This window comes from Pongo pygmaeus, chromosome 3 (genome assembly GCF_028885625.2).
Source record: "Pongo pygmaeus isolate AG05252 chromosome 3, NHGRI_mPonPyg2-v2.0_pri, whole genome shotgun sequence".
Lineage (NCBI taxonomy): Eukaryota > Metazoa > Chordata > Mammalia > Primates > Hominidae > Pongo > Pongo pygmaeus.
This window is the reverse complement of record NC_072376.2, coordinates 49,434,366-49,556,261: the sequence shown is the minus strand read 5'-3', so window position 1 is coordinate 49,556,261 and position 121,896 is coordinate 49,434,366. Positions and strand designations below refer to the sequence as shown.

At 36.8% G+C, this 121,896-nt stretch overlaps 2 protein-coding genes, 1 long non-coding RNA gene and 1 pseudogene across 4 annotated transcripts; 2 read left to right on the top strand and 2 right to left on the bottom strand.

Moving 5' to 3' along the window:
* Positions 1-5,211: 5,211 nt before the first annotated feature.
* UBA6 (ubiquitin like modifier activating enzyme 6) lies at positions 5,212-89,278 on the bottom strand. 2 transcript variants are annotated; one of them, XM_054484994.2, is made up of 33 exons: positions 89,156-89,278; positions 84,765-84,827; positions 70,208-70,302; positions 69,651-69,679; positions 66,568-66,662; positions 65,675-65,786; positions 61,798-61,878; positions 58,538-58,660; positions 56,624-56,747; positions 53,150-53,253; positions 51,849-51,911; positions 51,110-51,186; positions 50,161-50,227; positions 36,439-36,582; positions 34,096-34,163; positions 33,310-33,388; positions 32,069-32,149; positions 28,627-28,704; positions 25,275-25,456; positions 23,361-23,466; positions 22,342-22,431; positions 22,156-22,236; positions 21,258-21,386; positions 19,761-19,812; positions 19,612-19,675; positions 18,368-18,437; positions 16,960-17,031; positions 14,252-14,369; positions 12,881-13,074; positions 12,014-12,141; positions 11,021-11,108; positions 10,715-10,809; positions 5,212-7,119 (listed from the first exon to the last, which is right to left on the bottom strand). In XM_054484994.2, exons 1-33 carry the CDS (start codon positions 89,224-89,226, stop codon positions 6,984-6,986), a joined length of 3,159 nt encoding a protein of 1,052 aa, XP_054340969.1. In that variant the 5' UTR covers positions 89,227-89,278; the 3' UTR covers positions 5,212-6,983. The 2 variants fall into 2 exon arrangements, with proteins under 2 accessions (XP_054340969.1, XP_063519710.1); XM_063663640.1 differs by having other exon boundaries at positions 89,133-89,241.
* Positions 24,523-24,693, top strand: LOC129035011 (small EDRK-rich factor 2-like). The gene has a single exon (XM_054484996.1). It carries the CDS (start codon positions 24,550-24,552, stop codon positions 24,691-24,693), a length of 144 nt encoding a protein of 47 aa, XP_054340971.1. The 5' UTR covers positions 24,523-24,549.
* On the top strand, positions 85,119-91,035 carry LOC134739410 (uncharacterized). The gene is made up of 3 exons (XR_010126039.1): positions 85,119-86,969; positions 88,100-89,260; positions 90,286-91,035. It is a non-coding gene; the product is annotated as an uncharacterized LOC134739410 (long non-coding RNA).
* A 13,472-nt stretch (positions 91,036-104,507) lies between these two features.
* Positions 104,508-105,525, bottom strand: LOC129035632 (CMP-N-acetylneuraminate-beta-galactosamide-alpha-2,3-sialyltransferase 1-like; annotated as a pseudogene).
* Between the last annotated feature and the right edge of the window lie 16,371 nt (positions 105,526-121,896).

Sequence of the window (121,896 nt, the reverse complement as noted above, 5' to 3'; positions counted from 1 at the left end):
GTATATGTTGAAAAGGAGGACAGGTTAAAAATGAAAGAAGTAACCCATCTCAACAAGTTAGAAACAGAATAGTAAAAAAATCCCTAATAAAATAGAAATAATATTGATAAAGGCAGCAATCAATGGAATAGGAAACAAACATACTATAGAAAGGATCAACAAAACCAAAATTTGGATCTTAGAAAAGATTAAACTATTTTTGTTTGGAGTTAAGTTTATGTAGAAAATTTTATAAAATGGACCCGGTGCAGTGGCTCACGCCTATAATCCCAGTACTTTGGGAGGCCGAGGTGGGCGGATCATGAGGTCAGGAGTTCAAAACCAGCCTGGCCAACGTAGTGAAACCCCGTCTCTACTAAAACTACAAAAATTAGCTGAGTGTTGTGGTGGGTGCCTGTAGTCCCAGCTACTTGGGAGGCTGAGGCAGGAGAATTACTTTAACCCAGGAGGTGGAGGTTGCAGTGAGCCGAGATCACGCCACTGCACCAGCCTGAGTGACACAACGAGACTGTCTCAAAAAAACAAAACAAAAAAAATAAAATTTAAAAAAATGTGCAAATAATTTAGAGAATCACTAGAGAGTTTATTGTTTCCAGGTACAAAAACAATACAAATAAACCAACTGTATTTTATACATAATCAACAGGAAATAATGTGGGCTAAGTAATTTGGATTAATATTCTCACTTAAAAACATTTAGAAAAGCTGGATAAAATATACTTTTCAAAGATGTGGGGAGGCAGCAGAAAGCTGATAAGTTGGTGAATAATTACCATGCCAATAATATCTGGGAAAAGAAGACAGAAATTCAGAAAAATGAACCCTTCATTTGGGACCACTGTGTTAGGAGTATTTACAGATTGCAAAAGTCCACTGGGAAGTTGAGTAGATAGAGCTAAGGGGCTAAAGATTCAAAAAGAGTCCAGGGTCAGTGAAGAGGTAAGGGCCTGGTAATTCCAAACCACACTTCGAAACCCTGAATGGTTGAACCCTAGAAATAAGGATGAACAGAAGAGCATTACCACAGTCTGTGGCTCAGCTTTCAGTCACCTAGGTGACCTGGAAAATTTCAGTCTCTGAAATTGGATCAAAATAATCCTAAATTACTAATGCCCAGGTACCTGCCAGAAGCAAAAAACTCTGTGGAAGATAAAAATATCATTCTGAGTATCAAGTTATTTCTAGTTTTTTCAAATACAATATTGGTACATAATTAAAGATAACCAGGCACACAAGGAGACAGGACAGTAAGAATGAAGACTAGAAGAAACAAAATAAAAACAGACCCACAGGCGGGTTTTGATTCTGGAATTATTAGACAGACTAGAAAATAATTATGCTTTTCATTTTGAAGCAGATAAGAGACCGAAAATTTCAGCAAGACAATTAGAAACTGCAGGAGTGACAAATTTACATGCTTTCAATTAGAAATATGAGAACTGAAAATACAAGGGGCTAAGAATAACCAAGACACTCTAAAAGAACAATAAGTTGGGAGGATTTGTTTGGCCAGATATCAAGAATATATCAGCTACAATGATGATGATGGTATACTAGCACAGGGATAGAAAAAAGGGAAAAAAAATTTAGAAAGAGACATAAGGACTAAGCTCTGATATTTTTTTATCTTGCCCAAATTCCTAAGGCGTCTGGGGAGTCATGCTCTACAAACCATAAGTTCTCATCAGATGGGTTTTATTTAACCCTGTATATCGTGAGACTTAACTTTCCAATTTGACTCTGGCAGAACAAGAAAGAAAATCAAAACATTTTACCCCAAAACATGTTTCTCTGCCATATCTTGAAATAGCCCTGCAAAGCCATCCCTTGTGGGAAAAATTTACATTCTGTAAAGAATCCCCTTTCCCCCTTACCTGTTTTTTTTTTTTTTTTGCCCTTCTTTCCTTTCCAAATCCAGGTGACAATCAACTAAGACCCAGGCATCCTTTTAGGTCCAATAAGAAACATTTTACAACCTGCTCTCTTTGAAGTCTGCTGAGAGTTTCCTCTGCACAATAAAACTTGTTCTCCACAATCTCTTATTTAACCTGAATATTTCCTTTCTATTGATCCCAGGTCTTCAGATAAACTCGACCAACTGTCAACCAGAAAATGTTTTAAATTAACCTATACCCTGGAAGCCCCCGCTTTGAGTTGTCCTGCCTTTCTGAACCAAACCAATGTATTTCTTAAACGTATTTGATTGATGTCTCATGCCTTCCTAAAATATATAAAACCAAGATGTACTCTGACCACCTGGGGCACATGTTCTCAGGACCTCCTGAGGGCTGGGTCACAGGCCATGGTTACTCATATTTGGCTCAGAATAATCTCTGAAAATATTTACAGAGTTTGACTTTTTTCATCAACAGATGTTGATGAAATCTGTATTCACATACGGATATAATACATGACTTTGGTGGCACTATAGAAAGGAGGAATAAAACCCAGACTTTTCAATAAATGGTGGTGAGGCATCTCCTAGCATACACCAAATTAATTCCTCATGAAAAAAATTTAAATATGAAAGGCAAAACTAAAGCTTTTAGAAGACAATATATAAGACTATCTTCATGACTTCAGGGTAGGGAATGGTTTCTTAAAACAACTCACGCTCTAATTTTAAAACACTCATACTTCCTAGTACTTAACCATTAATAAATTGTTTTTATCAAAGAACATCATAAGGGAGGGAAAGGCAAGCCACAAAATGGGAGAAGATATTGGCAACTATATAGCCAACAAAGAACAAGATTTATAAAGATTCTTTATGAATCAATGAGGAAAAAGATTAGCAACACAACAAAAACATGTGTGACGGTCCTGACAAGATACTTTATAAAAACAGAAAGTCAAATTGGCCAATAAACTTATGAAAAAATACTCAACTTCACAGGTAATTAGGGAAATGCAGAGTGAAACTTCAATGAGATACAATCGCACATCCACCAGATTGGCAAAATTAAAAACAAAAACTGTTAACACCAGCACTGACCAAGATATGGAGAAATATGGTTTGGATATTTGTCCCCTGCAAATATCATGTTGAAATGTGATCCCCAGTGTTGGAGGTGAGGGCTGGTGGGAGGTGTTCGGGTTATGGGGGTAGATATCTGGATCCCTCATAAATGGCTTGGTGCCCTCGTTGAGATGACGAGTTCCTGCTCCATGAGTTAATGTGAGATCTGATTCTTAAAAATGATCTGGGACTTCCTCTGTTTCTCTCTTGCTTCTCTCGCCATGTGATATGCCAGTTCCTCGTTTGCCTTCTGCCATGATTGCAAGGATGCTGGTGTAATGTTTGTACAAGCTGCTGAACCATGAGCCAAATAAACCTTTTTTCTTTATGAATTACCGAGTCTTGGATATTCCTTTATAGCAACACAAAACCAACCAACATACTAATGCTTAGAAAAAAATTTGTAATCATCTAATAAAATTTAAGATATGAATACCCTATGACCAAAAAATTCTACTCCTAGATATATACTCTTTGTACTAGGAGTTACATAAAATAATGTTCATTGTGAAACTGTAATTGCCTGAAACTAAAAACACCCCAATTGTCTACAGTAAATAAATTGTGGCGTATTAACAGAAAAGTAAATTACACAGACATAATGAAGAATAAAGTACAGCTACAACCAACATGAATAAATCCCATCTTGAACAAAAGAAGCAGCTACAAAAGAATGTATGATTTTAAATAAAACTCAAAAACAAGCAAACTGTATTGTTTAAGTTTACACACATAGGTGGTAACACTATAAAAACAAAGAGACAATCATCATAAAAGGTAGGATAGTGGTAATTACCAAAGGGTATGTGGCAGGGAGCTGGTTGTGACTGGGAAGGAACTACATGGGTAATTTCTGAACTGCTGTCAATGTATTCTATTAAGCTGAGTGCTAGTTACATAGTTGCTTTAAAATTATTCCTTGAACTGCGTATTTATATTTTATGTACTTTTGAATATATATGTATTTTTGAATATATATTTCTCAATAAAAAACAAAGTTATGACACAGAGCAAAATGAACACATATTATCAATGGATAGATACTTAACTCTGATCCTCAAGAGCTCAACTCTCTAATTTTTTTTTTCAGAGAAAGCATTCAGATTATATGTTTTTGAATCTATGAAAAGTAAAATCGCTAAATCCATACACAGTGATTATATAAAATTAGATATTTGCAATCACAATGAATATTCATTATAGCGGAAAGACTTAGGTCACAAGATTTTTTTTTTCCCTAAAAATTTCAAAAGAACAATTTTCTGTCTTCATTTTACTAATTATAAAATAAACATAGCTGCTTTTTTAATGTTCCATGACTGTCACCAGAGTGTGATATAGTAGATTAAAAAATAAAGATATACATTTATTTCCATGTCCTACCTTTGGGTCAATTTATTTGGGGAACTTACAGACAAGTAATAGAACTGTTTTGAACTCTAAAAAGAAATGGACTTTACAAATCCCTAACCAGTGGTATGGGATTTACCAGATCCTCTAGGTTTTACATGGTCACGACTATTTCTCTCCAACTGTTTTAAAAGAATTTCCTGGAGCCATTTGAGGACATTTGAGGTAATGTCCTTCTACACCTAATAACTGCTGTATCTCCATGATTGCAAACTTGAAAATTAGGAAACACCAAAGCAACATTACTCACAAAATAAATAGCAAAATCAGAATCTCTGGAGTCAACTTATGGAACGTGATTTACAAAGATATTCTTACATTTCTTAATTTATTTTTAATAAGTAAAAAATTACTCATTGAAACTGTACAAAAATCAAACCATTAATTTTTGCACCTGGTATTTCAGTCATCAACAGTGATCTCATGGTACAGAAATAAAATAATGGGAATTATCATTAACTTCACCCTGGCTTTCTAGCTTAGTAGAACCAAACAGAAGAAATTATGGTAATAACCATTAACTATAGAAAAAAAGTAATGGAAAACTGGTTGCAGGTTTAATCACAAAATGAACTTAATTTTTGTTGATTTTGTTTTATTTGCTAAAACACTAATATCTATAAATATGAACTGACAGCATTGTTCTAAATTTACTTCTGAAGAGATGTCGAGACTTCAAAGCAAGTTACTGGATCATATTTACGGATTGCTGAATGACTACCTGAAAAATATCAGTTACTTTCAAAGAACACAAAACAAAGTGAACGTGGAAAAAAGCCTTCTTTGCAAAAGTCCTTTTATTAGTCCTATCCTCTAAAATTCCAAGCCACAGAGCCTTGATATTCCTGGATTCTGTTTTAAGTAACCTTAATTTTAAATACGACACTTGGGATATGCACAATGGGAAAGGGTAGGATATGTGAACAAAATTCAATTTCTTTTTTCCAAAGGTAGTCATTTTCTTTAAATTCATCCTATCCACTTTTGCCCACTTCCCTATGTATAGATTATCCTTTAATCATACAAACTCACTCTCCACTTCCACATACATTTTCACCACTTGATTGTACTTTTACAAGAGGGAAACAATACAGCTGGTTGATAAAGTAATTTAAACTATTTGTAAATGAAATAAAAAGAAAGTAGGGATAAAGTAATTTAAACTATTTGTAAATGAAATAAAAAGAAAGTAGGTATAATACATAGTGTAAAAAGATACCAAATTGGAGTAATATTGATGTTAATCTAGTTTTTTATTTAACAAAGTACCTACTAATGGTCTGAGCAGGAGAGTAGAAGGAAAGGAGCTAGACGGAAATGACTTCCTATGGTTAAAAAAAAGCCAATTGCTTCAGAATGCATGACAGTCTTAGTAATAAAAGAATCATTTACTATTTTCACTGAGTTTACAGTGTTGGGTACTACTGTTTACATCATTTTAATGAAAGTACTTATAAAAACATCTGCAATAGTTCATATCAGAAAACAAAGTTTCTCAATAAAGACCTTAAAAAATAAATTTTTATCTTCATTAACTCCCTTTCTGGGAATGGGAATGAAATAACATGCTTCTCTTTAAAAACAAACAAACAAACAAACAAAAAACAGCATTTAATACCCTAATTAGGTTTCTGGAAAAAAAAAAAGACTACCCTAGCAACAATTTTTAACATTCTACTTTTCATCTATTTCTAAAGACACTCCCTTTACAAAATCTTTTAGTTTTATATATTAGGACAATCAGGTTTAGAGTCTCACATAAATAAAATAGCCACATTAGAAGGCATACTGAAGAATCAAATGGTTAGCCACATTTGTCTGTTCACATTCACGGATTCTCTAAGAGCATTGTGAGAGTCCATATAATACTGTTCACGTTTAGTCTAAGTTAATACGTCTCATCTGACCTATTGCTCCTACAACAGTGATGCTATCAACAAAAATCCTGATTTTGGGGACATAGTGATATAACAAACTCTGGTTAAACCAGCAGAGGTAATAGGACAGTAAACTGTAACTGCACAATTTAAAATGTCCACCCTTCATCCACCACTACCATACTTCTTCCCAGTGCTATTAAATTGTCAAAGCCAAATCACATGACAGGTGCAGGATGCCAAACACTATTTGCATAGAAAATCAGTCTTCAAGACTAAACAAAAAAGAAATTCATAAAATAAAATTAAACTTTTTGGATAGTTGCATTCGTTGCTTCCAATTTCTTCATCCATATCTGTTCTGGTCATACATATTTTTTCCTTCTTTTTATCCAGAGAGATTAATACACAGATTAATACACAAAACTTTTGTAAATGGCATTCCAGTTCAAAGTTGCTTGTGATCATAGCCATGTGTGAACCGTTAGACAAGTGTATACTATGCCCCAAAATGTTTTATAATTCTTCAGTGCAGTTTCTTACTGATGTTTCCCTTAAAATTAAGGCTTAATGAAAGAGAAATCCATAGTATTATGAGCTGATTTTCTTTAGCTTCTGAATTAAGTGCACTCTTTCCAAAATCAAGTGGTCCTGGAGTAACATTAAGACAACTTGTATTAATCAGTGTCATGACTGAAGTAGTATCTTACTGGAGGTCCAGGCAAATCTTCATCTCCATCAATGTCTGGAGCAAATGACACAGTAAGATCCACATATTTCTTTTCAGTAGAAGGTTTTACAAGTTTATGCATTCTAAGAAAAATAAGCAAGAATGAATACTTCAGTAAATTCTATAAAATGAAAAAATGATTTGCTGACTAACGCCATCCAGAGAACCTGGACTTGTATCTAGACTTTAACATCTAATAATAATCTGCTTTCATATATTCATTTTTCTTTACTAAAAGGTCTGAACTCATTTATACTCAAGACACTCATTTACCTAACAGTGAATAAATTTGGACACACTGGTCATGATAGGGAATACAAACCATTTATTAAAAGACAAAAAAAGGCTCAGTGTGGTGGCTCACGCCTGTAATCCCAGCACTTTGGGAGGCTGAGGCAGGCAGATCACCTCAGGTCAGGAGTCTGAGACCAGGCTGGCCCACATGGCGAAACCCCATCTCTACTAAAAATACAAAAACGAGATGGGAACAGTGGCACATGCCTGCAATCCCACCTACTCGGGAGGCTGAGGCAAGAGAATTGCTTGAACCTGGGAGACAGAGGTTGCAACGATTTTAAAAAATTAATTCTCCTCCTAAACTTCCTCTTAAGTTTGGAGGTATCATAAATTCAAGCATTTCTCTGTAAACAGTAAAAAAGCAAGCTAGAATTTAAACCTTAAAATGCAAGCTAGAAATACAAAGTAAAAGACATTCTTAGCTTTTTCACTTATGTCCAATCTTTATCCTATTTACTGAAAAATCACTCTTTGCTATAGCCACTACTGCCTTAAATGAAGTCATCATCTACACACCCCTAAGATAATTGTATTGGCTTCTAGCTAGCTTTCCCTAGTCTCTTTTCTACTTCCAATCTACACTGCTTCTAGAATTCTCTTAAAATATAAATTTGATGTATTCTCCTGCCTAATAATGTTATTTATCATACACTGTGTACCTACTTCATGCCAGGCTCTGAACTATGTAATCGATTTAATCCTCAGTAGCTCTTTCCATTTCACAAAGATATTTTGTCCCGTACATAAACTTTTAATTCTTTCCACCATTCATGATCATCACCTCATACTTGAGTCATTCCAAAAAAAAAGTGAATTCTAAATTCCCAAATTCAGAATTTAGTAGGAATTCTAAATACTACTCTTAATTTATCCAAAAGATACTTAGGTATCCTAATGAAAATCAATATAAGGCAAATTAATGCCTTAGCTAATATAACAGTAGTTTTACTTTTGTAGGTATGCTCTTTTAGCTGCAAAGACTGTGGCTTTTGCCTGGAATAATCCTTCTTCAAAGGTAGCTCAAATGAAATCTACCCTGAACTAAAGGTCTGAGTTAGCACAATACTCTGTAAAAATTTTCATTATCACAGTTATTCAATTATACTTTAATGATTAACATGACCAGAGGTGAGACCTAGCCAGATCACTGTCTCAAGAGTTACAAGCAGAGCAAACAACTAAAGCAAAGGTCCCACAATGGAGCATCATTAGGGTGAGTATTCAAGGACAAATAAGTAGGTCAGTGTAGCTGGAATATTGTGAGGGCAAAGTAGGGAAGGAACTTAGAAGGACAACTAGGAATCAATTTCCTTTAATAGACTGTGAACTGCTTGAGGGCAGGGCTTGATGACCATGTATGATAACAAAATATTAACAGGACTAACATTTATGGAATACTTCTTACATGCCATTACACTATTAGCCCTTACTATTATTTCAGTGCTCAACTATGGGCACAGTCATCCCTATTTGTGGATTTGTAGCTTTTTGAAACTAAGTTTCAAAAGCTACTCAAGGTAACAAAACTAAGCAGCTGAGCAAGAATGTGAACCCAGGTCTTTCTAAAGCCAACCTCATGCTATTAATCATAATCCCACTGACTGACTTAATGTGTTCAGTACTTAAGAGGTACTCAATAAATACTTGCTAAAAGGCCAGTGTAATAAAATGAAAAATATTATCATGCTGGAGGTTTCAAGTATTGGCCAAGTCTTAAAAGCATTTTTAAATAACTTGCCGCAAATTTTAAACTCCACTAGTCAATACACTTTATGACCACATACAGTCCACTGCAGCATAAAATAAAGGAATTCTAAACACTACTCTTGCTTTATCCAAAAGATACTGAGGGATCCTAATGAAAAATAATATAAGGCAAATTAATGCCTTAGCTAATAAAATAGTAGTTTTACTTTTTAAGGTATAGATAATTCAGACCAGATCATGATTTAAGAATGATTAACCTCAACTGATTATCATAGTTAAAGCCAATAGATATGTTAAACACAACCATAATGCAGAGATTCATTTACTCGTCTGACAAATATTTGTTGATAACCTTTTATTTGCCAGGTATTGACCTAAGTGCTTGAGATACAACAGTGACAAGATCAAATAAAGGTTCCCACTCTTGTGAAATATATGTTCTAGTAGCAGGTAAATAGCTAATATACAGTACATGGGCCAGGCGCGGTGGCTCACGCCTGTAATCCCAGCACTTTGGGAGGCTGAGGTGGGAGAAATCACCTTAGGTCAGTAGTTCAAGACCAGCCTGGCCAACATGGTGAAATCCGTCTCTGCTAAAAATACAAAAATTAGCCACGTGTGGTGTTGGGTGCCTGTCATCCCAGCTATATTTGGCAGGCTGAGGCAGGAGAATCGCTTAAACTCAGGAGGCAGAGGTTGCAGGGAGCTGAGATTGCGCCACTGCAATCCAGCCTAGGTGACACAGTGAGACTCCATCTCAAAAACAAAAACAAAAACAAACAAACAATAAATATAAGCAAAATACACAGCAGCACAGCAGTCATAGGACAGTAATAGGTGCTCTGAAAAAAAGAAAAAGTAGAGAAGAGTAAAGGGGACTAGGCATACGAGACTGGGGCTGGGGACAGGTTGCAGTATTAAATGAGGCCTCTTTAGGAAGTGCAAAGACCAGGGGTGAGACTTGGCCAGGTCACTGTCTCAGAGTTACAAGCAGAGGGAACAACTAAAGCAAAGGTCCCACGCTGGAGCATGATCAGAGTGAGTACTCAAGGACAAATAAGAAGGCCAGTGTAGCTGGAATATTGTGAGGGGAAAGTAAGGAAGGAACTTAGAAGGATAACTAGCCTAGACTACTCAGTATAATATAGCAACTCAACACCCCCAACTCCCCATATTTCCTTTTCCCTTTATTCTTCTTTAATTTCTCCATAATACTTACTACCACCTAACATACTTGCCTTATTGTTATGCAAACTCCTTAAGTAGGAAAGAACTTTGGTTTGCTAACTGCTATCTCCCTAATGACTGGAAGAGTACCTGGCACACAGCTGGCACCTTAAACAATAATTTGTTGAATAAATGAATAAAAGTAGTGATTTGGCACTTTGATTCCTCATAAGCCTGGTCATTAAGTGTTTCAACATAAGAGATGGATCCACTTTTACTTAAGTGTACTGACCAAATCAGGTTTCTCAACCTATTAACTGAAGAGCTGAATCTCTCGAGAGGTAGCCTGTTGGCCTTCACCTGGCAGATTGACTGTCTTTATTAATGTCATTAGACAAGACTAATGCTTTTATCTGAATTATAGTAACCTCTATATTTAATTTTTTAGTGTGCATCAACTTATATTTAAATTCTTGTTAATCGCTGCATATAACGTTGAATACTTACGTTAACTTCAATCTTTTCGCATGACCAGGCATTACAGGAACATAAAGCATTTTGACTCCCTGTACCACCATTGTTGGCTCAATTCCATACTTCTCCTAAAAGTGAATTATCCAAAAAAGAAACAATGAAAGCCTCACTCAAACATAAAAATGCTTATTTAACATTGTTCATAAACAATGTTTTATGACCAGTAAAAAAAGCAAATCCATGCTAAATAATTATAACTTCCAATAAAATTATAAATAAAAACAAAACAGAAACCAGACATAAAGCTACTAATGAACTAAATGAATGAAAGTATCTCACTTTGACTGCATTTATGAAATCCAAGAGGGTGAAATCTTCTTTTCCATGTACGGTCCATCGATCCCAAATTGTAAATGATATTCCATTTCTGTTACAGAAAAATATTCAGAATAGAAGCATTGAAATTTTCTTCCTTTTAGTGATGACACACACACAAAAAAACCCACTTCCAGAAGTCCATTATTTGTGATCGGACTAGAAATTAATGTGGGGAAATAAAGGATAATATATCTTCTAAAATATTCCATAATCTTATTTCCTCATCACATCATATAGATAACCACTTTTAATCAGTACCTTGCTGATCCTTCCAGTGTATTATTATAAATCAGTATGTTTTAGCAGGAGAGTGTTGTCTCTCTCTTTTTAAAATGGGTTTTACTGTGTGGATGTTCCAGTCCCCTGTTACTGGACACTTCAGTTATTCTAATCATTGGCTACGATAAATAATGCCAGAATAATTATCTTGCAAATATATAGTTTGAGACTTGTGCAAATGTATCTGAAATATAGTGCTATATATCCCTTACTGTGGATTATAGTATTTTGTACTCTCATTAGTAATGTATGAGAATGCCTGCTTTCTCACACCCTTGCTAAGATAGGTTTTTTCCAAGTTTTTGGTTGTCACCAATCTGAAAACTAAAAAGTACAGGTCCAGGAATTGTTCTGCTTTGTCTCAAGCTTGTGGAATTCTTCTAAATCTCATGACCTACAGTTTGACACCAGGGTACCTTCTAATTCATCTGGCAGACACAGATGAAACCATAATGCCAAATAATGTGGCAGATAAAGTGTTGTAAGGGTTCTTTGGTTACTTTAGTCAGAAATATTTAATGAAGATGAGGTTTGAGCTGATCTTGAAGTGATGGCAAAAATTTACACATACACAATAGAGGAAAAAAAGAGGTGAAGCTAGTATTTTTCCCTTTTAAAAGGTAAAATATTTTATTTCATTCTCATTATACAAGAGAAATAGACCTTCATACATACCTGATTTTAGTTTTCCTTACTTCAGATGTCTCTGTAAATACTACAATTGGAATGGCTAAGTTAAGAAAACAATTTTTGTAAGCTTCAAATGGATAGCCACCAGTTACTTTGATCATCTCCAAGGCAACCTAGATAAAAGAAGGTGATCTGATAATATAAACAGCCTAAAACTATCTGTGATTTTAATTGGATCTATTCAATTTTCACAAGTTTTCAAGCACTTCTCTGTGGATGGTAAAAGCAGCTATGGGACTAGAGTAATGTAAATTTCTTATTATAGGTCTCTATACTTTTAGTATATTTTATACTTTCAAACTTTCAACCTACTCTATACATGTTAACAGTTATTTAAAAAAATATTAATTCAACCATATAGTCTCCCTACTTTGAAAGCATGTGCTAGAACTCAAAAAATACAACAGTCTAAAATCACTTAATACAGGGGTAAATAACTACATAGCTTCATAAATAATTACATAGAGTAATGATGTAATATGGTATAATAACTAGGGCCGCACTTAAAGATTCTGAATCATTATGAATAAAGATTAGGGAAGTTCATTTTATTCAAGAAAAACAGAGTACCTGCTTTGTATGAAAGACATAAAGATCAGTGAAAAGATTATTGCCTATAAGAAAAATCATAATCTATCTTGAGCTTATTTTTTATTTTAAAAATGTATATTTATGTAAAACTTCAAAATACAGATGACTGCATTTTCAGAAAATATTTTGAAATTTTAAATTATGTGATCCAATATTTATCCTTCCCTCTCTAACATCTGAGTGACTGGGTTGGTATGACGGGGAAGTCAGGGAAGAGGCAATGAAAAAGGAGCATTTTTATTCAAGGAATAATAAACTTACCAAACCAGAAACTGTAGCAGTGGTTGTTGCTATAGCAGGTATAATTTTACCAGCTATGCGCTTTGTTTTGAAACGGTCAGCTGGTTCGATGCTGTACATTTTGGCACGAAGATTTGATGCAGCTGTGATGAAATCTATGTGTCCATTATGATCATCATCTTTTTCAAATGAAAGCACTGCCATCTGAAGGTCACCTGATTATACCAACCAGAAAAACAAAGTTCCACAGCAAGCAGTAAAGATTTTACTAGGTAAAAAGCAATGTGGGTTTACTAACTTTTAAAGATTCCTTTTTATATTTTTTAATGACTGAGAAACATAAGAAAAATCCAGGCAACTAATGTTATTGAAGGCCATGAAAACAGCTTTTCCCATGATTAAAGACAGCCAATTTTTTTAATAAAAAAAAAAAAAGAAAATGATGATTTTAATGCCACTAAACTAGAGACGTTTCTGTATTTAAAAAAAAACTTTTTAATAAATAGCAAAATAAGAAAGTTGTGTACTGCGCATCTGCTATCAAGTGGTTTATAATAAAAAAGCCAACATTAGGTATAGTTCAAAAATTTATTCCATAAATCCTACTCTGAAACATTTTCCCTCTGGTAACTAAGAATAGGGTCAGTTGGTCAAATTAAAATAAGTAATTTCTGAAATCTTTGTAGATCAGTGGTTCCCAAGATCCTTCTAATTATTGTTATTCTGGGTTATTTTTCCTGAAATTCTACTGGTCCACGCTGAAAATCTCAAAAGTTTGGGAACCACTGATTTATAAAACTAAAAGACAGTGAGCAGGTCAAAACAGATAAGTGTATGGCTGTTTTTAAGGAATTAAAAATTCAGTTTTCCTGTATTTTTATATTTAAGTCCATCGAGCAAGGAAGTATATATAGGTCATTCTGTATTCCCTGTCAGTAATTATGAACCTAATTACTAAAGACTAAGAACCTAAGAACAGTTCTGTTTATAGTTCTTCATCCTAAAGTGATTTAAATGGGTCTGTCCAAAGATTAGTTTCCACAAGGACCCCATTAAACTGAATTTTTAATTCCTTAAAAACAGAGCTATTCATTCATGGTTTTAGTGCCTGCTCACCATCTAAAGAACTAAAACAATCAGAAAAACAACAACAAAGCAGTTAATGTGATTTGAAGAATTAGACTTCAATCTTGAGAGTAGGGCAATAGTGGGGAAAATGATGAATTTAGTCACAGTTAAAGATGAACACTGACTTTAATATGATCATGAAATCAATCAATATTATCATCATTATTATTGTTGTGATTAAATTCCACAAATTCTTAGGTGTAGAGCTTGGTGAAAATAAAAACTCATCCAGTTCAAAACATTTTTATAAAGATTTTCCCTTACTTTTGGTGGCTTCATTAGATAAAATAGCCTTTTCTAGTTGGAAAATTGCATTCCTCTCATCTTCACTGCTAATAGGAACATGGTCCGGTTTCCTTGCAGTTTCATCTGTTTGAACAACCTTTGAATATATGAATATATTTTTATTAATGTTATCATTTCCTGCATCTAAGTTTGGCTACCATTTAACTGTTTTATCAAATTACAAAGAGAAAATATTTTCTCTATATATTTTGATCAGATTATTAATCATTGGTCCAATGTATTTTATACGTTCCTTTAGAAGGTATTATGTTATCCTTGTATGTATTTTATTATCTATCTTCTCGCTCAGGCATGTAAGCTCTATAACAGGGATCTTTATGTATCTTGTTCACTGACAGAACTCCAATATATCTAATTTTTAATACCCACAATGATATAGTGGGCATAAAAAATATTTACTGAGTAGCTCATACAATCTAAGTCCATACTGATCTTTTTTAAAATTCCACACTAGAATAAAGTTAGTATTAATCAACAGTTTGTGACTCCGACAAATCTACTTTAAACGCATGTTGCATTGCTCTAACTAGTACAGAGCTGCTTCACATCAAAGAAACTAAAGCAATCCATAAAATATATAATATGGCCATCCTTTAAATATTTACTGACTGCTGTTAAGTTTTTTTCCTTAAGAATATGTCTTCTTTCATATAGAAAGTTTGGTAGGATTAAGGGACTACATACCACAAGTAATTTAACCTTAAGAAATTACTTATTTCTTAAGGGCACGGAAATTAATATTCTCAAACCAAGAAATTAGCTTCATTATCATGAAGTAATATTTATTTAAAAATACACTCAAATCATCATTTTACAAATTAAACATTATTACAAAAAATTAAGAAATATTAAGGAGTCCAGGAAGGAGAAACTTTTGTTTGTCTGAATGGCTAGTTGATATTTTTGGCTGTGACATCTGTAACCAGTAGTACCATACCTGAAACTTCGGTGTGAGCTCCTTTAGGGAGTTGTGAAAAAGCCCATAGTTCATGTTAAAACTGTAGTTAAATTGCTCAGGAGAATTTATCACCCTCAAACTTTATACAGATAGAAGCAATGCAAGCCAGAAAACATACTGAAGCAAGAGCAATAACGGAAAGTAAAGTTAAAGCATTTTTCCTTGGCTTCTCTCTAGTTTTGCCCTTGGAAACATGGGCTGGGAACCTTCTTTGGGATTTCTGTTTATCCTCACCCTATTTTTATTCTTTATAGGCTATAAGTCATAAACATTGTGTTCTGCAAATCCATCTACCTGGGCAAAATCAACTGCCCTACAAGTCTTTTTTTTTTTTTTTTTTTTGTCCCTAAAATAAAAATGCAGAATGAAATACTGCACACGTCACTTCTTTCTTAAATTTTTGCAGGGAGGTGGTCATTACTCCACTTTTTCTGGTATAGCTAAATTTTGTGGATGATTTTTAGAGAACATACAAGAAAGACATATATTGAACATGTAAAAAAGAAAAAAAAGTTTTCAAACTTTTCTATTTACATTGCCTAAATTTCATGTTCCATCTTTACTAATACTCCCTATTGCTTTTTTTTTTTTTAATGTATTTGCCTGGCAAAATCCCAACTCTAGTTATATCCAATTTTCCATCCATTATACAGTATAATACCACCCAAGCAGCTAAATTCTGGCTGGAGAAAAGATCATTACCCTTTCTTCAGCCACATTTAGTAGGATACACTAAGCAGATTAACATTAGGTGGATCTTCAGTATTGTCTTGAGTTTTACTACATCTTTTAATTAAGTGACTCTTCCACTCCACTGGACAATTATTTCATACCTTCTTTTCTTTGCTCTTATTTCCTTTATCTTCTTATCCCCTTCACTCTGAGCTACTAAGCTAGCTTCTTATTTCAACTAAGAAAACAATCTTTATTTATCATAGCCCCAACTATCCCTGTAATTTCCTCATTTACGACTCTCCCCCTTGTATATTCTCTTCTAGACGAGTCCTGACCTTAAAAGCTTTTCAAGGACTTTCTCTGCACTTATTTCTGCTGCCTACATTGCTCTTTCACTATTTCTTCACTTCCTTCAGGTTTCTGCTCAAATGTTACTGTTATCAAAGAGGCTTTCCTCACTTCCATCCCATATAAAATTATACCAGCTCCATCGCTCTTTCTTTTCCCTGTTGTATTTTTCCTTCTTAGCACTTATACTCACACTGCAATATTATGTACTTATTAGCATTTTTGTTTATAGTCCCTCTCCGCCCAAAATACATTGGTCCAATGTACTTTATATATTCCCTTAGAAGGTATTATTATGTTATTCATGTACGTATTTTATTATCTATCTTCTCACAAAGGCATATAAGCTCTGTAACAAGAGGGATCTTTATGTATCTTGTTCACTGACAGAACTCCAATATATCTAATTTTTAATACCCACAATGATATAGTGGGCATAAAAAATATTTACTGAGTAGCTCATACAATCTAAGTCTATATTGATCTTTCTTAAAATTCCACACTAGAATAAAATTAGTATGAATCAACAGTTCGTGATTCTGACAAATCTACTTTAAACTCAAGTTGCACTGACAAGAGCAAGAGCAAGAACCATTCATTGTGATATTCTCCAGGTTTAGAACGGGACTTGGTACAAGTCCAAATTCCCAAACTATTTGCTGAATTAATGAATTTTTAAACATACCTTATTGGAAGGCTTGAATTCCTGAATCTTTACTTCTGAAAGAATATTCAAGAGGGCATCTGCTGATAAGTCCTGTTTTTAAAAAAGTAATTTTACCAACAAACATATTCTTCTACTTCTAAATTCTAAAGCTAAAAATATCCTACAAAAGGTCCTTAATCGTATTACAATATGTGAATACTTCATTATCTGAATATGCAGACATCCATTTGAGACCTTTATTTTTATTTCTATAAAAATATCCCCCCATAAAGGTTATGGGGGAGGAGAAGGTAAGGGGTAAACAAGTACTTATTAGTCAACAAACTTGAAATTTTAGTCCTTCTCCAAATTTTTTAAAAGGCAGTTTTAGGACTGGTTGTAAATATAAAACTGAGTGACTTGATTAGTGAGTTTTAATTCTCTTAGCTTTATGTTTTATGTTTTTAATGTTTTACAAAGTTCCCTGAAGTAAGTTATACTCAATAAGTAAAATAAGTAAATGGAATTCATATCTTAAGAAGGAGGGAAATATTTAAATGGTTAAAGATGAACTTAGATGAATTTAAAGCTATGGGTTGCATTTACATTTGTCATTGAGAAGTTGCTTGGCAAAAGCTGAGACATAGTGCTTTTGAGGTCAATTACCACACTCACCACTAAATTACCACTGATTTTCCCAAAAAGAATATCAGACTGAATGCCACTATTTTTACCAGACAAATATTTACAGTTTATTTGTATGAATTCCAAAAAAGGATTAATCTGAAACAGATGTTGTTATCTGAATCCAAAACAGCCAGTGTTAATTATGGGATCTGATTCATGTTTCTCTGTTTAGCCCACCTAAAAGTACAGCAATTTACTTAGCTAGAATATGCATTTGTGAAGAAAAGAGATGCCTCTCAAAACCGTATTAGGCTCTTTAGATGTTAGTCAATGAAGATGATGTTTAAGAGAATGAGCACGATGCTAAAGTAAGAAATGTCAATATAAGGGAGCATTTTCAGATTTCCTGAAAAACACATAAATTATCACAAAATAAATCAAACAAATGTTAACAAAGAAAGTGTCTACGCAGTATTTCAAAATTGCGATGAAATGGTTTGCTGTGGCTTTTTAGAATAACTAGGATAACTGAAGTTGATAAGCAGGTTATAAATATTCTTAAAACAAAGTTTAACTGCTTTTAACAAATAATGCTGTTTCACTGCTTCAATTCAGAAAGAAAAATCCGACTTCTACTTAGCAATACTGCAATGAGCTTTTAGCTTCCATTATGTTAGTATGGGTAAAAATACAATAAAAATTCTATATCAAAAAGAATGATTCTTACAGCAAACAAACATGTTTTGATGCAATTAGTACATCAGTCATCTAATTCTAATTTGGTTTTGCATCACTTGCTAAGGCTTAAAGAATATCTTACCTCTTCTGTAAATGGAATACAATATACTGTAGCATACAGTTTTGCAGCATTCTGAAGGAAACTGAGGTGCCTTTTGAAATTAAAAAATAAAGCAAAATTTGAATGCACAGTTTTAAAGACGGTATTTAACTCATTATGAACTATAGCCTTTAAATGTAGTTTGAAGAAATGTAACCACAGAATTATTATTTCAGGATTTTTTTTTTAAGTTAGACAAAAATATTCTGGTCTACACCAAAATACTACAGAAGTTATAAAAGACAAAACATCAAACAGTTATGCTCGAAAACACTTAACATTCAGCTAGTGGTCATGACTACCTTGGGAAGAGGAGTGAGTGGACAGAACCAGAAAACTCAGACCAGTGAACAATAATTCATTTTAAGTCATAAGAAATATTATACATTTGGTCTTAATGAGTATATATCAAGTTCAAACTAAGTAAATGTGTTTATTTAAACACAAAAAAAGAAAGTCTTATAGAAGAAGCCGTCCAGTATAAGGTGACTGGAAGCCTAAAACCACCACCAGATGAGAAAATTAAGCATAGAGTTATCTGCTGAAAGGAAGGTTAGTGAACACGAGCTAAGTGTTTAAAAATATATATACATAAGGTTGGGTGTGGTGGCATGCACCTGTAATCCCAGCTACTTGGGAAGCTGAGGTGGGAGGACTGCTTGAGCCTAGGAGTTCAAGACCAGGCTGGGCCACATAATGTGAGACCTTGTCTCTTTCAAAAAAAAAAAAATAATAAAAAAAATAGAAAAAATATACATACACACACAAGTGTGAATCTAATGTGTATCTAACATAGTGTTTCCAGGTATTCACACAAAGACCAACTCCTCTGAAAATAATTTGAGATTTAGGGACTTATTCAGTAGTAATTATTTTTTCCTCCATATAACTGAAGATTCTTATATTTGATTTCATTAAATGTAAAAACACATTGTCATTTTACTAATTTATGGATAAAGTAAAAAAGGTGATTTTGGTTTCACCTTAGATATTTATTATAAATAATGAGGTTATTTACCATGTAAATGAATGGATTCACATTTGTGTGGGAAGGGTTGTGGCTGGCTTTCTTGGTCAGAATGACTTGTTAACTCTTAAATGAACAGGGATGAAATAATTTAACATTAAAGAGCCTAAGGTTTTCACTCTGCAATGTACAGTTAAGGAATTTACAGTAAAGAAATATATAATGAAGGACACATATAAAACTAAATATAAATACTTACAAAGGTTCATTTAAATCAAATTTTATTGGAGAGGGTGGCCTCTTTGGTGACTGCCAAAATAAACCTGGCAAAAAGATACAAATATTATTTTCAATGTATGTAGCCAGTAATAAATGTCATTAAAATTTATTCTCAACATTTATACTTACTGCCATCTTTTAATCGTATGTCCAGAGGGAAACAGTGAAGAAGCTGAAGAGCCTAAAGAAAAAAAATGAGTTAAAGACACCCACTACTTAATATTATCTGAGGTAAAATTAAAAAATAAAATAAATTTAAAAATGTGTGTAGTAAATATATGCACATGCTTCAAAAATCAAAACACATTAAAAGATACATAGTGAAGTCTCCCTACCACCCTTGTATTCCATCTGCCCATTCTCCTGTCAATGTCCCTCATAAATGAAAAATCCAAAATATCATTTTCTATCACTATTTGTAGGTTTATTGGGAGGTGGTATTTATAAAAAACAAATGTAGATTACTTCACCTCTTTTTATATAAATGGTGGCATATTTTATTTGTCATTCTGTTCTTTTTAAAGAGCTAATACTTAAATAACAAAACCAGAAAAAACACACAGTACTTTGTATTTTTGAAATGATACATGTTTGAGATTTGCTTCAAAATCACCTGGGGGAAGGTAAGAATGAACGGGAATGGTGATGAAACAAGATTTATCTATGAATTGATAACTGCTAACCCTGGGTGATGGGTAATTGACAATTACATTAGGGTTCATTATACTATTTCCTCTACATTTCTATGGCTGAATATTTTTCATTATAAAAAAAGTTTTAAAAAAATGCACACAAGATAAGAACTAAAGAGTTCGTTCCTTAGATTTTTGAAACGGGTCATTGATAACCATGTTAAGAACAATTTGAAGAGTAATGAGCAAAGAAGTCAAATTTACTGGGTGAGGAAGTGGTAACACTGAGTAGTACAGACCACTTTTCCAAGTAGAGCTCTGTCGAAGTAAAAAGACAGAAGAAGTATAAACGAAATATTTTTTAAGTGGGGTGTGGTGGCATGCACATGCAGCCTCAGCTACCTAAGGGCTGAGGCAGGGATCACTTGAGCCCAGGAGTTCCAGGCCAGCCTGGAAAACATAGGGAAACCCCGTTTTTTTTTTTTTTTAAAGTTGTTTTTAAGGAAGATGAACTTAAGAGCCTAAAGAGAGGGAAAGACTAGAGAGAAAGCAACACACATTCCAGCAACTACATTTAACTGGAGGTAATAACAGCCAATATTTAGTAATTTTTTATGTGCCAGCCTCTGTTCTAAATGCTTTATAAGTGTTACCTCCTTTTATCCTCACCACTACCTTATGTATCAGGTACAAATTTATTATTTCTATTTTATGGATGGGGAAACAGATATAAAATGTGATTATCAGACATGGGTGGAAATGGCAAAATCCCAGCAAAATTTCTGACTGAATATCCCTATTTTCTCAGTTTCTTGCTTCTTCTATTCTGAACAAACTTCTTTTAGATTAGCATGTGTTCTCATTTAACTTACTACTAATTTCTGAAAAGCTTGCCAAAAGAAAGAATACACATTCAGGTCAATGAAATTAATTTGTTAATAACTAAATAAGCCGAAGTCAGACCTTTTCTTAATGTCTCACAATGCATACTTACCTTATGGTTAAAGTATTTTTCAAACTTTAATCTTGCTAATTCTACACACTGGGACCAATTTCTAGGTCTTCTGCTAAGTAACTTTATAACTTGAAAACAGCCTTCTAAACTGTGTCCACTCTGTATCTTCTAGAATGGGAGAGAAAAAAAAAATCAACATACTTCCAATTACAAACATATACACATCCCCTACCAAAAGTTAGCCTAAGTTTGAAGTGTCAACTCATGTGTTTTATGCTTTTCTTTTTTCACCCCAAGCTCCTTTTCCCTTCCTTCTTCTTTAACCTTTCTTTTCTTTTCTGTTTGAGAAGGGGAATGGTAAGAGATAGCACACAAAATTTTAACTCTGATTTCTTATCTTACAAGTTATCCTCATATTTTCCTAGCTGTAAGTTATTAGTACTATAATATATGTACTTACTATAAGTGCTATGAATATTTGATACTAAAAAGTGGGCCTTGTTAGCATAAGATTAAAAGAAAGTGAGAAAACATCTTTAAAGTTGCCTTCACTATAAGAGTAATAAGTCTTGGAGATTATTGTTTCCTCATGAAATTTTAACTAGAACTTACCTCAATTTTTTCTTTCCAAAGGGCTTAATAAAAGCCCTTTTATTATTTGTAGCCGTTCTATCATAATTATCATATCTTTATTAGCTTGAACCATATGAATTGCTGTTTTGTGAGTCAAACATGGTCAAATATTGACAATTCCATATAGTTCAACCAAACCAAAAGGATAATTTGTGACCTAATTTCAAGATTCCTTATGTATCATTTCACTTTTTATATAGAATCACTCTTTATGGAGGTAAAATAAATCACTTGTAGATGACTTGAAAATAAGATTACACTGACACAAAGTGTTAAGTTTGTATTAAAATGTACTGATTTTTACCTGTAAGACTTCTTCTGCAGATGAATAGGTTTGCCAAAATTTGTTAAACAATGAAGGTTTGTGGGAAAAGGAACTTTCAAACTGTAACAGAGAAAAGAAAAAAAAATTACAAATAGAAGTCTGTTTAAAGTCAGAAATATCTTCTTTCTCACTTCAAAGAAAATAAATTTAAAAAGGAACTTTTACCTTATCTCTTGCCCACTGTATGGTATGTTCAATAGCAGCTGGAAAGGATTTTAGAGTACAAAATGGTATTTCCTCTTCTGGGGGATCCCGCTAATTTATAAAATATGACAACAGATACTTAAGGAGAAGCAATGACCAATTTTTATTGATTTAGTTTTGAGCTTTAAGGCTATTAAAAATCCAAAAATAAATAAAATCCAACCAGACATTTTTATATCTTCTCTCTCTTAGGCAGTAAGAGAAGTTAATTCTTTTGACATTGAACCTATTTGTTAATAGCTATGTAATGCCAAACATGAATCTTACTTATTATTTGTGTACTCATTTAAAGCACCATGTAGTACTCATGACACACTATCATCTATAAATCATTTTTTTCTTCATGAATCAAGGTGACGTTTGAAATTTTATAACACTCCCTGCTTTGAAAAGTAATTCAGGAATACTCAGTATAGTGCTCAGAAAAGCATGAGTTTTTCCATGGAGAAAAACATATGGGAGCAGAAATATGTCCTCAATGTTTGATACAGGTTTCTTGCAGAAAGCATGTATTAAATAAATGGTAAATACCTAAGTCGTTTTTTGTGGATAAAGTACCATTGAAGAAATCCACATTCTATTATAGAGCACATTTTGCCTAGGTTTATTGGTTCACCTAATCTAAAATGACTCACTTTGTCTCAGCAAGTGAATAAAATTTTATGTCTTTGTTGACAGTTCTAGTCTCAATCTAATAGTTTGTTCTTATCAAACAATCTTAAACTCAAAGGGTATTAGAAAACTAAGCAGCTCTGAGAAATAAATAGTAAACAGAAGAATAATGCTCCAGAAACACCAGACACAAAATTCTGATAATTAAAAAAAAGTTCAATTATATTTTAAAAAATGTACACGCACACACGTATGAACATCATTGGCAGAGCAAAATCAGGATTAGGAAAGCTAAATCAAATTGTTGATCAAGACAAAAATTACAAGATATAAAAAAGACATCTATTTCAAAATACTGATTCACTTACATGACTATTGTAAGACTCAGTCAAATGTGGTACAATAACTTCAGTGTGTCCCTTAGTGCCCATTGTTCCAGAATCTAAAAGAGGCCTTAGATTTGCTAAGCAACGACTATTTGAAAAGATAACAAGTAAAAAACAAAAAAGTGAGCAATAACAATGTAACCAAAGGACATCCTACTACTTTCTATTGACCATTTCACATATTGATCACTTCCTGAATGCAGTATTTTAGGAAAGCAGATATACTACTATCAAACAGTGGATCATTCCTGTTCCCCTATTCTGCACTATACATACACATCTTGTTGTTCAATCTAGTAATTTCTCTCTTTTCTACTAGTAGTACCCTAAATCTGGGGCTTTCTTAACCTTTATCTCTAGGTTAATTCCTAACAGTATTACTCCTCCTTTTCCCTCGCTTTATATTTCTTCTTTGGTTATGTTCTACCTACAAGTTCTATCACACTATCTCTTCTCAATGTTTTCTTTATCCCAAATAATATTAATCTTCTTTCTCAATACTTACAATACCTATTCTACAAATTTTTATTTTTTAAAGTTTTATTTTCTTCCCCTCTTTGGCCCAAGATTACATACTTTTCACATTTTTCAACTGATAAATTCTCCTCTGCTAATATATCTGCTCTACACCCTAACATTGAGGAGTCATATAAAGATGTAAGGTGAACACATTTACAGTCATTCATTCATCTACTTATTTAAGCAATATTTACTAAATGACATCATGTGTTGGGCACTGAGGATACAATGACGGAAGGTAAATGGTCCCTGGATGAATGAATTAGTGAGGACACAAACATTAAATAAATATGCATATCAGTAAAAATGAGTGCCATGAAGGAAAAAGTACATAGTGCTATGAAAATCACCATAGAAGGATCTAATTTAGAATCTGGGGGAAAAGAAAGTCTTGTTTTGATACAGAAATTTAGGCTGAAACTGAAAGGATGAAGAAAAAAAGCTAAACTAGACGAAGAGTAGATAGGTAGATTAGAGATCAGGAATGTTAAAGCAAGAAAAACAGAACTTCCTGAGGCTGAAGAATAGTGTGTGCAAGTCCCTGAGGTAAAAAAGTGCTGAAGGCCTGGTAAGAAAAAGGCACAGACAGAAGGGGTGGGGGCAGGTCAGAGCTGCTGTGGGTAACCAGCATGAGCTTGCCTGGTAGAAGAATATGAAAAAACAGAAGAATACACAAACAGTTAAGGGAAAGTGCCAAGAAGACGGACTTTCTGCTGCTGCCCACAAGCAGAGGGACTTGGAGACCATGCAGCTGAAGCAGAAAAGGGAAAACGAGAAGGAGGAGGAACCTAAGTAGCTTTGCGGTTTGGTGTCCACCCCCGTGCCCTTTGCCTGTGTGCCTGAAGCCAGTCCCACCATGCTCACATTTCCTCCTCTAGTGCTCATAGGACCCAGTACTGACGGCATTCCCTTTGCCCTGAGTTTGCAGTGGGTCCTTTTCTGTGCTTCCTTCTCAGGCAGCCTCTCTCCCCTGGGCCATTCCTGGGGGTGAAGGAGTTACTCCTTCTATGTTTTCTATTGCAGTGGGATTCACTCCAAAGTATTAAAAATAGCTTTATAATTCAGAAAAAACAAAAGACAGCCAAAAAACTGAAAGGCACATACAGCTAGAATAAGGGGAGCCAAGGAAGACTGGTAAATGTTACACTGGCATGGTGAACAGGTGAAAAGGACTCCATGAAAAACATTTAGGTTATGTCACAGATTTTGAATTTCATTCTAAGTATAATGAGAAATCATCAAAGGGTTTGTGTTTGAGGAGTACTACAATAGGAACATAAGGAATCAGATAATTCCTTAACTTTTCAATAAGTAATGTGGGAAATAGAAGTGAAAACTAAAGACAATTCTGTAGGAACATGAATTTCAAGAACATACCTGTCTACGTATCTCCTGGCTTCCACATTATCTAATGCTGTAATAATTATACCTTGTTTAGTATAGAACTCATCATTGTAAATGGTCTCAGTGGCTGGACATACTTTGTTCAGGTGTGCATCTATCTTTATTTGAGAATTTATTTTCAGAGTAGCATCAGCAGCAGTATAGCTTTTAGGTTTCTAAACAAATAATATAAGCAGAAAGAATATGTTAAACAACAAAAAAAAGACTATGATTTTTCTATATATTCCAGAGTGATAAGAATGTGTAAGTTCAGTCGTAGTCCATATATATATATATATATAAAATGAGAGTAATGAGACCAGTTTTCATTTTTGGCTTGTAGAAATTACATTCACTGTAATCACACTACGTTAATAATGCACACTAGTCCAAATAATTTACAAATTATTAATAAAAATCTAAACACCTTCTATCTTATAGCTAAGTACTTTACAGTTCTTAAAAAAAGTTAAAAATCCAATTACAATTTTTCCCTAGTAATGATGTTTGACTTGGTAAGTGCCTAGAAAAAAATGAGAACACATTCAGTAAAACACTGGAAATCAACTCTGCAGAAGATAAATTCTTAGAGGTATGAGAGTTTAATACTTTGGTACTAACATATTTTAAAATTATTATTTCTGGATGGAAATATTTTCAGAAATTATTTGTGTTCAGTTTTATAAAAAACAGTACAGTAGTTCCTCAACTGCCTTCCACAACCCCCAAAAATGCCTAAAACTACAGACAGTACCAAACCCTATATATACTATGTATTTTCATATACACACATACTTATGATAAAGTTTAATTTATAAATTAGGCATAGTAAGAGATTAATAACAATAAAACAAAACAATCATAACAATATACATTAATAAAAGTCATATGAATATGGTCTCTCCCTCTCAAAATACAGTATCTTATTGTACCACACTGTACTCACCTATTTTCGGATCCTGGTTGACCATGGCTAACTGAAACTGTGGCAAGCAAAACTGTGGATACTGCTGATAAGGGGTACTACTGTACCCTAAATATAATTTATTCTTTCTTTTCTTAAAAAGATTTAGTGACTTTTTAAAGCATGATTGTTATTTCAGGTGCTGTCACTGTTCATCTGCATTTGCTTTGGCACTAAATATCTTTAGGCCATTCTGTTTAAATTCATACATTTAGTTTTAACGGTATTTCTGTCTCTTCTCACATTCTTAGGCTGACACATTTCACTTATCAGTGTTCTAAGTGTACAAACAAATCAAAACTTTATTAGAACTCCGTAAAATAAGAATGAACAGGCCTTTATAGTTCTTCTCTAAGTAAAACGCACCAAGTTAAGCAAATACACTTTGCAACATATTTTAGTTCACAATGGACCCTGTTATTTTGTCTATTATATTTGGATCAGCGAGGCAATTAGATTAACTATGACATCTGTTTTAGTTACTTTCTGTTCATGACATTACTACGCTTAGTTTACGAAGACTTGCAATGAGTTGTTGAACAATAAAGAAAAAACTTTTTTTGTTTTAATTTTTTTTTTTATTATTATTATACTTTAGGTTTTATGGTACATGTGCTCAATGTGCAGGTTAGTTACATATGTATACATGTGCCATGCTGGTGCGCTGCACCCACTAACTCGTCATCTAGCATTAGGTATATCTCCCAATGCTATCCCTCCCCCGTCCCCCCACCCCACAACAGTCCCCGAAGTGTGATGTTCCCCTTCCTGTGTCCATGTGTTCTCATTGTTCAATTCCCACCTATGAGTGAGAATATGCGGTGTTTGGTTTTTTGTTCTTGCGATAGTTTACTGAGAATGATGATTTCCAATTTCATCCATGTCCCTACAAAGGACATGAACTCATCATTTTTTATGGCTGCATAGTATTCCATGGTGTATATGTGCCACATTTTCTTAATCCAGTCTATCATTGTTGGACATTTGGGTTGGTTCCAAGTCTTTGCTATTGTGAATAATGCCGCAATAAACATACGTGTGCATGTGTCTTTATAGCAGCATGATTTATAGTCCTTTGGGTATATACCCAGTAATGGGATGGCTGGGTCAAATGGAATTTCTAGTTCTAGATCCCTGAGGAATCACCACACTGACTTCCACAAGGGTTGAACTAGTTTACAGTCCCACCAACAGTGTAAAAGTGTTCCTATTTCTCCACATCCTCTCCAGCACCTGTTGTTTCCTGACTTTTGAATGACTGCCATTCTAACTGGTGTGAGATGGTATCTCATTGTAGTTTTGATTTGCATTTCTCTGATGGCCAGTGATGGTGAGCATTTTTTCATGTGTTTTTTGGCTGCATAAATCTCTTCTTTTGAGAAGTGTCTGTTCATGTCCTTCGCCCACTTTTTGATGGGGTTGTTTGTTTTATTCTTGTAAATTTGTTGGAGTTCATTGTAGATTCTGGATATTAGCCCTTTGTCAGATGAGTAGGTTGCGAAAATTTTCTCCCATTTTGTAGGTTGCCTGTTCACTCTGATGGTAGTTTCTTTTGCTGTGCAGAAGCTCTTTAGTTTAATTAGATCCCATTTGTCAATTTTGGCTTTTGTTGCCATTGCTTTTGGTGTTTTAGACATGAAGTCCTTGCCCATGCCTATGTCCTGAATGGTATTGCCTAGGTTTTCTTCTAGGGTTTTTTAATTTTTTAAAAACTTTTTTTAGGGTAGAACTGGCTTTTCCCTAGGTTGCCCAAGGTGGTCTGGAACTCCTAACCTCAAGCAATCCTCCAGTGTTGGCCTCCCAAAGTGCTGGGATTATAGGCATGAGCTATTGTGTCTGGCTGAAACATTTCTAAAGTAAAAGCAAATCTGCTTGACTAAAAATGGTTTTTTTCCTGACTTAAATATTTTGATCTCTATAAAAAAGGAGAAAATTAAGAATAAGCATTATTTTACAATAAAAAGAGATGTTGGTCAAACGATCAAAAGAGCACAAAAATTCTAAGTGCTAAACTTTTATCTGATTTATGACAAAGATAAAAGACAGTGCCAAATTTGCTAACTATCAAAACCTCAAATTAGAAACATATTTCTATATACTTCCTTTCTAAAATTGAATGTCAACATACCCTGGTGATTACAAAATGAAAAAAATACTGCCCGTTTCACAACTCAGGTTTCAATTCCAAAATCAATGCAAAAATCAATATTGTGCATTAAATAATTTAATATTTTCCCTTTTGTCACTCCCATTAATTGATAATTTAAAAGATTCTAATAAAATAACATGATTGTTCAATCACTATTTTCTATTTATTAAAAGGAAACTCTCTTCTTTTTTGTATAATACATGATTTAAATTTGAAACAGAATAGCAACATACCTGTATGTGATGAGGACGAAATAGGAACTGTCTATTTAAGTTGGATTTCTCTATCAAGTCAGGATCTGTAACTGTAATCTAATATCAAGAAAATATGGCTGAAATTACATAATGGATACATTTTAATCTATTTTTCTTTTCTCAGTATGACTAAAAAAGTCCTGACAAATTATTCTAAATTAGTCTGGTTGGTAAAGGTTATAATGATACAAACATTCCCAAGTAGTTACCAATACTACTCTTTTATATTTTATTTAGTTGTAATTAATGTTTTACATAGGAGCACATCAAACAAAATAGCTGAGGCCAATTGCAATTCCTGTTCAAAACTTTTTTCTAATTATCCATAAGAAAACAAAGCTTTTTAGAACTACGAAATGGATTACCTGCAGAGGAGCTAGCTCTTCTTTGTAAACTGGTATTTATTCTTAATCTCAACTAATTTGGGAAGAATGCTTACATGTATCAATTTGAAAGGAACTCTGGCAAAAGCAGAGGCCTACATACTCTGGTCTTGAACTCCTAACCTCCTAATTAGGCATGCTGCCTATTTTTGTAAATAAAGTTTTATTGAAACACTGTCATACCATTTAAGAATTGTCTACCGCTGTTTTCATGATCCTAGGGGCAGAACTAATAAGTTGTGACAGAGATCTTTGGTCTGCAAATCTGAAATATTTGCAGTCTTGTCCTTTAAGAAGAAGTCTGCAGACTCATTCTAAAGGACGCAAGAAGAAAGTAAACTCAAGATAATCTGAAGAGTATTCAAAATGCATTTGCCACTTTAGCATTTTTAAACAAGATTTGCCTAGATGTAGAATGTCTCTGACTATATTCCACATTCATTTTCTTTTAGTTGTTATTTCCCTGATATTTTTAATATTTCTGTGTAATTATGTTAGGGAGTGTCTCTTTTAATGGAAAAAAAATCAAACACAAATTATCTTTTAACAAAAAAGCTTAATCAATTCATTGTTCACTGATATTAAGGCTTTTTCTTTCCACCTCCTCCAATTCTGCTTTTCATTCCCCTCTATTTTTGCCTTGTACTGGACTGACCAAGTTTTCTTGATTCCTACTGCCCCCGACTCCCCAAATTGGTTTAGAAGCTAAGTGCCTAATGTTATGTGGTTATGCTCAAAATTTTAACATGCTTATGTGACTTAAGATCTAAAATTAATTAAAATTTCTATCTTCCTGAAAACCGAGAATATCTAAATCATTTAATTTGGAACTCTCCAGTCTGCTTTCCATGACATCAGTTACACTTAAAACTTTTAACCATCTCACTCTAAGGTTTTAAAAAATCAATACTCATGTAAATCAAAGAATGCTGACAAATGCCTCTACATACCCTTTACACACTGCCCACACAACCTAACATCTTTCAGTAAGAACAAATAAGTGGTAGTAATCTTTCATCATTTTATTTGTCAGCTATCTTTACTTTGCTCTCCCTCTTGAACTGAGTATGGAAATCTAGGTTAATAGTAATTTTCCCTTACACTATGAAGATATGCTTCCATTATCTTCTATTTATTGCTGACGAAAAGTCTATTATGCAATCTCTTTTCTTAATCTTTGCTTTTGATTTGTTTGGTACTAGTTTATCTTTCCAATTTGAAAACACTTGTCTTTCTTTAACTCTGGGAACTTTTGTCATTATCTTTGGAATATATTGCTTCTTCTCCCTTACCTTTATCTCTGGAAATTCTACTAGACCTACGTTGGACCTTGCAAACGCACTTCTTTCACTAAAAAAGGATATCTTTCTGCACTACATTCTGGGTATTTATATTTATCTTCGATTTGTCCATTCTCACCTCAGTTATATTTAAATTTTAATATTAGTGATTATACAGAAATTCTTATTTGGCTTTCTGTAAAAATTTCAGTGCCTTTTTTTCCCGTTTCTAGTCCTCTTTATCTCTGATCATTTTTAACTTTAAAGTTTGTTCTATTTTCTGTAAAATATTCTATTATTGGTAGCACTTCTATCATCTATAATTCTTAGGAGACTAATTCTTTTATTTGCCATGGCTGATTCTTGTGGTGGTTCCCTTTCTAGTGAATAGTCATTTTTTAATCTGAATTGTCTTTAATGAAGGCTGACTTTTTCTGCATAGTCCTGAGTGTGTTATTATCATCATGATGCAGTTTTACATTTGCTTTAAAGGCTGTAAGTTTTAGTGGTCTTAAATTTGTTATATTCCGTTCTCTGCTTTAAGTTTTTATATGATATAATTTTGGACCCCTTACCCTGCTGTGGTACATGCTCTGAGTTTCAATTTCTCATTAGAGACTTCTGTTTTCACTTAAAGTTTTGGACAAACATTCAAGATAGAAACACTTGTAAGTCCCCATGGCTTTCAACTTAGGATTTTTTCTTCTCTCTTGGTTCCTGGGACCCGGGAATTTCTCTTTTCAGCTTGGCTACATTACACTTAAAAAAATGTATACAGTAAGTCTGTGTTTCCAGTAGTATAGAAGCATGTCCACATTAACTTATCTTGTTTTGTTATCTGAAGTCAGTAGGTTTCTTCACTACAGTTCTTTTCCTGACCTTTATATGCTAATGTGCATCATGAATTTCCAAGGAGTTAAAGCATTTAGGTGATTCCTAAACTGATGTAACCAAAGACTTTTTTCTTTTTAAAATCACCACAAGTAACAGTGGTTTGTGAAGCAGTATTTCGGAAATGTTAATATAAACATAGAACATCTGCCTGTAACTATGATAGTAATGTATGCTCTTTTGAATTGGAATAATAAGCTAAGTTTAATAAACTTTTATAAAAGGTGAACCATCGTACAAATTTTGGCCATTTAATCAGTCTTCTGTTAGTCACCTTGATATATCTATGAAATAACTAATGGAAGATAGTTTATCTTAAAAGGCAAACAGCACCAGTGAAATAAATTTCTATTTAAATATATGACATGGCTTGCAATTAACTCACATTTAGAGTCTTAAGAATTTAAATTGTACACTGAGCTTTATATTTTTCCCATTACTTTTAATACTCATTAATTGAAACTACATCTGAGTACTCTGCAACTTTGTAATGTTAGCTTCAGTTATCTTAAACATTTAACAATAAACACTATCTAACAGAAATAACAACAGATTTTATAGTTTGCAAAGCCCTTTCATATTTGATCATCACAATAACATTATGAGATAGGTAGTACAAATGTCAGTTTCACAGTAGTAGAGAAAGAAACTGAGAAAAGAATTAATCTGCTACAAGGGAAAGAGAAGTAATTTGCTACAAGGTAACATAAGTTTTGAAAAGTGGTCACAAGGGCATGAGAATCTTCCAATTTTTAGTTTAATGCTCTATTTTCAAAAAATTGATACTTCAGATTTATGCAGTCAAATATAGGTGAAAAAAGGGCAAGAGAAATATAAACTTTTAACTCTCAAGGATTGATAACTTACCATTCCTTTCTCTTTGCTTGTGCCAACACCAAGTAGAGCAAAATTTTTTAACATTTCACAGCCTATGGCTCCACACCCTACCTACGGAGGAGGAAAATGGTATATCAGATTAAAATAACCTGACTATCTGTGAATCATTTTACTTCGAAATATTTAACAGGTTTATTTTGCCACTGTGTTTCAACGAAAAAAAAAAGTACAAACCAAATAAGGAAAAGCATAATTTTACATTTTTTTTTAAACAGAAGACATTTAAAAATTCCAAATAAAATTTAAACATTGAACTGCTTATGTAAGATAGAAATAAACACAATATAATGTTTAAAAAAAATATTCCTCCCTTTTGGACATTTCTCAAAACTCATTTACTGAATAAAACTATTCTAAGACTTCTACTATTATCTAAAATTGGTAATACTAGATTCCATATGCATGTAAAAAGCTCAGTAACAGTTGATTTTCAAAACATTATTTTAAAGATGATTAATAAGAATAAGCAGTAATTTTCAGGGCTAATTTTAATAATTAAAACAATAAATGGCAGGGAGAGTTGTTTTATGATATTGGGGAAAATTTCCCTGCCAATGCACTAAGACAATTAAGAAATACAGAATAGGCTGGGTGAGGTGGCTCACACCTGTAATCCCATCACTTTGGGAAGCTGAGGAGGGTGGATCATGAGGTCAGGATTTCGAGACCAGCCTAGCCAATATGGTGAAACTCCATCTCTATAGAAAATACAAAAATTACCTGGGCGTGGTGGCACGCCCTTGCAGTCCCAGCTACTCAGGAGGCTGAGGCAAGAGAATCACCTGAACCAGAGGCAGAGGTTGCAGTGAGCCAAGATCATGCCATTGCATTCCAGCCTGAGTGACAGAGTGAGACTCTGTCTCAAAAAAAAAAAAAAAAAAAAAAACAAATACAGAATACACTTCCATATTCCTTCATTTAGTGAGAAAAAAATTTAAAAACCCACCAATTTTCAAACACAGTTCTAGAATTTAATTTTTGAAATTATCATACTCATACTTTTACTTTAAATATATTAATTAGACCAGAAGATGGAAAACTTTTTCTGTAAAGGGCCAGACAGTAAATAATTTCAGCTTTACAGGCTGCATGGTCTCGGTTACAACTACTCACTTGTACTCTACACAATTAGACTCAAATTTGTTTTAATGAATTAAGTTGATATACGATAGCAGTTTGAACATACTATTCCCATGATTATTGATACTTACTAAGAAGATGTTTAAATTTTGCAGTTTCTGACACAAAGTGTCTCCAATGCAGGCTCTTAAGGCATCATATCTATCTCCTCTGAAAAAAATAACATATACCAAAAAGCAGAAATAAAAAACATTAAAATTAGTTTCACTGTCATTAATACCAATTTAATGTTGTACTTTAAAAGGAAATATTCTTTAAAAGTTTCCTCTAACCAATCTTAATTGAAATAGAAAAGCCCCCATAAAGAAATCCATTTTTCCTTTTTCCACTTGGCTTAATAGTCTAAATACAAATGACTTAAGTGAAGGTGACTTTGGTTTATCTAGAAAAAAAAAATTTCCTAAGCCAGAGATTTTTAAGGAAAGTTCCTAGAGGAATCTATGGATGGGCTTTGGAGCTGATAACCCACTTAAATCAAAGGCAGAAATTTGGGTTATGTGTATTTCGGTAGAATAATTCTAAACTTTTCATTCTCAAAAAGATTTATGACCCAAAAAGGTGAAGAATTACCTATATAAATAAAGACTGCAGATAGAAGTTTTTTTCCATCTAACATCATTATAGTATTTTAAATGCTAACCATTCTCATGGCATACAATTTAAAACTTTGCATTCACTATTTATCAAATAGTAAAAAGATATGACATTATTATGACACTTAAAATGATTCCTAAGTAGAGAAAAAACAACTACAAAAGTGATTTAGGAGAAAAAACCTATAAAACAAAGGTATATTTAGACAAAACTTTTAAAATCTATTTGCCTGTTAGTAAAAGCAAGAGAAATTTCATTATTACCGTGGGAGAAATTCTTCACATTCAGGTTTGCCTAGTGATTCAACAATATCTGCTGCTTCAAGATATAACTTAAAGTAGAAGATTAAAAACACAATTATTATGTATAAAACTTAATATAAAAAGAAGCTCCTTTATAGTTATTTGTCATGAAGAAAAAAATGATAAAATAAGGCAATTCGAGTAAAATATTTAAAAATATAATTAAAAATATATAATATACATTTCTATATTTTCTCATTAAAATAATGGTAAAACCTGAAGGAACTGTTCACAGATATAATCTGATTCATGTCACTTAGCCATCCTAAACATGATATATACTAATTTTAAACCAAAGGAAATTTCACCTCCAAATCTATTTTTCATAACTACACAAAAGCTTTAGAAGCCCCCATTCAATTTCAGCTATATTTGAATAAGTAACTTGATTACTTTTTGTTTTTGGTTTTTGATTTTTTGAGACAGAGTCTTTCTGTTGCCCAGGCTGGAGTGCAGTGGCGTGATCTCTGCCTCCTGAGTTCAAGTGATTCTCCTGCCTCAGCCTCCCGAGTAGCAAGGACTATAGGCGCGCACCACCATGCCTGGCTAATTTTTTTGTATTCTTAGTAGACATGGGGTTTCACCATGTTGGCCAGGCTGGTTTCGAACTCCCGACCTCAAGTGATCCGCCCACCTCCGCCTCCCAAAGTGCTGGAATTACAGGCGTGAGCCACCGCGCCCAGCCATAATTTGATTACTTTTTGAGAAGAAAGTACCTACTCTGTATTTATTTTTCAGCTTGGATATATAATCTATAATTATACATACTATGGGTATGTGTATGTCATCTATAATTTCACACACTATAGGAAAATAATCTAGGAAACCAAAATTTCAGCATTTTAAAAAATACCAAAGATAATTAATTTAAGTTAATGAAGAAAAGAACTGAGTCTTACTCTCATTAAGTAACTTGTGTGGCTAAATTTGAACATGAACAAATGGTTATTTATTTTATTATAACACAGAATCTATCTTAACAATTAATTTTTATTATTTCTCATGGTGTTATTTTTTTTTATTTTTATTTTTTGAGACAGATTCTCACTCTGTTGCCCAGGCTGGAGTGCAGTGGCACAATCTCGGCTCACTACAACTTCCGCCTCCCAGGTTCAAGCGATTCTCCTGCCTCAGCCTCCCGAGTAGCTGGGACTGCAGGGGTGTACCACCATGCCTGGCTAATTTTTCGTATTTTTAGTACAGACGGCGTTTCACCATGTTAGCCAGGATGGTCTCGATCTCCTGACCTCCGGATCCACCTGCCTCGGCTGCTCAAAGTGCTGGGATTACAGGCATGAGCCACTGCGCCTGCCCTAACGGTTATCTTTAAACCAGATTTTTACTAACGTACTTGTATTCTGTGTTGAAATAAATAATTCAGCAGCAAAAATAGCATTATGTGAGTACCTTTTAAAATATAAAAAAATGAGCCAGGCGCAGTGGCTCACACCTGTAATCCCAGCACTTTGGGAGGCCGAGGTGGGCGGATCACGAGGTCAGGAGTTTGAGACCAGTCTGGCCAACATAGTGAAATCCCATCTCTACTAAAAACACAAAAAGTTGGCCAGGTGTGGTGGTCTGCATCTGTAACCCCAGCTACTTGGGAGGCTGAGGCAGGAGAACTGCATGAACCCGGGAGACAGAGGTTGCAGTGAGCTGAGATCGCGCCATTGCACTCCAGCCTGGGTGACAGTGTGAGACTCCATCTCAAAAAAAAAAAAAAATTTTTTTAAAAAAGATAAATGGTATATTCAAAATGTTTATGGTGTTTCAACAGAGGGCCTGGAGGCAGTATCCTTTCATACCTTGCGCCAATTATTCCTGCTGGCAAAAGAAATGGGGATTTTTATTCCATCTTGTGATGTTCATACCCCATGCAACTCTAAAACCTGTACCACTCCCATGTTTTCCACTTTTGTAAGTTTATACCTAGAAAGGGAACCTGAAGGTTCATGATAGTAAAAGATTCCATGGAACAAATTCAAGAGTCCTGAGAGTCCGAGAATGCTAAGCTTATGGTACTGGAGAACAATGACCTATAAGGATAGAACATTCATTCCCTTACTATCACAACTAAGGGAAATACATTTGAGAAGGCAACTTTGGGTTATATCTCAATAACCCTAAAATATCATCCTGTTAATTTCAATCATAGACTCAAGTGTTGGAGGCACACGCTTGCATCTCTTTCATGCATCAAAAAGTATTTTAACTCGCTTTTCTAATATATTAATACTACATTATAATATGTAACACATTCCATTTCATGAGTAAAGAATTCAACTTTAAAAACTCAGAACTAACCCATTGGCACAAAGGAGAAAATTTTCCTGTTACAGCTTTCAATACTTCTTGGCTGGCAACACCTCCTACTGCTGCAGCAAGTGGAGATAAAAAGCCTTGAGCAGTCCAAGAGAGCCAATGCACAATGTCAGCATTTACATTAGGCTAAAACAAAAGCCATAAAAGACAATAATATTAACAGCATTTACACAGTACACTTAAAATTCCAATGACTAAATGTGAGAATTAGAACTTAACTTCTAAAAAAGCTATTCAATTCCCCTACTAAATAGCTCTAAAAATGTCCCAATTTCATGATAACAGACCCATTTGCTTGTTACCTTAAGTAGTGTCTCCCTTTACTAGAATCTGCCCATTTTTGTTTTTGAACTCTATATGTCACTCTAGGGCATCATTTATAATTAACTCGAATATCCACCATTTATAGTTTTTGTCAAAGAACAGTTCTGTGATGCCAGTCAGACATATTTACAAATAAACAGATTTTTTTTATTTAAAAAGTTTGTTAATGAAAACTACTATGAAAAAACCCTGAACTATGGTAAATGAAAATAAAATGATCTTAAAAATGATAAGCTATCAGTTTGTGTTGAAAGTTGTAAATAAAAACTGCAATGAATAATAACACAATGCACTTAGAGATGTTTTCAATTACACTTAAAAGTTATGTATGTCAAAACAGAACATTTTAAAGGAAATATTGGAAAACTGAATTTTAGATCTATTATTTCAGCACAATTTCTTACATGTGACAAAGATCTTTTCACGAGCCCTGTTTTCTTTCTCTTCCTATTCTTTAAACATCAGTAATCTTAATTTTATCACTAAACTTCAAGTTTGCCTAATTAATCTTCTGAAATCCTATGTAAAAGAAGAGTTCTTGTACACATAGGAGCGGAAAGAGAAGAGTTTTTATTACACTCTCAAAAATATTTGTGACACAAAATGGTTACTACTTACTATTCCACCCCTCTATTTCAACTTTCTATATCTCATTATTTACAACTATTGAGCACTAGCCTCAACCAAGATCAATTACAATTTAAATTCTGCAATTTTTGAATGCAGATATTGGTGGTGGTGATAATATTAAAAACAATGATGAGAATGATAATAACAGTATAAGTGGGCACTTACCATGCCAGGTTATATATTAAGTCCTTACATAACCTTCAAAATAATCCTTATAAATATAATTTCTATTATACAAGTAAGAAAACTGAAACATCGAAAAATTAAGTAACTTATTCAAGATTTTATAGCCAGTAAATGGTGAAGACAGGATCTGGACCCAAAAAGTCCAACTTTATAGGTTTATTCTCAGCATTAGGTTATGCAACCTCCCAGGATTCTTTATTTTTTTGGTAAACAAACATCTAAATTTTGGGAATTTTTGGTTACCATAGGATAAAGACAGCAGCCTATAGCTAAATTTCCCCAAATAATCTCCAAAACATATGCATAATCACATGAAGAGAAATGAAACAGTGTCGGGGCTTCAGTATTACTAGAAAACAGAATATTATAAATTTCAAATTACTTGTAAGTAGAAAGACAGATTGCAAACTCCATCAGCACTCTCTCCGGATTTCACATTGCTACAATCTCAGACAGAGCAGAAAATACAAAGAGATCACAGAAGAGAGTGAAAGGCCTAATGGTAACAAAACACAGTCCTAAGAAAAAGAAAGACCCACACTAAGTGCAGAAAATATTGATGAGAGGTATAAAACTGGTGGCAGATCTCAGCTGTCAAAGAATGTCATCCTCGGAGAGAAAGATGTAAACAAAAGAGGGGAGACATTCTTTGAGAGAGAAAGCTAAAGAGAGAGATGTTAAGAATTTGGTAAAAATCAAAGAGACCTACAAGACACACCAATATCTCTCCACCACAAAAAGGTCATGCATTAGAAGCTCCTTTTCAGTATCCTAAGAGAAGAGAATACTACAAAAGTAGGAATCTAATAAGCACCTAAAACCCTTACCATGTCCAAAAAGTAAGCATAAAAAGCATTCTACTATACAAAGCTAATGTAAGAAGAAAACAGAAAACCAGAATCAAAACATTTCAGCTACTGAAAATCCACACCCCTACAACTAACTAAAAGTCAGAGGATATTTAAGTGAATTATATATTCTTAACAAGCACTTGGAAACGTAGGGGAAAAAAACAACACAAAAAACCTTGAATCAGGAATTTAAAAACTAAGAACAGAAATAATCCATTCTACCCTTCCAGAAAAGAAAAGAAATAATTAAACAACATTTGACTCTGCATATCAAAATGGGCTTATGGTGTAAGAAACTTTACTGAATAATCAACTCTGAGCTATAACCTGGTAAAACTATTAGATGAAGACAAAGATTAAACACATAGGGCCTTAAAGCAAAAAGACCAGATTACTTCTAAGAGTATGAAAATTCGGCTGGCATCTTATTTTTCAACAGCAAAATATAAAGCAAGATATCAGTGAACAAAGTAAGAGCCCAGAATTTTACATCTAGCCAAGCTTACAAGTATGAAAACTACAGAAAAAATATGAAACATGTAAAAACTCAGGGAATACCATAATTTTCAGCTCTTTTTGAGAAACAGGCTAAACCTGATTTCAAGACTTAATATAAAAGCCATAATAAGCAAGACAGGATGGAGCTGGCAAAAGGACAGAAACAACATGAAGACAATAGAGGACAGAAATAGACCTATATATATATGGTAAAAAAACTGTTGACAAAAATGCCATGACATTTCAATAAAGAATAGCCTTTTCAACAAATGGGCTAGAATAGCTGGACATTCATATACAAAAAAATTAACTTTCATCTATACTTTGTGCAGTATATAAAGACAAACTCATAAAACTACAAAAGAGTGCACAAAATTAGTGTAAAGTCATGTACACCGATCTGTACTTTGTATGATTATGTCTTTATCAATACTTTGCACCATATGCAAAAATGAACTTATAAAATTACAAAAATATAAATTGTCTAGAAGAAAACAGCTTTTTGACAAAAAGTATTGTTTTTGTGATTTGATAAATTGAATTTCAGAGACTATTGTAAAACATGTATCTGATAAAGAACTCATATCCAAATATATAAAGACATATAAAAACCCTCTAAACCAATAATTAAAAGCTATTTTAAAAACAGGCAAAGATTTTAAAAGACAGTTTATTAAAGAAGAGATATGAATGGCAAATAAGCATATTAAAAGATATTCAAATTCATGGCCAGTGATATGAAAATGAAAACCAAAATGAGATACTACCACACACATAAAAATGTTTAAAACCATATAAACAGACAACACAGAGTGTAAGGAAGATGCAGCACAACTGATATTCTCATACACTTCTGGTGAGAATGCAAAATGGTACAGCTACTTTGCAAAACAGTTTGGCAGTTTCTTATAAAATTAAACATGGTCTTGGTCCTCCAAGATGGCCAAATAGGAACAGCTCCAGTCTGCAGCTCCCAGCAAGATCGACGCAGAATACTGGTGATTTCAGCATTTCCAACTGAGGTACCTGGTTCATCCCACTGGAATTGGTTGGACAGTGGGTGCAGCCCATGGAGGGCAAGCCGAAGCAGGGTGGTACGTCACCTCACCCAGGAAGCACAAGGGGTCAGGGGATTTCCCTTTCCTAGCCAAGGGAAGCCATGACAGACTATACCTGGAAAAATGGTACACTTCCGCCCAAATACTGCACTTTTCCCACCATCTTAGCAACCGGCAGACCAGGAGATTCTCTCCCATGCCTGGCTTGGTGGATCCCATGCCTACGGAGCCTTGCTCACTGCTAGCACAGCAGTCTGAGATCCACCTGTGAGGCTGCAGCCTGGTGCGGGTACAGGTGTCCGCCGTTGCTGAGGCTTGAGTAGGTAAACAAAGCAGCCAGGAAGCTTGAATTGGGTGGAGCCCACCCCAGCTCAGCAAGGCCTACTGCCTCTATAGACCCAACCTCTGTGGGCAGGGCTTAGCTAAACAAAAGGCAGCAGACAACTTCTGCAGACTTAAATGTCCCTGTCTGACAGCGCTGAAGAGAGCAGTGGTTCTCCTGCACGGCGTTCAAGCTCTGAGAACAGACAGACTGCCTCCTCAAGTGGGTCCCTGACCCCCATGTAGACTGACTGGGAAGCACCTCCCAGTAGGGGCCAACAGACACCTCATATAGGTGGGTGCCCCTCTGGGATGAAGCTTCCAGAGGAAGGATCAGGCAGCAATATCTGCTGTTCGGCAATATTTGCTGTTCTGCAGCCTCCACTGGTGATACCCAGGCAAAGAGGGTATGGAGTGGACCTCCAGCAAACTCCAACAGACCTGCAGTTGAGGGATGTGACTGTTAGAAGGAAAACTAACAAACAGAAAGGAATAGCATCAACATCAACAAAAAGGACATCCACACCAAAACACCACCTGTAGGTCACTAACACGCCATCTGTAGGTCACCAACATCAAAGACCAAAGGTAGATAAAACTACAAAGATGGGGAGAAACCAGGGCAGAAAAGCCAAAAATTCCAAAAACCAGAGTGCCTCTTCTCCTCCGAAGGACTGCAGATCCTCGCCAGCAACGGAACAAAACTGGATGGAGAATGACTTTGATGAGCTCACAGAAGTAGGCTTCAGAAGGTTGGTAATAACAAACTTTTCTGAGCTAAAGGAGCATGTTCTAACCCACTGCAAGGAAGCTAAAAACCTTGAAAAAAGGTTAGAAGAATTGCTAACTAGAATAAACAGTGTAGAGAAGACCTTAAATGACCTGATGGAGCTGAAAACCACAGCACGAGAACTTCATGATGCATGCACAAGTTTCAATAGCTGATTCGATCAAATGGAAGAAAGGATATCAGTGATTGAAGATCAAATTAATAAAATAAAGCAAGAAGACAAGATTAGAGAAAAAAGAGTAAAAAGAAATGAACAAAGCCTCCAAGAAATATGCGACTATGTGAAAAGACCAAATCTACGTTTGATTGGTGTAACTGAAAGTGACAGGGAAAATGGAACCAAGTTAGAAACCACTCTTCAGGATATTATCCAGAAGAACTTCCCCAACCTAGCAAGGCAGGCCAACATTCAAATTCAGGAAATATAGAGAACAACACAAAGACACTCCTCGAGAAGAGCAACCCCAAGACACATAATTGTCAGATTCACCAAGGATAAAATAAAGGAAAAAATGTTAAAGGCAGCCAGAGAGAGAGGTTGGGTTACCCACAAAGGGAAGTCCATCAGATTAACAGCGGATCTCTCGGCAGAAACCCTCCACGCCAGAAGAGAGTGGGGGTCAATATTCAACATTCTTAAAGAAAAGAATTTTCAACCCAGAATTTCACATCCAGCCAAACTAAGCTTCATAAGTGAAGGAGAAATAAAATCCTTTACAGACAAGCAAATACTGAGAGATTTTGTCACCACCAGACCTGCCTTACAAGAGCTCCTGAAGGAAGCACAAACATGGAAAGGAATAACTGGTACCAGTCACTGCAAAAATATGCCAAATGGAAAAGACCATTGATACCATGAAGAAATTGCATCAATTAATGCGCAAAAAAACCAGCTAACATCATAATGACAGGATCAAATTCACATATAACAATATTAACCTTAAATGTAAATGGGCTAAATATCCCAATTAAAAGACACAGACTGGCAAATTGGATAAAGAGTCAAGACCCATCAGTGTGCTGTATTCACGAGACCCATCTCATGTGCAAAGAGGCACACAGGCTCAAAATAAAGGGATGGAGGAAGATTTACCAAGCAAATGGAAAGCAAAAAAAAAAAAAAAAAGAGCAAGGGTTGCAATCCTAGTCTCTGATAAAACAGCCTTTAAACCAACAAAGATCAAAAGAGACAAAGAAGGCCATTACATAATGGTAAAGGGATCAATTCAACAAGAAGAGCTAACTATTCTAAATATATATGCACCCAATACAGGAGCACCCAGATTCATAAAGCAAGTCCTTAGAGACCTACGAAGACTTAGACTCCCACACAATAATAATGGGAGACTTTAACACCCCACTGTCAACATTAGATAGAGCAACACGACAGAAGGTTGACAAGGATATCCAGGACTTGAACTCAGCTCTGCACCAAGTGGCCCTAATAGACATCTACAGAACTCTCCACCCCAAATCAATAAAATATACATTCTTCTCAGCACTACATCGCACTTATTCTAAAGTTGACCACATAATTGGAAGTAAAACACTCCTCAGCAAATGTAAAAGAACAGAAATCACAACAAACTGCTCTCAGACTACAGTGCAATCAAATTAGAACTCAGGATTAAGAAACTCACTCAAAACCACACAACTACATGGAAACTGAACAACCTGCTCCTCAATGACTACTGGGTAAATGACGAAATGAAGGCAGAAATAAAGATGTTCTTTGAAACCAATGAGAACAAAGACACAACGTACCAGAATCTCTGGGACACATTCAAAGCAGTGTGTAGAGGGAAATTTACAGCACTAAATGCCCACAAGAGAAAGCAGGAAAGATCTAAAATCAACACCTTAACATCACAATTAAAAGAACTAGAGAAGCAACAGCAAACAAATACAAAAGCTAGCAGAAGGCAAGAAATAACTAAGATCAGAGGAGAACTGAAGGAAATAGAGACACAAAAAACCCTTCAAAAAATCAATGAATCCAGGAGCTGGTGTTTTGAAAAGATCAACAAAATTGATAGACCGCTAGCAAGACTAATAATGAAGAAAAGAGAGAAGAATCAAACAGACGCAATAAAAAATGATACAGGGGATATCACCACTGATCCCACAGAAATACAAACTACCATCAGAGAATACTACAAGCCCCTCTATGCAAATAAACTAAAAATCTACAAGAAACGGATAAATTCCTGGACACATACACCCTCCCAAGACTAAACCAGCAAAAAGTTGAATCTCTGAACAGAACAATAACAGGTTCTGAAATTGGGGCAACTAATTAATAGCCTACCAACCAAAAAGAGTCCAGGACCAGATGGATTCACAGCCGAATTCTACCAGAGGTACAAGGAGGAGCTGGTACCATTCCTTCTGAAACTATTCCAATGAATAGAGAAAGAGGGAATCCTCCCTAACTCATTTTATGATGCCAGCATCACCCTGATACCAAAGCCTGGCAGAGATACAACAAAAAAAGGGAATTTTAGGCCAATATCCCTGGTGAACATTGATGCAAAAATCCTCAATAAAATACTGGCAAACAGAATCCAGCAGCACATCAAAAAGCTTATCCAACATGATCAAGTCAGCTTCATCCCTGGGAATCAAGGCTGGTTCAACATACGCAAATCAATAAACGTAATCTATTACATAAACAGTACCAACGACAAAAACCACACGATTATCTCAATAGGTGCAGAAAAGGCCTTCAAAAAATTCAACAGCCTTTCACGCTAAAAACTCTCAATGAACTAGGTATTGATGGAACGTTATCTCAAAATAATAAGAGCTATTTATGACAAACCCACAGCCAATATCATACTGAATGGGCAAAAACTGGAAGCATTCCCTTTGAAAACTGGCACAAGACAAGGATGCCCTCTCTCACCACTCCTATTCAACATAGTGTTGGAAGTTCTGGCCAGGGCAATCAGGCAAGAGAAAGAAATAAAGGGTATTCAATCAGGAAAAGATGAAGTCAAATTGTCTCTGTTTGCAGATGACCTGATTGTATATTTAGAAAACCCCAACATCTCAGCCCAAAATCTCCTTAAGCTGATAAGCAACTTCAGCAAAGTCTCAGGATACAAAATCAATGTGCAAAAATCACAAGCATTCCTATACACCAATTATAGACAAAGAGATAGCCAAATCGTGAGTGAACTTTCATTCACAATTGCTACAAAGAGAATAAAATACCTTGGAATCCAACTTACAAGGAATGTGAAGGACCCCTTCAAGGAAAAGTACAAACCACTGCTCAACGAAATAAAAGAGGAAACAAACAAATGGAAGAAATATTCCATGCTCATGGATAGGAAGAATCAGTATCGTTAAAACACCCATACTGCCCAAGGTAATTTACAGATTCAATGCCATCCCCATCAAGCTACCAATGACTTTCTTCACAGAATTGGAAAAAAACTACTTTAAAGTTCATATGGAACCAAAAAAGAGCCTGCATAGCCAAGACAATCCTAAACAAAAAGAACAAAGCTGGAAGCATCATGCTATCCGACTTCAAATTATACTTCAAGGCTACAGTAACCAAAACAGCATGGTACTGGTACCAAAACAGACATATAGACCAATGGAACAGGACAGAGGCCTCAGAAATAACACCACACATCTATAACCATCTGATCTTTGACAAACCTTATAAAAACAAGAAATGGGGAAAGGATTCCCTATTTAATAAATGGTGCTGGGATTAGCCATACGTAGAAAGCTGAAACTGGATCCCTTCCTTACACCTTATACAAAAATTAACTCAAGATGGATTAAAGAATTAAATATAACATCTAAAACCATAAAAACCTTAGAAGAAAACCTAGGCAATACCATTCAGAACATAGGCATGGACAAAGACTTCATGACTAAAACACCAAAAGCAATGGCAACAAAAGCCAAAATAGACAAATCAGATCTAATTAAACTAAAGAGCTTCTGCACAGCAAAAGAAACCATCATTAGAGTGAACAGCAACCTACAGAATGGGAGAAAAGTTTTGCAATCTACCCATCTGACAAAGGGCGAATATCCAGAATCTACAAAGAACTTAAACAAATTTACAAAAAAGAAAACAAAAAACAAACAACCCCATCAAAAAGTGGGCAAAGGATATGAATATACACTTCTCAAAGGAAGACATTTATTCAGCCACCAGACGCGTGCAAAAATGCTCATCATCACTGGTCATCACAGAAATGCAAATCAAAACCACAATGAGATACCATCTCATGCCAGTTAGAATGGCGATCATTAAAAAGGAAACTACAGATGCTGGAAAGGACGTGGAGAAACAGGAACGCTTTTACACTGTTGGTGGGAGTGTAAATCAGTTAAACCATTGTGGAAGATAGTGTGGCAATTCCTCAAGGATCTAGAACTAGAAATACCATTTGACCCAGGAATGCCATTACTGGGTATATACCCAAAGGATTATAAATCGTGCTACTATAAAGACAAATGCACACGTATGTTTACTGCGGCACTATTCACAATAGCAAACTTGGAACCAAGTAGGTAGGGTAGGTATATAAGAGAAACAAAGATATATGTCGACATCAAAATCTGTACGCAAGTATTTGTAATAACTGTATTCGTAATTGTTCAGACTGGAAACAGCCCATATTTTCCATCAAGTGATGTAAAAACAAACTGTAGTATATCTACACAATGAAACAGAAACCAAATACCACGTGTTCTCACTTAGAAGTGGAAGCTAAATGATGAGAACACATGGATACACTGAGGGTAACAACACGCACTGGGGCCTACTGGAGGGTGGGAAGCGGGAGGGGGAATGACTAACAGGTACTAGGCTTAATACCTGGGTGATGAAATAATATATATGACAAACCCCCATGACGCAAATTTACCTATATAACAAACTTGTACATGTACCCCTAAACTTAAAAGCTAAAAAAATGAAATGAACATGTAACAAAATGGATAAAACTCAAGTTAATTATATTTAGTGATAGAAACCAGAATCAAAAGGCTACACATACTATATGATTCCACTTATATGACATTCTGGAAAAGAAAAAATCTATAGTGGATGCTAAGGTGTGGTTATGGGCTGGGGAGCTAATTATAAAAAGGCATGAGGGAACTTTTTTACATTATGGAATGGTTTACATTTTGATTGTCTGGTGGACCCATTACTGTACACTTAGAATTAATTGCGTACATCTGAACTGATTGTGTACAAAATTTTTTATAACTACACACCCAAAAAGAGTGAAAAATTTACTGTATGTAAATTTCCCATCAATAAACTTGATAAATCCCTACATTCTTCTGTTTAATCACAGACTTCTACAATCTATTTCTAGCTTTTCATACATTTTATTTTCTCAAAGCACTATATATGCAATAAAAGGTCTTTCATTATGGCTAGTGAGTCACTGTTTTCAGTACATTTATTATTTCTTTCTTTGTGTAATTATAGAACATATGATATTAAAGCTTTTACCACTGATGTTAAGACTCTCACTTCCTGAAATGGTTTGGCTGTGTCCCCACCCAAAATCTCATCTTGAATTGTAATCCCCATAATCACCACATGTCAAGGTGGGACCAGATGGAGGTAACTGGATGGTGGGGGTGGTTCTCCCATGCTGTTCTGATGATAGTGAGTTTCACGAGATCTGACAGTTTTATAAGCGTCTGGTAGATCACCTGCTTGCACTCTGTCCTACCACTCTGTGAAGAAGCTTCCCCTTTGCCTTCTTCTGTGCCTGCTTCTCCTGTGCCTTCTGCCATGATGGTAAAGTTTCCTGAGGCCTCCCCAGTCATGTGAAACTGTGAGTCAATTACCTCTTTCCTATATAAATTACCCAGTTTCGGGTATTTTATATAGGAATATATATATTTATATAGGAATATATTTATATAGGAATATATATTTCTATACAGGAATATATATTCCTATATAAATTTTCCTATATATATTTATATATATAGGAATATTTAGGAATATATAAAATATATATATATTTTATATAGGAATACATAAAATATATATATATTTTATATAGGAATACATAAAATATATATATATTTTATATAGGAATACATAAAATATATATTTTTTATATAGGAATACATAAAATATATATTTTTTATATAGGAATATATAAAATATACATATTTTATATAGGAATATATGCATTTTATATAGGAATATATAAAATATATTTTATAGAGGAATATATAAAATATATTTTATAGAGGAATATATAAAATATATTTTATAGAGGAATATATAAAATATATTTTATATAGGAATATATAAAATATATATAGGAATATATAAAATATATTTTATAGAGGAATATATAAAATATATTTTATAGAGGAATATATAAAATATATTTTATAGAGGAATATATAAAATATATATAGGAATATATAAAATATATTTTATATAGGAATATATAAAATATATTTTATATATTCCTCTATAAAATATATTTTATATAGCATATGCAGTGTGAGAACAGACTAATACAGTAAATTGGTACTGCAGAGAGTGGGGTGCTGCGATAAAGATACCCAAAAGTGTGGAAGTGACTTTGGAACTGGAAACACAGAGGTTGGAATAGTTTGGAGGGCTCGTAAAAAAGGAGGATGTGGGAAAGTTTGGAACTTATCAGTTCTGACCAAAATGCTGATAGTGATATGGACAACGAAGTCCAGGCTGAGGTGGTCTCGGAGACGAGGAACCTGTTGGTACTAGAATAAAGGTGACTCTTATTATGCTTTAGTAAAGAGACTGGCAGCATTTTGCCCCTGCCCTAGAGATCTGTGGAAAGTTGAACTTGAGAGAGATGATTTAGGGTATCTGGCAGAGAAATGTCTGAGCAGCAAAGCGTTCAAGGGGTGACTTGGGTGCTCTTAAAAGCACTAAGTTTTATGCATTCACAAAAAGATGGTTTGGAATTGGAACTTATGTTTAAAAGAGAAGCAGAGCATAAAAGTTTGGAAAATTTGCAGCCTGATGATACAATAGAAAACAAAAATCCGTTTTCTAAGGAGAAATTCAAGTCAGCTGCAGAAATTTCCATAAATAACAAGCAACCAAATGTTAATTGCCAAGACAATGGGAAAATGTCTCCAGGGAATGTCAGAGGTCTTCAAGGCAGCTGCTCCCATCACAGACCTGGAGGCCTAACAGGAAAAACCGGTTTTGTGGGGTGGGCCCAGGGCCTTGCTGCTTTGTGCAGTCTCAGGACATGGTGCCCTGTGTCCCAGCTGTGGCTAAAAGGGGCCAATGTACAGCTCAGGCTGTTGCTTCAGAGGGTGCAAGCCCTAAGCCTTGGTGACTTACACTTGGTGTTGGGCTGCGGGTGCACAGAAGTCAAGCAAGGTTTGGGAACCTCTGCCTAGATTTTAGAGGATGTATGAAAACATCTGGATGTCCAGGTAGAAGTTTACTGCAGGGGTGGAACCCTCATGGAGAACCTCTTGCTAAGGCAGTGCAGAAGGAAAATGTGGGGTTGGAGCCCCCACAGAGAGTCCCCATTGGCACTGCCTAGTAGAGCTGTGAGAAGAGTGCCACAGTCCTCCAGATCCCAGAACGGTAGATCCAATGAAAGCTTGGACCATGAATCTGGAAAAGCTGCAACACTCAATGCCAACTCGTGAAAGCAGCCGGAAGGTGGGCTGTACCTTGCATAGCCACAGGGTGAAGCTGCCCAAGACCATGGGAACCCACCTCTTCCATCAGCGTGACCTGAATGTGAGACATGGAGTCAAAGAAGATCATTTTGGAACCTTAAGGTTTAATGATTGCCCTATGGGATTTTACAGTGCATGGGGCCTGAAGCCCCTTTGTTTTGTCCAATTTCTCCCATTTGGAATGGGAGCATTTATCTAATGTCCGTACCCTCACTGGATCTAGGAAGTAACTAACTTGCTTCTGATTTTACAGGCTCATAGGTGGAAGGGACTTGCCTTGCTCAGATAAGACTTTGGACTTGGACTTCTGGATTAATGCTGGAATGAGCTAAGACTTTGGGGGACTGTTGGAAAGGTGTGATTGTGTTTTGAAATGTGAGTACATGAGATTGAGGGGGGACTGGGGGTGAAATGATACATTTTGGCTGTGTCCCCACCCAAAATCTCATCTTGAATTGTTATCCCTATAATCCCCACATGCCAAGGGCAGGACAACATGGAGATAATCAGTGAGTGATAGTGAGTGAGTCTCATGAGATCTGATGGTTTTATAAAAACCTGGCAGTTCCCCTGCTTGTACTCACTCTGTTCTGCCACCCTGTGAAGAGGTGCCTGCTTCTCCTTTGTCTCCTGCCATGACTGTAAGTTTCCTGAGGCCTCCCCAACCATGAGGAACTGTGAGTCAATTAAACCTCTTTCCTTTATAAATAACCCGTCTCAGGATTTCTTCATAGCAGTGTGAGAATGGACTAATACACTTCCCTCTCATTTTTATAAAATAAGAACAAAAATAATAGAATCTTCAAATAATTGCACAAACATCACCATGTTCATATCTGCTCAAATAAAACTGTTGACGAGCAGGCACTGGCATCATAACACACACAAAAAAACCATTTTCTAGGTGACATGTTTAAATCTAAATCTGATGTGCGAAATGTGACAAAGAGATATTAATGTATAATATATATAACAGGTGACTTATAAAAGAAAGCTAACATATATAAGTTTAAGTGGGTTAACAAATCAAGTAAATCATAACAGAATAATAAACAATAATAGTAACAGTTAAAAAAATAGCAGCAGCAAATATTAATTGCTATATGTCACATGGCATTTCTAAGTACTTTACAAAATTAAATCATTTAATGTTCACAATAACCCTATGAAGGTAGGTTAACTCTATTTTATAGATTTTAAATTAAAACAGAACAAACTGAAAAAAGTTGTCTAATGCCACAGAGTAGCAAAGCTGAATGTGAAGGATAAGAGAATACTAATATATAGAACATTTATGTATTAACAAACAAATATTCTGACAGCCATAAATTTCAATAGTCACCTTCTCTTCCAAGGTTTCACTTATAGATGTTGCTAGTTTCAACAGTTCTTCTGAATCTTGTTGGCATCTACAACTCAAAACAGAACACCCTAACTTTAATTTTCTCAACTGCCATAAACAGTAGGACATACTCAAAATTAAAATTTAGGAAATATATAAAAGAATGTGGGATTTTTGCCAACAGGTAGCACAAAATGTTTTACTGATTTAAAGATGATTGGCTTATAAATACATTACTTCAAAATCACACTTATATCAGTATATAAATAAGCTTAATCTTTTTTTTTTTTTTGAGACAGAGTCTCACTCTGTCACCCACGCTGGAGTGCAGCAGTGCAATCTTGGCTCACTGCACCCTCTGCCTTCTGGTTCAAGCGATTCTCATGCCCCAGCCTCCCAAAGAGCTGGGATTACCGGCATGCGCCACCACGCCTGGTAATTTCTGTATTTTTAGCAGAGACAGGGTTTCGCCATGTTGGCCAGGCTGGTCTCAAACTCCTGGCCTCAAGTGATCCACCCGTCAGCCTCCCAAAGTCCTGGGATCATAGGCGTGAGCCACAACACCAAATCCCAGATTTAATCCCAAATATAAAAAGCAAAAACCTTCTGCAACAGTGCTCTGACTTAACAGGGTATAAAGTTAAAAAAAAAATTACTATGAGTTAATAATTCAATAATTCTCAGAATTTTTGTTTGTTTGTTTTAAGAAGCTTTAATTTTTAAAGGCTTCAAAGTGGAAAAATTCACATTTAGTATGATTCCACTTTTATAAACCAATTTCTCCACTCCCACCAGGAAAAGGACCAGAAAGTCATAATAAATGTTTGCACAGCTTGGCATATCTATTGGTATTGTAATTACAAAGGGCATAGTTACTTTTTAAATTATAATTTCTGAACTACTACTTTTATAAAAAGGAAAATACTTATTTTTAAACTTAAAACATTACCCAACATTTGGCTTGCGACTGTATTTCTCCTGAAACTGGTCCAAGGCAAGCATAGCTGTGTGAATCTCTAAAGGTGCCTATTGAGAACATTAAAAATTGGCCAACATTAACTGAGTGCTTGTATGTCCCAGGCACTGGGCTAAATACTTTTAAAACATTATTTAACCATCATAATAAACACATTAGCTTAATACTATTATTAACTCTATTTAACAAATAAGAAACCTGAAGGTTAGAAGTTAAATGACTTAACCTCAAGGCCATGAAGGTAAATGATTTAATCCCCTTTCCTTATTAAAATTTACAAATTTGGGAACTGTTAGTTCCTTCCTTATCACATTTCCTGCTACAAAATTACATCCATTTAAAAAAAAATAGAATACATACTCAAGGTTTTTTTGGTAAGAAATATGCATTATATAAAATGGTACGATTCAGAAAATCTTTTAATAAGATCATCTTTGTACAAGTTATTGAAATCATCTTTTAATTATCAAAGTTGGCAAATCATTATAAAAGTGAAACTTTTTCCTATTACTTTAACATTTTTTTCTATGATACAAATTCACATTTTTAATCCTCGGAAGTCAACTTTAGATATATGAGTATAACCTTTATTATATTCACATTATAAGGCCCGACAGCAAGATACCTACATTCCATTTTAACTTTATAATCACTCACTAATTCTCATCTCTGATTCTGCTGCCTCTCTCAAACCTGCAAAGTGTTTATTTACCTCAGGTTTGCTAAAATCCACAATAAGGCACTTTGGATGTTTTATCTGCCTCTCCAGTGATTCCTGATAGGAAAGAAAAAATCATAACCTTCAGAGTAAGTGAGTGATTATTTGACAAAATATACTGTTATATGTCAGTGTGCTAAAAACTAGGGAACTCTCCCAAGGGTCTGAAATAAGTAGGGTTGGGCTGATATTTTTTAACTGAAATATAAACTAGCTACCACTCTTATGACCATACTTAAAAAAAAAGTTAAATGCAATAAAACAACCTGCTCTACATAATAAATTTGGGAACAATTAGTAAAAACATTTGCATACTTTAAAAAATTTATTATTTTAATCTAAAAGCTACCATATTTTTATAATACCAGGTTATCAAGACTTATTAAATTCTGTGTGAAGAACACAAAGGTAACAAACGAAACTCCCCCTAAAAAAAACCCAAAACACCCACCCAATCTAAAATTGAGACATATCCAGTTAAAAATTGGAGACAAAGCACAAGGAGATATGCAGGAGTACATCTGACTAGATATACTATTTTAATTTTTTTTTAAATTCTAACTTTGGGTTGAACAAAGCCTTGTTAACTACTGGAGTTGTTAACAGTTCTGGAAAAGAAAACGCAATTACGTTAAAACCTTGAGAACTTGTAAGAAAAAACAGAGATGTGCTAGCTTATTCTGAGAAAGAGCCCAAGGATTTTAGTAGCACAAGATCCCTTAGTTCTCTGACACTACATTCTCTATATTCAGCTATCTACATTTTCCTTTCAATGCCAGTCATTTTTAGAAATTATTTTACATTTCCAACATATATACTGTTTTTTGAAATTTATAAAATTAAATTAAATTGTAAAAACCAGGGTGAACAAGCATAATTTGAATACCTTCATTTTAGAAAATTAAATAATAATAAAGCAAAACAACTGTTGCTAAATCTTGAAAATACATTAGTTTTATTTCTTGTCTTAGAAACTAAATTGTAATAAGTATGATAAACTCTGATAATTCACAAAGGTATAGTTCCTTTCGGGAATACCCGTCTAGCTCAACAATATGTATATGGTATTCTGACTATAAAAGATGTGTAAGTTTTTTGTTAATATCCATTTTATTCATTTATTTCATTAGATTAATTCCATTTCCCTCAAAGCGGGTATAAATGAAAAAATAAAAATAAAAACAAATTCTGTTCCACATTTAATCTGTTTGGTTAACTGAGCAGTTATTTCATTGTCTCTTCTGCCTTTCTTTTTCTGTAAAGAAATATTTTTTAAGCAGAAAAAAAACACTTACAAAGAAAACTGTTTTAGGAGTCTTAACTTGGACAGCTATGCCTCCATGTAAATATGGTTCCAGTTCTGTGGTGTCACCAATACTAAAAGAAAATGGCGATATCACTAGAAGAAAATAAATTAAAAAATCATTACACAGGGATATAGATATTTAAATTTCAACTCTTATTGTCATGTTAATTATCCCTAATTTACAAAATTAAAGAATTCCAGCATAGTGTTTCTTTTTGTTTGTTGTTTTTTTGTTTGTTTTTTAATGAAGAGCTGGGAGGAGTGTGGGGAACTAGACAGAGTATTTTTTCCAATGGAAAACTCCAGGATTTAAAAATTACCAAGGAAACTTATAGAAAAAGAGTAATGAGGGCTACTCATTATTAGATATTAAAATATATCATAAAGCCTCAATAATATAATAATAACTACCTATCATAATAATATAATGGTACTGGTTAATAATGGTTAATAATGGTACTGGTTAATAACTGGTTAATAATGGTTATTATTGGTTAATAATGGTTAATAATAACTGGTTAATAATATTAATAATAACTGGTTAATAATGGTACTGGTTAATAAACAGACAACTGGAAAAGATTAGAGAATTCAGAAACAGTCTTAAGTACACAAAGGACAAAATCAAGGTGGCACCTCAATCAGTAAGGAAAAGATAAGATTATTCAATAGATCTTATAGAGAAAAAAGACATCTGGGAAAATACCTATTGCAAATGGATAAAAGTTTTAAGTTTCAAAAAAGACGCTAATAATTTCTTAGATAAAAGCATGGGAGAAAAATTCCTTTAAAACCATGTAGTAAGGAAGGCTTTTCTACGTAACACTAAATGAAAACCATAAAAGAAAATATTTAAAATTTGACTATAAAAACATAAAAAAGAAAACCTCATGACAAAAACCCATCATAAGCAACATCAAAAGATAAATGGCAAACCAGGAAAATAGTATGCTCTGTCTGGGCATGGTGGCATGTGCCTGTAGTCCCATCTATTCAGGAGGCCAAGGCAGCAGGATCACTTGAACCCAGGAGGCTGTAGTGTGCTAAACTGCACCTGTGAATAGCCACTGTACTTCAGCCTGGATAACACAGTGAGACCCTCATTTCTTAAAAAGAAAAAACATGGTCCGATAACATTTTCATCTATATTATGACATATTAGGTAGCTATAAAAGAAAATGTTTCTCATTTCTGAACCATTTGCTTCTTCAAAAAATTAAGTTAAAAAAACCAAGTAAGCCCCCCCTTTACTTAATATATAATACAGGCATATATACTATATAATATGTAATATATACATGTGTATGTATAGTAAATATATAAAGTAGACAGAATGGTCAGCAGAGTGAACACCAAACTTAGCTGCTGTTATCTCTGGAGAGGAAAGGAAGTCTGAAGTAGGATTCATTTTTAACCCTATTTAAACATATACACATACATATATATCTAGAATAAGTATGTATTATTTTAGCTGTTTAACAATGTTTTTTGGCTGGTCATGAGGTTTTTTATCTTCATGCCTGTAATCCCAACACTTTGGGCAGCCAAGGCGAGAGGATCACTTGAGCCCTGGGGTTCAAGACCAGCCTGGGCAAAATAGAGAGATCTTGTCTCTACAAAAATAAAAAAGTTAGCCAGGTGTGGTGGCACACACCCGTAGTCCCAGTTACGTGGGAGGCTGAGGTGGGAGGATCACTTGGGCCCAGGAGGCTGAGGCTGCAGTGAGCCATGATCATGTCGCTGCAGTTCAGCCTGGGCAACAGAGCAAGATGCTATCTCAAAAAAAAAAGGAAACAACAAATGAAAAAACAAAAAAACAAAACAACATTTTTTCATGCTAGCAGAATATTACTTTAGATCAGTAAGTAGCAATTTATAAATGTTAAGGAAAAAAAAGCTTCATAACAGCCACTCTATTTAAACTTATTCATCTCTCCCTCCAAAGAATTTTTGGCACAAAATGTGGGTTTTCTTTGTTTATTTCTTGACATGCAGTGGCTCCTCTTTATACAAGCAGACTCATAATCTGAACCATTACCACAATTCACCACAACATGGACCCCAAAATTACAAATAATAATCCTAAATGATTAATTTTAATAAAAAATAGATATATTATTTAATATCTATGATCTGAACCTGTATTTAAAATAATTAGATGTAGTCAGGAAACAAAATCAAACAGTTTTGTTATACAACATGCACGCTAAAATTACAAATAATAATCCTAAATGATTAATTTTAATAAAAACAGACATATTCTTTAATATCTATGATCTGAACCTGTATTTAAAATAATTAGATGTAGCTGGCAAACAAAATCAAATAGTTTTGTTACCAAAAATACTTCAATATAGATTCAAAGTTATCTATAAACATTTTGTAATAAGAACTGATTTTTCCCTCTCCTGAGGATATATTTTGCCGTCATCAAAAAAAAAGTAATCCCATTTACTGTCTATAAACTAAATACACAGTTATATTTTCAAATGCCCTAAAGATAAAACTTAATCAATTTCCCCTAAATAGGTGTAAGCATGCCATATAGTTATGGGTTGTCCAGTACTGTCTTTGACTCTTTTAAACATGGCTGAAGGAAAAACACAAACTACACAGATTAATGCTGCTATAAATTCATTATATTAAACTTCAAATGGGCCCTATATGATGCCTGACATCTTTCCATTTTTAAGAATATCTACTTTCCTCCTGGTTTTGGCACCTTTCATTTCCTTTTGGCAATGACTTCACATTAGTCCAATGAAAAAACAGACTCCTTCAACTTCTCGCGAACAAACTTACAAACTTGCCTGCAGACACGACATTCATCCCTTTTATTCAAGCCACTGAACAAGAACATATATCCCAACCAACATCTAGACATCTTCCTTTAAATACTTCATTGCCACCTCATTTTACAAAGTTAAACTATACTCTTTATCTTACCTCCACAACCTACTCCCCTTCTTGCATTCCTTAAGTGAATATGTTGACTGACCATGTAGAAATCTTCACTCACCTATAGTATGTGATCAAGTTTCCTCCTAAATATCTTAAGACTTGTGAGCTTAATTCTCCCTGCCAGCCCTGCTGTATTAAATTTCTTGTAGTTCCTTTAGTTCTGTCTTGCATCTGCACCTTTTCTGTTTGTCTCTGCATAAATACTCTTTTTTTAATACCTTCCTAAGCCAATGCAACCTTCACATTTTAATCAAGACACCCTGTCCCACTACTGCTTTCCCAAAACTGGGTAGGTTTCCTTGCTAAGTTCAGTGTCCCCAGAATCAGTATACTCTCTTAATATCATCAGTGTTCAACAATGTCTTCACTTAGATTGAATATTTTGAGGCCCAGGGCTTTAGATCATGTCTCTCTGAGTTGATGTTCTGTTCCCAACACTTAGTGTCTAAATTATAAATTTGCTGAATAAGTATAAAAGAATTAAAAAAAAACATTGACTTACCCGTTATTTGTTGTATAGATCCATTTAAACCTGTCATTCCATTAATTTCTCGAAATGTTAGGAACTGTCCTGTCTCCAGTTTGTGAGGATGATTTTCAAGGCAAGTAACAATGCCAGGATTTGCCTAAAAATAAGAGTAATCTATTAAAAAAGAAGTTCATGTATTCTTTGTGGACAAATTCAAATCTTAAGCAAAAATGACAAAGTTACCATAAAATTCTCAAAACCGAAATTCTAAGCTATTCTACTGTTAGTAAAAGCAAGCCTTTAAAAAGCTATCACAAAATAACGATCAAATTATTACTATTTTTTAAATGAATGCTGAAAACATAATTTCTATGTTTGGTAGGAGATGTTCAAAAATTCCACAGAAAGGATCAAATATTTAATAGATTCAAAAATTCATGTAACTTGTAAAAAACATTCCAAGTTATCTAATAGTTTTAAATGTGAGGAAAAACCATGGGCATAAATGATAAAAGCCTAACATTGAAGATCAAACGATAGTAAAGAAGGAGGACAGAAATTTTAAAGATGGGAATCTGGTAGTTTACAGCTTGCTCAACACTTTAAAGAAATATTGTATAGCTTATCAGCTATATTTCCTATAGTATTCAATAAAAGATAACACCAGTGCAATAAGAATCCATACCATATTTTGGAATTTATTCTCTGTGTTTTTCTCAGGGACAAACTAAAATCAACTAGAGAAGGTAAAAGGTTAAGTGTTAATACGCCTGAAAGAATAACTCAGGTAGAATAATAATCACTCTGTAAGCAGAAAGATATACAGATTGACTTTTCGATAAATTTTTCTTAAAAGGCATGACAGAGACAGTACTGGGTTTCTATCACCATGAGATTAAACTGGGTTTAAAAATAAAGTGTAAAGACAGAAGTACAAATTACAAATACTATTATGTTAAAGTATATTATCATTCCCTTATTTTGTCTTCGTTTGGACTTCAATCTAAGTTGATTACAAAGAGTACAAATAAAGTAAATTATTTAGGTAAAATAATATTAAAAGGGGATCATAATGATTTCTCCAGTTCTTTTATGGAATAAAAAATTGAGCTTATGCATGATCAAGAGTGCGGTTAGAAAATTCAGACTTTTGAATTTGAAGGTTAATCAAAACTTTCTACACCTTCTAAATAATGCTTTAGAAATATAACAAATTAGAAATGCTTTTCTCTAATATGATTTAAGTGTGCCTTTTTAGAGTATTAGGCTAGGTGACTTACAACATATTTAGTGCATCCACTATCTAACACAATAAACAATTCAGTAAACACTGAATCACAATTCATGACCCACAGGAGGTAACAGAATAAAATTAAAATTAAAATTTATGACAAGCAAATGTTGCTCTATCAAGTGTTATTATTATTTTTCTTTCTTTATTTTTGAGATGTGGTCTTACTCTGTCACGCAGGCTGGAGTGCAGTAGCGTGATCTTGGCTCACTGCAACTTCCGCCTCCCAGGTTCAAGTCATCCTCCCATCTCAGCCTCCTTGGTAGCTGGGACCACACACCACCAGGCCCGGTTAATTTTTTGTATTTTTGGTAGACATGGGGTTTTACCATGTTGCCCAGGTTGGTCTCAAACTCCTGAGCTAAAGTGATCCACCCCTGTCAGCCTCCAAAAGTGCTGGGATTGTAGGCGTGAGCCACCATGACTGGCCCTATCAAGTATTATTTGTTAGAGAAAATCCAGAATATTTTTAACAATAATATTCCAGTTTTAATATAATGCAGTCAAGAAATTAGCTACATATTCCCTCATTATCTTAAAACACTGTAAAACAAATTTTGCATACTGTAATACTTTGCTGATACCGCCTTTTTGAAAACAGCATTCACATCAACTTTAACAAAATTTATTTTAAAAGTTCACTAATATAATCATACTTGCGTTATGTTTGAAATGAAAATTTCTTTTGGTTCTTCTCCTGTTGTATCTAAAACTTCAAATTCATCACCGAAATCACAAAATAACCTTGACCAAATTCCATGTACATCTGCACTGATAAACTGTAAAATGGCAAAAACAAGTTCAATCTTATTCATATAAAGAAAAAAAAACTACTATCTTAGGCCATTTCATAACAATTTCATTTATAATTAAGTATACCTCATAGAACCTATAGAATACAAAGTAAATCATAAACAGGATAAACTGATGCAGACTAGTTTAGGAATCAAAGATTTTCAGTACTTATAGTAAATGGATGTCCAGTATAACAAAATTAGAATATCAGCATATCATCTTTATAAATTCCATGATTTTTAAATAACAAAAATTCTGTGACTTTAAAATTTTGTGCTTGTCACAAAATTCAAGCACAACATAAAAGAAATAGATACTTTGGCTTAATAGTCCAGCAGTGAATTCTTACTTGTTATTTTAGGAAAGAGGAATGAAGTGCTCATTTACCAAAAGCAGCAGAGTTAATGGAAAATAGAACAGAGCTAAAAGCTGAGAGCAGAGTCTACAGAAAAAAAGGCTGAAAAACTGACATCACAAATCAAAGCCATGAAAGGTAAAACATTAAGTTCTTAAACAAATCATAAATGTTTTATTAAAAGCAATTTTTCTAACACATGCATTGTCTCCATTCTGAGAATTTGTAAAGAAATTATTTTTGGGCTTAAAGCTATTTTTAGAGCTACTGCTAATAAAGAGAAATCCTTATTCTGTAATGCACCCAATCTTGCATAAAATAATGTTTTTCTAACATAATTAAGTATATTGATATTACGGTATAAGAACATATTAAAATAATTTATAATCCCAATTACATGAAGTAGTGATATGGATAACAGAAGACCACCTCCCACTTGATCATATATTGACTTTACTGATCAAAATGGGTATATATAGCATTTTTTTTTTTACAAGACATAAAACTGGGCAGAAACTTAGAAGCTTTTTTTTAAAGTTTAAAGAATATATAAATGATGTAAACAAAGATTTTAATTTATAATCTTGTGTAGTTGTTTTGTAATACTGCTGTGCCCTATTGTAAGCTCACTGGCTATTCTGTCTTAATCACATGCTTAAATTGTAAACCACAACACCAATGCTCTAGACCATAAATATGCTATATAAATACAACAATCCAAAAATTTTCCACACACCTACATCATAAATTATGATTTTGGCTTGGTGCCTAACTCGAAGAAACAAGTAGCTTTTTCCTTTTTCCAGTAGAAAAACCCCCAAAACAAACGACATGAGGTTAGTAATGAATTCAATTACAAGCGAAGAACTGTGATTTTTCCCATCTAAACCTCTTCCCAATGTCACTGTGCACCTAATTATGCTGGAGGTTTAAAAATCTATGAGTAATTCTTGATCACTCACTCTTTCCTTCACAACTCACATTCATCTATCTACAAGTTCTGTTAGGCCCCCACCCCACCCCACCCTTTTTTTTTTTAAACAAAAGATACCTCAAATTCAACGACTTCTGACTATCTCTATTCTCAACTCTTTTGTCTAAGATACCAGCATCTCTCAGCTGAACTACTGCAGTAACTGTTAACTAGTCTAGCTGCCTCTACTCTACTTTTATAATCCAACAGTTCTATTTCTTTTGGTTATCTTTCATGACTTCTTCATACTCTTACAAATTATTGAGGACCCAAAGAGCTTTTATGTAAGTTACACCTATCAATATTTACTGTGTTAGAAATTAAAACTGAGATAAATTTAAATCACAAGAATATACATATTCCACTGTCACAGCAAGGATATCACCACACATCATTTAGACTCTGGAAAACTCCACTCTGCCGCCTAAGGTAATCAGAATGAAAAAGGCAAATAACATCTTAGTAATATGAAAATAAAAAATTCGACTGTGCAGAACCACTGAAAGGGTCTGAGGGATTCTTAGTGTCCCTGGACCACACTTTGAAAACTACAATTATAGTCTTCTCTCCATACAGCAAGCCATAGTGATCCTTTAAAAATATAAAACAGATTAAAACTCACAGGCCTAAAAACTCAAATGTCTTCAAAGATCTTGTAACGTATGATCCCCAACCTACTTCTCCCAAACTAATCTTCTGGTATATTTTACTCCTACTATCCTCTCCTCTTTACCACTCTATTTTGGTCCTGCTTGCCTCTTATTGTTCCTCAAAACCGCCAACCTAATTTTCACACTTGCAAATGTTTACATTTGCTGATTCCCCTGCTTTGAATGCTTTCCCCCAGATCTTTATATAGCCTGTTCTTTCTCATTACTCAGGGCCCTACTCAAACGTCATCTCCTTAGTGAAGACTTCTCTAACCTTGTAATCTAAGAGAACCAGAACTGTCCTTCTCCCTACATCATGCAGATATCATTCTCTATTTTTCTTTACTCAGATTTTTTTTCTTCATAGGACTTGAAACTATTTAAAAACACAGGATGTATTTATTTTCTTGTTTACTGTACATCTTCCCTAGCAGAAGGTAATTTTCATGAGTAAGAAAATTTGTCTCTATTCACTAATGTATTTCTAGTGGCTATAACTGTCTCCAGTACATAGATGGTCAATGAATATTCATTGAATGAATCACTGAACCTCTAGAAAATCATCATCATAACGACATTTAAAATTAGAGGCTGGGCGCAGTGGCTCACCTGAGGTCAGGAGTTCAAGATCAGCCTGGCCAACATGAACTCCTGAGGTCAGGAGTTCAAGATCAGCCTGGCCAACATGGTGAAACCCCGTCTCTACTAAAAATACAAAAAATTAGCCGGACGTGGTGGCGGGTGCCTGTAAGATCCCAGCTACTCAGGGGGCTGAGACAGGAGAATAGCTTGAACCCGGGAGGCGGAGGTAGGGGTGAGCCAAGATTGTGTCACTGCACTCTAGCCTGGGTGATTGAGACTCTGTCTCAGAAAAAAAAAAAAAATTAGATGATGATTTCAATGTTTATCATCCTTTCCATTCCTAACATTAATTCTTCCTTAGTTTTGTCAATCTGTCTATAAACCAAACTTAGATCCTAGTTTTAAAAACAGGAAATGAATATATCAAAATTAATGAAAAAAATATTATTGTGATTAATATGTAAAAAGTTTCTTATATAACCCATCAATAAGTTAAAAATTCTAGTAGTGAAAGTGTTCTTCCTTGGTTAACTACATGTCATTACTAAATGATACAATTACCTTAATTGGAGGGCACTGAGAACGGCAAAAGTCATTGATCTTCTTCTGCAATGGAAGTTTCATCTCAGTCAATACTATACACTGTTGAGAAAACAACAAATTAAAAACTAGAAAATACATAATTATTTTTGCAGTGTACAATAATCAGAAGCATGTCAGTTTGCGTTGTGCTAAAGACACATCACTAATCTCATTGAAAAGTTACAATCCTACGGAATTCCATTCCAAGGTTAATACCTTCACAAAGTATAGATAACAAAAGTAAAAATAACATATACAGGGGAAAACCTGCACACGTGAAACTTGATAACCATCACATGCTTTATGATTAGAAGCAAACCTTAATATCCTATGCGGTATTTATGGACTCTAAGCGATTAGATTTGTTTCATCTATTACTATCACACAAATATTAACCTACCTACCAGAGTATTACTTTCATGCTAGCTTAAAAACCTGACAACATTTTTAAGAGACACATTAGTTGGCTACTAGAACATGTCCATCTGTGGATTTAGTTTTTTAAAATCTAGCTTGCAATATGGTTTGCTTCCTGTAGGGAGACATTCCTCCATGGGTCTCTCAGTCTATACAGTCTCACAAGGTACGCCATGAATGCAAGGCCCTTACCGCTCTTTACTTGAGGTTATTTCTCAGAATTGTATTTGCTGTGTAAAAACTTGAGGGATGAGGTAAGGTCTTCCTCAGGGACAAAGAGACGTCTTAGCTTGCTTTAAAACTGCCAGTTCCCCAAGCTCAGTGTTCTTCTCTAAAGCAACCTACTGCATATGCAGACATCACTGAGCCCTCTGCCTTGAACTAGAGGGACTTGGGGGACAGGGGGCGAGGAAGAAAATGCAATATAATGCTCATATTTTTTATTATGCACTGAGTAATAAACTTCTTAGTCTCTGACCCAGGAATCTCATATTTCCTGCATCTGTGAAACAGTAACAGGCTAGTTTGCAAATAATAAAAAAATCAAAGACTAGACCCAACACATATTGAATCTGATTTGTGTTTTATCAATGTTAGAAAATTCTCAGCCATAATTTCTTTGAATATTGCCCTTTTCTATTGCTTTCTATCTAGAAATCCAATCTCATAAATTGGACCTTTTCATTCAAGCTCTCATTTATTTTAACTTGTCCATAATATTTTCTCTTATTTCTTTTTTGGTTTTTTTTTTTTTTTTTTTTTTTTTTTTTGAGACACAGTCTCACTCTGTTGCCCAGGCTGGAGTGCAGTGGTGCGATCTGGGCTCACTGCAAAACAACCTCTGCCTCCCAGGTTCAAGCGATTCTCCTGCCTCAGCCTCCCCAGTAGCTGGGATTACAGGCACACGCCACTATGCCCAGCTAATTTTTGTATTTTTAGTAGAGACGGGGTTTTGCCATACTGGCCAGGCTGGTCTCGAACTCCTGACCTCAGGTTTTCTGCCCGCCTTGACTTCCAAAGTGCTGGGATGTCTTCTTTATTTCTATGTGCTATAGTTTTGGTAATTTCCTCAGGTCTGTCTTTCAATTCACTAATGTTTATTCCAGCTATATCTATTCACTGTTTAAGCTATCCACTGAATTTTAATTTTTAAGACTTCATGTTCATTTCTGTAAGTTGTACCTGGTTCTTTATCACATCTGCCTGGTCTTTTTCAATAGTGTCTTATTTGTATATTATATATTTAATCCCTTCTTTTAAGATTTAGTAGTTTTGAACATCTGTATTTTATAATCTTTCTGAAATAATTCTACTCTCCTAAATTCTTGGAGGTTTAGGCTGGGCATGGTGGCTCACACCTGTAATCCCAGCACTTTGGGAGGCCAAGGCGAGAGGATCACCTGAGGTCAGAAGTTCGAGACCAGCCTGGCCAACATGGTGAAACCCCATCTCTACTAAAAATATAAAAATTAGCAGGGTGTGGTGGCACATGCCTGTGATCCCAGCTACTTGGGAGGCAGAGGTTGCAGTGAGCCCAGACTGTTCCACTGCACTCCAGCCTGGGAGACAGAGCAAGACTCCATCAGAAAGGAAAGAGAAAGAGGAAAGAGGAAAGAAGAAAGGAAAGGAAAAGAAAGGAAAAGAAAAGAAAGAAAGAAAAATAAATAAAAATTCTTTGAGGTTTAATAGTTTGTTGACTCTTGGTCATATTGAGCTGCTTTTTCCCATCTTGTTATTTTGTACTGTGAACTCAAAGGGACTTTATATACTGGAATACCCTGTAACTTAGTTGAGGGTATACTTCTCTAGATTTGTTTAGTTTTGTTTTTGTCTGGCACTTTAGGTATGGCCATTATAGTACCACCTTTTTTTTTTTTTTTGAGATGGAGTTTTGTTCTTGTTTCCCAGGCTGGAGTGCAGTGGCGCAATCTTGGCTCACTGCAACCTCCGCCTCATGGGTTCAAGCGATTCTCCCGCCTCAGCCTCCCAAATAGCTGGGATTACAGGCATGCACCACCACGCCCGGCTAATTTTTGTATTATTAGTAGAGACAGGGTTTCTCCATGTTGGTCAGGCTGGTCTCAAACTCCTGACCTCAGGTGATCTGCCCACCTTGGCCTCCCAAACTGCTGGGATTATAGGTGTGAGCCACCGCGCCCAGCCTATAGTACTACTTTTTACATTAAGTTCTCAGTTTAGGAATTTCCAGATCACAAAAGATTATAAAGTTTAATCTCTAAACCTATGTGACAGCAGGCCTATGGTTATGAATTCCCCAGGAAAACCTTTACTTTTCATCCAGAGCTTAAGAGAAAACAGACAAGCTTCTTGTTCTGATTGGTAAAGATTGTTCTTGTCCACCCTTTCACTGAGGGCATAGCTCTCTGAGGCTCCAGCTTTATGAAGAAGGGGAGGTCTCAATTCAATTTCTCCAGTTTAAGTAGTTCTAGGTCTTCATCTTCTCTTTCTATGTGAACATCAATTCCCAAGAACTTTGGTTACTGTGACAGGCAACTCCTGTCGCTAAGAGTAACTACAGATAACAGTTCACTAGTCTTTTAGCTAACTGTTCACTTGTGGCCTCTGAGCATTTTCCTTACATTATTTTGAGCTTGGATAGTCATTTAAAAGAAAGTCTGTTTAGAAATTCTAGGTGCTTTGTACCAGGATGAATTTTAAGTTATCTAGTCCAGAACAGAAGTCTATACTCATTTTTAAATGGATAACAGCATAATTTACTCACAGAAAAAAAAAAATCAGGGTCAACCTAGTCACTTTTATAATATCCAAGGTCCTGGGAATTTTGTTGTTGTTATTTAAGGAATTGTTACCTATAATAGATTGAACTACTGATCCATGTATTTTTACTCCCCTGTAATTGCACTGCTTGCCCATGGCTTTAGGATAGTACTTTTCTGCTTCTTGACTTTAGGCTTGATAACGTTGACTTGCTTTGGCCGACGGGATGTTAACGGACACAACAAAAACAGAAGCTTGAACTGTGCATGTGTGGCTGGACTTGACCTTCTGTTTCTGCTACTACCATGAGAATATGACCTAGGTAGCCTCCTGGTCCCAGAAGAGAGACACATGGGGGAGAACCCAAACTCTGGAGTTTAATCCAGGCTGAGTTCAGCCTAGAAACCCCAACTGACATATTCAGGTACATAGGAAAGAAATAAATGCATGTTGCTATAAACCAGAGTTTTGAGTAGTTTTTGGGATATTACTGAGAAAAAAGCCAACTGATATAACTACTTTGTCAGTAGTTCTTATTAAAATGGATAATTTGAAACGTTTTATTCTAATATGTCTTCTACCTTGAAATTTTTTTGTTCTGTTTCTCAATACACTAGGTTAAATTAGTTAAACATATTAATATTTAACAATTTTGCCCTGGAACCTGTCAATAACATTTAATACAAAATGGAGTACTAACCTGGTATTTATCTAAAAAGGAGAGATCTGTGGTGTCATTGAAAGGAACAGAAGATGATGTGACATGAACATATGGATTTAGTTCTGCAATATGTTTAAGTACAGCTTCAGCCCTAAAAAACAAAAAATAAATTTTTACTGTTCTTTCATTCAATATACTCAAATCTCTTCAAGTTAGACACTGTAATGACATCAGAGGAACCTGACATGTTACAAAATTTCAATGGAAACTTACCTTGTAGAAGAAAGAAACCAAGACTTACTTGTCTTTACAGATTACTATACGATCTTGAAATGATATACTATCATATTCCACAATAAACCACACAATCTCAAAGTGTACCTAATAGTTCCAAGCTCCAGGCTCCTTAACTTTTTTAATAATTTAGCAACACTAAAGTTCTTCTTTAATAAATTCAAGGAAATACATTTCTAGGTAGCAGGGTAATATATATAACACATATTATGTAAATATATAAAAAATTTGACAAATACAAATCATTAAGTATATACCAATATTTATTTAGCCACAGTAGTATGAATTTATGGTGATCAATTAAATAACTATGACTGATTGGTGTTCTAGATAAAGGAAATATTCTAAGTAAATGAGTAAAAAAAAACTCATGATAATACATAAAAATATCTTTACCTGTATAAAGTAGAGCACTTTAAATTTAAACAACTAGGACTGATTGGTGTTCTAGATAAAGGAAATATTCTAAGTAAATGAGTAAAAAAAAACTCATGATAATACATAAAAATATCTTTACCTGTATAAAGTAGAGCACTTTAAATTTAAACAACTATGACTGACTGGTGTTCTAGATAAAGGAAATATTCTAAGTAAATAAATTTAAAAAAACTCATGATAATACATAAAAATATCTTTACCTGTTTCTCTTATTAACAACATCATCTTCACTGAGAAAGAAGTTGGTTCCTAGATCCCATGCTCGGCATTTTTCTGTATCATGAATTGTAACTGCCTTCAAAAAAGAAAAAAGTATTGGTTGAAGTCAGGAGTTCAAGGATATTCACTCTCTCCAGTATTATTGACAATGTACTAGAACTATTATTTTGTGTAATTAGATAATGAAAAGTAAACAAAGGCATAAGAATTAAAATATGTAAAGATGTTCAACCTTGCCCAGAAATGAAATAACTTTTCTCACTTGTTAGATTGGTATAAATCCATAGTTTGACAACATAGTCTATTGGTGAGGGTGAGGTGAATGAGCACTCTCATATATTACTGATAACAAGGTAAACTGGCTCAACTTCAATGGAAAGGAATTTGGCAATCTCTAGCAAAAAGACATATGCATGTATCCTGTGACGCAGCAATCCCACTTTTAGGACTTTATCTCAAAGACACACTGGGAGAAATACAAAAAGATATATATACAAGAGTATTAAATGTAGCACGCTATTTGTAAGAGCAAAAGACTGGAAATAATCAAAATGCCTACCAATGGGGAACTGGCTATAAGATGATACATCCATACAATGTATAATCATGCGACTATTAAAAAAAGAATGAAAGATGTATTTATAAACATGGAGTAATCTCTAGGATATGCTGTAAAGAGATAGCAAGGTGAAGAAAAGTAGAGCACTTTCTTTATATGAGAAAGGTGGGAGGAGATAAACATATATACCCACACATAAACAGATACACATGTATGTGTGTATGCATTTACCTATCTACAAAAACAAATGAAGAATAAACCAAATATAAAAAGACAGTAACCTAATAAGTGAAGGAGGAAACAAGGTAGTAAGAAGCTAGACTTACCTGAAAATACTTTGTTTAAAAAATCTGACTTTGAATCATAAATCTCACATAATAGTAAAACTAAACTTTTTAAAAAGCAATCTCTAAAAATCCAAAGCAAAACGAATACATGGACTAAACTGTTTATGGAGTCTGCTATACACAGAGATTTATTTAAAGTGACTTTTAAAAGCAGTTAATTTGCCTGCCAAATCCAGGTAGGATCAAAAAACTCTAAATTTTTTTCAATAATACATTATTATTAACAATATTGGAATTGGTATTCTGAAACTATGCCATACAGGTAAAATATAATAGGATAAAGAATATATAGCATATATAGGATAAAGCACGTAATGGATCATTAGAAACCAAAATCCTAATAAGATACAAATATAAAATCACAGAAATAAATATCCTATAATCCAAAGTAAAAATTAGAAATTTTAGTAATACTTTATAAGCCTAAACCTGAAAACCAGAAATGTCAGTATTTACTCATTACTAGCGTTTTAGCTCTGCCCACTGAAAAGACTTTGTAAACAGTGACAAAGACTACTGGGGGCTGTGTCCCAAAGCCTCAAAAAACATGAAGAGAACCACAAAAACCAAAGATGGAACAATCTCGGCACCAGTGAAAATAACTATAATAGATCAAAACACATCAAATTATGTTTAAATTCATGAGTTTATCATAATGTACACATACATATAAATTCACTGATGACAGGAAACCACTGATTTTGAAAACTGGTAAGTTAATGGAGAAAAATGTAGTATTTATCCTCCATTTTGTATATATGTACAATCCATACTTTCGTGAAACCAAGAAAGTCATGACTGGAATTTTTTTCTAAAATATAATTCCAGCTAATAAATAAGAAAAGAATGATAAAATATCATCACTGCCCCTAATGAAATAATGAATCTAGGCAATAATCATTAATAATAATCACAAAAAGAGAGACAACATAATATTACTGTCTCCTGATGGGAGAACAGCTATGAAAGAGTCTTGCCAAAAAGAATCAAATCTGAATTGGATTCTCTGGCTATAACTACCAGTTTACAGGAAATACACATGTAGAAGTACATGTGACAAATGACTAGTTTCTTCAACAAATAAATTGCAAGAAAAAACTTAGGCAAGGAAGGGAAATCTATAGATTAAAATAAACCAAGTTCAGTATATGAATTTTACTTGGATCCTGATTAGAATGATACAAGCTTTTAATAAAATGTCTTAAGACATTTGGGAAAATTTGAACTCTAACTAGACATTTGATGACTGTGGTAGACATGCTTTTAAGATGGCCACAATGCTTCCTGCTTCATAGTATTTAGGCTTTCGTGTGATCTCCCACCTTGAGTGTGGCCTGGACCTACTTCTGAGATTAGGTTACAAAAGACTGACTTGTCTGGTTAACACACTCTCTTCTCCTGTCTTGTTTACTCTGATGAAGCAAACTGCCACACTGTGAGCTGCCCTATGGAGAAAGCCACACAAGCAAGGAATTGAGGGTGACCTCTGGTCAAGAGCCAGCAGGAACTGAGGTCCTCAGTCTAACAATCCATGAAGAACTAAATCATACCAAGAACCCCATGAGCCAGCTTGGGAAGCAGATCCTTCCCCAGTCTAGCCTCAAGATGACTGCAGGCCCTGCTAATACCTTGACTGTAGCCTTGTAAGAGACTCCCAGAGTCATGCCCAAATCCTGACTCACAGAAACTATGAGATAATAAATGTTGCTTAAGCTACAAATTTTGGGGTAAACTGTTTTACAGCAACATGTAAACTAATACAATGGTATTAAGAGCTTGTTACATTTTAGGTGTGAAAATTATATTGCTGCTTCAAAAGATATTCTTATCTTTTAAAGATACTACTAAAATATTTAAGGATGATATAATACAATGTCTGAAATTTACATCAAAATAATTTGGCAGTTGGGGGCAATAAGGAATGGGAAGGAGATATATGAAACAAATGTCCCCAAGAGTTGGTAACTGATGCTTTCTGATGGGTATGTGGAGTTTTGTTACACAATTCTTTGTATATTTTTGAAATTTCCATGATTTTTTTAAAAAGTAGAGCATTAAAGAAAATAATTAAAACAAAGTACAAACAATATTACCACAACAAATGAGCCAAAAAAAAAAAGGCTCACAACAATTTTTCTTAGAGAGGACATTTACTTACCTTAATCCCTGCAAGAACAAGATTCTTTGCTAGAAAGGCAAAAGAAAAAGGAATAGCTCAATATTGGGAATACACACTAGATGTGTTTTCACAGAGCTTAGTCACATATCTGACTGCATACTTTTAACTTCTTTTTTTACTACTTAATACAAGTTCCTTGTCTTAAAAAAGTTACAAAATACAGGTTAAAAGTGAAAAAATTAAAATGTGCATAATAACAACACCCAGAGATAATCACTCCTAAAATTTCGATGTATTCTTCCAGACATGTTTTTATGAATACAGTATATGTATGTGTGCTACTTATAATGAATTAATGGATATAGAGAATGATAATTAATGGCTATTAACATCACAAAAAGAAGCAAAGAGTCATTACTGGTTCTTTGTGGAAGAACATAACATCATGAAATAGTCTTGACAAAGATTAAAAACTGAATCTGATCAACATTTTGGATCTAACTTCCTTTATAGGAAATATAAGGGGATGAAGTTATTTAAACTATCTTCATTGCTCAAAAGTGTCATACAAAATTAGGAATATAAATATTGCTTACCAATTTCCAAACCAAGACCACTCATCCCACTTAAGAAAACATGGGACTTGGCCATCTTCTGCATTGCTGTGTCTCCAAGAACGTACCTCTGTCGACTACATGGAAAACACAATAAAAAACAACAAATTATTTCACTAAAATTATAATATCTCTTAAAGTTGTTTGCAAACTAAAAGCCTAGGAACTCAGTCCAGCCCACAGACTTGTTCTGAATGATTTGCACAGTGTTTAAACATTTCTGAATTAAATGCCAAATATATGACATATTTTGAAAAATCAGATAATTTGGCACCACAATCCATATTCCCTCAAGGCAACAGACAGATGGAGGTGAGTAAGAGTTGCCCTGTTTAGGCAGGAGGATTATGTGCTCCAGATTTGCCACAATCAGTTCCTCCCTGTTCCTCTCATTTATTACCTCAGTGGCCACTATAAGCATTTGAGTTTGCCATTTCTACCTTTAAACTTTCACTATCAACAGGATTTCTGAAGCAAAAAAAAAAAAAAAAATTTTGGTTCTCTTCTTGGAGTTCAGATGTTATATAAAGGACCTTGTTAAGTTATGCATCCTAATAGCCACAAGGTAGTAACAGATGGGAATTTCAAAAAATATACATTAGCAATTTAAAAGTCTGATATAGTAATAAAGTCAATTTTAAGTGTTTATCTGAAAGAACAATGAGAAATTTGATGCTATCTTTGAAGATAATATAAATTCCAATGAATTCTTATGAGAAACATTTTAAAGATTAGTTCGATATAAATAAATAATTTCAGAACCCCTTGGGTTGTAAGTATTTACTTTCAGAATTAACACATACATGTTTAATGCACATTTGTTTTAAAAATAAATATTTAATTTCCATTATTTCAGCTTTTCATATTCAACATAAAAGCCTGAAAAGGGATTTCTTATCTAGAGAGACAAAACTTTATAAACACTAGCTATCTTTATTTCCTTCCCTGTTTCATAAAAAATATAATAAAACCTAAACTTTTCTTTTTAAATTGGTACTCAAGACTTTTGTTTTAGAAAGTAAAAACTATCCATTTACACATCAAATATTTATTCAAAATCTACTATAGTATGTACGAAATCTACTATAGTATGTACATACTATAGTATGTACGAATAAATATTTTGAAATATTTATTCAAAATCTACTATAGTATCTACTATAGTATGTCTTATATAGTCTTACCACCCTTAATGTGTACCCAGAAATAATATACTTAGGTTTTACCCGATTTTAGACTTTGTATAGATGGAATCCCTTTGAATGTCTTTTATCTTGTTTCTTTTGAATGAAATTATTTATGAGATGGACTTATACTGATGTCTGCAACTGGTCATTAATATTTATTTATACTGTATTCTGACCATTCTTATAAACATCTCCTGGAACACACTTAGAGTTGTTTCTCTAATACAAGCTTGTCCAACCCACGGTCCACAGGCTGCATGCGGCCCAGGACAGCTTTGAACGCGGCCCAATACAAATTCGTAAACTTTCTTAAAACATTATGAGATTTTTTTGCAATTTTTTTTTTTTAGTTCATCACCTATCATTACTGTTAGTGGATTCTACGTGTGGTCCAAGACAATTATTCTTCTTCCAATGTGGCCCAGGGAAGCAAAAAGATTGGACACCCCTGCTCTAATGTATATCCCCAGAGAGGAAATGCAGGATTTAAGAATACGTGTACCTTCAACTTCATTAGATAGTGCCAAACTGTTTTCCAAAATGGATGCACCAGGCCGGGTGTGGTGGCTCATGCCTATAACCCCAGCACTTTGGGAGGCCTAGATAGGCGGATTACTTGAGCTCAGGAGTTCAAGACCAGCCTGGGCAACAGAGCAAAACCCCATCTGTATAAAAACTACAAAAATTAGCAGGATGCGGTGGTGGGTGCCTGCAGTTAAGTCCCAGCTACTCGGATGGCTGAGGCAGGAGAATCGCTTGAGCCAGGGAGGTGGAGGTTGCAGTGAGCTAAGATCACGCCACTACACTCCAGCTTTGGCGATGGGAATGAAATCCTGTTTTCAAACAAAACAAAACAACCCCCCTGCCCCCGGCCCAAAATCAAAGTGGATGTAGCAAGTTACCCTTCTTTTGGCAGTGTATCAAAGTCTCTGCAATTTCACATCCTGGCTGTGCAGGCTTGGTCTTTTGAAGGGCATGCTTACAGGGCTAGCCCTTGGTTGGCACTCGTAAACTTGGCTTTTGAAATATTTCCTACACTAATAAATCTAATTTTCTTTTTTTTCTAGTTACCTGAAATAAAACCCATTAATATTTAGATTTTAGTTTCTCAACTACTAATGTAAAATGTTAACGTTAAGAGCATCTCAAGTTTTGATAACAGCATTTCATTATTTTCCCATTTTAATTATGATTCTTTTTTTATGTGTTAATCCAAAGTATATTTTGAAATTTCTAATTTTATGGGAAATTTTTAAATTATCGTTTCTATTAATTTCCTGCTTAAATGCATTGTGAATAGATATCACAATCTGTATAACTCTTTAATATTTGAGAATTTCTTTGGTCAATTTTACAGTTGCACGTGTTCCTGAAATGAACGTGGATTCTACAGCTGTTAAAGACACAAGGTTCTTTATATATGCATTAGGTTAATTTTAATAATCATGTTGATGAAATCTATACCTGTTTGGATTTTTTGTCTGCTTGTTCTCTTGATTACTAAAAGCAACAATTCAAAAATCTTCCGCTACAACCATAAATTTGTCTATTGTCTTTGTATCTCAGTACCTGAACCATGCCTGGCAGGTAATAATAACTGAGTTTTTACTATGCACCACATGTTGTTTTAAGTGTTTTACTTGTATTAACTCATTTATTCCTCACAAAAATACTATGAGATAATTTCTATTATTATTCCCATTTTTACAGATAGGAATACACAAGCACCTAGAATTAAGTAAGTAGTGGAGGTTAAGAGTCAATCCAGGCAGTCTAGCCTTAGCATCCATACTCTTAACTATTATGCCACAATGCATACAGATTAAGAAAGCCAAATCATTCCTCAAGGTTTATGAGAGAGAGAAAAACAACCATCAGTTCCCTGACCTAATTCTTTCCTACCCCGATTCCCCAAAGATACCTAGTCTCAATTGTTTAGTCATTTCTCTTAATATTTACTCCCGTATTTCTAAATAACACGTGTATACTTTTATTTCTTGATTTTTTGAGTTTTATATATTACCTATTAACTTCCTACTAAGATAAATGATCTTTCTGAAACAAATCTAGTCAAACCATTTTCTTGCTTAAAAAACCCCAATGGTTTTCTATTTCCTTTACAATAAAGTCTAAATTCTTTAGTCACAAGGCATTCATGAACTAGTCCCTGCTTAGTTCTCTAGTCTCATCTTTTGCCTCAGGATGAATCATACCCACTTTAGATGAGACTGGACTTTTTTGAGTTGATGTTAGAACAAGTTCAGACTTTTGTTACTACTGGGACGTAATAAAAGTATTCTGCATTATGAGGACAAAAATTTGGGGGGCCAGGAGCAAATGCTACACTTTGAATGTGTTTCCCGGAGTTTGTGTGTTGGAAACTTAATCTCCATTAGGTAGGGCCTAATGGGAGGTGTGGCCTAATGGGAGGTGTGGCCTAATGGGAGGTGTTTAGGTCATGAGGGCTCTACCCTCATGAATTGATTAATACCATTATTGTAGGAGTGGGTTCATTATTGTGGGAGTGGGTTACATCTAAAAGTAGGTTCAGCCCCCTATTGCCCTCTCTTACTCTTGCCCTTCTGCCTTCCACCATGGGACGATGCAGTAATAAGCCCCTCACCAGATATGACCCCTTGATCTTACACTTCCTAGCCTCCATAACTGTGAGCCAAATAAATTTCTGTTTAGTCACCAATGGGAAAGGTACTAATTAAGTGTCTTCTTTGTACCAAGTAATATGTCAGGTACTTTGCAGTTAAATGACACTTAAATGCTGTGAAGTTCATAATGTTAATAGGTAGTAAAGATGGGATTAAAGAGCTGAGAGTATAACTACAAGTCCAGCATTGTTACATTACAGCTGACTCACACTAAGTGACCATATAACAGTGAATGTAGCAGAAATCCCTATCGATTAAAAATTCACCCTTTTATGAAAGAACAACATCTCCCTATAGTTTTTACCCACTAGTCTTAGTTTTATTCCCTTGGGGCCATAGAGAACTTGTCTAAATCCTTCTTTGATGTAATAACCCTCCAAACATTTGAAGATGGCTTTCAGGTTCTAGAGTTTTCTTTCTCTATGCTAAACATCTCCAGTTCCTTAAACAATTCCAAGCATAACATCATTTTGAGTCCCCCTCAACACTAATCACTTTCTTCTGGACACACTTCATTATCTTCACCATGCATGCATATATTTATTAACATACCGATTTCAAGCCAGGCACTTGCTTGGGGTTCACTGTGCAGAGATCATAATAACAACAACTTTGTATGGCTGCTATGAGGATTACATATTAAATATGTAAACTACTAGAATCCCTGTGACATGGTACTGGGAGAGACAGATAGACAAAAAATGAGTGGTTGCCTGAAGAAATGAAAGTTCGAGTGAGAAGAAAAGACTTATAAAGGGGCATAAATAAAATGTTTGGGTGTAGTAGGGTGCGATGGCTCACACCTGTAATCCCAGCAGTTTGGGAGGCTGAAGCGGGAGGATCACTTGAGACCAGGAGTTTGAGACCAGCCTGGGCAATATGGTGAGACACCCATCTCTACATAAAAATGTGAAAATTAGGCAGGTGTGGTGGCACATACCTGTGGTCCTACCTACTCAGGAGGCTGAGGTGGGAGGAGTGCTTCAGCCTAACAGTTTGAGGTTACAGAGAGCTATGATCATGCCACTGCACCCAAGCTTGGGCAACAGCAAGACCCTATCTCTAAAAAAAAAAAAAAAATCAAAACCTATAGTTTTTACATAAAATCTTTAAGACTATGTTTTTTGTTTGTTTCTTTGTTTGTTTTTTGAGACAGAGTCTCACTCTGTCACCCAGGCTGGACTGCAGTGGGGCGATCTCAGCTCCCTGCAACCTCTGCCTCCCAGGTTCAAGTGATTCTCCTGTCTCAGCCTCCTGAGTAGCTGGGATTACAGGTGCGAGCCACCGTGCCTGGCTAATTTTTGTATTTTTAGTAGAGACGGGGTTTCACCATGTTGGTCAAGCTGGTCTCAAACTCCTGACCTTGTTATCCGCCTGCCTCAGCCTCCCAAAGTGCTGGGATTACAGGCGTCAGCCACTGCACCCGACCAATATTTTCCTTAAGATATAAAATATTATTATTCCTATTTACACACGAGAAACTGTGTAAAAGAAAGATTAAGTAACTAGCTCCAGTTCATATAAATGTCAGGATTGGGATATGAACTCTTACATCTGTCTCCAAAAGCCATGTTAATTCCACTGTACCAATGTTTCTCTAACAAGTAGATACTTGCTGAACATCTACTCATTTTACATTTAAAGTATGTAGCTGTACGCATTTAAAAATGAAGGTCTTGAACTTGGAAGGAGAAATCTGAAGAGAGATTCAAATATCACTAACATAAAGAGATACCTAAAATCATGGGAATAAATGATGTGAACTAGAATATGAACTAAGAAGAATCCTCATCATTTAGCTCCCAGTTATAAGTGAGAATATGTGGTATTTGGTTTTCTGTTCCTACATTAGTTTGCTAAGGATAATGGCTTCCAGCTCCATCCATGTCCCTGCAAAGGACATGATCTCATTCTTTTAAGTAATCAGTACCACAAACCCCCATGACGCAAGTTTACATATGTAGCAAACCTGCATTTGTACCCCTGAATTTAACAGTTAGAAAAGAAAAAGAAAAATCCTAAAGTTGGAACCTGGCATTTATGATGCAGGAAAAAAGAATTTAAGAAAAATATCTGAGAAAGAAGAGTCATAGTAGTAAAAGCAAATTCAAAAAGACTGGTATTCCGGAAGCTAGAGGAAAGCATTTCCTCCAGGATTACACTAGAATAAGGGGTTTAGATGCTTAAAGTATATTACATCTAAACACCTAGAAATGTCCTGATTCTGCTTTGATATTAACCCTTTCTTCATATAGTGATCTCTACACAGGAAATTATACGCAGGAAGAACAGAATAGATAAAAACACCACTTTATTATCGTCTGAATCAGCCTTAATCACACATTCAATGGAGGGTTCTTTCGTAAAAGCAGCTAGAAAACCAAGCCTGGAGTCCTAAATTGGGACTCATTCATTTCTTCAGATACATCTTGTGATCAGCAGACTCATGCACATCTCCAGAGAAAAAGAAAGAAATGGCCAGAGAATAGGCTCAAGTCTAACTCACCTAACAATAAAGACGAAAAATAGAGAGAACTCAGAATACCATCAGAAGTAGTAAAAAATAAAACCCCTCTGAGAGAGAGAGAACGCAGAATACTATCAGAGGCAGTTCAAAATAAAACCCCTTTGAGAGACAGAACTCAGAATACCATCAGAGGCAGTCCAAAATAAAACCCCTTTGAGAGAGAGAACTCAGAATACCATCAGAGTCAGTCCAAAATAAAACCCCTCTGAGATTCTAAGAAAAAGTTTAGAATCTGTTGATCAGTAAACTACGAGGTGGCTTAAGATTCAGTAGTAATAAGAAAAATAAAATTTTTCTTCAGAAAGATGCTTTGTTCGACTGGGTACTAAAATTGCTCTAAAATATATTTCCTAGTTAAATATATATGTATAAATATTAAAAACATCTTAGTTGATATTTAAGATTTGTAGATTTTTCAAAAGGTTTAGTTTTATAGGAAAATCTAATTGTTTAGAAGGAAAATTATAACCTAAGACACAGTTACTTATAACTGTAAAAAACCTGTGTACCTAGTAAATACTAACTAAATTTCAATAATAGCATCCAGGAAAACAAAAACAATAGTGGATATTTACTAGATTTCAATTACACAGAGTTCCTGACTTATGATGGTCTAACGTACTGATTTTTCAACTCTACAATCGTGCAGAAGTGACACACATTCGGTAGAAACCATACTTTGGGTACTCATACAACCATTCTGATTTTTACTTTCAGTATAGTATTCAATAAATTGTATGAGATATTCAACACTTTATTATAAAATAGTCTTTGTGTTAGATGATTTTGCCTAACTATAGGCTTATGTAAATGTTCCAAGAATATCTAAGGTACGCTAGGCTAAGATGTAATGTTCAGGTTAGGTGTACTATATGTGTTTTCAACTTAACAATATTTTCAACTTATGGGTTTATCAGGACATAACTCCATTTTAAATCAAGAAGCATCTGTATAGTATACAAGTATCTAGGAGGAAATAAACAACATTTAAAGTATCAACCTTACATATCTCAACACATAAGATGCCAGAAAGTTACACTTCTTTAACTTTCAGGGAAAATGAATTTACATGTATCTGGGCTGCTATAAAGACACTCATTTGCTCAAAATGCCCCAATTCCTGAGAAAAGAGAAATGTTTGTTTTTCTATCTAACTTTTTTGGCTGTCAGAATTTTCCAGATATAAAGGATGGTCTTATTGTAGCAGCTTCATGTCAGAATTCAGAAGTCAGGGAATGTTGTACCTGGCCAGTAATACTGGTTTTTGCCTAAGGATGGAATGTGTAAGTGCCTTCTTAGTATCACCATTTCTTCAATTGTTAAATTGAAAAAGTCTGCACCTTTTTCAGACTTTTTTGTCATATCCTTAGTTTTGGTTCCTGCCCAGCCACTGAACTGCCAACTACCTAGACAATGTTCCTAGTCTTAGGTTCTGGACTACAAGCCAATCTGAACCCACTGTCTTCCCTAATCATTCAATAATCATTTAATGAGTATCTTCTAAGACTCAGACACTGTGTCATAGTCTATGACTTAGAAAAGCTCATGGTCTGACAGAGTTGACATACATGTGAACAAATAGTATGTGATAATGTGCTTATTTAATAGCAATAAAAATAAGATGCTTTAGGGCTAAGCAGAAAGGAGAAGTAACTCAGGTAAGATATCACAGAGCAGACGCAGACATAGGAGTGAGTTCTTACAGGATCACTGGAAGGTATTTTTGAGGCACAAAACAGCATTACAGGAAAAGACAGTTGGAATAAAAAGGTATAAACTGCAATTACCTATCTTATCTTTGGTAAAAAAAAGTAGTCTAGTATGGCCAGTGTATTCAGAGGAAAAGGTGGCTGGGGCCTTCAATAAATGGTGCTGGGAAAACTAGTTTCCCAAATGCAAAAGAATGAAACTGGACCCTTATACCACACAAAATAATCAAATCAAAATGAATCAAAGACTTAAATGTAAGATCTGCAACTATAAAACTCCTAGAAGAAAACAGGAAAGAGGCCTCATAACACTGGTGTTGGCACAGATTTCCTGGATAACACCAAAAGCACACACAACAAAAGCAAAAATTGACAAGTGGGACTATATGAAACTAAAAACCAGTAAAGGAAACAATCAACAAAATGAAAAGACAACCTACAGAATGAGAGAAAGTATTTGTAATCCATGTATGTGATAAGGGGTTAATAATATCCAAAGGAATGCCTATAACTCAATACCAAAAAACCCCTGAACTGACCCAATTTTTTAAAATGGACAAAGAGTTTGAATAGATCTTTCTCCAAAAACATGCACATAGCCAACAAGTATATGAAAAGGTGCTCAACATTCACTAATCATCAAGGAAATACAAACCAAAACCACAATGAGAGATCACCTCACACCTGTATGGATGACCATTATAAAACAAAACAAAACACAACATAACAAGCATTGGCAACAATGTGGAGAAATTGGAACTTGTGTGCACTGTTGGAAATGTAGAATAGTGCAGCTGCTATGGAAAACAGTATGAAGCTTCCTCAAAAATTAAAAAATAGAATTACCATATAATCCAGCAATCCCATTTTGGGTATTTCTCCAGAAGAATTAGAAACAAGATCTTGAAGAAATATTTGCTACATAGATCTGCTATACGACAACGTACACAGAGTTAAAAATATAGTTGTCCCTTGAACAACATGGGTTTCAAACGCACAGGTCCATTTATATGAAGATTTTTTTCAATAAATATACTGAAAATTTTTTTGGACATTTGTGACAACTTGAAAAAACTCACAGATGAACTTTGTAGCCTAGAAATATCCAAAAATTAAGAAAAAGTATGTCATGAATGCATGAAATCTATGTACATATTAGTCTATTTTATCATTTACTACCATAAAATATACACAAATTATAAAAAGTTAAAATTTATCAAAACTTATGCGTACACTTACAGACCACAGATGTCGCCATTTGCAGTTAAGAGGAATGTAAACAGATGTAAAGATGCAGTATTCAGTCATAAGTGCATAAAAGTCACTGCAGTACATACTGCACTACTGTAATAATTTTGTAGCTACTTCCAGTTGCTATTGTGGTGAGCTTAAGTGATGTATCTGGTTAAAGTGCATGTGACTCTATTCATCTTTGCCTGAGCAGCTCCTCTCTCCAGTAAATTGAATATTGCAGGAAAAAGTGATGTCTTGAGATTCTTGCATATTTTTTCACCATGTTTAATGTGCAATACTGTAAACCTTGAATGACATCATGGGACCCATACAAAGTGCCACCAGTAATGTTGCAAGTGCTCCCAAGAAGCTGAGAAAAGTCATGACATTACAATAAAAAGTTGAATTGCTTGATATGTACTGTAGACTGAAGTCTGCAGCTATGGTTGCCTGCCATTTCAAGATAAAATGAATCCAGTGGAAGGACCATTGTAAAAAAAAGAAAAGCCATCATTGTAACTACACCAGCAAGTATGAAAACCTTGCACTTTTTGTGAAAGACTTTTTTATCTTATATTGAAAATGCAGCACTGATATGGGTGCAGGATTGCTGAAAGAAAGTCATACTTATAGACTCTAACATGATTTGAGAAAAAGCGAAGTCATTATAAGACTACTTAAAGCAAAAAGAAGGTAAAGGATATAAAGCTGTAGAATTCTTTTTTTTCCATAGGTTACTGGGGTACACAGGTGGTGTTTGGTTACTTAAGTTCTTTAGTGGTGATTTGTGCAATTTTGGTGCACCCATCACCCAAGCAGTAAAGCTGTAGAATTTAATGCCAGCAAAGGATAGTTTGATAATTTTAGAAAGAGGTTTGTCTTAAAAAAAAAGTCAGACACAACATGAGAAGCAGCTTCTGCCAATCAAGAGGCAGCAATGAGTTTCTAGACACCATAGGGAAAATCACTGAAGAGAAAGGATATCTACCTGAATAGGTTTTTAACGCAGAAGAAAGTGCTCTATTCTGAAAAAAATTGCCACAAAGGACATTTATTAGTAAGGAAGAGAAGCAAGCACCAGGATTTAAGGCAGAAATGGATAGTTAACCCTATTGTTTTCTGCAAATGCATTCAGGTTTATGATCAGGACTGCCCTTACATATAAAGCTGCTAACTCCTGAGCAATGGAGGGAAAAGATAAACACCAGCTGCCAGCCCTCCGGCTACATAACAAGCAGGCGTGGACAAGAACCCTTTTTCTGGATTGGTTCCATTGACACTTTGATTCTGAGGTCAGGAAGTATCTTGCCAGCAAGAACTTTTAAAGTTCTTTTGCTATTGGACAATACACCTGGCCACCCAGAACCCCGTAAGTTCTACAATGAAGGTGCTGAAGTGGTCTACTTGCTTCAAAACACAACATCTCAAATTCAGCTTCTAGATCAGGGCATCATAAAGGACCTTTAAGACTCATTACACACGACACTCTATGGAAAGGACTGTCAATGCTATGGAAGAGAACCCCAAGAAAGAGAACATCATTAAAGTCTGGAAGATTATACCATTGAAGATGCTATCATTGTTATTGACATCAGATAATCTGGTAGAAGGGTTCCAACGATTCAAGATTGCATTGATTTCTTTAATGACATGGACCCTTCTACAACAGGGGCACCAAAAAGAAACTAAAGAAAATGACAGGAGGATCAGTATTGTATAGAAACATTTTCCCAGAAATGAGAAAGCAAAAAAAGTCACACAGTAGTTACATATTTCCATAAAGTTACACTGTGTGTGCCTGCCTCTCCTTCCCTACCCTTCTGCCTCCACCTCTTTTGATTCTGTCACCCCTAAGACAACAAAACCAACTCCTCCCCTTCCTCCTCCTCAGCCTACTCAACATGAAGACAACAAAGATGAAGACCTTTATGATAATCCAGTTCCACCTAATGAACAGTAAATATATTTTCTCTTTCTTATATGATTTTAACATTTTATTTTCTCTAGCTTACTTTATTGTAAGAATACTGTGTATATATACAGTATATAATACATATAATATTAAAAATATGTGTTGATTATTTACATTATCAGTAAAATTTCCAGTCAATAGTAGGCTATTAGTATTTAAGCTTTGGGAGAGTCAAAAGTCATATGTGGATTTTCGACTGCACAAGAGGTAGGGTGGTAGGGGAGGTGGCACTCCTAACTCCTTCATTGTTCAAGTGTCAACTATACTATACTACACACTTGAAAACTTGTTAGTAGGGCAGAGTTCATGTTATGTGTTTTTACTACAATAATAACTTTTTAGAAGGTAAGTTGGAGTTATGTTCAAAATGACTCAGTAAGCTATAGTATTTTGACTTGTACTATAAGACAAAATGGTAGGAACTGTGGCTGGTGAAAGAGAATGGAGAGAAAAGAGAACTTTTGGAATTTATCTTTATCTTACCCTACCTTCATCAAGCTTACTGCTGAAATCTATCTCCCTGAGATGTTAAGGGGCTAAGGATCCTCATTTCATGCCTTGTCCCTAAAATAAATCATTGTCCAAAGTCCTAGGTCTTATACTAGTCCCCATAAGCAACAGTTACAGATTTTTAAAAAGAAAAAATACAGCTGGGCACGGTGGCTCATGCCTGTAATTCCAGCACTTTGGGAAGCCAAGGTGGGCAGATCATGAGGTCAAGAGATTGAGATCATCCTGGCCAACATGGTGAAACCCCATCTCTACTAAAAAAAATAAAAAAATTAGCTGGGTGTGGTGGTGCATGCCTGTAGTCCCAGCTACTCAGGAGGCTGAGGCAGGAGAATCGCTTGAACCCAGGAGGCGGAGGTTGCAGTGAGCCGAGATCGTGCCACTGCACTCCAGCCTGGATGACAGAGCAAGACTCCGTCTCAAAAAAAAAAAGAAAAAATACAAAACTCCCAAATCTTCAGATTCAGTCACTATAATAATAATTAAAAAAAACCCCTCAAACATATAAGTTAATTTTTAAAACCTAAGAAAATAAGAGCTGGTTTTTGTGTGAAAATCTCACATTTTGGTCTTTGTAATATATACATCTTTGTATTTCTTTTTTTTTTTTTTTGACACAGAGTTTTGCTCTGTAGCCCAGGTTGGAGTGCAGTGGTGCCATCTCAGCTCACTGCAAGCTCTGCCTCCCCAGTTCATGCCATTCTCCTGCCTCAGCCTCCCGAGTAGCTGGGATTACAGGTGCCCATCACCACACCCGGCTAATTTTTTGTATTTTTAGTAGAGACAGGGTTTCACTGTGTTAGCCAGGATGGTCTTGATCTCCTGACCTTGTGATCTGCCCACCGCGGCCTCCCAAAGTGCTGGGATTACAGGCGTGAGCCACTGTGCCCGGCCACATCTTTGTATTTCTACTAAGAAAACCTATATGTAGTCAGTAACTCTTTTAGTTTTCCCTAATAATTCACTCTTTCAGTACCCACATAAATTTCTGCCTCCTGCCCTCACTATGACAAATTCTTAAGGAAGATATTAAAACTCAAATATGCACATTGGTAAACAACTAGATGTTTGCAATAAGACATGCATACAAAGTGCAAACAGCTACACCAAAAGATATTCTCCGTCAAACAAAAGAAAATGGCTTACCTCTAATAATAACAGCTAAACTGCTATATTCTATAACTCTCAGTAAAGCAAACTGCAGCCTACTTACGTAGCATTGTAAATGGAAAGTTTAGTCAGTGGCCTGCTGAAAATTATGTTTATTTATTAGCATTACAGGGTTGGAGGGACATAAAAAAAGTTTCACAAGGATTAAACTTAAAAATGAATAAAATTAGTCAATACTATCTCAAAGAGGTGCCATTTGTTAAACCAAGAAAAACATGACCAAAAGGACATTAAGAATATAATTATAGATTAAGAATCCCAGTGTAAGAGTCCCACTCTCCCTTTTTGCTTACTATCTTCAAGCCACACTGACCTGCTTGCTGTTTCACAAGAAAGCAAGCTTGCTCTCATTTCAGAGTTTTTATGCTATTTCTTCCGCTTAGAATGTTCTTTCTTAAAAATCTTGGAATAGTTGACTTCTTATCACTTAAGCCTCTATTAAAATATTGTATTACAAATATTACACACATCGTTTCTGATCACCCTATCAATAAAATGGCTACTCTTATCCTTAGGTCACTGCCTAACTTATTAACCTGTCATAGTTTCTTCAAATCACTTACCATTAACTGTTTGTCTGCCACTCCTACCAAAAAACGTATGGTCTGTTAAAAACTCACTACTGTAATCCAAATACCTGAAACAGTACCAGGCATTTAATAATAATAGATAACCCTGTGCTACACACTGTTTTAAGTGCTTTCGACATACTAATTCAGTTAACCCTTATACAACAACTTAAGGTGACTTCTAAACCATATTTTATAAGCAGGAAACCATCTGTAAAATAATTTTCACATGAGCAAGATTGTTAGTCTTTTATCTCTTTTCCCAAGCATGGAGTACAAAACAGGATTTCGACACAACATGCCAGATGGTATGTATTAGCTCCTAATAAAGTGCCCATTATTGACTCTGCATCTTTTTCTTTACTTTAAAAAGTATTCAAATTTCATGAAAAAGTATAGTTTAAAAAGTCTCATCAAATTCCATTCAAATCACAACTATTCAATCATAAAATACTTTAATTACTAAAAAAGTATTCCAATTTCCTTAAAAAGCACAGTTTTAAAAGTCCCATCAAATTCCATTCAAATTACAACTCTTCAATCACACAGTATTTCTCCACTGTCTATAAATTACAGAACAGGAAATATTTTAATGAGATTACAATGAAGTAATCATATTTTCTAGATGTTATTGTATGACTAAAGTGAAATATTCTTCTTCATGAACTCCTGCACTATCAAGAACTTAGATACGTATTGTATTATTGTCCAAAAATGAAAGGTTTATTTTGCAGAGGGCAGCAAAATCCTTCTTAGTCCTATCACCTAACCCTAAAACAACTGAGATTTAAATATTATCCGAATGTAGTTAAAAAAAACCCACAGAAACCCTAATTTTAACTTGAGAGGAACTGTTCACATATATATATATACACACAGGCACACACACATATATATATATAATTCTGCATAGGCCGAATGGTATCTTCAAAGAGACTACTTGATCATTTGAGAACAATTAATGGGGAAAATAAGTTTCAGTTTCCATGAGATTCTTACCTGTATAATGCATCATCGATCTCCACAGATGCTGTTGACATAATGGGCAAATTTGTATTTGTGCTGGAAAAAAAAAACATGGTTATTAAATATTCACATTTTATAACGTAATATTTGATTACTTGTGTGATCAGATTCACCAGTTACTAAAGGATTTCAAACAAACCAAACATATATTTTATTAACTACCACTTTACTTATATTTTTTAAATGGCCTGAAATTAAATTATCGGATTGCTTGTTCTATCCTGTGTAGATTTTAAGATTACAGAGCTCATCATCTTTTATTTTCAGATCTCAGGTGTTGTTTTATCACTGGTACATATATATATATGTATTTTTTTTTTCTTTTTTGAGATGAGAGTCTCACTCTGTCACCCAGACTGGAGTGCAGAGGTGCGATCTTGGCTTACTGCAACGTCCACCTCCTGGGTTCAAACGATTTTCGTGCCTCAGCCTCCCAAGTGGCTGGGACTACAAGTGCACACCACCACGTCCAATTAATTTTGTAATTTTACTAGAGATGGGGTTTTACCATGTTGGCCAGGCTGGTCTTGAACTACTGACCCATTATTCAGTTGACGGGTGGTCTCAGCATCCCAAAGTGCTGGGATTACAGGCGTGGGCCACTGTGTCTGGCTGTTTGGTACATATATTCTAATGGATCTGTATTTCAGCAATTCTGTACCATGAACTCTCTCTATATATACACTCTTCCTAGATAAACTCATTCAATCCTACGGATGAATATATATTGATTATACTGAAACTTATTTCTCCATGTGTGATCTTTCCTCTGACCTCCAGATTGTATACAACTGCCAAAACAATAACTATTCTAATGTCTTAACTGGTATCACAAACATAGCAAACTCCAAAGAGAATTCAATTACCTCTGCTTAATCTATTCTTCCTGTCTTTCCTAACTCATTTTCCGCTATCATCATTTACTGGGTTGGGCCCGAAATCTAGGGATCTTCTTGCTTAAATCATTCCCCAGTTTTCTCCATCTGAGACCTGCTGGCTCTACCTTCATAAGAGATCTCAAATCTGATCACTTCTTACTATTTCAATCAGTACAATCTCAAGCCAAACCATCATCACATTTCACCTGGGCTATTTCAAAGACCTCCTAGCTAGTCTCCTTATTTCCAGTATTGCCCTTCCCCTTTATTCTCCATAAAACAGTCTAAATATCTTAAAATGCAGTCAGAAATTATCCCCTGAATTTGGACTACCTTTCAGTGTATTTCCTTTACTCTTAAAACAAAATTCAAACACCTCACCACGCTTGAGAGGGCCAATGTGTCCTGTCTCCCAATTACCTCTCCAATTTCAACTCCTACCAGTCTCCGTTTTCGCTTACTATCTTCAAGCCACACTGACTTGCTTGCTGTTTCTCAAGAAGGCAAGCTTGCTCTCATTTCAGAGTTTTTACCTATTTCTTCTGCTTAGAATGTTCTTTCTTAAAATCTCGGAATAGTTGACTTCTTGTCACTTAAGCCTCTATTAAAATATTGTGTCACAAATACCACACACCTCATTCCTGATCACCCTATCAATAAAATGGTTACTCTTACCCTTAGGTTGCTGCCTAACTCATTAACCTGTCAGTTTCTTCAAATCACTTACCGTTAACTGTCTGCCACTACTACCAAAAAAAGTATGGTCTGTTAAAAACTCACTACTGTATTCCAAATACCTAAAACAGTACCAGGCATTTAATAATAATAGATAACCCTGTGCTACATACTGTTTTAAGTGCTTTAGATGTACTTATTCAGTTAACCCTTACAACAACCTTGTCCAAACAGTGGGCAAGCACTTATTGCTATCTCCAACGAACAGATGGAAAAAAGAGGCTGAGGGAGGTTAACCTAAAATTTGCCCAAAGTCACAGAGCAGGCAAATGGCACTGCCAGGATCTGAACCCAGGCAGTCTAGCTTGACTACCACACATACTGCCTACTGTTTCTGATATTAGACATAAAGGAAACACTTTAAAAAACCTGTTAAATGGGATGGGCGCGGTGGCTCATGCTTGTAATCCCAGCACTTTAGGAGGCCAAGGCGGGTGGATCACCCGAAGTCAGGAGTTCGAGATCAGCCTGGCCAACGTGGTGAAACCCTGTCTCTACTAAAAATACAAAAATTAGCCAGACATGACAGCAGGAGCCTGTATTCCCAGCTACTTGGGAGGCTGAGGTGGGAGAATCGCTTGAACCCGGGAGGGGGAGGCTGCAGTGAGCCAAGATCCCACCACTGTACTCCAGCCTGGGTGACAAGAGCAAGACTCTGTCAAAAAAACAAACAAACAAACAAACAAAAAACAACAACAAAAAACCCTGTTAAATGAATAAATTTTAAAGGAAAAAAACTAATCTAAATATGCAAATCTGACAAAGTGTACTTATTATAGTAACATTTATAGCAGCGCTCGTCCCAATTTTTTCACAGCATGGCCTTCAAAAAACATATCTGTACTAAACACTGGGAAGCAGAGATAATTCCCAGGTACAGGGAACCAGTCTGCATTTGGAGCTGAACCACTGTGAGAGCTGAGATCAATATACTGGCAGAAGTGCAGGCCATTCCTAGTTCTGAGAAGCTCTAGTTGTCAATTAAAAGATTCTAAAAACAATGCGACGGCGTCAAATTCAGGCTTGGAATCCAACTTTCTAGTTCTAGCATTGATAAATAAGCCACAGAATTTGTAAACAAAGGTAATTAAAATGTTATCATTTATCTCACCAAACACTGGCACACATCAAATGATACCAGCTTCTAGCTAATTAAACGGATAGCTATTAAAAAAACTGATTCCAATTACCAAGGCAAATCAGAAGATAGCTGTGTTCTAAGAGATCACCTATCTAATAAAAAACACAAACATACACAATATACCCTGTTTGGGCATTGTAACAAAATATAAAAATAAACAAAATTTGTTTCTTTTCTTTCTTTTTTTGAGACAGGGTCTCTGTCACCCAGACTGGAGTGCAGTGGCACGATCTTGGCTCACTGCAGCCTCGACCTCTCCAGACTCAAGCGATCCTCCCATCTTAGCCTCCCGAGTAGCTGGGACTACAGGTGTACACCACCTACGCCCAGCTAATTTTTTTGTATTTTGTAGAGACGCGGTTTCGCCATGTTGCCCAGGCTAGTCTAAGAACTCCTGAGCTCAAGCGACCCGCCTGCTTCGACCTCCCAAAGCGCTGGGATTGCAAGCATTTGAGCCACTGCGCTCGGTCAAAATTTTTTATTATCTACTTTCCTATCATCTTATCCCTAGTACACTTTCACTTGCTGTTTTCCTTGCATGGCGGGGGCAACAGGCGTGGTGGGTAAATCCGAATAAAAATGAGAAGAGCTGCATTCTAACTAGCTCTGCCACTTAATGGCATGACTGGCACTTTTCAGAAAGTTGTGCCTCACTGGAATGTTTCAAAAATATGTAAAAATAATATGATCTATAAGACAATCAAAAACGCTTCAAATAAGCCGCGGGTTATATTACATAATATCCCTTAAGTCTGGCAGTGTTGGCAATGGCAGACAACACCATGAAACTGAAAGCATCCCTTCAGTCTGAAACTAGCAAAAAGGCTACACATTTACAAAGTCTCACATCAGCTGAAAATAATACACCCATCACTTCTATCTTTGGCATGGTGTATTCTGACAGTGGTGGATAGAATGTAACTACTTGCTTTATTAATTATGAGATGACTGAAAGAGGAACTACTAACCAAGAAATTGGTAAAGGCCTAGCACAAATATTTTCCCCCTAATTTTACAGGGGCCAGAAAGACCTGAAGAATTTCAAAACCAAGTGGGAAATAAGAATGGGTAACTTGTGTATTTTTTTTTCCTGGCTTTTTTTTTCTTCTTCCGAAGTCAACAAAGGCCTCAGGGTGTCCAGATTGCTACTGATTCATTCTTACCAAGTTCCTTCTGGTAATAGTTTTCAAAAGAGGATCTCAGTGGAGGTGCACGGTGGCGCTCCTAGCTTTCTTTTTACGGGAAGGAGGAAAGGTGCTGGGCACCAGTCGGGGAAGCTCACGCCAAGTGACCGGGACCAGAACTCGCTCTCGACCGGAGCCCCCCAAGTCTGGTGACTTGGAGGAAGGAGGATCCCGAATCCCAGCCAGAACTGAGAAAGCGCTCAAAGGTGAGGAAAGGTGACTTTTCCCTCAGGAAAGCCGGGAACAGCAGAGGCCCTAGCCCACGTCGCCACACCCACTCCGCGCGCGCCCCTTGCCTCCCAGGGCCGGCTCTGCTCGGCCCCGCGGCCTCTCGGGCGCCCCCAGCCAGCCGGAAAGAAAGAAGCAGAAACCCGGAGCCTGGGTCCCACCCGCGACCCCTCACCTTCGCCCTTCTCGTCCTCTCACCTGCCAGTCCCCCAGGAAGAACAGGACGCCTCTTCCCCCTGATGCACGGCCACAGGCTCGGATCCTTCCATTGCCGCCTGAGACACCGCCGCCGGCTACTGGGAGGTAGGAAAGGGGCGGGACGGTGGGGGGTCAAGGGGCGGGCGGAGACGTCATCAGAGGGGGCGGGCCTGGGGAAGCTAGGAGCCCTGCAGCGCCTTCCCGTCAACCCTAGGGGCGTCCTGGTTTCCGGTTTGGGTGTGGCCGCTTGGCGTGCTGTGGTGCAGGTGGCTGAAGGGGGCGTTACTGTTGCGACTGGCATCCGCATCCGGTAGATGTAGATGGAACCAAAGTCCAGAAGTTACGCGTCACCCTTACTCTACAGCCAAACATGCAGGACTCTAGTAACCCGCGAAATGATGGGATTGCGTTGCAAATCATTAAAAGAGTCTTATAGTAAGAAGAGGAAACAGCTTTATTTTATAAATAAACTGAAGGCTGCTGATAGCTCCAGATACCACTTAAAGATGTTATACATTTAATAAATAATTTTGGGAGTCCACTACAAGTGAGGCACTGCCTCAGATTTAATAGAATCATGTGACTTTTAGTGCCATAGATGTCGTTAGATCATCCAGTTTGGTCCCTTAAATTTGTGGGTAAGGGAAAGGAACTTCCGGTCAGTGCAAGTGACTTGGTCAAGGTTAGAGAGCTAATCACTGTTAGATTACCAGAACACATATCTAAGAAGTTCTCATATAATTCTTTTCATTTACTTCCATGTCACCTTTCTTAGCAAAAATGAGTTGGACACAATAACATTAGGATTTGTCTTTCACTCTAAATAACACCGTATATTTGAATAAACATCTGCAGGATTTTTAAAATTAGCATATACTTTGACTTTGGGTATTATGTAATTTTCTGTGATATATTATATTTTTAATTAGAAATTTTTCCTCTCATGTGGAGATGAGGTTCCAGGCAAAACTGTATTATCCTTTGTGCCCCTCTATTCTCTTCAAAATTGCACATCTTAAAATACCTGGAAGCTTTATGTTGCTCACCTATAGCATTATCCATGTTCCTCAATCGGGTTGTGAACTTTTTCCACATTAAAATGTTCTTGATTTGTGTTCTATTCTTTCAAGGTTCTGCTCTAGCACTAAGATAATGCTACAGGACTGAAGATAATGAAAAAGACTGAAGAAAGCAGAAACAGAACAAAAATCGGATTATTTCAAAGTTTCTTTCCTTGTAAAGGTTAAAACAGCATACTTCCTTCTTATGCCCACTAGGTTAACTAGAATCGCCTGTTTTTTTTTAAAAAAAAAACTGGCTCATTTTTCCAAAATCCGCTTTAATTACATGGTGCTTAGCACAAGCAACTCCATTCTGGTTTGATCTGATGAGGCCTAGTGTAGAAGGCTAGGCCAAAACAATGGCCTGCCATTACCCACACTTCTTCATATTTTAACCTCCATGAATAGAGGATGATTTTTTTAAAAATAAATACAGAAAACAATGATGCATCTTAAAATTGAGGGCGTGTTAGATTTGATAAAATATGGTGTGAATTATTTCAGGCGTGTAACAAGCAACCAGATTTAACAGATTTTAATGTTTTGTCACATATGTAAAATGGGAAAGAAAACTAGGCTATCACAGCTTTTTGACAGTGAGGCTTTATGTCATAAGAAAGTAGAATGACATATTGAGGAAACTTAAGGGAAAAATGTGTACGCCAAAGATTTTACATTCAGCAAAACTAACTCATATACAAAAGGTACAAACTGTTATCAACAATTGATATATCAATTTGATGAGACTAGTGTTTTCATGAGCCCCTCCTGAATAATTAATTGGAGAAAGAGTGTCTGACAATCAGAATTATTACAGAAACATTGATCTAAGAATTGACTCAGTTTCTTTACAGCAAATCATAATCTGTTGCATTTATTAGCTTTTGTGTTTCTTCTAGTTTATTCTTTATTACTAATTCTCCTGAGTTCTGTCACCTCATTTCTGAGGTTTTTCTAATTCAGAATCAAGTTGTTCTTCCATATCTTGTATCATTTCTCTAATGTCATTTAGCTAGTTTCAAAATAATAAATTGTTTTATAGTGCATCTTTCAGGCATGTTTTTATTATCTGTGATGATGATGTTATATTCCTTATTCTCTCTTTTCACATAACTTTGCATGGGATTTGAACTTGATGCTTTTTTTGCTGCTCTTTTTTTTTTTTTGAGACGGAGTCTCGCTCTGTTGCCCGGGTTGGAGTGCAGTGGCGCGATCTCAGCTCACTGCAAGTTCTGTCTCCCGGATTCACGCCATTCTCCTGCCTCAGCCTCCCGACTAGCTGGGACTACAGGCACCCGCCACCACGCCTGGCTAATTCTTTTGTATTTTTAGTAGAGACAGGGTTTCACCGTGTTAGCCAGGATGGTCTCTATCTCCTGACCTTGTGATCCACCCCTTGGCCTCCCAAAGTGCTGGGATTATAGGCGTGAGTTGTTGCTCATTTTTATGTGAAATTGGTGTTCCTGAACTAATATGAGACAGGCTTCTTAGCCCAATAAGCCTAAGTTTATCAGGAACAAAACTGTATTCTAAGAAAGTCAGGTGTATTAGTCTGTTTTCACACTGCTATAAAGAAATACCTGAGACTGGGTAATTTATAAAGGAAAGAGATTTAGTTGACTCACAGTTCCACATGGCTGGGGAATCCTCAGGAAACTTAAATCATGGCAGAAGGTGAAGGAGAAGCAAGACATATCTTACATGGTGGCAGGAGAGAAGTGAGAGCGTGGGAAAAACTGCCACTTTTAAAACCATCAGATCTCATGAGAACTCCCTAATTATCACAAGAACAGCATGGGGGAACCACCCCCATGATGTAATCACCTCCCACCAGGTCTCTCCCTGGACACGTGGAAATTACAATTTGAGGTGAGATTTGGGTGGGGACACAGAGCAGACCATATCATCAGGTTTACTGGCTCATTGCAAGGAGGGAGCCCACATTCCAGAAGAACCATGGGGTGCCTCACCAACAGAGGAAGAGATAGATTTATTGTAGGAATTTGGGGAAGATGGAGTTTAGAAGGAATTGAAATGGAGTAGTGCTTTGATAGACTCAAAAGAAAGCAAGGCTGTTTGTAAAGAATTCTACACTACATCTAAACTATTAGTAATGGCAAAAACCACAATTACTTTTGCACCGATGTAATACAAGATGGACCCAGGGTTCTGTTTTTTGGAAATTGCAAAGTTCTGCCTCTCAGAAGTAGAAACTATTTCTCTGTGTCAATGTGACTTTAGATATTCTAGCCAAGAGTGAGATATTTCAATCTTAATAATAGGATTTAAACAGCAGTTTTTGACAATCTTTTGATATTGTCATAAATTCTCTATGATTTTAGAGAAAAGGGCATTGTGTCAGTAAAAAATCAGTAGTTACTCTAAGTGTGTGTGTGTGTGTATGTGTGTGTGTGTGTGTGTGTGTTTGAGACATTTTAAAGCATCTTCCAGAGATAAATAGTATTTTCTGTTAATTTCACAGCTGGCTTTATTTATGCCTGTTATCCCATAGCTGATGAATGGCAAAGCAGATTTTTACTTTCTTATTCTATGCTTATTTGCTTTCTCACAGGTTTTGGGAAAACTTTTCTAATTTCGGGAATTCCCATTTCTGTTGCTTTTGTGTAATGTTCAACAATATTATGGTTTTATTTCTTTTTAAAATTAATATATACATAATAAGCATATGTTTATGGGGTATTTTGATTTTGCATACAATGTATAATGATAAAATCAGGGTAATTGGGATATCCATCACCTCAAACATTGTTTATTTCTTTGTGTTAGGAACATTTCACATCTTTCTTTCTAGCTATTTTGAAATATACGATAAATTATTGTTAACTATAGTCACCCTCTAGTGCTATCAAACACTACAAATTGTTTCCTCTATCTAATTGTATTTTTGTACCCATTACGCAACCTTTCTCATCCTCCTTACCCCCAACCTTCCCAGCCTCTGGCAACCATCATTCTACTCTCTACTGCCATGAGATCCACTTTTTTAGCTCTCACTTATGAGTGAGAATATGTGCTATTTGTCTTTCTATGCCTGGCATTTCACTTAACATAATGACCTCCAGTTCCATCTGTGTTGCTTCAAACTACATGCTTTCATGTTTTTGTATAGATGAAACATTTTTAAAATCCATTCATCTGTTGATGGACACTTAGATTGATTCCATATCTTGGCTATTGTGAATAGTACTGTAATAAACATGGGCATGCAGATACCTTTTAAATTTATTGAATTCCGTTTTTGGATGTATACTCAGGAATGGGATTGTTGGATCATATGGTAGATCTATTTTTAGATTTTTGAGAAACTTCCATACTGTTTTTCATAGTTTCTGTACTAATTTACGTTCCCACCAGCAATGCACTAGTGTTCTCCTTTTGCCACATCCTCACCAGCATCTGTTATTTTCTGTCTTTTTGGTAATAGTAATCTTAACTGAGGTGAAATGATATCTTATTGTGGTTTTGATTTGCATTTCCCTGGTGATTGGTGATGTTGAGCATTTTTTCATATGTCTGTTGGCCATTTATATGTCTTCTTTTGATAAATGCCTATTTAGATCATTTGCCTATTTTAAAATTGGATTATTTGGGGGTTTTTGCTATTGAGTTGTTTGAGTTCCTTATATATTCTGATTATTAATCTCTTGTATGAGTAGTTTTCAAATATTTTCTTCCATTCACTGGGTTGTCTCTTCACTGTATTGACTGTTTACTTTGCTATGCAGAAGGATTTTAGCTTGATGTAATTCCATTTGTCTATTTTTGCTTTGGTTGTCTGTACTTTTGAGGTCTTACCCCAAAAATTTTTGCCCAGACCAATGTCCTAAAGTATGTCCTCAATGTTTTCTTCTAGGAGTGTCATAGGTGCAGGTCTTACATGTAAGGCTTTAATGCATTTTGACTTGATTTTTGCCTATGATGAGATATAGCAATCTAATTTCATTTTTCTGCATATAGATATTCAGTTTTTCCCAGCACCATTTGTTAAAAAGACTGTCCTTTCCCCACTGAATGTTCTTAACACCTTTGTTGAAAATAAGTTGAACTTTACTGAATTTGTTTATCAGCTTGAAGAGTATTTTGATGAAGCTTTTAGGACTTTTTAAAAAGTGTAATATCATGTTGTCTGCAAATAGGTACAATTTCACTTTCTCCTTTACAATTTGAATGCCTTTTGTTTCTCTATTCTTTACATGTTCTCTCTTCTGTTTCATTGCTCTATGTGTATGTTTTTATACCAATACCATAATCCTTTGTAGTATATTTTGAAGTCTACTGTGATGCCTCCAGCTTTGTTCTTTTTGCTCAGGATTGCTATGGCTATTCAGGGTCTTTTGTGGTTCCATATGAACGCTAGGAGTTTTTTTTCTATTTCTGTGAAGAATGTCATTGGAATTTTGATAGTAATTGCACTGAATCTGTGGATGACTTTTGGCATTATGGTTATTTAAAAAATATCAATTCTTCCAGTCTGTGAGCATGTGATACCTTTTCATTTTTTGTGTGTGACCTCTTCAATTTCCTTAATCAGTGTTTCATAATTTTCCTTATAAGAATTTTTCACCTCCTTGGTTACATTTATTTCTAGGTTGTGTTACTCCATTTTCACGCTGCTGATAAAGACGTACCTGAGACTGGGCAATTTACAAAAGAAACGTTTATTGGACTTACAGTTCCACATGGCTGGGGAGGCCTCACAATCATGGTGGAAGGTGAAAGGCACATTTTACATGGTAGCAGACAAGAGAAGAGAACTTGTGCAGGGAAACTCCCCTTTTAAAAACCATCAGATCTCATGAGACTCATTTGCTATTGCTGGAACAGTACAGGAAAGACCTGCTCCCATAATTCAATCACCTACCACTGGCTTCCTCCCATGACAAGTGGGAATTGTGGGAGTTACAATTCAAGATGAGATTTGGGTGAGGACACAGCTAAACCATATCATAGGGTTTCTTTTTTTGTAACTATTGTAAATAAGATTGCTTTCTTGATTTCTGTTTTCACTAGTTTCTTGTTGATATATAAAAACACTGCTCATTTTTTAATGTTAATTTTGTATCCTGCAACGTTACTGAGTTTTTTAAATCGGTTCTAAGAGTATTTTGATAAATCCTTAAAAGCTTTCTTTATATAAGATTATGTTGTCTGCAAACAGGGACTGTTTGACTTTCTTCTTTACAGTTTGAATGCCTTTTATTCTTTCTCTTGCCTAATTGCTCTGGTTAGGACTTCTAGTACTACACTGAGTAAGAGTGGTGAACATGAATATCCATGTCTTATTTTAGTTCTTAGAGGAAAGGCTTTCAGCTTTTCCCCATTTAGCATAATCTTAGCCTTAGGTTTATCATATATGGACTTTATTGTGTTGAGTTATGTTCTTTTAAACCTAGTCTATATCTAGAAGATTTTTATTATGAAGGGTGTTGCATTTTATTAATACTTTTCCAACAACTATTGAAATGATTAAGTCATGGTTTTTTTTATTTTTTTGGGGGAGTAGGGTAGGTTGGGATGGAGTCTCGCTCTGATGCCCAGGCTGGAGTGCAATGGCGTGATCTCAGCTCACTGCAACCTCCTCCTCCCAGATTCCAGCAATTCTCCTGCCTCAGCCTCCCAAGTAGCTGGGACTACAGGCATGCGTCACCATGCCTGGCTAATTTTTGTACTTTTAGTACAGATGGGGTTTCACCATGTTGGCCAGGCTGGTCTCGAACTCCTGACCTCAGGTGATCTGCCTGCTTTGGCCTCCCAAAGTGCTGGGATTACAGGCAGGAGCCACTGCACCCAGTCGATTAAGTAGTTTTTGTCCTTCATTTTGTTGATGTGATGTATCATGTTTATTGATTTTCATATGTTAATCCATCCTTGCATCCCTAGGGTAAATTCCACTTGATCGTGGTGAATGATCTTTTTAATGTGCTGCTGGATTCAGTTTGCTGGTATTTTGTTGAGGATTTTCGCATCTATGTTCATCATAGGTATTGTCCTATAGTTTTCTTTTTTGTTGTGTCCTTGTCTGGTTTTGGTATCAGGGTATGCTGGTCTCAGAATAAGTTGAAAGAATTCTCTCCTCTTTAATTTGAAGAGTTTGAGAAGAATTGATATTAGTTCCTTAAATGTTTGATAGTATTCAACAGTGAAGCCACCAGGTCCTGGGCTTTTCTTTGATGGGACACTTTTTATTACTAATTCAATTTAATTACTTCTAGTTTGTCTGTTTGGGTTTCCTATTTGTTCTTGGTTCAAACTTGGTAGGTGTAAATGTCCAGGAATTTATTCATTTTCATTAGGCTTGCCAATTTATTGGCATACAGTTATTCATAATAGTCTCTAATGATCCTTTGTAGTTCTGTGGTATCAGTGGTAATGTCTCCTTTTTCATTTCTTATTTTTAAAATTTGGGTCTTTTTTTTTTTCTTTGTTTCTTTGTTAGCCTACCTAATGGTTTTTTAATCTCAATTTTGTTTATTTCTGCTCTGGTTTTATTATTTATTTTCTTCTACTAGTTTTGAGGTTGTTTTGTTCTTGCTTTTCTAATTCCTTGAAATGCATTATTAGGTTTATTTGAAATCTTTCTATTTTTTTGATGCAGGTGTTTATTGCTATAAATAGCAATATATTGCTTTTTTTTCAATATTCTTTTGCTGTATTCCATTGGTTTTGGTATCATATGTTTTTATTTTCATTTGATTCAAGAAATTTTTAGATTTCCTTTCTAATATCTACATTGATCCATTGATCATTCAGGAGTATGTTGTTTAACATCCATGCATTTGTATAGTTTTGAAAGATTTTCTTGTTATTGATTTATAGTTTTTATTGTGGACAGAAAAGATACTTGATATGATTTCAATTTTTTTATATTTTTTGAGACTTGTTTTGTGGCCTAACATGTGGTCTATTCTGGAAAATTTTCCATGTGCTGATGAAAAGAATGTGCATTCTCTGACTGTTGGATGAAATGTGCTATAAATGTCTATTAGGTCCATTTGATCTGAAGTGCAGTTTAAATTAAATATTTCTTTGTTAATTTTTGTGTAGATGATCTGTCAAATGCTAAGAGCAAGGTGTTGATATCCCCAACTATTATTGTATTGGAGCCTATCTCTTCCTTTATATGTAATAATATTTGCTTTAAATATCAGGGTGCTCCAATGTTGGATGCATATATATTTACAATTGTTATGTCTTCTTTCTAAATTGATCCTTTTATCATTATATAATAACCTTGTCTCTTTTTGTTGCTTCTGACTCAAAGACTGCTTTATTATATAAAAGTATAGCTATTCCTGGTCACATTTGGTTTCCATTTGCATGTGGATTAGTCAATTTTCTTACTGCTTTGAAGAAATACCCAAGACTGGGTAATTTATAAAGAAATAGAGGTTTAATGGACTCATAGTTCCACATGGTTGGGGAGGCCTCACAATCATGGCAGAAGTTGAAGGAGGAGCAAGGGCACATCTTACATGGCAGCAGGCAAGAGCACATATGCAGGGGAACTGCCCTTTATATAACCATCAGATCTCATGAGATGTATGCACTATCATGAGAACAGCATGGGAAAAATCCACCCCAATGATTCAGTTATCTCCCACCAGGTCCCTCCAATGATACGTGGGGATTACGGAAGCTACAATTCAAGATGAGATTTGGGTGGGGACATAACCAAACCGTATCATTCCAACACTGGCCCCTCCCAAACTTCATGTCCTCACATTCCAAAACCAATCAGGCCTTCCCAACAGTTCCCCCACAGTCTTAACTTATTTCAGCATTAACTCAAAAGTCCACAGTCCAAAGTCTCATCTGAGACAAGGTAAGTCCCTTCTGCCTATGAGCCTGTAAAGTCGAAAGCCAGTTAGTTACTTCCTAGATACAATGGAGGTACAGGCATTGGGTAAATACGCCCATTTCAAATGGAAGAAATTGGCTGAAACGACAGGGCTACAGGCCCCATGCAAGTCCGAAATCCAGCAGGGCCGTATGGGTCTGCAGCAACCTCAATTCTTGCCTCTTCAGAAAAAAGAATTTGACTGAGGGGCATAAGGCAGAAAAAGAGACCAAGGTAAGTTTCAGAGCAGGAATAAAAGTTTATTAAAAAGCTTTAGAGCAGGAAAGAAAGGAAAGTATGCTTGGAAGAGACCCAAGTGGGCACTCAGAAGGTCAAATGCAGTGTTTAACCTTGATTCTAGGACCTTATAGGCTGGCCCTCCTTCCCATGTCTTGCACCCCTTTCCCATAATTCTTCCCTTAAGGTGAAATGCCTGGATGTGCAGTGCCCTCGTTACACTTGGGAGGTGAGCAGAAGCAGTGTGTTTAGGAAGTTGTTTGTATGCCCATTTGAGGCTTTCTTCCCTTTTCCCGTGTTGTGCCCCCGGAAGCTCATGTTCTGCCATTTTGTCTCTTAATGCACATGCCCTGGAAGTTGCTTCTCACTGGCATCTGCATTCAATGACTACTTTAGTGCAATAGGCGTGGACCATCAGGAAATGGCCTCTCCCTGGTGTCGGATGCCAATGTTTTATAGTTACAGAACATTTTAAAATGTATTATTTTTACTCCATACTCCTGAATTATTGAGTATTAGCACAGAAAGGATGCTTGACCATTATCTAAATGTTCAACCCCTTTGTTTCACAGAGGATGACCCAAAGACATTAAATGGCTTGAAAAAATTCACATAATTGTAGACGCAGAGTCAAGACTAGAACCTAGTTTTCTTCCTAATCTAGTGTTTTTCTAGTATATTATGCCAGACATATTATGTTCAAAAACTGGAACATCTGTTTTGTGGCTATCAAAAAGATTAGGAAATACTGAGTCCTGAGGTCAGGACTTCATGAACACAGTTGGAGAGCAGCTGACCTTTCGCGTTTGAAGACTGGCTTCTTTGCCCAAAGGTGTTGTAGTAACATTTGAACTAGTTGGAGGCAACTAATTAGAACCCAGAGGGAATTCCATCGTAAAGAAAATAACCCTTTCAATAAATGTGAATAATTATCTACTTAAATTATCTATAAATTAGAATATGTGTGCCATACACAATGTTTGTATCCCCACCAAGTTCGTATGTTCAAACCTAATTCCCAGTGTCGTGTGAGGCCTTTGGTACATGAGAGCTTAGAGAACTCTCTTGCCTTTTTAGCCATGGGCAGGTAAGAAGACAGCTGTCTATAAATTAGGATGTGCACCCTCATTAGACACCGAATTTGCCAGTGCCTTAACCTTCAACTTCCCAAACTCCAAAACTGTGAGAAATAAGTTTCTGTCGTTTATAAGCCACCCAATCTATGGTAGTTGTTTTTTTTTTTTTAAATAAAATAGCTCTTTTTTTATTCACTTTGATTTGGATCATTGGAAATATTCAACAATAAATAAAACAGAGCAGGGGATGAGGAAAACAGGATCTTGCTAACATCATTCAGATGCATCCCAATCAGTGCTCAGCTTCACAACAACACAGAGAGAGGTAAGGGAGAATAGAGAGCAAATTTTAAAACACCAACAGCCAAACACACAAGACTGCACAGAAGAAAAAGTGCTCAAGAAACTTTGGCTTTGAAGGGAATTCGGTGAAGGGAAACGAGTGTGTAGGAGGAAGAGAATAAACCCATGATCACCTTAAGAGGCAGGGGCTTGGAGGCGGAGGCCCTGACTCAGGATATGGTTAAATCTGACATCCCAGAGCTCAGAACGTGCAACCGATGGCAGTTTTGTACTACGAAGAAGCTGAGTGATGAGGCTGGGTGATGGTATCACCTGATAGGCTGGGAGGAGAACAGGAGGTGCAAAGGCGGCTCACTGTCAGTAGGAAATTCAGTGCTCTTTTGATAAGAAAAAAAAATCGGTAAAGTCCTAATCCTGACAAGCTGAGATGCTGCTTTGCCTGTCTCTGCCTTTTCTTCTAAGTTTTCCTCCTTTTCTTTGCATAGGTGTCAGGTAGCACCCCAGGGGTGCAGGAGCTGGTGTTTTCATGACAAACAAGAAGAGGGAGGTTGACTCTATATCAAAACTGGCTAGCCCAGTCCACGGGGCAGGATGATGCTGGTGGCATGTAGTCACATTTGCTGCAAACCAGATGTTCATGATGGACATAATGATACCCCCAGGGCTTTTCATAGGGGCAAGGACAGGTGCTGGTTCCTGATGACACATGCCTGGCATTCAGTGATCTTTAGCTGGATGGTGGCCCCTCAGGGCGTGAGCTTCCCTGCATAAAGTAGTTTTGATCCTAACCAGGTGAGGGAGAGTGAGTTCTTTTGGTTTCTCTGTTACTTGTTTTCAGATTACCTCAAAGCAAATATCCCTGTTCTAAATGTTCTCTGTGGTTTTATTCTACCTTTGCCAAGAAGCCAGAGTCACATCCAGGTGGCACTGGTCTCTAGCATGGCTTTCTGGCCATATCAGAGAATGGGATTCCATCAAAACCTCTCAACCAGCCCTTTCCCTAAAGAAACACCCAGATCTTAACTGCCCTCTCCACCTTCTTGACTTTTTTTTTCTATTTTACATTCTATTTTCTCATATCTGGCTTTTCTCTCTAAGCCTAGCCAAATGCTTTGCTGAATGATGCTAGGACAAACCAGAGTTTTAAAAGGCATTCATCCATTTATGAACTTTCTTCCAGCCCAGGATCCCTGCAGAGCACCAGAGATTACAAATCTGCCCTCCTTTCTCCCCTAAAAGGTGACTGAGGGGAGGGGAGGGGCATGTAGCTCCAGCTATAGCAAATCAGTACCCTGACTCACTGGGGACACCCAGGGGGCTGGGATGTTGCTGACACCTCATGGGCCACCTTATCAGCCTATCTTTGTGGCTTCAGGTTCAGCTCTGGGTGCTGCAGGCAGGGACCCGTCTACTCCCTGCCTGAGCCCAGGGCCGGTCTCCAAGGAACTCTCTGCTTGCAGAGTAGAAAGAGCCCTAGGCTGGGATTCAGGGGCCTGAGGGAGCCCCTGCCACTGCCTGCCCAGCAAGAGTGCTTCTCATTCTCCTGCTGACAGCATGCATGGTGCCCTTTGGCTAACACTCTTGTCTAATTCCCAGCCACCTTCACCCCAGTGTTCCAGTTGGTTTAAGCCAAACTGGTGCATTTAATTCTGGCCACAACAATTGGCTTTTATTCTGTTAAGTGCCCACTGCTAAGCCAATGAGACATAAGAAATGTCTGCTGGGCTTCTTTTATGTCTCATAAGAGAAATGCCATCTCCTGCACTGGAGGGTGTGAGGAGGCAGAGACAAGAGCTTGCCTAGGGCCAACCAGGCAGCCTGCAGACACAGCTCAGTGCTGAGAGAGCAGAGGAGAGTCAGACACCTCCATTCTGGTTACACTTTTTCCAGATGCTGAATGGAGACTCGCTGGGAAAGCCCGCCTCCAGACAATTTAATCATGGTGCCAGGAACACCCCGTTGTTGCTGAAACTCTGACTTGTGCTATCTGTCCCAGCCAGTTCATGATTGCCAGTCACTTCCCTCCTTCGTACTCCACCGAGAAAAGGCCACGCCTCCCCATGCAGCAGTGGCCTTTTAGGAAACGTGCTCAACAGGATAGGTGGTTTTTCTGATTAAACATCAGTAACTAGAGTCAACAATCACTGTCCTCCCATGCCTGGCACTCTCCACTCCCCACCCAACTGCAATGTGGCCTTGCTTTTCTTATCAGTAAAATGGGAGAGCTGGATTTGGGGGCTGGAAGATATCTCACAGCTTGACCATCCTAGTGGGATGGAGGGAGACGAGACAGAGAGCGGATGACCGACCCAGGAAGCATCCGGCTCAGACACAGACATATCTTCATTTTGAGGGACCTATTCTTACTCAAAAAAAACCCAGGGAAGTCAATTGCTCAGCCTGAGCCGGTCATTCCTAAATGGACTCAGCTTTTAGGAGAAGGGGAAGAGTTCAGGAGACAGCATCGCTCTTTGTATCAGTGTTTGACTAGCCAATGAACAAACGTTTGCTGAATTCTTCACGTCATACATGTCTGTGAGCTTTGTCCTTCGAGGATGTATGTTGTGAATGATGACTCAGTGATTTACCAGCCTTTATCAGAAAAAAAAAAAAGTCTTAATGTTTTGGAGGATTTTAAAGCTGAAACAGGTTTTTTGTTTGTTTGTTTAACACTTTCCACATTCTGAACCCTTGAGAATCTAATAAAAGCTATGGAACCTCTCTCCAGAAAAATGCTCATATGCAGAGATTCAGAGAAAAAACCAGACTTAGCATGCAACTTCCAGGGACTCTTGTGAATGGCCTGAAGCAACCTGTTACCCATGACTGGTGTCCCCAAGCTCCTCCCTCCCAGTGTGCAGAGGGGGTTTCCCTGAGCCTGGGAGCACAGGCCCCATGCCTCCTTCACACTCCACCAGGAAAAGGTCACACCTACTCAAGGCAGCAGTGGCCTTTTAAGAGATTTTTTTTTTTTTTTTTTTAACAAGAAGAGTGGTTTTTCTGCTTAAACATTAGTAACTGGAGCCAACAATCACTGTCCCCACCATGCCTGTCACTCTTCACTCCCCACCCAGCAGCAATAAGGTTTCACAGAGTTTTGGAGACTCCTAGCCTGAGAATGAATTCCAGTCCACAGTGAGGAAGAAGGAAGTTTGGGTTGGAACGGGAGGATGCTGTGGACATTCCACAAACCATCCAAGCCCTAGATACCCCCAATATCCCAAGTCCAAGGACTCCTAGAAACCTTCCTTAAGCCTCCCTATTTCCCAGCTGCTGGGTGAGGCAAGCTTCATTAAAACACCAGGACCACCAACAGAGCCGCAGTGCAAACAATGTCAATTGAATTTTTTAAAAAATCAATCAATAATCAGGAAGCCTAATGAGGAAAAGAGAGTAGTTGAGGAGCAAGAAGTTGAGGTATATGCCAGTCGCCATTCCTGGGATGTCCCTGACCCAGTCCCCCCGTGACAGCCCGAAGGTGGCCAGCAGGGACTCGACCCTGAGCTCAGGCCCTTGGGGAAAACGCTGCTGGAAGCCTCCTGTGTGGCCTTGGAGGTTAAGGGCACCATATTGAATAGTCTGAGAATGAGAATGTATGGTCCCATTCTGACGCACTGCTGGGGGGGCGTTGAATATCCTCAGAGCTTTGTTCTAATTCAGGTGCTGGCTCAGGAAACCAGAAAAGATGTTTCCAGCTATGGAGCAAGTGGGGCCACTGGTAGGGGTCCCTTTTCCCAAGTAGGGGCTTTTGTCTTATTTCAGCCAATACATGCTTTTCTTCCCCAAATACAAAGGCACATGGAAGTGGTCAGATCTGCTCTTGCCACGATTAGAGCCACAAGACTGATTACCCAAAGGAATAGCTGCTTGGGAAGAGGCATCTTAAGGAGTTAGAAACACGGTGCCAAGTTTTTTGTTTTTTTTCTTTTTTCTTTCTTTCTTTCTTTCTTTCTTTCTTTCAGAAACAGGGTCTCACTCTGGGCTGGAGTGCATTGGTAAGATCACAGCTCACTGCAGCCTTGAACTCCTGGGTACAAGAGATCCTCCCACCTCAGCCTCCCTAGTAGTTGGGGCTACAAGTGTGTGCCACCATGCCTGGCTAATTTTTAAAAAATATTTTATTTTTGTAGAGACAGGAGTCTCACTATGTTGTCCAGGCTGGTCTTGAACTCCTGGGCTCAAGTGATCCTCCTGCCTTGGCCTCCCAAATTGTTGGGATTACAGGTGTGAGCCACGGCACCTGGCCTCAAGTTTCTGTGAAAATCTTTGGGGTAGAAGCCTCTGGTGGCACTTAAATGAGCCTTGGGAAGAAGGGGATGACAGGGTTATCACGCCAAGGGAGAGGCCAGGCTTCATGCAAAGAAGGGCAGCATCTCGCCCCCAGTGCGGACACCGTCCAGCATTTCTCTGTACTGGAGGTAATCACCACCCAAGTCTCTCTGCCTATCTTCCTTGGGAAACCATGATGTCTCTCAGAATATGGGTGTCTTCCACATTTGTTCCCCAATCCCACCCCAGGAGCCAAAATGATTTTAATGTGTGGAGGCTGAACCTTTTCCAGTGTCTCCCCAGCCCTGGGGCAGCAGTCGGGGGACGTTGTCCCCACCCAAGACAGGTTTTGAGACATGCTCTGCCATGCTGGGTAGTGACCTTGCTGAGTAGATGCTGCCAATAGCTGGGTGCAAGAGGCTGCAAGTGGCACTCGGGCACAACCTGAGGCTGACCCTCCAAGCTCCCGGATGGACTGGCTCTGGCAAGATGCTGGGGCTGGAAATGCAGAGGCGTGACGGTGCATCCATCCTCAACCCTTCACTGTGTCATCTCCCCTTGAAGATCCGGATTTTATTGATGAAGCCAAGGTGGCCGTCACGTTAGTCTCAAAGTCTGCATCGTGCACCCCCGTCTTGCAAAAAGACCCCTCGGATGGGTTGTTCTCCCAGTAGTGGTGTCAGTTCCCTTTGCTGTCTGCTCAGAAGCTATACAAGTCCACCTAATCGCAGACATGCATTGAGAAGATGACCGAGAGGATGCCGGTGGATGGGTACCGCCTGTGGCTCTGCAGCCAGTTGTCAAAGACATACTTGATGAAGGCTGGGTGGTAGATCAGGATGTTATCCTGTTTCACTCTGATCTTCACAAGGACTGGGGTGTAGGTGTGGGAAATGGCACCCGTGGTGGTGGTGCTCACCACCCACTCCAAGTCCATGGTCTTGAAGGGCACCAGGACCATGCTGACATTGTCCCCCAGCTCCTGGAAACTCTCAGGGTACACCAGATGGTGGGCGGTTTTGCTCCCGGCATCAGCTTCAAACCCTGCCATGGGTGCCTTTTTCATCCTGAGCACAAAATTGTGACTGTCTATCTCAGGCCCATACGACGATTGCCTCAGGTTGCCCGAGTTGCCCACAACAGCACAGTGCCAGCAGCCCACCGACCTCTTCTCCAGCATTGGGTCCACATTCCCAGGTACCGCTCGGAATTCTTTGATGGTATTGTTCAAGATACTGGGCTTCTTCTCCTGCTGGAGCCCCAGCCACCATTGGTAGGTGTTGTCCTCCAAGAGCGCATTCTGGGCAGTCAGCAGCAGCTGCACGGTCTGGTTGAACCTCTCGTCGAACCAGGCTGAGAGCCCACGCTGCCCGATGCAGGGGGTGCAAGTGCAGGGCCTGTGCTTGATCAGTCTCTTCAGGTTCTCCAAGAGCTCCAGGACCATCTTCTTAGGGAAGCAGGTGGTGGCCACCATGGCGTGGAGTAGTTCAGGAAGAAGGAGGTGAGGAAGATGAGGAGCACGAGGAAGGTGAGCACTTTCAGGGTCCTCTTCCGCAGGGTCACCATCTTCACTGTCCTGATGGCGACCTCCCTGCAGTGGGTGGCAGGAACTCCCTCCTTTTCAGAAAATAAAGTAGCCTATTCTTCTGCAATCCTTAAAGAGCTGATAACATCTCTTGATAAAGCTTTAACCAGTGATTTCCATTCCCATCCGAAGAAGCTAAGAGGTAATTAATCTCTGTGACAGTCCAGGCTCTCTCGGGAGTGAGGACCTTGAAGGAAGGGTCTTGGTATAGCAGGGAGGGAAGCTGTCTCCGCCGCCCTCCTCCGAGTGTGGTTTCTGATGATCCTTAATTAGGGCTTTGTCTTTCCCATGCTGTCACCAGAGACATGGTGGTTATATGACAAGCTTGATGAAGGCCACAGAAGGTTGTCTGTCATTGGCTGTGTGACTTTAGTGGAGTCTCTTAACCTCTCTGAGCCTCAGTTTCTTCATATCCATAGGCTGAGTGACTGTCCATCTCAGGTCCCCAAATGGAATTGTCCTGGCCCAAGCTCAAAGCGTTTGCTCACTGCAGCTCTTGCAGATGTTAATTTCCTCTCATTGACATTTCCAGTTAAAGGAGGTGAAATCTGAAAATAGTACCAGCATGGCTGGAGACATGCTGGAGTTTCTGGGATTTGGGCATGAGGGAGTTTGGAGTAGATAAAAGGGTGGGGTGTGAGTGTCCCGGATACTCTCCCCCTTCCCAGCTCACATTGCTTCTTCCTTCTCTCTCCGCTCCTCTTCTTCCTCCTCCTCCTCCCTCCAGTTTAGGGCTCTTTGTCTTTGCAAAGCGTTGAAACTGTCTGGCACAGTGGGCTCCACTGGCAGAGGCTGGAGCCGGGGAAGTGGGGAGGCACGGTGAGGGTGGGAGAGGGCTCAGGAACACCTCCCGGTTGTAGTGGGAGTGAAAGGCGGGGCGACTGGGGAGGGGCCGCCTTCCCTGGCCAGGGGCTGGGAGCAAGGTGTAGTTTGTTATAGCAGCCTAAATAGACTAAGACTATGTGTATATCACATTTTCTAGGAATATTTTTGAAAACTTGCATGTAGAACAGTAAGACAAATTATCATAGACTAACAATTGAAATATAATTCTCTAAGACTTTAAAAAAATAAATATTTTAAATTAAATCTTTAAACAACAAAGCATAATTGTTAATATTTGATTGTTGGAAAGTATACACAACATTTGCCCCTTTGTATTAACATAAATATTAGCTTATGATAACAATACTCACTTACAGTCCTTTAGGTACTTGGGTATAGAGAATAAAATATAATTTTATTTTACTGCTACTTATAAGAGAGTAAGCAAAATTAGATCTGATTACTCTATTTTCAACACTGTTAGCATTACTGACCTAAGTTACTGACCTAAGAAAAAAACATACTTTTAATGTATATGTCTATATAACTTTTTAAGTTCCATGATAGTTAAAATGGGAAAAAATTCATTGATTGTTAAGATTTCAAACTCCTTTAGTCTGTTCACTGAGATATTAAATTTCAGGAGACAGAAACCAAAGAAAGATGAAATTTCTTTTTAGGAGGTTTAAAGGACACAAATTCTGGTCCAGGTAAGAATGAGTGTTTGGTGTCTGTTCCCACCCCCAGCCATCACACTGAATGCTCCCAGCCCAGAATGCTGGTCACTGTGTGGCCAGCAAGGCCTGCACGTGCTACAGATGCTGCTCCCAGCCAATGCAGAGTGCTGCTTGTGGATGACAGCGTCAGTCTCCCTCATCAGATCTGAGGATAGGATGCTGCCATCTTAGAGGACCTCTAATATTGCTTCCTGGATGGAGCTCTCTGGATCATCAAGATGAACAAGGAGTTCCTTATACAGATATTGAATGTTGTTTTGATGATAAGACTATCTATCAGTGCTTTTGATACATTTCAGCCAGGTGATTAAGGTGGATGCAGCTGCTATTATTATGTTGTTGAAAATGTCATCTAGATGTTTTTAGAGTTCAGGATAAATCTCGATAAATTTATCTGCATTAATCACATCACCAGAGGTTTTAAAAAATATATTAACAATATGGCATGGAATTAACTAAGTCAATTGAGAATATTCTTTCAGGGTGGTCAGAATTTGAGTTATCAATATTCCCTACTACACTTCCTGTATCTGTTTGAGCAACAGGACCTCGCAGCTGGTGAGCACCCAGAGGCAGGACACGATGGCTGTCCTCCTCACATGCCTTTGCAGATGTCCTTTGTCACTGTCTCAAGGTAGCTGTGAAACTGCCTTTGGGAGGTGATGGTGTCCTTTGGCCTCAGCAGCACTTTGGACAGGATGAAAAAAGTTTTAGACACACCTGCAGGTCTCTGGCTGGCTCGAGATAGGCGTTGAGTGTGGGGACCAAGTGTTGTGGCACTTCTCTTACAACAGAGCCTGAGTGACAAGTACATTGAGCTGCATGAGTTCTGCAGAGTACACGGTCCAGTCGTTGTGTGATGTGGTTGACCACATCTGTGTATTGCCACAGAAATCCTGGCTGACCTTGACTTCTCCACTGCAACCATCGAGTTTATTGCCTCCTGAACCTTGCCATGGAGGCCTGTGGCACCTGAGCCAGCCATTATCATCACCAGCACTTCCATGAGCTCCAAGCTGGACCCACTGCAGTCCTCCTGAAACACTGAAATCAGAGCCTGCACACAGAGCAGCAGATGCTTCATGTAAAGGCCATTTTTAGGCCCTTGACAGGCATGCATCTGGGCCAGATCCATGGCAATAACCTTCAGGTTGAGGCTGGAGGGCTTCAGATGGGCAGCTTTGAATGACAGGAGCAAGGACCAAGAGGCCGGAAAGGCAGGGTGACTTTTTCAGCATCTATAAGATCAACTTTAGAAATATTTTGGGGTTGACAAATTCCCATTAAGCTCTGTGGATCTTGTACAACTGCTGACCACTGGCTTCTCATCAGCACATGATTGGTACAGGGTTCTGAGGATGATTTTGAGATGTTCCCTGATGTGGTCTTGTGAGGAGATGTCATGACAGATGGCAGGAATCTTCATGGAGAGATTTCTGAAGAGGCTCCTGAGCTCCCAACACCAGGCAACTCTCTTGCAGAGGATAGTGGGGTGGAGGATAGAAGAGAGGCAAAGTCAGGTTTGTCCTTCAGATCCCCTTCATTTTCCTTTTGCCACTGTAAACCAACTTTTGCTTAGAGTTGGACACCAGTCTTTGGCAGATGAAATCCCTTCTGATTTCAGGCATTTTGTCAATTAAGCTGCTCAGCAACAACAGGATAAACTGGATAAACTTGTGAAAAGAAAGGAGTAGCAGTCCCACAGACACAGCATCCAGCCCCTGCACTGAGACAGTATAGGGAAGGGACTTGGTCCTGGCAGACAAGACAGGTAATCAACATCCCAATGGGCCTCACACATGTGGGCATATTCTTTTCCATACCTTCTTGTCTCTTTTAACAAGCTAACCCCAGTCACAGTAGCAGAGAGAGGGTCCATCCTAACTTAGCTGACCGGGCTGGATTCCTAATCATAAAACCAAAAAAGGAAGAACCTAACCATTTATCTCTTTCAGCTATGTGTTCCAAGGTTACTGAAGCTGGACTCTGGCCTTCCTGATAAGAGCATGACCAGATCCAGCTGGTTTGCTACAAGATGAACTTCAGTGCTGAGCTTTCACCAAGTTTTTCTCATTACAATCTCATTGTAATACTAAAATCTCCACCCAAGATGGAGGTTATCTGCCATTTTCTGTACATGTGTTACCAGAAAGGGGTCCTGATCCAGACCCCAAAACAGGGTTCTTGGATCTCATGCAACAAGGAGTTCGGGGCGAGTCCACAGAGTAAAGTGAAAGCAAGTTTATCAAGAAAGCAAAGGAATAAAGAATGGCTACTCCATAGGCAGAGCAGTGGCTTTGGCTGCTCACCTGCTTGTACTTGTTACTTCTTGAGTATATGCTAAACAAGGGGTGGATTACTCCTTGTTTAGCAGTTTTCTGGGAAAGGAGTGGGCAATTCCAGAACTGAGGGTTCCTCCCGTTTTTAGACCATATAGGGTGACTTCGTGATGTTGCTATGGCATTTGTCAACTGTCATGGCGCTAGTGGGAGTGTCTTTTAGCATGCTAATGCTTGAGCAGTGAGGATGACCCGAGGTCATTTTTGTTACCATCTTGGTTTTGGTGGGTTTTGGCTGGTTTTGGCTGGCTTCTTTACCACTTCTTTTTATCAGCAAGGTCTTTGTGACCTGTACTTAGTGCCGACCTCCTATCTCATCCTATGAGTAAGAATGCCTAATCTCTCAGGAATGCAGCCCAGTAGGTCTCAACCTTATTTTACCCAGCCCCTATTCAAGATGGAGTGACTCTGGTTCAAATGCCTCTGACACATGTGCCTCATGTTTGGGCATGAGACCTCACTGTGTAGGTGCAGAGGAGACCCTGCCTAAACATTGCCTACACATTGCTCCTTTTTCCTGCCTCAACTTCCTTAAAATGACAAGAGCAGAACCCTTTTGGGAGCTGACATCAGGACTCCTTTTCTTCTGTACTCTGCTCCCTTATGCTGTTAGAGCCACAAGCCTATTAAACTTTGCCTGAAATAAATTCCTATTTGTGCTGGTGTTAATTTTTACTTATGAGTGAGCCAAGAACTCAGGCCAGAGTTGCAGTAACACCACCAGAAGAGGTCTCCGCTTGTCAGACTTGAGGGATATCATCAATGAGCCTCTGAGCTAATGGTGTAAACCAAAAATAAAATTCTAAGCCCCCCACCAGCCAAACCATCTGAACGGACTTCCTCCTCAGCCAGGGCACTCTTAAAATTTAACCTGAGAGACTGGTTCAGGTCATGATGGGAAGTGGGGGTTGGACATGCCTCATTATACCTCTCCAGCATTAACATCACCATAAACCCTAAGTCTAAGAAACTTTTACAACCCATTCTCTCTGAAGCTGACTACCTTGGAGGCTTCATCTGTTTGATAAAACTTTGGTTTCCACAACCTCTTACTGCAACCCAGATATTTCCTTTCTATTGATCCCAGGTCTTTAGATAAACTTAACCAACCATCAACCAAAAATTTTTTAAATCTGCCTATAAACTGGAAGCTCTGCGCTCCGCTCCCCTCCCCGCCCTTTGAGTTGTCCTGCCTTTCTGGACAGAACCAGTGTATTTCTTAAATGTACTTGAAGTCTCATGTCTCCCTAACATATATAAAAGCAAGCTGCTTCCTGACCACCTTGGGTACATGTTCTCAGGGTCTCCTGAGGGCTGTGTCACGGGTCATAGTCACTCAAATTTGGCTTAGAATAAATCTATCCAAATATTTTACAAAGTTTGACTCTTTTCTTCGACAACGGAAACACATGATGCCCAGGTAGGGAGTGAACCAAGTGTCTCCTAAGCCCACTGCCAGGTGGGACAGCTGCAGAGTGCCCTGCACAGCACCTTGCAGACCTCCCATGGCTGCCTGCTCTGTAGGGCCTCACGCGGGCTACATGGCATGCTGCAGGCTCAGGCCCAGGCCCAGCAGGTGTGCAGCCAGAGTGCTGCACTCTCTGCTGGTGATAAAGAATAAATTACTTAGGCCTATAGTAAGGGTATAGGAGTCCTCAGTAAGGCTTTTCTTTTTAATAAAAAGCATCCCCAAATCATTTTCTAACAAAGGGCAGCCTGTAAAGTTGAACTGCAGACATAGACAAGAAAGTTGGGAGCTTGCAGGGGTGAATGCTGGCGGGAACTAGGGACTAGATATGTTCAAGACGGCGGCTCCATCTTCCCTTCTCTGCCAGCCAGTGTACAGTAAGGAGCAGACAAGATGGCACTGGGATCAACTGGAAAGTCCATTTGCATAATAAGATTAGGGTGGGGTGACCAGCCTTTCTCACTCGCTATGTAAAAGTCATACTTGATGGAACCAATCTGTGAGCCCTATGTAAATCAGACACTGCCTCCTCAAATCTGACTCAAAAATCAGGTGCATTGGCAGACCAGCTGGTCCTTTCCGCTCGGAGACCTCTCTCTCTATAAAGAGAGCTGTTTCTCTTTCTTTTCTCTTCTGCCTATTAAACCTCCTCTCCAAACTTCCTGGTGTGTGTCTGTGTTCTAAATTTTCCTGGCATGCAACGACGGACTCCAGGATATATACCCCAGACAATGTAGCTGCTTCACTCGGTCAGCCAGGCAGAGCAGCAGGCAGGGCAGCTGCAGGCATGCCCAGGGGCACTGGGTGGCGCTCTGGCCTCACTGCCTCTTCCAGCGAGTGATAGCAGCCCAGCTTGCTGATTGCCTCCAGCTGAGGCATCCAGCACTTGGGGCGCCACTCAGCTCTGCTGCCTCCGCTGCTTGGGAGCAGCCCGGGCTGCTGGTGCCTCTGCTGGTGCCAACACCACTATCTTCACACTTTATTGTTTGACTTAACTACTTAAGCAACAGTGACTGGAGACAAAATATAATAACTCCAAAATATAATAATAAAAGTGTATAAAATAAAATGACTTTCTAGGCTTTATGGTATAAATGCATCAGGATCTGCCTGCTAATGCAGCTAGACTGTGGCCTGTAAGAGGAAGAGTGTTCAAAATAAAACTACAGAGGAGCATGAGCCGAGTTACTTGGGAATTTGTAAATACAACAGGTATTTCAGGTTCAAGTTCAGGGATGATAGCGTTTCCTTAAGCCTATTCTTTTTTTTTTTTTTTTTTTTTTTTTTTTTAGGTGGAATCTCGCTCTGTTGCCCAGGCTGGAGTGCAGTGGTGAGATCTTGGCTCGCTGCAACCTCTGCCTGCAAGGTTCAATTGATTCTCCTGCCTCAGCCTCCTGAGTAGCTGGGATTACAGGTGCCCTCCATGGCTCTCAGATAATTTTTGTACTTTGAGTATAGGGGGGTTTCACCATGTTCGCCAGGCTGGCTTGAACTCCTGATCAAGTGATCCACCTGCCTGGGCCTCCCAAAGTGCTGGGATTACAGGTGTGAGCCACCACACCCAGCCTTAAGCTTATTCTTTCTGTCATCTCCATACACACTCATGCATACACACATCTATATGTCATTCTGTTTGTTAAAGCCTTTACTTTCATGGATGAAAATAGAAAAAAATTTGTAGGTACACATGAGTTATGTAGGAGCAATCACATTTGAAAGTAAAGACAATCTAATCAGACATGATGATTTAAGTTAAAGATAAGCTGTGCTAAGATGTGGCAAGTTAAAGGGAATAGACAACTTATATTTCTCTCCTTCTTTCCCCGATCCTCTGAAATCCACATTGCCTTCTAATCTTTCCCTAGGCCATCCATGCTTCTGAATACTCCCCTTCTTTCATCTCTTCACCCTTATACACAGTGAACAAAGGCACTCTTGGCATGACCAACTTGTGATCTAGGCAAGCCCAGGCTTCAGCTATGACTGCAGTATTGCTCCATGAGCACACAACTGCATTTACTTTGGCAGTCTCTACTGGAACTGCAGTGGGACACTGATAATTGATTCCAACCTTGAAGCTAGAGAGGCACAGACCTGCAAACTTGTCTTGATGGTGGCGATGCAGCTTTTGTATTTGTAGAAACCATATTACGCTGATATAGTAATAACGTATTGTTACCATAATACTATACAATAGGTAGTGAGCCATACATTTATCATTTCAAGTGTCACATATCATCTGGTTAGCTAGCTCAGAGCAAGCATTAGTTATCTCTGCTACAGAAAATGTTTGTTTTTAGGTTTTCCCAGCAGAGATAGCTGGATATATATACGGAGGGAAGTAGACATAAAGATAGAGAATAAGTATAAAATTTTGATATATTGACATTCAAGGCACCATGAAATCTGAGAGAAACAGTGATGGAGAATACACACTGGTTGAAAATGTGCTTAAGGTTATTGTGTATTGGGTGCTCAATATTAATGTTTCTATATAAATATTATAGATGGCCTCATTGTCTAATATGAAGACACAATGAAAGTGCTAAAGAGTTGATGGAGTTGAAGACCTCAGCTTCAGCTAAGGAAAGCTAAGGAGCTGGGTAAATGGAGAATTTTGCTCCTATAATCAACTGATAGAGATTCTATCAACAGAAAGGCAAAATAAAAACTGTATTTACCACCAACCAGCAAAAATTCAAGAAAGCCTGAAGACCTGTACTTAGGTCAGCTAGCTTCTGAATCCAATACAACACTTAGTCAATGCTTTCCTTTTCAACTATGTGGTGACTAGAGGCAAAGCTATTTGATGCATTTTCTTTGCTAGTGATCACATCCTGGGGCAAACTTCATCACCACTTATTGGCTCTAGGTCCACAAACAATTTTGTGGAGCCATGCTTGACCACAATAGTCCTGTTGAAGAAGGTGTTGAAAGAGTCATCTTCTCTCAGAATGCTCTTATTGTTTGGCATTGGATTTGGGCTAAATTTTATATTCCAGGCATTAGAGCTCCTAGCAGTTATTTACAATCTGGATAATACCCTCACTGATGTAATTAGGGATGCTTTAATGCATAGTGGCAGGGATAGGAAGCAAAGATGTGAGAGCAAATACTAAGTCCAGGTTATCATCTCCGACTAACTGAGAATCAAAGTATCTGTTTTTATGAAGCAGTGAAATGACAGTTTTAGTATGCCAAGAGGTAAACACTACTCAAAAAAGTTTTCCTACATGTTCTTTATTATCAAATAAAGATAATAATAATAATAATAATAATAAAATTACCTGCATGAATTCTTAGCCCTCTGCTTGTGAGATTCCGTCGTTATTTCTACGTCTTGGGAAATTGAAGATGAAGGAAATGAGTAAGAAATAGATTTTACACCAGAAAGTTTTGTGGATAGATCTGATGAATGCTTTAAGTGCCAGATGGTCCCATTACTTTTATTGCTTCCACTAGACAGAAATGATGGACGTTGATGACACCTAATCACAAATTCTATTTAGTTGCTGAAAGTGTGACAGACACCATACACCTTTTTCTTAAGAGATCTCCTTTCTTCTTGCTAACGGGATCCCAATTTTGTTCAGATATAGTGCTGCCATGAGCTTCATGGCAGGCTGTTTTTCCCTAGCTCTACACACTGAGTTATGGCTGTGAAACTGTCCCTATCAACTGCATAAAATTAACTAGGGAAGAAGGGAAGGAGAGAAACAAAAATGAACCAAGCTTGTAGCACATTCAGCATTAATCATTAGGTCAGCTTGCTGTCTGACCTGCTTCCTCATGGTTGTTTCCTGCCTATTACCCCAGAATCCTGTAAACCCTGTCACAAGATTATAGTTCCCCTAGATAACATCTTAAGCATTGTGAAGCTTTTATCCATTTGAGATATTCTTTCAAGTCCTGCCTACCAGTGAAACTACTGATGTGAAACTACTGATGCCAGCAGGTCTGAAGGACCCCATGAGGTGCTGACTCACCAAAGAATGCAGTTTCCACATCCTGATGATTTCATCTCTCTTCTCCTGACCCATCAGCAACCTCAATTTTCCAGCCCCTAGCTGTCCACAACCCCTTAAAAACCTCAGCCCAGAACTCTCATGGAGATGGATTTGAGGGTTTTTCCCATGTCCTTGCTCAGCTGCCCTGTAATCATTAAACTCTCTGCTGCTAACTCTGCTGTCTCGGTGTATTGGTCTGTTATTGCATAGCAGGCATATGAACCTGGTGGTCCCATAACAGTTGGTCTAAAATAATCATAATCCCAATCCACTCAAAAGTGGATTGGCTTAGACATTGACATGTGAGACAATTCTGAGTAGTAGAATTACTCAGTGAGGGATAGTCTTTCAGATGGGTGACTAAAGAAGATTCTTCCTTTTGTTAAGAACAGACACACTAAGGAAATATTCCTTTTTGTGTCTTTGGGCTTGTTCTATGAGGGAGTGACACTTGCAGCTGTTAGAGGTTTCTCCTGAACATTATGGAGAAGCCTGAGATCAAAAACTGACAGAGTGAATATGCTGAAGTCCTAAATTCACTGGAGTTCTGAATCAACTCACCCTAGGATTGACTGTTATGTGAAATAGTAAATGTCTTTTTGCTTAAGACATTTTTAGTTGTGTTTTCAGTTACTTGTAGCTTAAAGCATTCTAACTGATAAAGGTAGTATTTTTCTCTATTATTTAATAAAAACATTGAGATAGCAAACTTGTATCATTTCCACACAAAGATATCACAAAGAATTTTGCAGAGCTTTGCATATTTTATTTCTCTTAGCATGTATATATAAATATATTTACAAAATTGCAAATATATACAATCTATATGCATTATAAATGATATATAAATTATATTTATAATTATATTACATATAAATTATATATTATACACGTATATATAATATATATTTTGTATATGTATTACACATGTATATATGTGTACATATGTCTATATACATGTATATATTCATGTGTATATATGTGTATATACAGATACACATATATCTATTAAAGTAAATATAGATATATCTATAAAATATATATTACATATGCACATATATATTTCCCTGGAGTATAGGGTAGGCCTTGCTGTGTTATTCTTTAGGAACAATGATGACATTTTATTAATTCTGTCTTTTCCCAGGAGAAGGAAAAATGTTACATTGTCAAAGTCCCAAAGCCTTTCAACCTGAAGCCAGGAACAATTGTTCAAAGTTTCTTTAGAACATCAAGGAAGGAAATCCGGATTTTGCTTTAAGTGCAATAGGGAGTCATTAAGGATTTTATGTAGGTGAGTTACATTTCGATTATATTTTGAAAAGAGCATTCTAGCTGCATAGTGGAGAATTGGTTATAGGAGAACAAGAGGGAATCGGTGAGAATGTGGCTCTAATCAGGTGATAGAAGTGATGACAGATTGGACTAGATCAGTAACAATGGAGATATAAATTTATGAAATGGAGATAGAGATTTGGGAAATATTTTGCAGACTGAATCAATTAGACTTGTTGACGGGCTGGATATAAGATACCAGTGAAAGATGAATAAAGGATGAATCCCAGGTTTTGGCTTGAAAAAACTGGGCAGTGTTGGTGCCTTCATTGAGATGGGAAGAATAGATGAGAAGGTGATTTAGGGGAGAGATAGAGAGTTCATTATAACATCACAGACTTATTTAGTTTAAGATGTCTAATGGCTGTGCATTTGGAGAAACCAAGTAGGAATTTGGATCTATGAATCCATAGCACATGAGAGATATCTGAGCTAAATATATAAATTTAATTATATATATTTAATTTAATTATATTTTTAATATATATAAGTTTATATGTAATATATAATATATAAATATATAAATTTAATTTTATATAATATATAATATAGAAATATATTAATTTAATTATATATATGCATGCACATTTTTGTGCACATACACATATGTACAAACACACATACATATATAGGATTGGGTGATATTCCCAAGGGGAAGAGAATGAACAAACAAACCAAGAATCCCTAAATATGAGCCCACATAAATGTTAGGTAGAAGAGGAAAAGGAAAAACACTGAGAAAAAACTGCTAGTGAGGTAGGAAGAAAACCAGGAGGAGATGGTTTCACAGAGCTAAGAGTGTCTGTATAGGTTTCACAGAGCTAAGAGTGAACTGGTATAGGAATTTATCACTGTCCAGTTCCACTCAAGTATTGATGCTGGGCTTTCTTTTCCACACCACCACCACTCTTCACAGTGTAGATTGATGAAAATAGGGATTTTCACAGAGGGTATCATTCACATGGGGACTCAACACTGTTTTAGGATGATGACTGTTTTCATGAATGATAAATGGATGATATGCAGATATCTGAAAATGGAAGGATGTCACTAGACAGTGAGAAGAAAAACAGTAATGAGGCATCTTAGTCAGGGATGTGATTTACTTACTTAAAAAGGGAGGGATGGCCTTCAGACACTATATGGATGGAATACTTGTGTCTCCCCAGATTAATCTGTTAAAGCCCTAGCCTCTAATGTGATGGCATTATAGGAGGTGGGGCCTTTGGGAGGTAGTTTCAGATATGGTTGTGATGGCAGGCCCCTCATGATGGGATTAGCATCCTTACAAAAAGAGACAAGAGTGTGCTCGCACTCTCTCTCTCTCTCTCTCCCCTCCCTTCCCATGTGAAGATACAGCAAAAAGGCAACAATCTTCAAGCCACAATGGCCCTCACCAGAACCCAGCCATGTGGTCAGCCTGATCTTGGACTTCAAAGCCAACAGAACTGTGAGAATTAAATCTTATGTTTAAATCACCTAGCCTATGGTATTTAATTAATTAATTAATTAATTAATTAATTTTTATTATACTTTAAGTTCTAGGGTACATGTGCACAATGCGCAGGTTTGTTACATATGTATACATGTGCCGTGTTGGTTTGCTGCACCCATTAACTCGTCATTTACATTAGGTATTTCACCTAATGCTATCCCTCCCCCATCCTCCCACCCCACGACAGGCCCTGGTGTGTGATGTTCCCCACCCTGTGTCCATGTGTTCTCATTGTTCAATTCCCACCTATGAGTGAGAACATGCAGTGTTTGGTTTTCTGTCCTTGCAATAGTTTGCTGAGAATGATGGTTTCCAGCTTCATCCATGTCCCTAAAAAGGACATGAACTCATCATTTTTTATGGCTGCATAGTATTCCATGGTGTATATGTGCCACATTTTCTTAATCCAGTCTATCATTGATGGACATTTGGGTTGGTTCCAAGACTTTGCTATTGTGAATAGTGCCACAATAAACATACGTGTGCATGTTTCTTTACAGTAGCATGATTCATAATCCTTTGGGTATATACCGAGTAATGGGATGGCTGGGTCAAATGGTATTTCTAGTTCTAGATCCTTGAGGAATCGCCACACTGTCTTCTACAATGGTTGAACTAGTTTACACTCCCACCAACAGTGTAAAAGCATTCCTATTTCTCCACATCCTCTCCAGCACCTGTTGTTTCCTGACTTTTTAATGATTGCCATTCTAACTGGTGTGAGATGGTATCTCATTGTGGTTTTGATTTGCATTTCTCTGATGACCAGTGATGATGAGCATCTTTTCATGTGTCTGCTGGCTGCATAAATGTCTTCTTTTGAAAAGTGTCTGTTCATATCCTTTGCCCACTTTTTGATGGGGTTGTTTGATTTTTCCTTCTAAATTCATTGAAGTTCTTTGTTGATTCTGGATATTAGCCCTTTGTCAGATGGGTAGTTTGCAAAAATTTTCTCCCATTCTGTAGGTCGCCTGTTTGCTCTGATGGTAGTTTCTTTTGCTGTGCAGAAGCTCTTTAGTTTAATTAGATCCCATTTGTCAACTTTGGCTTTTGTTGCCATTGCTTTTGGTGTTTTAATCATGAAATCCTTGCCCATGCCTATGTCCTGAATGGTATTGCCTAGGTTTTCTTCTATGGTTTTTATGGTTTGAGGTCTAACATGTAAGTCTTTAATCCATCTTGAATTAATTTTTGTATAAGGTGTAAGGAAGGGAGCCAGTTTCAGCTTTCTACATATGGCTAGCCAATTTTCCGAGCACCATTTATTAAACAGGGAATCTTTTCCCCATTTCTCGTTTTTGTCAGGTTTGTCAAAGATCAGATGGTTGCCTTAAGCTGATAAGCAACTTCAACAAAGTCTCAGGATACAAAATCAATGTGCAAAAATCACAAGCTTTCTTATACACCAATAACAGACAGAGAGCCAAATCATGAGTGAACTCCCATTCATAATTGCTACAAAGAGAATAAAATACCTAGGAATCCAACTTACAAGGGATATGAAGGACCTCTTCAAGGAGAACTACAAACCACTGCTCAATGAAATAAAAGAGGACACAAACAAATGGAAAATCATTCCATGCTCATGGATAGGAAGAATCAATATCGTGAAAATGGCCATACTGCCCAAGATAATTTATAGATTCAATGTCATCCCCACCAAGCTACCAATGGCTTTCTTCACCGAATTGGAAAAAACTACTTTAAAGTTCATATGCAACCAGGAAAGAGCCCGCATTGCCAAGACAATCCTAAGCAAAAAGAACAAAGCTGGAGGCATCATGCCACCTGACTTCAAACTATACTACAAGCCTACAGTAACCAAAGCAGCATGTTACTTGTACCAAAACAGAGATATAGACCAATGGAATAGAACAGAGGCCTCAGAAATAACACCATGCATCTACAGCCTATGGTATTTTACTATGGAAGCCCATCCTGACTAAGATTTCAATTTAGCTCCCATGTAGTTCCCTGGTGCTTGGCAATCTCCTGACTCACTACCTTGTCACATGTTCTATCCCAAGTCAGTCATTCTCCTCTTCCCATATCCCCCTACTCCAATATTCACCCATATGTGGCCACGTCTTCCTCCACCTGAGCTCCTTGCAGAGGAATGAACAATTGTTTGAATATTAATGAATATTAAACTAAGTAAAGAAGAGATAAATCTCCATTTGTTTTGATAGTAGGGTGATCTTTGGTGAGCTTAGGAAAAGTTTCAACCAAGTAGTCATAGCATGATCCAAGTTAACATGCATTGAACCAGGCGTGGTGGCTCATGCCTGTAATCCCAGCACTTTGGGAGGCTCAGGGGGGTGGATCACTTGTGGTCAGGAGTTCAAGACCAGCCTGGTCAACATGGTGAAACCTCGTCTATACTAAAAGTACAAACATTATCCAGGCGTTGTGGTGCATGCCTGTAATCCCAGCTACTTGGGAGGCAGAGGCAGGATAATTGCTTGAACTTGGGAGGCAGACGTTGAAGTGAGCCGAGATCCTGCCACTGCACTTCAGCCTGGGCAACAGAGTGAGACTCTGTCTGAAAAAAAAAAAAAAAAAAAAAAAAAATTCGAGGCAAGTTAACAGGCATTGAAGATTAAAAGGGAAGTAAAGAAGGAGAGTAATTTGGTGTTAACAACTCGAGAAATTTTCTGTGAAGGGGAGTTTAGAAATGGTAGGACATGAAGCTGGAAGTAGAACACAATTGGCACATTTAGTGATCGATAATGGAAAGTTCTGGAGAGCAACTAGTAATAAAGAAATGGATTAGAGCATAGCAAGATACATTCTATCAGGTGGGTTGAACATAGTAATTAGCAATCTATAATTAGCAATTTTGGTACATAGACTGGCATATAGTTTGTAGCAGGAAAGCCTGCCATCAGTTAACCTGTCCTCCCCAATTAATATTGGTTTAAGAGCACACTTCAGGCCAGGCACGGTGGCTCACACCTGTAATCCCAGCACTTTGGGAGGCCGAAGCTGGTGGAGGTCAAAAGTTCGAGACCATCTTGGACAACATGGTGAAACCCCGTATCTACTAAAAATACAAAAATTAACTGGGCTTGGTGGCGAGCGCCTGTAATTCCAGCTACTAGGGAAGCTGAGGCATGAGAATCACTTGAACCTGGGAGACAGAGGTTGCAGTGAGCCGAGATAGTGGCCATTGCACTCCAGCCTAGGAGACAAGAGCAAAACTCCATCTCAAAAAAAAAAAACAAAACAACAACAACAAAAAGACTTCAGTTCCAAGAATTTTAGAGATAAGGCATTAAAGGCATTAGAATGGCAAGAGTAAGGCAGGACTTTATCCTAGCTTTCTGGGGAGATCACTGAGATAGTAAGTTTGGCATAGAAAATAAGATGTGAATCACTTTACCAGGACTGGCATGTTAATTTGGGAGGTGGTCTTACAAATAATGCAGGGGTTTAGTTCCTATTATAAGGATCCATGTTTTCTGAGGTCTGAAGTTTTTACATATGGGTAGGCTTTCTATAAGTGGGTATAAAAGGAAATATTTTGCTAGATGAAGTGACCCATGCCTGTAATCCCAGTACTTTGGGAGGCTGAGGTGGGAGGATCACTTGAGGCCAGGAGTTTTGAGATCAGCCTGGGCAACATAGTGAGACCCTTTCTCTACAAGAGTAAAAATAAAAAAATTAGCCAGGCATAGGAGTGCGCGCCTGCAGTCCCAGCTGCTTAGGAGGCTAAGGCAGAAGGATTACTTGAGCTCAGGAGTTGGAGGTTGCAGTGAGCTATTATCACACCTCTCCAACCTGGGTGAAAGAGCGAGACCCTATCTCTGACAACAACAAAAAACTAAAACATCATACTGACGAATACCACAAACATCATTAAATCCATAAAAATAATGTAATATTTTATTATTAAATGCTTGACATAACTCTAAAGTACTTTTTTTCTTCTAAAATATTTTGGCTGCATGCTACTTGATTATATTTTAGTATAGCAATATTTTATAATACCATTTTTTATATATTGATAGCTTTGAAAGGTTTCTTTCAGTTTTACAACTATTTATTACTAATGACATCCTAGCATGAAATCTGACACATTGCAATGCATAAAAAAGATGTACTTGCTGTTTCTAGTACTGCTATGGTTTTGTGCCCTAGAAGCACAGG

Bases quoted from the DNA above. Each gene is read 5' to 3' on its own strand.
- LOC129035011 (XM_054484996.1), top strand. From the start codon at position 24,550: ATGAAAAAACAGAAGAATACACAAACAGTTAAGGGAAAGTGCCAAGAA.
- UBA6 (XM_054484994.2), bottom strand. From the start codon at position 89,226: ATGGAAGGATCCGAGCCTGTGGCCGTGCATCAGGGGGAAGAGGCGTCC. The intron at 22,237-22,341 runs GTAAAAGTTCCT...TCTCTGTTACAG, and splicing joins TACAGTGGGCAAGAGATAAG to TTTGAAAGTTCCTTTTCCCA. The intron at 10,810-11,020 runs GTGAGATACTTT...ATTCACTTTTAG, and splicing joins ATTTCATAAATGCAGTCAAA to GAGAAGTATGGAATTGAGCC.